General features: G+C 45.1%; 2 protein-coding genes across 5 annotated transcripts; both read right to left on the minus strand.

Moving 5' to 3' along the window:
• Positions 1-1493: 1493 nt before the first annotated feature.
• Positions 1494-59567, minus strand: MAGI3 (membrane associated guanylate kinase, WW and PDZ domain containing 3). Of its 3 annotated transcripts, none has more exons than XM_064732846.1 (22): positions 59173-59567; positions 32442-32558; positions 30915-31034; positions 29332-29541; positions 27886-28060; positions 27023-27102; positions 25528-25585; positions 24390-24484; positions 23616-23804; positions 21638-22237; positions 20588-20619; positions 18694-18844; positions 18092-18183; positions 16221-16413; positions 15330-15515; positions 13414-13599; positions 9904-9997; positions 9693-9813; positions 9061-9204; positions 6717-6855; positions 5382-5471; positions 4843-4978 (listed from the first exon to the last, which is right to left on the minus strand). In XM_064732846.1, exons 1-21 carry the CDS (start codon positions 59492-59494, stop codon positions 5422-5424), a joined length of 3354 nt encoding a protein of 1117 aa, XP_064588916.1. In that variant the 5' UTR covers positions 59495-59567; the 3' UTR covers positions 4843-4978; positions 5382-5421. The 3 variants fall into 3 exon arrangements, with proteins under 3 accessions (XP_064588917.1, XP_064588916.1, XP_064588915.1); XM_064732845.1 differs by having other exon boundaries at positions 18694-18847; XM_064732847.1 differs by lacking the exon at positions 5382-5471 and having other exon boundaries at positions 1494-4978; positions 18694-18847.
• Positions 59568-79172: 19605 nt separating this feature from the next.
• Positions 79173-102453, minus strand: LRIG2 (leucine rich repeats and immunoglobulin like domains 2). Of its 2 annotated transcripts, XR_010442811.1 has the most exons (19): positions 102217-102276; positions 97852-97923; positions 97297-97371; positions 96672-96806; positions 96005-96148; positions 95731-95874; positions 94831-94974; positions 94454-94597; positions 92221-92301; positions 91320-91391; positions 91112-91180; positions 89467-89630; positions 87907-88227; positions 86559-86840; positions 84883-85332; positions 84268-84417; positions 83112-83381; positions 81620-82218; positions 79173-79813 (listed from the first exon to the last, which is right to left on the minus strand). XR_010442811.1 is itself a non-coding variant. In XM_064732839.1 (18 exons), exons 3-18 carry the CDS (start codon positions 97365-97367, stop codon positions 81992-81994), a joined length of 2868 nt encoding a protein of 955 aa, XP_064588909.1. In that variant the 5' UTR covers positions 97368-97371; positions 97852-97923; positions 102217-102453; the 3' UTR covers positions 79173-81991. The 2 variants fall into 2 exon arrangements, 1 of the variants encoding a protein (XP_064588909.1); XM_064732839.1 differs by having other exon boundaries at positions 79173-82218; positions 102217-102453.
• Between the last annotated feature and the right edge of the window lie 18439 nt (positions 102454-120892).

The following is a 120892-nucleotide window of genomic DNA, read 5'->3' on the forward strand; positions in this document are numbered from 1 at the left end:
AGCAGGGCCTGCCGGGAGTTGTAGTCTCGTGCTGACAGCCACTGCTCTGTCCTCCGCCCCCGGGAGCTGCAGTCCCGCCAGGGCATCAAATGGGTCCTTTGCTCCTGGGTGGGGAAGGACCTGAGGCAGCACCGCTCCTCCCGAATGCCCTTTCCCTTTCCTTTTCCCTTTCCTTTCCTCCTTTCCTTCTTTATTTTTTTTTCCTTTTATTTCTTTCTTTCCCAGTTTTTCTAACTTGGTTTCCTTTCTAGCTTTAGAATAAAAAAGCAGCAGTAGAAACTTTCAGCCTATCTGGCAGTAAAAAAACCCCAAAACCAAAATGATTTAAAGAAAACTCTTTACTCCCTGGGAGCCTGAAATTTTCTACATCTGTACACGACATATAGCTAGATACTTTATATTTTATACTTTATTTATACACTGTCTCCTGCCATCTGCTCAGGCGCACTGCAAGTACAGTGCCATCTGCACCAACAAACTGCAGGCAGAGTGCCGCCTAATGATGTCACCGCGTCTACATGGCCCTAAACGCCTCATAAAGACCCCAAGGCATAGCCGTCTTGCCAGCTGCCTGATAAAAATGCCGACACCAACCCCGCCCCCTAGAAACAATTTCATGCGACGCCGCCCGCTATGGGCAAACCAGGATGCCATCACCGCCACCGGCAAGGCGCGGAAGGCACACAAAAAGCACCACAAACCGAAAAAACCCGGCTTGGAAAGCCGTCATCTTTGCTTGGCATCACGTGACTGGGATGGCAGTCCGCGACGGCCACGGCCCTGCCATGTTGTATGGCACCCCGTGATGGTCAGGGCGCCGCCATCTTGTACGGCACAACTTTATGACAGTCGCGCTTTATGGCACTTCCTTTTATGGAACTTTTACGGCACTTCACTGTACAGCACTTTACAGGTTTTTATTTTTTCATTTATTTTTAATTAATTTTATTTTTTAAATTTTAAGTTATTTTTAATTTCATTTTTATTTTCAATTTTTCTATTTTTACAGCTTTTTATTTTATTTTATTTGGTGCTGCCCAGACCAGCTCAAGCCGGTGATTGTGGCGGTGTTTGAGGGTCCCCAGGATGAGGGAAGAGATGAGAATCTTGACTCCACCTTTCAGAAGGCTGATTTATTATTTTCTGATCTCTATTATATTAAAAGAAAATGAGATCTTAGAACTATACTAAAAGCTTGGCGGTGGGGGGAGAGAGGGATGGGGCAGGGTGGGGTGGGGAGGGGTGAAGGGCAGAGAGATGGATGGGGCAGGAGCAGGCTGGAAGTTCGAGTAGGGGTGGGGGGCTGAGAAGCGGACATGACAGAAGACGGCTAAGGGGAGGAGGTAAGGGTTAGGGGGGGCAACTCCATATCTCCCAGACCAAAGCTACAGCAAAGGAAAACTCGGGTTGCCCAGGCAGCGCCAAACGCCTCCTGCAAACTGACAACAGGAACTGGCATTCAGTTTTTAAACAGATTCTCAGTGTACGTATCAGAAGTTTTCCTTCTGCTTTATTGTTGTACAATATCCGGAATGCGCTGGCCTCATCATGTCATCCCATGCCAAGCACAGAAAAACTGGATTAATGGGGCTGAATCCTGGCAGGTAGCACTGAAACCGGTAGGAATTGGTGTGGGACATCAAGCACTAAAGCCATACAAGAGCTGCAGCTGGTACTAAATTGTTTACAGCTATTTTCTATAGAAGGAAAAGTTGTGAGATATAAAAGGAGATGACAATTTTACATAGCAAAATGTACCAATAAACCTGCAGGACAAGTACTTTATCACGGTACTGTTTTGACAGGACTTAATGGTTTTTATACCATGTTTGCTGAACATTTGGTTTTTGAACGGGGGATCAAGGACTTCCAATGAGCAATTGCATTCATTTTCTAGAAGAGTAGCATGTTTGTGAGTAAAACCTGCGTGACACCCCTGAAAGCCAAGCAAGAACCTGGTTTAGACAGTGCAAAATCAACAGGCCATGAACTGGAATTTGTTTTTAATGTCTATATAAAAAATAATGAGCGATTTACAGGTCTCTCTCTAGTCAGAACCTCAGAAGTCTGTATAAAGGTGCTGTACAATATATAAACATTTACACCCAGTACATCCATACATTGCGTAGCATTCCAAGGCCACATGGCTAAGTCTGATACAGGAAGTACAGATACAAGGTCTATGGAAGGAGAAACCACACACAGGTAAGACATTATCAGGTCACATGAACATTTAGAAAAATAGAGGAGTTGATGGCAGGGAAATAATTTCAGTGGGACTAATTAATCTGGAATTAAAGGACTGGATTTTTCACTATACTCAGTGGTCAGGCCAAGTGCACACAGCTCAACATCAACCAACCTCTGGGGAAGAACACAGGGCAATATCTACACAGGCTACTTCAGAGTATTAAATATTTCACAGTCATATTCCACCCAGGGAGTATTTGTACGTGTCATGCTACATAGCAACCCTGGTGTTGAGCAGGTGAGCACAGTTCAGAGCTGCTTTAAAGCCTTTTGAATTCCCAAAGTCTTTGTTTAAAAGCTGTTTGAGCACTCAGCTGTACTCATGAAAAATTTCACTCAGAACTGCCTCACTGTGCTTTGTTAGCCTTCAAAAACATTTAATGTTTCAAAGCCAAAATGAGATATTCACTTGCAAAGAGCAAATCATGTTTGTATTTTAAGTAAAGCTCAATGATTTACTCTTCTTTCTCCAGCAAAGGGCCTTCTTTCACCAATTTTCTCCAGTCGTTAAAAATCTGAGATGACAGGAAATAATCACTAGAACTGCAAATAAAATAAACCCCTTCCATTTCTATTGTTCTTACAGCTAAAAGACTGATGTGTCGGTAGGTTCTGGCGGTAACATCCCTCTTTAAAACATCTCTGCCAACCCAAACCATAGGTGGTGTGTCTCCTGTATCCTGTTTGTCACCAACGCTCCTTGATCACACATTCATAGTAAATAGGGGAGAGTTCTAAAATATACAGGCAAGACCTTCACTGAAAAAGCTGCTCTGTCCTAAGGTCGGTTCTTACCTCTATAGAGGAGAAAAAAACCCAATTCCTAACTAGCATTAAATAATTAAAGATGGGACTTCAGTATGAACTCCACACTGAGGCTGAGGGTGTCATGGTGCCACAAGTGAAACCAAAGGAATTGTGTTATTTAACAGAACCCAGAATTTTCTTTCTTCTCACGGATGTTTGCAACCCAAATCCCTGTGAATCAAGGAACTAAAGTGATTCTGCTGTGTCAGAAAAAGCAAAATTACAAAATTGTGTCAAATACATATACCAGGGTTTTGTATTAGGTATAAAAATTGCAGGAAACATATGAACTGAGCAGCATCAGCAGCTCATTTGCTGTCCTGGAACTGATAGAACCAACTCACCTGTGTTCTCCCTGACCCAGCAAGAACACGTGGGTTTTCCTGATGTAAACATGCAACCCGCTCTAGAGAAAACACCGAAACCTGCCTTGTCGCTGACTGGAACCCATGTGGGAAGGGTTAGGTTGACTGGATTCAGTAGATAGCTTGGCACAACAACAGGAAGTGAGCCAGGATCACATTGGCAATAGAGGCATTAAATAACTTTGTTCAGAGTTCACAATACTCGGGTAAGCTGCAGCAGTGCAACACTGGGAGCAGCAGACATGACCTGCAAAGGGACATGGGGACAGCAGCTCAGGAAGAGTTTCCACTGAAGCAATCTGAAAGTCCTTCATGGAGCTTAGATAATTTACGAACAAATCAAATACTTCCCCCCAACAACCAGTTTCTGAGGAAGGAAAAAAAAAAAAAAGAGACAACTGTGTGAGAAAAACCAATGCTTTAAATTACCCTTACTGGAAAATTATCAAAACATGTTTGTTCTCAAAAAAAACACCAGTGTCTCTCAGTCAGTCACACCCGTTTTCCAGGCACCCCTGCTGCTGGGGTGCCCCTACTGCCACTGGGGACCCTCCACGGCCCGGGAGTTATCAGTATTTTCCTTACTGGAGAATTCTTCTTGGGTTGGGAAGTTCCATCTTTGGTTTCATTAGGCAGCTCCATGTGTCTCTCTCCATGGCGTCTGTTCAGCATAAGAGCTTCCTGTGTTTCCACCCTCCTTTGTTTCTCCATGGAAAGCAGTGGGATATTGGAAAGGCTGGAGGTTTTGAATCTGCTGGAACTTGTGTCTCCAGAGCTGGACTTGGTTAATAAATCATCCTCAGAGGCATTTCTCCTGGAGTCCCTAAAGGGAAGGTTATTCCCACCAAACAATGGATAGTGTTGGTCTGCAGAACACCCTTCTGTCTTTCCTGGGGTCTTCTGCTTCATTTCTTTCCTGGTGACTTCTGGTTTACCATTCCCACCTTTCAACTGCTCAACAGAACAGGATGTTTGGATCCTTCCCACTGTTTCTGTGCTTCCTGGCTTGCCATGATGCCTTTGGGGACTTGCTGACCTTCCTCGATTTCCATGGGAAGACTCCTTTTTGTCACTATTCTTCATCCCTTTTCCTGTGGTTTTACTCTCACTCCTGGAACTGTCAGATTTACATGAGACATTGTTTTTCTCAGGATCCCCTTTCCCAGGGCTGTGGAATCCCATGTGAGGGTATCCTTCAGCAGCCTCTGACTTTGCTGGACTGGCAGATCTGCCCCTTCTGGTCCCTGCTTCTGAACTACGTTGAGTGATTCCAAACCCAGGGCTCGAGGGACATTCCCATCTGTTCTTTGTTCTCTGGGGAGAAGACTGAGGCTTCCTCTCACACAGGTTTTCAGTTAAAGTGCTTATCTTGTCAGGCACAGTGAGTTCTGCTTGTTCCAGTTCCTCAGACAGCTGAACTCTGGTTGAAGCTTCTCCTGGTACTGCTAAATAACACATTTCAGATGGGAAAGCAGAATGGGAAGATGAAGATAATAATGGTGACTGTTCTTCATATATTACATTTGATGAAGCAGGATTGTAGCTATCCCAATCACCTGGAAGCAAATGGCAAGAGATTTGGTTAAACACACAAAAATTAACCATTGGCAAACTACTGAGTTTAATTCAAAAAACATGATGGAGCAGCATACTTTCAAAGCTTTATTTAGCCAGCCTTCTGTATTGTGCTGTTCTACAACAATCCTGAGGATGTGATTTTAGAAAAAAATATCTAGTACTCAGAATGCTAGATCCCTGCAGGACTGACACGGTCTTGAATCAAAACAATTTTCAAGCCTACAAAGCAAAATTTCAAATTAAAAAGTCCCTGACCTACACTATTTAATAAAAAACTAGAACTGTTATGCCTCAAGAAATCTGAAACAGTGAAAAGTTGGGGTTATTCATAGCTTTGCACTTTAAAAATAGGAAGAGATGAAACAAGACATGCAGATTTACCAAGTCTTTAAGGAAAAACCAAGAAAAGCACTGAAAGCCCTTAATGTTGCTCAGGTTTCACGTAGGGACACAGACTGGAAGGAGCCAAACCTGAAGGAGGAAGAGAAAAAGCCCAGAAGTACATACCAAAAAAAAATCACAGAGTACAGCAAGCAAGACTTCAATCAGAAATGTGGGATTAACAGCAAGGCAAGAGGCCATAAACCCTTCCCCACTCCACCATTTCCTTCACCTATCCCAGGCCCCACTCTAGACAGAGGGCTGGCCTGGACATGCTCCAGAGGTTCCCTTTTGTCTGATTCTGTTTCTACCTCAAGCTCAGGGAATTTCTGTGACTGGCCAGCAGTGATGTTCAGGACCCTTTTCTAGCTCTCGAGAGGAAAGCAATTGAGACGGTTCTGAGCAGATTTTACCCTTTGAGTGAATGCCAGTAAGTAATGCCAGTGACTGAACACACAAAGTATTTGGTAGCTCAAACTGTGTGTTTGGGATTTTGAAAGGATAAGCTTGGCATTGGTCACTGTGACTGAAAAACTCCTTACCAGAAAAAGTGACCCTACAATTTAGGAAGTTTAGCCATCAGCACCTTGGTGTCAGCATCGGGGCTTACAAAGAATAAGGAAGTTATATGTTCTTTGCTTTAAAATGCTGCTGCTGCCACTGCCACAAGTCTCTGACACAAGCCTTGGGACTGCGTCAGACACAAAGCCACCAGTTCTGAACTCTGTGGGTCCTGCAAACATTTGCTCTGCTGTCCTTCCTGGGTTTTTAGGGTTGGGTTTTTTTTTGGCCTACAAAGCTGTGGTTTCCTTTTGTAGACACAGAAATCACCTTGAATCAAACTTTGGAGAGTAAAGTTAGCCCTTTCCTACTTCCTGAAGTTTTGACTTTGAAAAACAAAGCATTTCATAACTTAGAAGGCTAAAACCAGAAGTAAATACGTACAGAAACAAACTTTTAACAATACTGTAGCATGGAGAATTTTCATTTAAATTAAAAGGCAATCAGGGTTAATCACCATATTTTTATAGAAAAATTTGATTAGTTTGGACAGAGCTGAGAAGCTAATTAGAAATATGAAATAATTTCAGATTGTGCAATACTCCTACGTACTGTCATGTGTTAATTTTACCCCAAATATACCTTGTATTTGAAAATAGATATTTTATTTTTCCATTTTTATATTTTAATTTTCAATTTAATTCAATAATAAATGCACAGCTATCACAAAGGCAACTGCCAACTACTGCAGTGAACAAGCAGCAGAATCTCCTCATCCCACTTTACTTCCCTGCCTTGCACCCTCAAAACCAAAAAGCCCTTGAGACAACATACTGTGATCTGGTATCAGTCCAGTCCCTGGTCTCAGCAGCAGCAAAACTTTATTTCCTCCAGCCTGAATCAGCTCAATGGCTCGTGTGTGAGTGATTCCTTGGGTAGGCTCTCCATTAATTTCCACAATTTGGTCACCAACCTGAGGAAACAAGGGCAGCAGATTAGTTTTTGGGAATCTCTGACACTGTGAACTGGTTTCTAATTTAGAAAGAAAAAGTAACAGAGGCAGACGCTTCTGTTTTCCTTCTCGTGCTAAAATCCAGTGGGCGTTAGTGACACCATTCCATGGATTACAAGCAGAATGTCATCCTAAGGTCTGGGAGTTCAGAGGTGCACAGAGGTTGTCTGTTCAGGAAAGATTCCAGAGATCTTAACTACATCTTCTATTTATTTACAAGTGATGAGGCAGATACAGGATGTGCTTGAATACATTTTCATTGATCCTGGATCATGCTGTGGAGGTAGCACATGGATCAACCACATCACATCTGCCTGAGGTCACCTTATGCAGGAGAGGACACAGCACCTTCTCTATACCCACTGCCAAGCTGAACACCACGCAAACGGATTTGACGTAGGGAAAGGAATTGTTATTTTCGGTTGATCACATCAGTGGTGAGGTCTCAGAGCCAGTAAACAATTCTCACAGGTACCAGGCAGGTAATTTCAGCCAGCGCTAATTTCCCTGGCTGCTGGAAAGGGGCTGGAAGCTGCTAGAAAGGGGCTGGAATAGCATACCCCAAAAATAGTTCTCTATTAGGCAAAACTAAGAAGGGAAATGGGGGGAAAAAAGGGAGCGAGAGCCTATCTGGCACTGCACACAGCAGCCAACAGATGTCAGTGGTGTGTAACATTAGCAGCTTAAAGAGGCTTCCTGGCCTTTTTTGAAGTCACTCTGCAAAAGGAGGTCACTGCCGGCTCTTCATGGACAGGCTGGGTCTGAGACACACCGGGACAGTTCAGCTGGATGAGAAGTTCCTCCTCACACTGTTGAAGTACAACCAGAAAGAGACACCACATCCAGATGACAAGAAATTAAAAATGTGAATAACCTCAGGCTGGGCGAGCTCAGCCCATTCGTGCTCTGGGCTGGGCTGGGAACTTGGCACATGCCAGCACTGGGAGGAGCTTAGCATCGAGGATGGGAAGATCAAAGATGTGGCTCGGCACAAGACACCCAGACAATCCCATCCTGTGCCTGAAAGCATTGCCCAAGCACTCTTTGAACTCTGGCAGCCTTGGGGTTGTGACCATTCCCTGGGTAGCCTGTTCCAACGCCAGACCACTCTCAGAGGGAAGAACCTTTTCCCAATATCTAACATAACCCTCCCCTGACACAGCTCCAGCCATTCCTCCAGGGCCTGACACTGGTCCTGCCTCTCAGGAGGAAGCTGCAGACCCCGGTGAGGTCTGACCTCTGGCTCTTCTTCTCTGGGCTGAACAATTTTTTTCATTGCTTTGCCCAAAAAGCAAAGCCCTGGAGCTCAATGTGGCATCACTTGAAGGAGGACAATGAGAAAAAATATGAGCACAGAATGCTAAACTTGTGCTGTGTCTCAAGCAAGTGGGGGAAAATACTAATTACTGTGAAGAACAGGATAAGAGAAGTTAGGAATACTAAGAATTCCACATCCGTTTAAGCCTCACAGCAAGTATCTGTGCCAGCCCCATTCTGCAAACAGAGGACAAAGAGAGGCAGAGCCTCGTGCCAGCAACAGGGAAGCACAAGGACTGCAAGGGATGGCATCTCATGGGCACCTGGCTCACCTTGATGCTTCACTCTCTGAAAATCCAACCCTGGGCAGCAGCCACAGAGTCTCGCTTACCATTGTTCCTTCTGTTGTATCCATGTACTTTGCTTTTACTACAATATTTGAGAGTGAATTCCTTACACAAAGGCAAGAATTAACATAATATTTGGGGAAAAAATCAGGACTGTGTCTCCAGAAATGGCATAGAACAGCCACAGCACAATGTACACACAAACATTCCTCAAAACTTAACTGACTTGGACAGTGATTCTCCTCCCAGCTCTCTGGTGCACTGTGCAATCTCTTCTTGGGGCTCCTAAAATACCCGTGAATACCTGCTACTCACACTCAGGGAGGCTACTGTAACCCCAGCAAAGCAGACAATTCCTTTGGGACGGCCAGAGCTGTTCATGGTCGTCTCATCTAAAAGCCCATGGCCAGCTTTGCCCTTTTTCCAGGGACAGCTGGAAGAAAGGCAAAGGCTCAGATGCTGTTCTGGGACCCTGTGCTTGTGAAAATCCAAGTTTGTTGCCACTCTGGATAAATTAATGTATCAACTGCATCAACAAATTGATTAGAGAAGTGAAACCTACGTGGACTCTCCCATCCTTGACTGCCGGCCCATCCTCAGCCAGACGGAGGATGAATAAGCCCATGTTGTATTCCTTTCCTCCTCGGAGGCTGAATCCAAACCCTCGAGGGCCCCTTTCCAACTCCACTGGGAAACAGCCAGCATTCTGTGCATGAAGTCACAGGGGAAAAAAAAAAAAAGAGAGAGATGAGGACCTGTAGGCAGATTTAACCTTCTGTTTTTCTAGAAAAATATCACAATATTTCTGTATTTTGAGCACTTAAACAGCATTCATCCCAGCTCGGGGATGACTCAGGGTAATGGTTTTAATCCAAGTCCAAACATTCAGAACATCTTTCCTTCTAAGTCTGAGATAGGCACAAAATTCTTGAAGAAACTTTGCCAAAGGGTCTACAGTCACTCCATTACAAGCATTTTGCGTTTCTTTCACAGCTATAATGAGTGTTCAACTACCCATAGGAGATAATCACATTTGAAACATGAGCAAAAACATTCTGTGAGACACTTCAGTATGTATCCGACAGGGAAATGTTTTAACATTCTGCTTTTGAGAACTCTGTGGTAAAGCCACTAGAGCGCCTTGATGGATGAGTATTCCCTGTGTCTCCACACCCTCTAGATGGATTCTTGTACCTGGGAATGACGGCTGCCAACACCTGAAGCAGCATCCAACTGTGCCATGTGCTTGTGCTCAGGCCAGGACAGCCGGTAACTATTAGAAACTTCTTTTCCAGCTTCACCTTCTGTAGCTCCCCTACGGAAAGGTGAAAGGACGTGAATGTTGCCTTCACATTAATCCCTCTGGCCAAGCTTTTCCCACCATTCCCAGCCACTTTTTCCCAACCTGTCAGGGTTGATCGGTGCCAATCCCAGTGGTCGGTGCTGTGGAGCTGGGCTCTGCCTGGCTGAGTTTGTTCCTGATGGAGGACCACGTTGCTCTAGAATCCAAACAAAATCAACAGTCACAACTTCACAAATCTGCAGCCAGGACAATGGTCACCACCAGTGCTGGGGGCTACTGCTCCCAAGGAACTGCAGCCACAACACCTTGAACCAAGCTCATGTGGGCACAATGGAGAGAGGATTTTCCAAGCCAGGGACACAAGTACAGCTCATCAGTTCCATGGAATATTCTTAGGAATTCTAATTCTTTATTCTTTTACTCTGCTTTTCCTCTGGAAATACCAACACAATTGTACGGATCCTGACACGAACAGAAGGGTTTTAGCCTGTTAGCAACTTAATAAATGCCAGAGGGGATCAGGGCTGATTAGATCCATTAAATTGGTTCAGATATTCATTATCATAAGATTTTTTAAGAGATGAAGAACAATGTCCATTTGAGAAATACCCCTCTTTAAGGTAAGGGAATGAGGATCTGCAGGAGAAATGGGGATTTAGAGGTGAAGACCCCATCAAATAAAGGGAAATTGCCAACTCATTTAAGGCACAACAGTTTTCCATTGCCCAGCTCCAGGTAAGGAACTGGTCTCTTGGAAGAAGGAGTTTACTGGCAGGCAGTCAAGAGGAATGTTAAAGTCTTTTGCCTTCTCCCAAAAGCTAAGTGAAAAAAAAGGTTTTGATAAAACAATTTAAAATAACTTCCTATTATTTTTCCCTCCAGGGAAAATACTGTTAGTGTGCACTTTACATCCAGTGCATTTCTGGAAAAAGCCCCATGTTTCAGGATACAAAACTGACACTCTCACTTAAGAATGAAGAACCACAGCCTATGCAAAAACCTGCCTCTTAGCTGGAACCTGAATGGCAAGCAGTGGCCCAAGATGGACTTCTGTGCTGAAATATAAACTATTAACTCCTTTTCCCTGAAAGGGTTAGAAAGCAATCAGTAATTCCCAGCACCAGAACTAGAGACGTTCCAGCCCCATTAGATGCAGCACATCACTGCATTTCTTAATTAAGAACAAACAAATTCCACTAAAATACAAAAAAGTGCTCAAGAATGTTAAGGGGAGAGAAATTTAAAGCATATTACACTGAATTCCTCAGGTATGAGAGACCTCCCGAGCCCTCCACACATCTGCTTGATGCTGTTCTCATGACATGCCTTAAAGAGGTTTTTCTCTAGAGACAAAATGTCAACTTTTACTCCTCAGATTTTTAATTTAGAAGCATGGGCAAGAAAAACGCCATCTGTTTGTACAAATCCTGCAGCCCTCTCTGCAGCCTCCTCTCGTGTGTTCCCAACTAATTCATGACAAAAGCTGACAGGCTCCTGCTTTTGTGAAAAATGTTAAAGAATTTCTTCTGGCGCATGAAGGGAATTCATTTAATCCCATGAAAAGCAAAGATCACAGGCCTGTGAAAGCCTAGGGCCAGGGAAGGGGACCAGGCAGAGGTTTTGTTGCCACTCTCAGAGGACAAAGCTAGGGAACAGCAAACTCTGTCAGGGTGTCTGCCTTGCGAGGCTCAACAGCTTCCAGCAAAAAGGGCATTTTGTGTTTTTGGAGCTGTATCCTGGATTTTCCTGGGTGTGAAGCAGCCTTGTGAGGCTCAGCTCTGTCCCTGAGTGTGTGAAGCCTCGACTCGCCCACATCCATGCTGGATTCCCCCACTACACAGGGCTCTACTGGGAGCTAAACTCTTATTTCTTCAGCTACATCAAGGGGAATTTTAAAGTGGAGATATATGCCCACTCCACTGAGACCAGTTCTGCTTCTTTCTCCTTCACTGTCACAAAATTCTTTACATCTCAAACACACCAACTCCAGCTCCTCTGAGCCACAGATTTTTTCTGACTGATCTTTTCTCTGGTTATACCACCTGCTACTGAGGGGTTCTTTCCTCTCTTTGTTGAGTCTCCCCACGTTGTGTTTTTCTCTCTGTATTTTGGCTCCAAATCTGTAACTGAGGCAGTGGGAAAGGTTTTTACACAAAGTCCATGCAAGGTCATACACAAATAATGGGTAGAAATATGATATTCAGAAAATTTATTTTGAAAACAAGTGGAAGGTGTTCCTGTCCATGGCAGCCCCATGGGCTTTCAGGTCCTTCCAACCCAAATCAGTCTGTATTTGATGACTAAAAGCTGCAGAGAAAACAGATCTAATTCAACCAACTCAAACTTCGGTTGCTTTATAAACATCACCCATGGCAACTGCTTTGAAGTGTGTCCCTTCAAACTGGAATGAACCAGATTTGATAAAAATAAAAATCTTAATAGAAAAATAACAACTTATAGAGGTCTCTCTACTTCAAGCATTAACAAAAAGGAATATTAGGTCTTTGAAATCCTGCGTTACAGGCTGAGATGGCATGTTAAATATTTGCAATGAACGTGAAATTAGAGAATCATCTGCTGGCTTTATTCACAGCCTGGCTCTACCTAAGTCTTATTTCAAAGGTGAAGAAAGCCAACTTCCTGACAAAATAATGATATGGACTTAATTAAGCAGCATTCAAGAAAAATGCAGGGCAGGAAAACAGCTTTTCTCTCCAAATTACTGGATTCTATATATTTACATTTTTGTTTGGAAACAATATCACAGTGCATGCAGTGTTACATGGGAGCCGTCATTAAGCCACAGTCTCCGAAGATGGGACTTTGCAGTATCTAGGAGTAACTTTGCTGCTTAGGTGACCCAGCAGGTTTTGCAGGTGCAAGATTGGCAGGAAAACCCTGCCAAGGCTTTTTTCCTGTGGGGTGGGATGTGACCCTTTTCCAAAGGGGAGCTTTGGCAGACAGAACTGCAGCATGTTTCTGCTGCAGGGATGCAGCATTAGGGAATTTGTGTGTTTTAACATGGGAGAAAGCAAAAACTCATGGTTTAAATGGAGATTTGGAAAGCAGGAGTCCCTGTGGCCTTAGAGCAGGGACAGAGCATCCTGGCAGCACTGGCCTCATTGGGAAGAGAGCTCTGGCAGGACCTGCACCAACAGGAGCCGGGCCCCTGAGCTGAGGAGAGATTTTCTCGCTAAGCATGATCCTGTGGCTGCTGCAGCCCCCTGAGGGGTCATTTCTCTTTGGCTGGAGAATACAAGGTCCGGACAGGATGTTTCTATGTTAGCGGCATTTTCTGTCTCTCACACATGAGAATTTCTCTCACTCTTCATTGCACTGTTATTAATTTTAGCCCCTTATTGGGTACAAGCACCTTATTGTGGCAGCTCCTCTCTCTATCCCACCTGCCTTTAGCTCTTCCAGAGCAAACACACAAGCTTCCAACTTATTCAACTTCCAGGACTTGATGATCCCCATGGGTCCCACTCAACTCAGGATATTCTAAGATTTACTCCCCTAAATTTCCAAACATCTTCAAATGCTCCATTTAAGCCAGTAAACTTCAGCAGTGATAAATACCCAACTTTGATAGCGTGGTGGCACCTTCCTTACCTTCCTCAGCCACCACTGTGAGGGTCACCACGTTGCCTGCATCTTTGATGAGTTGCACAATGCTGTCATGGGAGAGCTCCACAATGGACTGGCTGTTTACCGCTGAGATTCTATCACCCACCTTCAGCTTCCCACACTGGTCAGCCGGGCTTCCCTCGATAACCCGCCCGATCTTGTGAGGAATCACTAAGAAACAAGAACAGGCACAGCAACACTGTAAGTATTCACAAAATTATGGAATATCCTGAGCGGGAAGGGATCCACAAGGATGAAAATCCAAATCCCGGCCCTGCACAGGGCAGCCTCAAGAATTCTACCACGTGCACATCAGATAAGCATCACATAGACCCAGAACTGCCAGTCACAGAACCACAAAATATGCTGAGTTGGAGGGACGCGCAAGGATCATCAACTCCTGGCACTGCAGAGGACATCCCAAAATCCAAACAAATCCCATCTTGTGCCTGGAGAGTGTTGTCCAAACACTGCTTTAGCTCTGGCAGCCTTGGGCCTGTAACTGCTTCCTTGAGGAGCCTGTTCAGTGCCTCACCACCCTCTGGGCAAAGAAGCTTTTCCTAATATTCAACCTAACTCTCCTCTGGCACAGCTCCAGCTGTTCTCTTGGTCCTGTCACTGGTCACCACAGAGCAAAGATCAGTGTTTGTCCCTCCTCTCCTGCTCCAAAGGGTGAAACTGCTTGTACAGGACACACCTGTACAATGGAGATGCCAACCACACAGCATGGCCTTGTCATGTACAGGGTGCTGTGCCTGAAGGAAAACATGGGAAGGAAATGGATCATATTTGCAAAGGGATGAGTGAGAATGTATGTCCCTGGAGTGCACCAGAACAGTTGGTTTTACCATATATAGTGTAGTTTTCCATTTCATGCATCGACCCTGACAGACAGTGTGGGCTCAGAGAGACTTATGGCCATCCCCTGTAACACAGACATCCAGATGCATGGGCAAGCTCTTCCTACTTGCAAACAAAAATTAACCCTTAACACACTTTAAAAATATATCAAACTTCTCCTGCTGGGGACGGATTCTCCTGCCGGCGACTGATTCAGTCAGGTGAGGACCTGAGCAGAGAGCCTGTGCAAGGCCAGCAAGGTGCTACATCAGATTTGCATAGACCTGACCGCTTTTCCTAGTCTCTGAGATGAATATGCACTTGTAATAATTGTCTCAGATTTCCTCCAGCTCTCCTGCCTTGGTTCCCTCAGTTCACCCCAGAGCGACACCATGCCCTGCACAGACTCCTCCAGAAACCAAAGCTCTGGGGCCAGAACAGACAGACTGGAGAACAGAAGAAATGTTCTGAGAAGTAGAAGGCAAAAAGTTCGATTTCAGTCCTTTTCCCAGAGACGAACGCAGAGGCAGAACTAGAGCCAACTATGCCTGAGCCGCGTCAATATCTCAAAATTGCAATACCAGATCAGACTACTTGTTCATTTTGATGACCTTTCTAGACAAACACACTCAAAGACAGTAACAAGTTCATAGTTTTCCACCAAATACTGTACACTGTACTTCCTCAGATCTCCAGAATAAGAATTCTTACCTGATTATAGGTAATATAAAGCCACAGTTGAAACTATGCTTCCATTAAAATGCCAATGAATTAATGCAACATCACTAGAGCCTGACAAATATCTACATCCCAAATGCTGCCCTGGGACAAGTGCACACTCTTGTGTGAGCTATAAATTCCCTTTTCCGCATTTCTGTCACAGTTGGGTGAACAGAGCGTAAGTATGAAGAAAGACATACCAACACTCAATTGGCTGGGCTGTGCCAGTGTGAGTGAAAGCTGACTATGAGGGAAACACCAGCACTGCACAGGAAGAGATATCCGTGGAGATGCCCCAGCGAGGTTAAGCAGAGGCAGAGCCACCAGGACATGGCACTTACCCCCAGGAGGAGGTTTGGTCTTGGAGGTGAGGATAACAAAGCCAAATCCTTCGTTCTCCTTTCGCTGCAGACGGACGTCGTAGACCTCCGGGCATGGCTGGTTGGCAAAGTCGACACGGTTCAGCCGAGGAGAGCCGTTCTGTGTCAGGACAGGCTGCGGCTCCTCCTCCTCTGCCTGCTTTTCCCCTTGCAGGGAACAGACAAACAACAAATAAGGTACAAATCACACAAAGCAACTTCAGCACAACCCTGAAGCTCAGTTGTCAGTAACAGCATGAGGTGGCAACAGCAGTTACTAATCAGAGCAGGGGGCCCTTGTCAGCTGTAAATCCCACCCCAGCTTTGTCATTCATGGAGTCACAGACTAATCTTCTCTAAAGTGTTGATCTGGACACTGATCTAAAACTGTGGCATCTCAAGATCTTGCTCTGAAACAGCTCTAGTTTGAATACAGTTAATCTTCCTACACCCTAATGCTAAAAGACTTGAGAATACAGCATATAGAAGGTGCCCCTGCCCACGGCAGGGTGTGGGAAGAAATGTGTTTTAAGGTCCCTTCCAACCCAAACCATTCTGGGATGTTGAGAAAACAGACTGCATTACCATGCAATTTTCATAGCACTAATGGCTGTTCTAACTACTACTTGCAAAAAGGTTTGAAGAAACCACCCCTGCATCATAACTTTCAGAGCCTTACCTGTGTGAGCAGTGCAAGCTAGCAAGCAACAGAGTCCAAGCCTCTTAAATTCTGCTTTTCTCCTTTTAAGAGTTATAGCTCACCTTCCTCAATCTCAGGCTGCTCAGCCCCAGTACAGTAATTAAGTTCCAGAGCAACTTCAGTGGATTTGATTACAAGCCCTAAGTGCACTTTCTAGGCAAGCAGACACCTACCACTGAAGAAGATCTTCCTCCGGACAGTGAGCAGCACCTGCCCGTTTCGTGCAGCACTGGTCATTAAATCCAGAACTTGCTTGTGTGACTTCCCTTTCACAGGGACTCCATCAATGCACATCAGCTCATCCGCTGCACGCAGCCTCCCGTCCTTTTCCGCTGCTCCCAATGGGATTATGGCTCCAATATAAATCTGTGAGCAGAGTCCAGGGGTTTGAAAAAGAACATGAGTTCATCAGAACACAGTGTTTGGAATCCACGTGAATCTGTGCAGAAGAGGTCTTTTGGGGAACATTTTTTTAAAGATTACCTCACTGTCCAGCTCTAGCAGAAATGCAGCCAGCAAGTGTACTCTGCACAAGCTGATCTAGTGGAGACAATCTGGAGTCTCAAAGCATTCACTAAATACTTCAAAAATCTTTAATCTATATTTTTGTCAGTTCTTCTCTCTTGAGCATGTTTGCCAGTTTATTAGAAAGAAAAATTTTTGAAATGAGCACACACCATGTACTTATATATATGATTTCCTAGATATTTATGACACAAAACCCTCTGACATTCAATCTACTCTATTTTTATTTTTTTTTTTACCAAGACTGAGGAAGAATGACTGGGGAAGAAATAAAAGCTTTTGAACAAACTCAAGTTTGTTTCTGAAAAGTTGTTTATAGACAGTTCCACATTTCAAGTTGCTTCAGTTCTCAGCTTTTGGTAATTAGATAATGAATTCAAACACCAACAGTTCTGCCTACCCCCCACCTCAAAAAGTGCTACTAAATATAATACAGAGAAGAACACCACACTCAATTTCACATGCTACAATCATTTTCAATTAAATGGAAGATTAAGGGTAACCACAGCTAGTATTGCTGGAGGTTAAGAATGGCAGGCAGCTCATCAGTACACAGCACTCAAGACATCAGCTCCACACTTCCTAACAGCTATGGGTGTTATGGAAACCAAACACCACAAATGCTATAAAGTGCAACAGAAGTAACATCCTCTGTGTTTGCTTTTTACTTTAAATGCATATTAGTGAGGGAGAAAGAAAAAAAAAGGCTAGCATTGAATCACAGCTGGGAATGGAAAAACCGAATTCCTTCACTGTAATTGGAAAACAATCTACGCAGATCTATTCCAAAAGCTTTTTCTCTCCACTTAAACAGCTTAAAGAAAGGTCCCTGATATATAGTACAAGTCTTAGAGCTTCTTCCCAAAGAGAAATGTATGCATGTTTGAAAATACAGGGGAGTCTCCTAAAACCTGCCCTTGGAGAGCAGACCATCCAGGGGTGTCTGGTCTGGCATTTGCCCAGCTGCCTCCGACACAATGCACGCCTAAAAATTCAGTGGGAGAAGCAGGGAATAAAAGGGGTGTGTCACCATCTCAAACCTCATTTCACTGGGCAGCAAGAAAAGGAACAGCCTAATGAAATTTTGACAGAAGGAGCAACCACTTCCTTCCACTCAGCTGCTTCCCAGGATGTGCTGCTGTGCACAGCTCACCAATGACTGATCACTACCGGGATCAGATGACAATGGGCAAAGGCTGGGGACCAGCATGGCCCTTCCGTGGGCTCCGAGACACAGCAACAGCTGTAGAAACACCACCAGTGTCCTCGGCCCGACAGAAAATTGCGGCCAAGGATGGGCTCGGTAGCGGGAAAGGCGCAGAACCTTGGAGAATGGAGTCCACGAAGAGGGGAAAAAATAAAGGTAATGAGGACTAATTCCTGATCTCTGAAAGGCAGGTATGAATCAATCAATTTTGCCATCACTGAGCTGCCTGGATGGGATGATGGGAAATGGGGATGACAGAGTAGAATTATTCCAACAGCAATACTGTGAATAACTGTGATCAGTTTCACTTACAGGCTGATCTGGTCCGTCCCCACCAAGCACCCGGAAACCAAAGCCTGACTCTTGTTTTCTCAGGAAAACATCTAAATCTCTTGTGTTTGGAGCTAAGAAAAAGAAAAACAGTATTTCAAAACATGTAAGGAGCTATCCTGGATATTGAGGAGTTCTTGAAGGATTATGCTTTGGTGGTACACTCTGAGTCTTCTAGTGACAAAACACAGCAACCAGAAGTACAGTGATATTCTCTTTCCAAAATAGTAACATTAATTTTCAAAGCAGAAATCTCTACTACATCTGTGCAGCAGACCAGGATAAAAGCCACTCTGTAACACAACTCAGAACTACTTTTATAAGCAGGTCTGCTGCAGTTTACTTCAGAACCACCCTTGACATTATTTCTGCAATTAATTGTTTTACTGAAAATACGGCTGAAACATAACTTTATCCTTTTTGTTTTTCTGATTGCTGTTTGAATGATGCATTACTTGAAACGTTTTATCCACAGCAGGTTAACAAACTTAGCAACAAAGTCTCAGTAGTTTTACTGCACATGCAACAAGAGAAAAAAATTCCCTCATAACACAGTATTTTCAAGATTAGGATGATGTACTTACGTTTGTCCTCGTAAATTGTCTTAGACTTCAGGTAGACTTCAGACGGGTCCAGTTTAGGAGAGCCTGGTCGCACAGCAGAGGGCGGGAAGGGCATCGGCTGCGGAATGGTATCGCTGACAGCTTCCAAACTCCCGGAACTGTCCTGCCTGTCCTTCTGAAACAGCCCACAGATGCAAAATCCACATTAAATAAAGGCATGACTACACTTGTGTGTGAAAAGACAATGAACATCATGCAGAAGAAATAGACAGGAAGAAAGGAACAAAATTACAGCTTTTCCAGTGGATATGTCTGACCAGAGTATTAAGTCTTCCTCACTTGTACATGAGTTTCTACTGGAGACTAGCATTGGAAAGAGTTTGAAGTGACTGAGTTTTAAGGTCACTCAGAGAGGAGTGAAGATGGGCAGATGCTGGTAGTTACCAACACATAGGATGAAGTGGGTCAAAAGGACTGATCATGTTTGAAGAAGACACCGAATCCTTGTCAGGTGCCTGCCTGGCTGTGGGCCACAATCCAGCACCAAAGGCACACGTACTCCTCACCAGCACTGCCTCCTGTCCTTTGCCAAGCTCCTCCCCACAAGCACCAGGGGTGCTCCTAGCATGAGCTGTTTGCTGGAGCAATATACAACGGGGCAGGAGGACACACCTGGGCAGCGTGAGGTATTAACAACTTGCCTTTTTCGTCTTTTCATGATCTGACAGCTGCAACTCTCCTGTTCATGAGGCAAGGACCCACATGTGGTCCCTCATCTAAATCCCCAATCAATTATGCAACAAAATAACTCTAAATATTTCTTCTGCGCTGAAATCCAGCCTGGAAAGCTGGCACGTGGCAGTGCATGCCAAACCACAGCAGGAGCAGAACAGATGTAGATCTGCCCTTTCACCAAGAGCAGAAGAAACTGCCCAGAGCCATTCAGCAGTTTGACACTTCTTGTATGTTTATAAACACAAGAACTTGCCCTTTTTAAGTGAATTATTTTGCCACACTGCTTAATGCCACTGAGCATCAAGCACTCTGTGGGTTGTTGCTGCTGTATGTGTGCTGGAATAGAATGCCAGTACCCAAGTCCAAACTATTTTTAGCACATTGCCATGGGATCCATGCTGACAGGACCAGGGCCCTCCAACTGCAGGGATTTCTGCTCCGATTTATTCAGTGCGGGCAGGTGGATGCTTGCAAGGAACTGAATCTGAAGATCTTATTGAGCACAGTCATCTTTGAGCATGCTGAACATGTGTGCTTGCATCATTCCACTGCTGGGACGCAACTAAGGTTGCACTCAAACAGCAGGATAAAGATAGAAAGAGAAGTTACAGCTATGTTCTGGTAATGGGGTTTTCATAAATTGCCCTGATTTGCTCTGTACAAGAAGCATTTATAAAGAAGTATCTGTGTTCGACCAGTCCAATTTACAACAGAAACCTTCATAATAAACAGAAGCATTAATATCAGCATTATTAAATCAGAGACTGTTCTATTAAGACCAAGGATTCTTTACTGAGCTAATACATATTAACAATGTCCTGACAGATCAAAATTCCAAGAGCAATGAGTATTGAGCTAGGAATGTACAGCTCCATAGACTTGCTGAAAATATGGATCCAAAGATCAGCATTTCCAAAAGAGAGCACTAACCAGTCCATTAATTCTATGCGAGGACTGAGAAGAATCAAAGGATCATAAACTTCCTTTAGGAATGAAAAAAACAGATACTGTATTTTGTTTCCCTTTTAATGGGTACTCTAACTTAGACGAAGAATTTTTGCCTACCAAGCAGATGTGGTTTTGCTAAACCATCTTGCAGGTTATCACAGGTACTAAAATCCAGAGTAAATGAGATTACAAAGCAGGTCAGAAACAAGTTAAATACATCACCAATACTCACTCCTTTGGCAGCTTTAGTAGGGGAGGGTGGACCTGAAGAAAACAGAAAGTAACTTTAATAGCAGATTACAAAAAGTTTCAACAACATTTCAGCAATATAATCAGCTGCCCCTGGGGTAAAAATAATAGCAGCTGATACACTGTGCTTTTAAATGGCAAAGTTACCAAAACCACCACTTTAGAGAAGTCTCAATTAGAACGGAAAGCTTTACAACAATGAAGAATATCCATTTCTCCTTCTGCTGGAAGCTGGTCAGCCAAGTCACCCCTCAGTTCATGGGATAAGGAGACTTATGAATTTGTCTGAAGGAATTTCACTTGCCACACAGAAATCTAATTATTTCCTTAGCTGATTAAGGAACAGTAGTATTTATACAGAAAAAGATCCAGAGATTTTTGCAAATAGCAGTGGCCGAAGTCAGGGTTACAATAAAGCCTGAAGGGACACTGAACGGCCATGAGCTGCCCCATAATTCATTCAGATTCAGCTTCCTTTGAAAGACGGACACTGTCTACTACAGTTTCTGGGGAGAAGATGCATTCTGGTCTGTGACTGACAATCAAGGAAGGGGTATGAATATGCAAAGGAAAACAGAATTTTTTCTGCTATTCCCAGTGATCAGCACCACCTCTTCACTAATGCTTCTTCCCATCTCGTGCAATCCCCTGTTCTTTACAAACACAACTACTAGAATATATTTGAAGAACCGCACAAATCTCAGTCCATCATATGCTTTGCATTACACTGGAGACCACATGTTTGCTTTAGCACTCCCCAGAGACTTGGAAGAGACAGTGCATAAACATATCACCATATAATTGTTGAGGGAAAAAGACCCAAAGAAAAACCTAACTAAAACTTCAAACAAAACCCCAGCAACATGCTCTCACCCTAAATAGTGAGGGGTATAAATCAAACTTAGAACATAATAGCTCAGAGATAGAATGAACTGCTGCTTAGCTGTCAAGACTGGACACAATTTAGATATCACACTAAAATAGGACTGTTAAAAACGTATAACCAATATGACAACTGCAATTTTGTCTGTACCTCCTCTTAAGATAAGCAGAGGCACCTCTGCTCCGACTGGAAACTGCTTGAGCACCTCCACCACCTGCAAGTGGGTCAAGCTCTGCACATTCTGATGGCAAATCTCCTTGATGACATCCCCTTTCTGTAGGCCTTGGCACCACTGGCTGTCCAAAATCATCTTCACCTTCTGGCCTGTGGGACTGTCTGCAATGGCAAACCCAAAGCCTTTAGGCCCTTTGATCAGAGGGATGGTGACCAGCTCTGGCTGAGAGCCTCCTGAGGAGGCAAAGGAGACCCTTTGCTCTGCTGAATCCACAGAAGGGCCGTTCAGGCGACCGTTGACCAACACTTTCCCATTCTGGTCCAACATGACTGTTGCCGCTACTAAATCTTGGCTGGACACGGAAGCATCTCCCTTGGCCACCGGCGGACCATTAATGACAGGCGTGGCTGTCACTATATCCACCACGGGGTCTTCATTGTCATCAGGAAGAGGGTACCCACGACACAAAGTCATGTTCACATACTGATTGATGGGAATGAGCTGAAACATCTGGACAACATCTGCATGGGTATGGCCAAGGACACAGCTTCCATTTATGTCCACGATGACGTCACCTGTTACAAAAGAAATTTTGACGGTGTCAAAAACAGAAGCGAAACCTTCCACAAAAGCCTACCTTGCAGAAATCACAGTGCTGTCTTCAAATTAATAACTTAATAACAACTTAATAACTAGTGTCTGGGATATTACCTCATGGCTAATATTGTCAAAAAGCATTTCCTCCTTGCATTTATTCTATTTCATCTCAGGACACAGTGTGCTAAATATATAAAGTTTAATCTGCAGCAGATTTAAAAAATGATACTGTACAGCCACGGGAGATGAAGCAGAGCACGCACACTACAGCAAGCAGATGTCTTCCACTTTAATTCATATTGCAGAGCATCCTAAACCCAATGCAGAATAAATCGGATTTTTTCGGCCTCGTGTTTATTTTAGGTCTGGCTGAACTTAAGCTAGGATTGTGCACACACACATACTCTTACACTGCTGCCACACGTGGCTAAGAATACATTTTCAAAATGAACTTATGTGGGCCTCAGATCCCAAAACCTTGTTTCATGTCTTCATAATTTTGATGTGAAACTCTGCATGTGAGGTACAATATGTCCTGCAAACTGTCCTATCCCTTTAATGCCCAGGCATCAGTAAAACAGGATCTCCCTTATTCCATGAATTACAATCAGAATAGCTGCATGTCTTTTCCATTCCAACAGTTCTGCAGGACTGTTTACATTTTTGCAAAGGTGGAAAATGAACCACATACAAACAAGTTCAAACAATACATCAGCAACAAAACAGGAAATTGTTCCATTTTGTAAGTTAATAGTATTTATCATTCAAAGTATGAGTTCTTTTACTCATTTGCTCAAGAGTAAGTGTTTATGTTATAGGCAAAGAAGCATTTCACCTTTTCTAATATGCAAACCAGAGGTTATGGTAAGGTTACAGGTAACTTAATTACACATGTAATAACCATGAAAAAATGCATAAGTCCTCATGGGTTGCTCATCCCTCTTCTCTCCTCCCTTGTCCAGCTCACACAACTTTGCTTCCTTACTCCTGCTGTGGGCCTTTTGCAGCTTTAATAATCGGTGTCATGGTTTCTGGCAGCAACAAGGCAAAACAGACTAGGATTCAAACACATTATTTTTACTTCGCTTACAGAGAAACCATTCTATGAATAAACATGAAGATAAGTGTCTTTGGTAAAGCAGAAGTACTGAAATCTTCAGAAGGGCCCTTAAAGTCAATTTTTATCTAGAATGCTGCTTCTTTTCCTTTTCAGCCACTGCTCTGCACAGATCTTTCACAAATATGAAAATATTTTATTTAGTGAGGATGTGTATGGAGTCCTCCAACCTCCTGTGCCTCAAGCTGTGTTCTCCAAAGCACCCCAGGAAGTAGAAGTTTACAGAAATAACACTTGACCTGGAGCAATTCTTCCATCTTGCGCAGCGGGTCCATCTTGTAACACGTTCTTCACCTGAAGAAACTCATCAGGCCTGTCCCCTCCGATGATTGTGAAGCCAAATCCCATAGTACTTTTTTTCAGGGATGTCCTTATGAGTGCTCCAGTAAGCTGGGATGGATCTCGAGTGAAGAGAGACCTTCCCGGTCCTTTAGAATTATGGAATACAGAGACAGGAGGGCAGTAAGCCAGGGTTAATTCTGGTTTTCAAGGTGTCACAAAGGTTAATGACTTGTTTATAGTTTATCAGCTTCTGAAGCAGTTCTAAAGGATAAACGGACAGGGAAGTGCTACACTCATTTTCCAGCTGAATTCAGTGCATGGAAAAGAGTTTTTCTGAACAAATTGCAACAGAGCTGTATGCAAACCTCCCACCTCAAATTCCCAATTTTTGTCCTTGACTACCAAGCTTAAAGTAGATCAAAAGCATAAAAACTCCAGGTGTGGCTTTACCTGCACTTCCAGATGGCTCTTCTAACCCTCCAGATATTCCAAAGCTGTTTATGAGAACCGGCTTCAGAACAACGAAAATTATTTAGAAGCAGTCTTAATGTGTCGGTTCAATTTTAACATGAAAAAATCCTTCAAAAAACCCAAAATATCTTGGAGGGTAACATTGCAATAGCTAGCAAAAAGACAAGGCTGACGCCTTCATGAATTCCAGAATGGGATTTTTATAAAGCATACTTGCAGATAAAAATATATGTGACAAAGAACACAATATTCAGTGATACCTGATTTGGAAGGGCCAGCATCAGTCTGTCCTAGCTGTTTTTTCCTTTTGGCTTCCAATACTGGGTTTTCAAACTGAGTTTTCTGGTTAATATGACTGCAGACATACAAAAGGTAGGTCAGGATTTCAACAGAAAACATCCCGACTCCTTCCCAAAAAAGACAACCCCAAAAAAACACATCTACAAACACTGTTTTTTATTATGTCAGATGAATGCTCTGGAGAAATGAACAAAAAACCTCTCATAACTAATACTGAAAATATGCTCACTATTCCAGCGGTTTACTTAGTTTGAGGCAAATAAAATTTTACCTCCTTTAATTGCCAGGCAGAGTTGTGATAGTTTAGATCTGAGCAAATCTGCTTTTTCTCTTGACCCATTGACCTATACTATCTACAAACTCAGGCATCACCTTTTCCCTAGCAGATGATAGAGAAGTACAGCATAGGAGGGGAAAACCAACGAATTTGAGCATAATTCAAATTTTGCTAAGTGAAAAATGTTTGCTCGTTCTCTGAAGCTACATTTTCAACTCTACCATTTTTCTTCTCCATGGTTAAGGAGAGATTTAATTTCCTCTGGCCTGAAGGAGATTCAAAAGAGTTGTCCTGCAGCAGTTTGGTGGTTATTGACTTGGCTTTTTGAAAACAGCAATGATCTACAAGTTATTTTTACTCTTTAAAGTTATCAGGTGCCACTCTTAAGTCAAGTGACTCTGTTTTTGTTAAGCTAGGAAAAATGATATGAGATCATTTCCATCTATAAATTATTTTGGTTGCAAATTGCTTTCTTTCCCCAAATGAAAAACAATCCCTAAGTCTTTAAGGTCACACTGTGGATTTTCCCTCATGCCCATGCTACCAGAAGTTTGTGCCATGAGTTTGCAACCCAAGAACTGTTTTTCCTGGATATATTTAATAGTTTCACAGAATCACAGAATGTCTTGGACTGGAAGGAACCTTAAAGCCCATCCAGCAGTTCCACCCCCTGCCACGAGTATGGATACTAGACCAGATTGCTCCTAGCCCTGTCCAACCCGGCCTTTCACTTCATTACAATCTCTACTTACTGGGGATCAAGGACTTCAGAGTTTCATGCTCAATTTTTTATGTATGCCAATTCAATAATTAGCACTTACTCAACGTAATATGTCCCATATTGAGGGTCTTCTATTTTCTCCCATCCATAAGGAAGTTCTGCAATCAGAAAGACCGAATTTTCCATTACAGGGGAAAACTATCCACAAATATCAGAGTTTTCATTAAAGAACACCTAGGCTCATGAAAAATATGAGGAAAATTCAGGTCTCGTTTTCTTCCCTGATGAAAGGTAAAAGTCTGTTCCAGGGAATCTGAAGCCCTGCAACTCTTACTCCTTCTTGTCGGGGCACCAGGGTAGTTATTGCACTAAATGATGAGCCTTGTATTCAATGAAATCACACAACTTAAAACATATAATAAACTTAAAGACCCGTCTGTACTGAAAATTACATGCAAAAGGCTCCTTTTTATGGCAAATTCAGCATCTGGTAAGAGGGTGCCAGCAGCGCATGACTGACTGAAGGTAATAAGCAGTTACCACAGAGGTCAGCTTATCAAGTTTATTGTTCTAGTTATCTTGACCATAGAAATTTAAATATTAGAATAATGAATATAGTCAGCCAGACATTTTAAGGATAAATTTGCCCTGCAATCTTGTTTGAGGCTGTCCTAAGTTTGACAATAACAGGAATTTCCCTAGCACATGACAGCATGTTACCAATTACTAATATGAGTGTTGCTCCACAGGGTCTGACTAAAGACCCAATGGGTCCATTAATTTAAATATTACTCATTTGGATATCCTGCATCTCTGTTTAAAGAGCTGCATGTACGTTTAATAAGCAGCAGTATGGAGCCATTGCTCCAGCTGGCTTCATTATGGATACATGGCTGTTAGGCTGGGCAGTTTTGGAGGATGACACACCATTCTGAGCCTGCTTCAGCTTTTGGAACATGTCAGGCATTTGCTGAAGACAGAGCTACCTGATACTCTTTCCTAGCAGACTAAATTGCCCACCTGTGTAGGAAATGGTTGCAGAAATTGCCTGGAGGCTACTCACCTGGAAGTCTTGAAGGAATTTAAATCAATCAGTCAGATTGCTCCCTTAGCCTCTGCATTCAAATACTATGTCATATGCAATAGTTATCATCAGCAATATGTATTTTGCCACACCTTCTTTGTTATTCCTATATTCTGTTACTTATGGACCTTCTTCTGCCATATTCCTCCTATACAACTGTTTCCAGTGAGATCATCACTCACGTGCAGCTTTCTCCTTAAGAATGACACTGGAACAAAACATCTCATATTCTGCTCAGGAATGCAGATACACCTTTTGTTTGGCCAGATTCTACTATTTCAGGGAAAATACATCAGCAAGTGTTAGAGGCACACATCCTCCCCCCAGCCCCCCCAGTCCTATGTAAATTCCTACTGCCACCAAACAGGTGACACTCAGCACTATGCTGCCAGCTCCAGAGTCACATCTACCCAGGAGAAGCTTCTTCCACAGAAGTAATGGAACGTATCCAGTTGGAATAAACTCATACATTTATCAGTGACAGGTGGCAAATGCATTCTGAACATCTCACCTCCATCTTCACAATCTTCAGGAGCTTTGGCCTTCTTACAGAGTCGGGGATCAAGCCATGTCGTTGTCTTGGTGTTGTGACTGTAGAGCAGAACACATGTCAGTAAGAGAACTCCCTCACACTGAAGAAACTTTCCTTCAAGTATTTACTATTGTAGGAAAATGTAGACTTTAGATAATACAACCATTATTTGTGCCTCAATCACATCACAAAATGCTAAAAAGAAAAGGCACCAGCACACTGGGGACTCTCCAGGGCACACAGGAAGTGTTAGAGGCAGAGATCCTCCCCCCAGCCCCCCAAAAGCTCATATGGGAACAGCAGCTGTTTCTACCTGATAGGAAAAAAAAAATGTCTAGCCTCCTCATATGCTAAACTCTCTGGAAGGAGAGGTTTCTGTTTCATTTTTTCCTTAGAACTCATAAATGAGGCAGTTTTACATGTGCACACAAAAGCTACTTTCCTACCCTGGGCTTTCATCTGGGCTATTTGTATTTTGAAATATCCATTCCCAGCCAAGGAACACAAGCAGAGAAGAGAAGCTAAACAAGGTCTCAAATTTCAAGGAAATTTGACATAGAGAAGGTTTCCGTGTCACGTGTCACTTAGCAATACTCAGTCAGCTTTGTATTTGTGAGATACAAAACTTAGAAAAAACAAACTGACTTTGCAGGTGGAACCATAAGGTCTTCCTGCACAATGGGAATTGTACCGAGCATTCAATGAGTAAGGAGTGTAACAGTAGGAAAATAGTAAATTTCATAAAGAAACAGAAGCAGCACGAGAAGAAGAGAGGTGAAAGAGCAAGCTTTCCAGACTGCAGCCACCAGCATTTGTCTCCTCCAAGGAGTTGAGTTACTCACTCAATGAAGTAGATCATGCCAGTATCTGTGTAGGCCATTTCCCAGTTCTTGGGTAGTGGTTCCAGGGTCTCATCCCTTGACAAATAATTTCTGAAGTCCATGTTGCTGCTTGTCTGGTTGTAGCTGGGAACAGGTTTCATCCAGTCAGGAGAATCTGAATGTTTTTCTTTGTTTTCTGCAGTTGTTCAGGGAAAGTTTTTGTCAGATGCTTATGTTGTTTCTCACAAAGAACCACCCTCTTAATCTGGCTACGAGTGGATGTCAAACATGTCTCTCTATGTGATGTGCATTTTTTCAGCTGTGAACTTGGAAAAGCTGACATGAAAACACTGAACTCTGCTCTTCCCCTGCCAAACAGAATTAACCTTGTATTATGTGCCTGAGCCTACTCTGAAAAATCAACACTGGCAGAAATCCAAGTTGACTATGTTCTGTTGCCATTTCTACAGAGATAACAGTGTTTGTAATGCCATAAAACAATCAAAAAATCCTACTAATATTCCTCAAAGAATCAGAAGGAAATGTAGAGAAGACCCAAACTGCCAGTAAAATAAACAACACCTTGCTACAAGCCACAACCAGAAAAAAGATCCCAAAAATTCCGGCAGGAAACTTTAAATAGAAGTCTCTATCCTTCAGAACTGAGGTTATGCTTGATACCCTCTGTGACATGACAATGTCCACGACCTTCACCCAACCACCAGCCTGACCATTGGCCCCTCTGTGGTGTTGCCAGCCCTGAAGATGACAAGACTAGGTCAGGTCTGGTCAGTGTAACACAGTCCTAAACAGTCACACAGAGGATCAACTGCAAATGCAATGTGACAGTTCCTCTCCACCATCAATTCACCCCCCTCCAGATGAGTAATCATGGCAGCAAAAGGAAAAGGGCATCTTGCCAATCCCAGAAAGGTCCTGCTGGACACCACTCCAGTCTCAACATGCTTGGCTTTGTTTCTCACTACAAGCTCCCCCTTGGGTGATTTCAGGTTGTATGACAGTTCCCCTAGGCAAAATCTGAAAATTTTACAGTATGAGCCAATGTTGCCCCTTCAACCAATCACTGCCTTAAAATCTCCTGTGTACAAATTCAGTGATTGCCTCAAAATTCAACAGTAACATTTTCAGGGTATGAATTCTACGCTGTGAAGGACTCTGTTATTTCAAGAGTGGACAAATTTTTCCTTCCTGCTCGTGTAACTGGCTCTGGTCCATATCCAGCACCACATGTTCTTGACCAGCAGTGCATTTTATGATGCAACTGCACATCTGGCTGGGAGAACAGCTGGTTCTTTTTAAAAGGTCATCTCAAAATCAAATAGAAGCACCAGTCTGAACAGAAACTGCCTTCATACTTCACCTAAACTAAGGAAGCACAAATGTTTTTTGTATAGTCCTTATCCATTCATACAATACTCCAGGGAATTTCTCCCCTTGTCAACCAACCTATCCCTCCACTGCCATTAACTGCTTCCTTTTCTTCCTCTTCCTCCTCCTCAGGGAGAGAACTTTCCATCCTTTGCATTTTGCTGACGGATGTGGTTCTTTTCCTCTGCGATTCAGTATCAAAATCATTGTCAAAAAGAACTTGATCCACTGGATCAGGCTGAAAGGGGCTGGGCTCTGCTGGAGGCTTTGGAGTACCATAAAAATTACCTGAAAATGAGACAGAAATCAGGAGCACTGAAGCACAGATACTGCTGAAGGCACTAGCAGTGGCTGTTACCAGTTTAGTGCCCACGCAAATGTATTTTGGTGACATTTTAAAGCCTCAAAGAAGACATCAGCACTACCAAAACCCAATCAACAGTCAAAGCCTATTTTTTCATACACTGACTTCTTGCTAATGCAGCACTAATTGTCAGAAAACAAGAGGTTATCTGAAAACTTTTATCCTGCTACAAATTTTCTAAAGAAATAGATGGATTCGGAGCAACAGAAATATTGAAGTCAAAAAGCAAATTACTTTTACGCAGATACAAGGCATTTGTTTCCATAAAACCAGTTAACAAGTAATTGATTTTTAACACTTGCCATTTTCTACTGACAATACACTTGCAAAACAAAGATGTTGATATGGCTTCATATCAACATTTTCATATCAATAGGCTGATATTTTTACTTCAGAAAAAAGAACAGATTTTTCCTTCAATATTTTAATCTGAAGTACAAAGGAATCATCTGCTGTTTCCTGGAAAAGAATTTCAGCAATTGACCTCTCTCCTGACTGCTCATATGATTTTTATTACGGAATTGAGCACAAAGCAAGGAAGCTTCCCAGAATTCCTGCTGGAGTAACTTTTAGTGCCTGGATATGGTTTTGACCATGGAAATACATATAGAAAGAAAACCCTTCTGCAAACATCAAGCAATGGCAAGGCTCAGAGAGGGGACAGTCAGATAAAGTGTGGCTCAGGGATGAAGAAAAAAACCTACTACTTTAGCCTAAATTTGCTTACTAGATTTCCACAGACTGGACAATATTAACAGATAGTGTGGGATAAGGAAAACAAGAGGCACAGAGCCTTTCAGGAGATTGATCACCATCTCCATTACAATGTTTTTCCTCAGCACATTTAACAAACCCAACTTTCCTACAATCTGGTCTAGTGCTGTTCAACTTTTCATTGAAAAATGCTTTAGTTTCTCTGCTGGGTCGGAATTTCTCTTTGATGCACACCTGAGAGGAGAGAACATGGCTCCGTTCTCTGAGGTGTACAAAAAATTGACTAAATTCTCTTAAATTTGTACCAGGCACAAACAAACCCTTTCAGAATGCTTCCCAAAAATGCAACAGTGAAAATAATCTGGCGGGATTAAGAGCAGTTGAAAGACAATCTGCAGATTATTAGAAAGCTCTAAACCAAGATTGCTCCTCCTCTTCACAGTAACCCAAAAACAGACTAACTATTGTCTCTCTACTACTGTCAGGACCATCAAGTGAGCAGGAAAGCTGGTACCACAAGGAGCTACACCTGGACACAAGTATTGGGTCCTTATTCCCATTCCATTAAACATCACTGACATACCATCATATGTTCCACTTTCTAGTAAGGCTCCACTTTCTTCCAACGCTTTAAACTGCTCAACAGGAATGAAATTATAGTCTACCCCAGGGACCTCCCCATCTCTGGGAGCCCTTGTAGTGCCTGCAAAGACAGAGAAAACACTCTTGTAAGACACATAAATGCTGCTTGTTACCAAATGCTGCCTGCTGTACAGGTCAGTAAAAACAATGTATTTTCAAATCTTTATACAAATATTATGTCACTTCAGTAAGAGTTAAAACAACTCTTGGTAAACAAGTGAACAATAACTGTGAGACAGTAAACTATATAGGAACAACACTTCTGGTATTGGGGGAGGAGGAGAGAAGTAGCTCAGTGAGGTGGCAATTAATAGAGAATTCTTTCTCATGGTCAGTGAAGCAAAACCAACTTTTGTGGCAGCTGACGACACGCAATCCCAGTCTGGGTTATTTTATTTTAACCCAGCTGTAAGGGTGCTGCATCTTTCCCTATTTCCACCAGCACCAACTCTCTAATTTGCAATGAGGTCATCATGACTAAGTACATTTGATTTTTGGGCCACAAAATCCATAACTCAGCACAGAATTTATTTTTTAACCTACGATTCAGGGTATAATTCAGCCACACTCCAACCACTGGCTGAAGGTAAACTTTATCAGTAAACTGCTGTGTTAATGCAGAGGTTCTCAAAGTGTTTTGTCTATAAAAACAAGCCTCCCATAGTTATAACAGCTTAATTAAAGCTCTCCTGAAAGAACTTCACTGATTCATTACAATTCATTACTGCCTACAACCTAATAGCATTTTAAAAGCATGTATCATTTTTTTCAGGCAGCAGCATGAACAAGGGCTAGTAAATAAAAGCTAGTAATAATGAAATGCAGTTTAAGAAAGCCACTAACTCTCAGGTGTGCTCAGAGAGAAGAGAGTAGAATTCCTGTAGATACAAAAACTTTACTTGACAAAGCTTTTAGTGTAATGAATATTTAAACAGTCAATGATGAGCCTTTTTAATCAGTCTTCTTAGGATGAGCAAACAATCTGCCTGTACGTTCTGCCACTGTCACCCCTTCTGCATCCAATCCCTCCTCCCACCCTCCTTCCAGCTGCCCTGCTCTGCCAAATGCACTTGACACTCAAGGCCTCAGTTTGCTCTTTGTGAAGAAAAAAACCATAACACATTGACAAAATTCAGGATGTTTTGGCACTGCTTGATCATGCTGCGAAAGATTTATTTCTTGTGGTGGCTGGGCCATTCTAACAACTACTGACAAATTTGTGAAGAGCCACACACAGATAGTACTGAAACAATCTGAACTTTGAATTCTCAAGTTTTTGCTGGTTTTCAGTCCATACTGGCCGCACCAATTCATGGCAACTTCAGATGTGAAGCTACTGTAGCAAAGCCAGAAGTCTCCACTACAAGGTAAAATCTAAAACAGATTAAGAGAGAAGGTATTTCAAACTCATAAATTATGTGGGAGTTAGCAGGAACAGATGAAATGAGGCTGATCTTTACATACTTACAAGGGATGGTTCTCAAATAGAGATTGTCTCTGATCACTTGCTGAAGTTTGTGGTCTATCGAGCCCTTCTGGAACTGAAGGCTTAGGTAGTGGCGCAAGTCCTTGTTGATGACTTTTCCTTAGAAAGAAAAAAGAATAAATTAGAATAATCTGTAAAGCAGGATCTCACAATAAGAACTGTGTTTTAGTGCTATAGTAGTTTCAGAAAAAGCACGCAGCTAGAAGAGTTGCTTTGTTTTAAATACAACAACCTTGATGGAAAATATCATTTTGTGCTATCAAATCACAGAATCCCACAATAGTTTGTGTCAAAAAGGAACCTTAAAGCTCATCTTGTTTCACCCCTTGCCATGGGCAGGGACACCTTCCACTATCCCAGATTGCTCCAAGCCCCATCCAACCTGGCCTTGAATGCTGCCAGAGATGGGGCAGCCACAGCTTGTCCGGGCACCCTGTGCCAGGACCTCACCACCGTCACAGGGAAGAATTTCTTCTGGCACTGTGGTTTTAAGCAGAGCTGACTAACAACCAGTCCCCCTCATCTCCCGAACAAGGCAGTGACAATAGTCTGGAATTGTTTGAAAATCAATATAAAGTATTAAAATACAAAACCTATTACCAAAATTCAAAGTCTCTACAGACAAGAAACTATTTAACTGCATTTTGAAGTAGTTTCCATTCAATTTACACCTACTCACCAGTCACCTGAGTTCAATATTTTGTCACATGGGAACTTGCATTCTTCAAATTATAAAAAGAAAATATTTCCTTCTTAAAAACATTGCATAATAGAAGGGAGTTGGGTTTTTTTACAGTTAGTCCTTTACAATACTTCTGTCAGGTATCATTAGTGAATCTGTCACATCACTGGAGAACCATGGCCCCTTCAGCACACAAATAACTGAGCTCTTGTATTACTGCCTCATCCTTCAGACAGGAGGGTACAAACCAATCTTTTGTACCCTGTCAGCCTCCCAGAAAACACAGTAAATAGGGTTCAGTGACCTTGGTAAATTTAAGTTACGCACTACAGCAGAACGCTCAGGGCTTCAGGGAAAAAGCTCAACCTTTGTCTCCAAACCTAGAGAAGGAGATGGGCAGCAGCAGATGGATGCTGGTGTAGCACAACAGCAGGGAAAAAGGCTGGAACAGACAACTGCTCCTGTAAAATTACATCACTAACAGGTTATGAAACGCCTAAACCTGCCCCAGAAGCATTTCTGACGGGAGCCTTTGAAGCCTATGAGCTCAAGGTTGTCGAGGAGACCACCTCAAACAGATCACAGACCCCACAGCAGTCCTCATACAAGGCCCATTCACCTACGTCTTCAACCAATTACCGTACCTACATACATGTAAAATTTGGAAAAAATCCAAACCATCAAAATCCTCCCACCACTAACCAAGTTTTCCCAACCATGTGTCACTTCTGCAAAGCTGGTTGCGTGTTTTGGTTGTGGCAAGTTTATACTTTCCCTTCCCTTTTAGCCAAAGTGAAGGCATTCCACATCTTGTTCTCAACTCTCAAACATACCCTCAGCAACCACCACTCACCAACATCAAGCTGAATTTCAACCTGCACCCTCTTCCCTACAAACAAAATCATGTCACGATGAGTATTTCAAAATAGAACTAAGATTATCTATCAGCCCTTCAGAGAGGTCAGTGATGTCCACAGATTACAAAATCACCTTAAACCCTCATGCAAGGAGAGAATAAGCCCAGCGTACCCTCTGAACAAGCAGCACATCCTGTGCTGAACACAAGTCCTGAGCTCCAAATGAAATCAACTTCTCATCCCCTTGAACACCATCATTTATTTAAAAATTACTTCCAAACACATAAAAGGCATTTTGCAGTATTAGGACAACACCTCAGCATTGTCCTTGTGGCTGTCCAGCAATTACACAAGGAACAGCAATTCCCACTAATGCAGTTCTCCAACCAACCCCTTCCCAGGAACGCACTACAACTCCACAGTCCCCACCTCAATTCCCTATTTCACCAGCATGAACTGTTCCTCATAAAATTTTGGATTTGCTTCCTGCAGCATAAGGAGCACAACACATCGTGGAATATGGAAACAAATGGGGTAATCTCCAGCAAGAAAAGTATTTTCCTGTTGTTACTACAAATTACTTTATTCTTTGCAGATAAGATAGTTCCTCAACATTAAAAAAAATGTTTTGCTGCTAAAATGGTCCATCCATCTCCTTGTCAAAGCCAGATATGCACTTCAGCAATCCCAGCATATTTCTCTTAGGCAGATCAATACACTTATATTTCACTGAGGCAGATGGATCTGTTCATCGGCTACTTTCAGAGTACTGCACATTGGAAAAACCAGTCAATATGTGAGAATCTGTTCTGGATGTAGAACTACAGACTTTATTTACTCACTGATCTTTCCCTCTTTATGTCTAAAATTTTAAAAGCTTATAAACCCTTTTCAATAAATATCAAATCAGTTTAAAGACAAAGTAAAGGCAAGGCTGCTACAAAGGATACACCAATGTTGAGGGATTAATCTTTATATTAAAAGTTTAGAGACTACACTATATTGTGAGACCAAGATGACTGAATTGAAGACTGACAGGATTGCCTGGCAAAAACAGAAAAAAGTCAAACAAAATAGCGGGCAGAGGAAAAGTTACAGAAATTTACAGAGAGAATGGTGTGCATTAGAAAGCAGAAAAATAAAGCAATTGTAAGGATGCTTTAGGCAACCTCTGGCAAAAGTCAGATTATTTTCCCACCAGGAGCTGAGCATGCTTCTTTTACATTTTTTCACACAGGCTTTTAGGAAAACCTCATGTATCAGCCTCTCCAAAATGACCTGATAAATGTTGGGTTGGTGTTTGCTGTGCTGCTGAGCTGCTTCTAAAGGATGATGCCAGCAACACAGGGACCAGTCAAGAGGAATAATATACTTTATACCACTCAGGTTCTGCCAGATGAACAGGCACAGGCCTCTTGTTTTCAGTTTTAATTTAAATTAACCAAAAAGGACTGATCAGATGAGGATATGCCCACTGGAGTTGGGGGAGGAGAATTAAGTGACTGCAGAAAAAAAAAAAAAAAGGCCCAAGTGCCAGTGCAGCAAAACACAGCATTGTGAATTAGGGAGACAAATTAAGGGGACAAAAGGGGGCTGGGGCTAGGGTTGGTTTCTGGGTCCCAGTGCATGTAGCCAGGGCACACCCAGCCTCTCATCCACCAAAACACAGCCCCCACAGTTCAAGGACCGGGCAGGAGGGAGCTCTCCTGGCCCAGCCCGCAGTGATCTGCCGCCACCTCCTGCTGATCCCCTTAATTCCACCCCCCAAGTCTCCTCACTCCCCTCCCCAGGGGAGTTTGAACAGCACAGAGTGAAAATTGGAGATATTACATACTGAGATGCAATTTTGTTTTCTCACTCAGAACATAGCAGAGAAGAAATGTAACCAGAGTATCATCTGGTACATTTGGAATTCCACACTGTGAACAGAATCCCAGAGTATCCAAGGGCTCCGCTCAGCTGTATGATGTGTTACATAAGCTGAGGCTGCCATAGGCCATTGACTATGAAAATTCCAGTGAAACATACGTTGAGAGCTATAAAGCAGCTCCATGATTTCACTCACAGTCTAACTAAAATAGGAATTCTCAGGGCTCATCAAGTGGAAAACAGCTACTGTTTAATTAAACTGGGCTGTCAATACACCCACTAAGATTAAGTGATTTTTGATGTGATCAAGCAAAAACCATTTAAAGAAACGTTCAGCTCCACAAATCAGGGATGCAGTGCTAGGAAACACAAGCTAGAATCACTGTGTAACACATTAGCTTTATAATATTCCCCAACAACTACTAACATACGATGATTTCACATAAGTTCCAGATCCGAACACGTTCATTCACTGAGGACAATGAATGACTTCCAAGCATGCAAGAGAATCACTGCATTTATGAAATGCAGAGAGGTTGGAAAGATCCAGTGGTGACGCAGCCATAAGTACCTGCCATCCTTCACCTGAAAGTATTTCACTGTGACCTGGCAAATACACACCTATGTTCTCAACACAAGGAGAAGGTGCAAGGTTCAAATTATTACAACTAATACAGAAAAGAGACTAGATCATTTTGAGAATGTCCAACCCAGTCAGCAGGTGCTTCCCCATTTTGTGGGTTAGAAGCATAGATGGACTCCTGGGCAGAAGCCTGCTTTTTCCTCAGGGAAGGGGGCCCACAGTCCTGGGATTTTTGAGGAGAAAGGCTGAGACTAGCAGCAATGCCGGGCAGCTTGTGTCCCAGGCCACCAAGGGCTCCATGGCATGCTCACACTCAACACCTCCCTGTCTCCCTTCCAGGTAATGAAGGTAGGAACCCGAGTTGGGACTCAGCCAGTGGAAGAGACAAGTTCCCTCCCAAAAGAAAATCCAGGCCACTTTGGGAGGTGAGGTGACAACCATGCCTGAACCAGTGACCTATGTGGGAAAAGAGATCTTGGCCCCATTATGGACTCAGAATAACTTCTGCTCATTCCCTGAAAAACTGCAGCTTCTTCAAAATGTAGGCAAGTTCCTTGTCAGGTGAAGCATTACATTTCAAGGCTCTTCACAGCCACAATAATCCATTAAAACAAACTCATTTACTACCCAAAAGCTGAGAAATATAAGACAGGATTATACCAAAAGGCTTGTTTAGTCATAGTTTGCTATATACCATCCAATAAATTCCTGGTAATATTGCCTAACTTACAGAAATTATGGTAGAGATAAGCATTACAGTATTAATAAATCATTTACCAGACTGCTCAAAATACTGACAGGGCGTTTACAGTACTAGTGAAAGAAATGAAAACCTGTTTATCCAGATTAAGGAAATAAAGTAACCACAAACTCCATTACAGAATGTACATCCCAGTTGACTTTGGGGATTTTCTTACTTTTGCCAGCAAGAAAATCGACTCCACAACCACAAATAACTATGAATTTTGACTTTTTAAGCCTCCAGATTTAGATTACTCATTACTAAAAACTAAGAGGTGTTCAACACCAGCCTTCACAGGATGCCTTCAGATCCTCAGTTGAGGTGGTGACCATTTCAGAGAGACAAAGCTTCTCATTCCACATTCTTGAATATCTCAGGATTCTGTGCTGTTTCCTGGAAATCCTACAGGGTTGGAAAGATTCTCCCAATAAACCTGGCCACTGTAAGTAAACCAGTGGAAAACTAATATAATTGTGTTTGCTCACGAAATTTCATCATTAAAGCATTTCAAGTTCTAAAGATAACTGAAATATCCTTTCAAAGGCATGTCACCAAAACGTATTTGAGAAACACAAGAAGGAGTGGCAAATCACACGTTGTTCATTCCAAAATATACTTGGAGCTGAGAGGGACAACATATCAAATGTAAACAGTGGGAGCTTGGACACAATCCTCCTGGATTTTAGTTCTGTCTGTATAGAAAAAGTCACCTGTAACAGAAGGCTCTAGAGTGTGAGTATCTATGGGTGGGTTCCTATCTGCCATGAAAAAAAAAAATCTAGCTAGAGCTGCCAGTGCCATTCGGGCAGTGTAGGAAAATAACACTTGGTACCCAGTTAACACTTGGTATTGTTCACAGATGTACCAGAACCACAGAAGCTTGGAAATGAAGAATAAGCCTGAACTGCAGGACAAGGGCCAATGGCTTCCCACAGCCAGAGGGAAGGAATTCCTCCCCATGACGTTGCTGAGGCCTTAGCACGGGTTCTTCAGAGAAGCTGTGGCTGTAAGTGTTCAAGGCTGGGTTAGACTGGGCACGGAGAAACCTGGTCTAGTGGAAGGTTTCCCTGCCTATGTAATGAGACAATCCTTAAGGTCTCTTTCAAACTGAACCATTCTGGGATTTTGTGATCCAGCACTGTGAAATCAAGAGGTTGTTAACCTTTTGCCACCTACCCTGAGCTCATTTCCCTGCCTGCTCCAGCGTATGCATGGGCAGGGTGGGGGGACACTCTCCTGCACCCACAGAGGGCAGCTCTGGTCTAAGAACAACCAGCAACAAACAGCTTTTTTTTTAAACCACCTAAATGCACAAGCACTCAGCTCACATGCCAAAACACATTCTGAGCAGGGAGAGCATCAGCAGAGCTCTGGGCAGATGCCAGCCCCTTCCCTTCCATCTGCTCCTGGGACATGGCCATGCCTCCGCAGGGCATCCCCAGCCAGCACATGGCAGGGCGGGGTCACGCACCACTTTGGAACTAAGGAAAAAGTAGGAAATTGAGATCAGCTGCATTCGGAAACCCGTATGTAGGGTAGCAATACTACTCAATTACACGGCTCCAGCACAGGTCTCTACTTTCCTTCTCTGTATCTTGTTGCATCTGTAGACATTCTCAGCCAATGCATGACTTCCACAGAAAGGCAGCATTTAAAGTTGGTTTTATGCCCTGCACAGGCAGTAAAAAAAACCTGCATAGCCTAATGAATTGCCTACAACCTTAAAGATTTTTAAATGAAAATTCTTTTGAGTTAAGTAGTTAAAACTTTCAGACTCCAGCTTCACACACACCAGTTTCAGATATGATTACAGTAATACATCGCATGCACACAAAAATCCATTAACTATGGGAATACAGTTAGGAGAATTACCAGTGACCAGGGTTTACTCTGATAATGCCAAGTATTTTAATGTTCTATTATTAAATGGGAGAACAGCAAGGCTGAAAAGTCTGTGCAGCTGTTTTTGATTGAAGATCAGACGCTGAAGGAGATATACACAGAACTCAAGTAATTTAAAATAATGAATGGGCTTCAAATAAAATGCACACATAACCATTTCCTTCAACTTATAGTGGGGAAAAAGAAAAATTCAAAATAACTTTACACAAGGGAAGCTTGACCTTTTTTATTATATATGGAGACTTCCCCTTAATTTGATATTTTCTCAAGAAGTGAAAAAACACTGAACAGATTAACAACATTTTGCCTATTTATAAAGATTTGCTGTATTTTCAAAAATGGGGTAAACTGGCCCATGATTTCCATTTCAAGTCAGATGCATTGACAGGGATGGTAAAGTACAAGGATCCAGATAAACTGCACCCTGTGAGCCTCTGCCACTGTCAGGTTTGAGACAGAGAAAAGGATTTACAGGGATGCATGGAAAAATCCCTGAGCCCAGCCTGGGAGGTTGAAACATCTCACAAAAACCAAATGTGATTCACAAGATCTAATTATGACTCTCAAAGTGACAAAGGGACGTAAAGCACAAAAGGAAACAGGCTTTTGACACCACAACAGCAGATGAATCAAACACACTGAACAGAACAGAACGTGGAATTGTTAAGGTTGGAAAAGAACTCTAAGGTCATCAAGTCCAACCATCAACCAGCACCCACTGTGTTCACCACTAAACCATGTCCTGAAGTACCACATCCATATGTTTCTTGGAATGCTTTCAGGGATAGTGACTCCACCACTTCCCTGGGCAGCCTGTTCCAAAGCTTTACAACCCTTCCCATGGAAAAAAATGTCCCAACATCTAGTATAAACCCTGGCCTCAGTGTAACTTGAGGCCATTTCCTGATCATGATCTACTCAGACCACCATGCAAGTGATAGAGCTGGTACAGCAACACACCAATGGGTTCAAACATGTTAAAAGGATGTTACAACACTCTAAAAGGTCAAAGCAACAATCAGAACTTGTAATACAAAGACAAGTTAAAAAAATTAAAATATAAAATTGTTTTAACAATAGCACTTTATTAAAACTCCTTAACTATGCACTCAAGGCCTCGCTGAGTTTTAATCATTGTGCAGCTCAATACACTACAAAGGCTACTCTGGGTAAGTAGTATCTGTTGCTGCAACACTTGCACTGTGAAGCTACAGCCATGAAATAGTAGTCCTCTGTAGCTGCCACAGGTTACAGTAATACATAAATCATTTAGTCTGCTCTTAATTGAAAAGTGGAGCACCAAAACGAAGACAAGTAATCTGGACAATGGAGATGATTTTCCTAGGGCTAACTATGGCTTGTTTTTCCCAATTTATAAATAATCTTCCACTCATTCCCTTAAATTTACAATGTGAGGTTTTAATTTATTCACACTACAGAAAATGCTTTACTGAGACAGCAAACAAACCCATTTGGTCTGGAAAGCACAATTAACATATCCAACTGAACAAAATGTTACTTGAGTCCCCTGACTGTTCTAATATTAATGCTTCCCTTTGGAAATCTCCAGCTTATGTGCAAATTCAAACTTACTGACGTTTAATATTACTCCATGTCACAGTGCAACAAGGGACCGCACACAGCACACCTGTGCAGGTTAACCTGTCATAGTGCTTGGCAGAAACTGCCAATCCTTCTGTCTGTCCAGAGAGTGCAGCATGTTTCAGATGTGACGTGTGTCTAACATACCGTATCGCATTGCTTAAGCAGCGTGCAGCTATACAGAACGACACACTTCAATAACACCCCCAGAGAAAAATGTCCTTGCAGCTGCTCTGTTACACAAGCCATTTAATCTACTTGGGACTTGGCACTGCTTTCCCAGCAGAAGGGTACATGTTCACATGTCAAGACCTTTTTTGAGTATTCAGATTAGAATAGAATTTACGCAAATCACAGACAGGTTTATTTTTAGCCTACTTTCCATAGGAATCAAGATATGCAATTACACTCTGCATAATGTCTAGGCCCACTAACCTATTTCAGTATGGAGTTTGGCAGGGCAGGAGTCTGATGAAAACACTATTGACAAAGATGCTGCATGCCTGTTCTCCTTTGAGCAGACAAACCTGTGGGGTGACCATCCACCATGGAAAACAGAAAATGTTCCCAGCAGAGGTGTCCTCTAGCTGTGTCACGGAGCAGCAGTGGGTGGACTGTCATAGCTGGACCTATAACTAACTTACACAACAGCAAATTGGGCTTTTAAATACCAGCCTCATTCTGAAGATAGCTGCTTTGCACTGCCTGCAAGTATAACACCTCTTTACTATATTATATTATTATATTATAATATTATTATATATAATTATATATAATATAATTACAATAATAATTATATTATATTATATTATATTATATTATATTATATTATATTATATTATATTATATTATATTATATTATATTATATTATATTATATTATATTATATATAATAATATATATAATTATATATAATAATTATATTATATTATATTATATCATTTCCATACAGGAATGTCACCCAAGGGCATTTTAGTGGCTTCTCAATGCCACTTTCCCATGAGATCTCCCCTCCCCAAGGTCCCACCACCACAGAGCCCCCCTGAGCACAAGGGTAAAGGAGCAATTCCTGCTCTGACAAACGAGTCATTATGCAACCTTTATGAAGGAATTAGAGCTTCCTGCAAACGGCTTTTCAAGGAGCCTGGGAAATCCCAGCACTGCTGCAGGATGGGCTGCAGCATTCCCAAGGGACAGCTGATGCTTAAGGCTGCAGATTGCACTGCTGTGACTCACCACACTCTGCAGGACTCTCAGGAACCTGGAATCACCAAGATCTACATGCCAGGGCAGCACTCCTCTGATCAAACCCATAGAAGTGCTGTGTCACAGCAGTATTAGAGACATCTCACACTTTAATTGGAAAACAATCCCCCACAGTGCTCACTGCACAACACAGGCAGTCAGTGAAATCACTGGAAGTCCAGATGTGTACCAACCATGACTAATGTCAGTGCCTGACTCACACAGTTCACACGGCAATTCTACACCGAGGGATGCTTTACTCAGTGTGCTGCAACACCCAAGGGCCAGGGGCACACCAGTGTGCAGCACAGCATCCCACAAAGAGCAGAGACACTGATCCATGCTGATCTATCACATCCATGAATCCCTCTGGTGTCACTGCATGAACTCCAATTCTATTATAACCCAATTTTCCAGGGAAGCCTCTGTTTACAATCTTTATCACAGGCGGTTGTTTAAGTAATCAAGTAAAAGAAGAACCATTTCCCTACATATTCAGTTAATCATCACATAATATTAAAAAGTAAAGGAATTTCTCTTTCTGCTTGCACAAGATAGCCTATTATTTCATCACTATTCATTTAATAAGACTTTTTAGTTATGGAACCCAGGATTTTCAATTAACTATGAAAAGAGTGCTTTCTCCAAGGAGTATACAAGTGAGGAGCTGGATGCCAGCAATAGAGGAATTGCTCAGTTGCTGAGATACAGCTGCTTTCTAGTGAAGTACAAGCATGCTGGACTTGCCCAGGCAGTGCTGGCACATCCTATCACAGCCCTTTCCTGCAGGAACACAGGTCACAGCAGCCAACCTGGCACAAATACACCAGAGGTGCTGACTGATGAGCTCCAAAGCATGTCTGGGAGTGGTGCAGGATTCTACTGACAGCCATGGCTTGTTCAAAGAGCTGCCAGAGGTGCTCAACCTCACTATTTGGCACAGTCATTGGAATTTCTAACAAACCCAGACAGCTGACGGTGACAGACTTCTTCTCATTACTGATGCAGCATTTAACCTGAAAAACCCATGGACTTCCCCATCACCAGTTTGCAGGAAAATATGACTAAAACCAGTTCTAAAATCAGCTTGGCTGACCTTGGTATGACTTACCAAAATACAGTCAGCTCTTCAGGAAGACAGGTGGTTGAACTGATGCTGCCAATGTTTAATGTTCAGAAATTTCCTTTTTTTTTTTTTTCCTAAATTAATATTATTATTTCCGCATGCTGTGCTTACTGTTTTACATATGCCTCTGCCTGCCAAAGAATTGTTAACTAATCACCATGACATTCATTTTGTTAGCACACAGCTGGGTACTTGGTCTTGCAACATCTGTTTCTCAGCATTTCTTTTCCTTATCTATCTGTAGTTAGCAACAGAAGTGTCTCAACGGAAGATGTCAGTATGTGGAAAAAGAAGCTGGTAACCAACAGCTATTAAAACATACACCTTCATATTAATAACCAAATCACAGAATCATAGAATATCCTGAGCTGGAAGCAACCAACAAGATTGTGAAGTCCAACTCCTGGCCATGCACACAACCACTCCAATATAACAGCAATATGATGATCTCTTTCCAAGAAATACTTCTGCAATAAAGTGTTCGGACCACCTGCATTTAAGAGATTGACACATTAAAAATGGGCAAATAACCTATTCATTAAAAGGATAAATTTGATTTTCATAATCGGAATTTACTGAACATTAAAAGAAGACTTGCTCTTCAGTGGTCAGTTGTACAATGGATTCAGTTCTAGCTGGCATGTGTCAGTACTTCCTCACCTATGGAGAGGTCATTCTACATGGGGAACACCACAGCTGTATTTCCAATTATCTGTAACTACAGAGCAAACTTCTTCCACTACTCTATACAATAAACTAGAACTACTCAAGGCAGAGAAAAAGAACACAGGCAACAAATCCACAGTAACTTCATTTTTATGCTATGATTTCCAGCACAAGCCATGTACAAACACACTTCAAAAACCGAAACCATCTGATTTTAGAAAATCCTATAGGGCCACGGCTGTAGTCAGGGCACAGTCACTTTGGCCAGCTTCAAAGCTACCTACTAGCCATTCTCCAAGTACAATAAATGACAAAAAAAAAAAAACATTTCAGCAGTGAACAAGAATCAAAGTCTAGAGAACAGGGCAGCAAACAACTGCTCCCCAGCAGACATCTGCAACAACTGATATGCCATTAAATTCAGTGATTAACTTGCACCAGTTGCGTTATTTCAATTAAGAATGCCCAGGGAACTGCTGGAATCACCATCCCTGGAGGTTTTTAAAAAACATATTGATTGAGGACATGGTTTTGTCCTGGTTGATGGCTGGACTTGGTGACCTTAATGGTCTTTTCCAACCTTAACAATTCTGCAATTCTATAACTTAATGTTTGCACAGCCATGTTTGGCACAAGGTGAATGTTGTAAGCAAAATAATAATGCTGTCTAGGTCATGAGACAGAAAGAGTCCTCAGTTACAATAACAGAAGTTTCAATGCATTCAGAGTGCAGTGCATTCCACTAGGGAAACTCGCCAATCAGCATCTGTATGGAGCTGTTTCCAAAGGCTGGAGTCATTTATATTTGCTTAGAGAGCTCACTAAATTAAAGACTGACACAGAAATGGAATCCTTGAAAGAAAGCACTTCAAATAAAGAGACAGCTTTGAAGGCAAAGCTAATTCCAATTTCTGTTCGCAATTCACAATTAACCAGACGGCAGCTATGGCTGTGCAACCCAACAGGAATTAACAGCACAGAACTTGTTCCTGTATTTATTGCATCATTCCTTTACTATCATCCTTGTCTGACCATACAGGATCTGCAGTATTCAATCTGAAATGCTCCATGATCACTAGAGCACAGAGTTTGTTACCCTCAGTAGATGGCTCTTTTTAAAACAGTCCCTTTTCTCCTCACTTCCAGGACACACATGAACCTGAAGGTAAGAGTTTTAAAAGGTTATATTTTTATCTGAATACCAGTATATGTTACATATCAATTGACCAATGTAATAAAACATTCAGCTAGGTGATGAAAACCCATGCTGCACCTACAAGCGTAAGAATTACATTGGACAAATCTGACAGCAGGCACCTGTCCTAACCACATTAATCATTTCACAAAACTGTGACTGGAATGTAGTCAAGACCCTTCCTAATTTTACTCTTCATATTGAGTCAGAATTAGTCAGCAATTACATAGCAAGCACTTGATTGTTACTAAATAAATCCATTAAAATTCCCAAATTCATTGTTCAGTCCCCATTGGCAGATCTACGGCAACAGCAAAGAAAAGGAAACAGACATCTTGCTGTTCAAATAAATCATGGGATGAAATAGAGATTAGCTTGTCTTTACCTGCCAGTTTAAATTCTTATTAAGAGACTTAACGAGGCTTTCCCAGAGGCACTGTCAGAGCAATCAGGTGAAGCCAAGGCCGTGCTGTGTGTGCAGCACATCCTCATCCACCCAGTACAGGGCACCTGGAAGATTTATGGTACCAGAAGCGTCTGACTGGAGAGGGCCAACTGCATCATTTGTTACTCTAAAAAATAACAGTGCAAGTCCAGCATGCAGGTTAAGAATAGTCTTTGCACAGCAAAATTCCAAATATGCTCTGCTTCTTAACATAATTTGCCACAGCACTGAGGTCCAGCTAAGTTGCAGGCAAATTTTCTGCGTTTGAACCAGATGCACATTGTTACCTCAAAAAGCAGTTTTTATTTATATCTATGCTTATTCATTAAATAAGAAAAGCCTAGCACTTTGCATTTAGAATTTGAGAAAAGCCTTGCATTCAGCATTTAAAACTTAGACTGCCAAGAAACAACGAATGCTGAATCTTTTCAGATCACTGCAGTCTGAAGTGAGCACCCAATTCTGGTGTCCCAATTTCAAAATCTTTAGATAACACCAGGTTCTGTCAAAGAACTGGATGTTTTTTTGAAAACACTGTTTCTGTCTTTGCTGTTTCCTTAATATCCAACATCTTTGCCGCCCCACACCAGGAAGAGCAGCAGACCTCTTAAGAACATAGTTCAAATAGAAAAAAAAAAAAATCTATTTGCCAAAAGGCAATAAATAAGGATTTCAAACAAATTTCCTGCCACCCAAAGGTAATTCAATAAAGCATAAAGTGACTCCAGTCCTTTTTCTTTTTGCTGCATTTCACCCACTGTAAGAAACAGCTCACAGAAAGAACTTCCTCATGTAAAAGCTTTTTTACTATTCCTACAGCAGGGCACTTCACATAAGAGATTGGGTTTTGATGCCTGAATGGAAGAATACCCTATTTTTAGTAGGCTTTTCACTGAGAGAACAATTGGTAGTTCTGAATACTTTCCAACTTCCCTGTGGACACACTACCCGCACTTGTGTACAAATACAGACTGATGAAAAGGTTAATGAATACCCCGGAGATCCCATCCTCCACTGCCCCCCGACCAGCTGCCAATGTCTGATAAAAATAACTCCATTTTAAGCAGTATCCAACACCACATTTCAAACAGGGGCTCATCTACACAATAGTTTTCATGCTCCCTCATTTCAGGTTCCCTCCCTCTGAAAAGGCCAGAGAAAGTAAATAACCTCCTGCTTCGTACCAGACACATGTCTTGCCTGTATTTTGTTACGGAATTTGTGGTAAGATCTGACTGTGTCAAAATCTATTAAAACCATGCGAATCACAGCACAGTAACAGAGTTTTCCAGTCTCCATAGAGTTCCAATTCTCAGTATTTCAGATAGGAATTGCTGGAGTAACACAAATGCTTCCAATGCTTCTTTATGAGGCAAGTGCCAGCTCCAGTGTCAGACAGCTAACAGCTGGAAATGAAGAGCTGTGCAAATAACTTAAGTTTAAAAAAATGTGCTAAGAACATTGTTTCAACAATAAAAATACCTCTGATTTAGAAAAAGTTGTAGCTTCAGGTTCAAACCACAACTTGAGTTTAAATGAACTCAGGGCAGACTCTGAACCCACCAGATCTGACCAGCACCCACCAAGAGGGAGACACCAAAAGCCAACCAGAGCTGCGGCCACAGGGCATCTCACCTGCTGTCTGGGCTGCTCTGGGAGGAAAGTTCAAGGTTATTTCCAACCCAAGACACCCAAACCTGCATGTCAGCTTACAGGTGATGTTATTTCTTCACTCCTGTTGGCACTACGCAGGGGCCCTGGGGCACAAAACAAGTTGTCACCATGTTCTCAAGCACCTCCTGCGAGCTATTTACTATGGTAGAAAGATAACATGAAAAATTCAAATTAATAAGGCCATTCAGCCACCCAAACTAAGTCATAGTGAAGCGTGCCCAGTGTGGTACCTTACGGCTGAGCCAACATATGTAACTTTTCTCCTAAGTTCCTCAATTCCATATTGATAAAGTGACAGGAGATTTAAGAGATTTATGCTATAAACCTAAACTTCATTTTGAATCTGGACACTAAAGAGGCTAAAAAACATCCTTGGCTGTGGAGGACCCACATATTCTGAAACATTTTGCAGAACAGAAAAATATACCACATAGTACAGTGTAAATAACACTTCAATGCATTTATTTGCTGTTCTGATGAACATTAAGAGGCCTCCTCTAATGAATTCCTTTAGGTGCTAGCAGCTTCTCCTAATGAGCATTAATTAAAGTTTTCCAGCATCTCTACCTTCACTACAGAAAAGTAATTACTCACTGCTGCTGTACAGAGAGGGAAATAAAATCCAAAGGATTAGTTTTTTTTAGAGTGAGTAACTAGGGCAGAGAGGAAAGCCTGCAAGTTGTGTAGTCTGTAATTCCACAACATGACCAATACTTCAGGCCCTGTATTGAGTAAAACTGTTTTGTTGCTGCCTGTAAATAAACCACTAAATAGACTTTAATAATAGTACCCAGGTGTGTCAAGGACATAACTACTTGCCTTTTTCAAAATGTGTAAGAGGACACAGCTCAAGCTATTACCTCAGCTGTTCTGCATGGTTTAACCCCCAGCTACACACACCCATCCACAGTTCATACCTTATCTAGCAGGGAATACATTTTAAAAATACCTTAGTTGTACATATGGCATATTATTGCCATGTGAAACAAAAAGTACATGCATAAGTGGCATCTGAATATGTCAGATCTTAAGTCATAGAATCATCATAGCATAGTCTGGGTTAGAACAATTTTTTTTTTTAAATATTGTCTTTTTTTTTAAACAGGGACCAACACTCGCTATGAAAGAAAACCACAGCAATTTTGTTGTCAAACTTATGTCATGAGTATTTTTTTAATATGACAAATACAATTCATTGAAGTTCACATTCCAAACGTCATATTCCAAGGAAGCACTGACAACTAGAAGGAAAGCCAAGGCAGTACATCTTTCAATACATTCCTTAGCGCTGGAACACCACATTTGTTTACTTACTGGTATTTTCCCTCGATGGCACCCACAGCACCAAGCAATTTTCACAAACAAGTCCTCCCTGCACCAAAGCATTTCCAATCTAATCTCACTGAAAAGAAGATTAGTGAAATTACTGAGAGATAATAGTTGCAGCAACAGAGGTAAAAATACTTCCCTGGTACTTTTGGTCAGCTGATTTTTGAGGAATTCTTTAGAGCAATAAAGGATGAAACAAGCCATTAAACATAATTCCCAGGGCTCTGACTCTCTTTTACATAACAGGATTCTGAAATTCCTCCACTGCCCCCCTGCCAAGTACACGCATTAGGAGGAAATCATTTCTACAAACCTAAAACTTTAAGGCTTAGTTATTTCCTGATAGTTCTGTGGTTTTAGAGGAAATAAACTGAATGTTAATCCTCTTGCATTTAATGAATAGTACCAGCACACTTTGCTGCTTTTTGCTGCAACAAGGTCATGACAAACCTGGTGTACAACCAAAACAAAGTTGCATCTCCAAGCAATGAAATCTCAAAGAGGGAGATGGTTTAAGTGGTTTGGGTGTTATTGTTGTCTATTTGGGAAAAAAACTGTGTCAAAATAATTTTTAAATGCATAGAATTAAAATCACAGAAACATTTCATAGGTTTTTCATAGAAATAACTTGGAGGGAAGTACTTAATCAGCACATCAACTTACACAAAATTCAAATTATTTATCAATGGGTTTATGCTTTGTTTTTTAATAATGTCAGCAAAAGAAGTAAGTTACATACATGCACCTCTATACTCAGCTGCAGGACAAAGCTAGTGGGCAAAACCAGCTGCACAAACACCAGAAACGTGCCAGACACAGCACATGGCCCTCACTTCTGCTTCAGTTACACTTTTGCTGTGATCTTCCAAAACCTCCTGTAGGGAAAAGGAAATCTTATATGAAAACAGGCACTTCTGCTTTGTGTTTCAATTAGTTTTTAAGAGAGTGATTTTACTGCCCAGACTCACTAAGTTTTAAGCTGAATATCCCTCCTCTGATACATGTTGTGCGTCCAGAACCCATAGCGCACACCCAAAACACCATGCATGCTTTTTCCTAAAGTTTGACTAAACTATAGCAACTACTGAAGGAACACAATACTTTTACAGGGATTAATAAACTGGACAGCAAACCACCCAGTCATCTAAAGATCACATAAGAGAATCCTGGAAATGTTTGGGTCAGAAGGGACCTTAAAGCTCATCTAGCTCCACCCCCTGCCATGGGCAGGGATACCTTCCACTAGACCACATTCTAATACATTCTTCCTTTTCTTATCTTCAAGCTAACTCTGTGAAAAACACCACACAAAGAAAAGCACATAGTTGCCTATCTGCTGCTTTGTCTAATTCGTTATAACTTTTACTAACAGTCTTAACCACCACAGGAATTTCATTCTCAATGACTTACAAGACTATGTTCTTTATAGATAAAACCAAATCAGGTAATTTTTTCTTAGAATACCAAGAATTAAAACTAATTATTTGGATTCACCCAGTTGCCTGATTTCATGGGCTAAGACAGACATATTTACAAATAATCTAACACCTACTCAAATACCTTAAACCCCATATTTTAAATTTCTTTCTGGGAATATTTTTGGTCGTTTGCCAGAAGCCGCAGCACTGTCAGACACCCTGCAGCAGTGGGTTCCAGCTTGAAGCCACTGAAGACCGAGATGCCCCAAGTGATTCTCACGGTGTTAACTGAATTATTTAGGAGGAGCAGACAGATTTCAAGCAGGCTTAAGTTTGCCACACAAAACCTGGTGACACTGGAAAATTCAGATAAAGAAGCTGAAAGTTACTGCTCCAGGGAAAAAACCACTTTCTAGCCTAACAGTACCTCCACGAACAACTTAATTTAATAAACTACATCACTGTATCCAACAGTAATTAGGAAGATGCCTCAGAGAGAATTTTTTTTTTCATCTCTTCTTTCAGCAACATGAAAGAGATATTTTTAATATGTTTCTTCTACCTAAACACAACACTGGTGTTTATGCCACTGCGCCCTGCTCCTACCTTGGCTGGAAGACTGCTGAGAGGGCAGTGATGGTTCCAGTGCCAGAGACAGTCCTGAATAGTCCCAGCCTTACCAAACCAACCCAGTTTTGTACTACTACAACTGTGGTTGTAGTCAGATTTTGTTAGGCTCTCATCAGGGCAAACTAGTCTGGATTTCATCTTCACTAGCTCCAAATGCACTCAATGAAAGAAGCGAAATACTAACAGACAATCACACGACCACATTAACCTTGTTAATTGCCTCTACCACCTTTTCTAAAGAATACTTCATTACCATTTTGATGGAAAATGCATTTCCAGATTCCAAAACCCAGAATACTGCTGATATTCATATAGCACCCTCAATCCATATTCATCAGCCACCAGCTGCCAGGCTGATTGTATTTATTACCAAAGGTAATAATGAAACAGCACTGAAGTAGAACGCAGTAAGAACCACCATTCAAGTGCACCATGATCTGACAGAACTACAATTCAAGCTTTACTTTTTGCTTTTACAAGTACCTGAAGCGACATGACAATTCAGAACTTAAATTATTTCACTTTTTAACTGTATCTCAGGAAAATAATTTACAATGGATCAAGTTATACGAACTACACTATTCAGGAAGTGAAGAGCGATACAGGATGGATAGTAAACACACTAGAGATTTCCAATTTGAAGAAGTTGCATTCAACTGAGAACAATCACCAATTCATAAAAAATTACAGGCTTGAGACTCATACATATTGAAAAGTAGCTTTAAGCAAGCTTTTTTAAATGTAGCCATGAGAACACACTTAAAAAGCTTCCTGTCAGAGTTACAACTAACAACCTGGCTGTGCTTTGCAAACAGAATCGCATTTCCACACAAAATCATTATTTTAACAGGTTGCATTAGCACAGTGATATAAGTCTGAACAAAAGGCTTGTGTTTCATATTGAAAGCTGCACCTGGGCTAATGGCAGAACACTGCCGTGTGTAACTACTTGCATCTGCACCTTAAACAACTGGGGACAGCTTTACAAAGGTTTTACAACCCCCTTGTCACCATTAACGCCTTTAGTGTCTCCTTGACAAACACCCTTCCTAAGATACCACCCTTACCACGTAAGGTACTTGCTCCGGCTTTTAATGCTGATCAGATTGGAAGCCACGTTATCCAGCTTCTGCTGAAATAGCACCTGGGAGAAGATCCCATTTCCATCATGACCCACAGAGGGCCCAAAAAAAGACCAATTTAACACAAATTCAAACACCAATTAACAACAGAGATGACAAATTACTAGTAATTCTGATTTTTGTGATGACGTAGCAGATCAACACAAGTCTGGAATCTTCCTATTGCATTTTTCCTCTCACCTTCTGTTCAGCAGAACTACATAAGTAATTTACTCACAAATACAAAGAGATCCTATTTTTCTGAATTCAAATCTAGTATTCTCAAGAATACAGTTGCTTCAAAGAAGAAAATTGTTCCCATTCAGGAAACAGGAAGCAATTTAACTAACAGCCAATGAACACAACAAGATATTTCTTAAAAGGATGCATTGTGAATTAAAAACAAGAACCAGAAGAATGAATTTAAAGATCTTCAAACAGAGCAATAATGAAAACTAGAATAATTTTTTCACCTGTAAATTTGAATGTACAATCCTTGTCACATTTTAAGATTCTTTTATGTTTTGCAGCTGAAAAATAACTTGAAGCAGATGCTTCAATAATAAAAGAGCACAATGAATAACAAGTTATATGAGCATCACTTGCTTACTTTAGGAAGTTTTCAAAAAGACTGTTTAGTTTCAAAGTGTCTTTGCTTTATCAAAGCAAAATGAAACTTCCTTTAAAAAATTAAGGATATTGTATCTTCTGAGATAAAAATGGCCATTTCCTACAACTGACTAGCATTTCATTAAATCTAGACAAGAACTGAAGAGTCATACCTAGACAAAAGTCATTGAGATTAAATCTGCTGTTGAAATCATGACTTCTAATAAAGGTTCATCTTTAGTTCATTCTTGACTTCATTCACAGATAAAAGAAATTCTCCTGCCATTGCAGAGTAGGAGCAAAATTACTCTTTAGTGATTTTAAGCAAGATCTCTGCTGGTATGGACATCTAAGGTTGGTAGGGGCTCAGTAAAAAGCCAACATAAACATATATGAAAGAATTTCAATTGAAACTGTCTACCCGCACAAGAAAAGTTTTTTCCAGGAATATCTGGAATACAAGTACTCGATTGTTCAGTCCTGGTGAAAATCTGATTCCCCTAAAACAGGGGATCCAAAGAGATGGGTTTAGAGAACACAGACAGCACCACCTGCCCCACCACCAGTTCCAGATAAATGCACTATCCTACAGGGTCTCTCCTGAGAGACATCAAGGATGGAAACAGAGAAGAAAACCGTTCTCCTGATAGGAAGAACAAAGTACAAATTAGTTGCAAAAGCCACATGAGGCCACCTTATCATCTGAAATGACCACACCAAGAAAGAGCAGAATCATTAGAGGGCATCGCTGGTGCGATCATTACCACAGCACTCAGTGGAGTAAAGTTTAAACAAGGAAGTATGTGAAACAGAAAGGGACTAAGGTCTTGGTCAAGAGTACATTTATATAAAGAGGAATATTAGAAGCATGATTATAAAGTACATGAACATCCTAACACCCAGTGGTAATAGTGCTTAATAGTCCTCTGCATTCATACATTTAAGGTCCAAGCTTTTTGTGCAAGGCAACTCCCAAACTGATATAGGACAGTTTTAGAGAGACAACATCCTCCAGCAGAAAGCATTTCCCCTTCCGTTTTCTTTTTCAAGACAGCATCATCTGATGAAACTGGGATATCTCCATTCATTACAGCAAACTTGTACGCTCTGGGCTTTTTGTAGCATGATTAAATGACTCAAGCTTTCCTCTGCAGTCCAGAACAGGTCAACTCCCCACTAACTCTCAAGCAGGCAGGGCAGTTTCCCACAGCAGCACTCTGTAGCCTCTACCCAACACTCACCAAGGGCTGTGAGACCTAAGCTGGATGCACAGCTCCTTGGGCTTCCTGAGTAACACATTCCTCTCTTCCATCATAGAGCTCCACCACTGCCAGCTTCCACAGAAACACAGAATTAGGGTAATGCCTGTCCTCTGAGAGACAAAATTATCCTAGTGTATGTACTCTGGTCTCTGTTTCAACATAGCACCTTTAGAATTCATCCAATTTTGTGAAAATTGCCAGGGAGTGTGGCTCGCCTTCCTCTGTGCCTTAATTGCTACACAAGCAAATGTTTACCCCCACATGGAGGCTTTGTGCCTACCTCAAGCACAAGAGGAAATGTAAATGAACCTCAGATACCTGGCTTCAAATATTGTGTCTCAAGTGCTGAATCCTGCTCCAAGTCACTGGATTTGTCACCATTTTCATTCATTCTGCAACAGAGAAAGAACCCCCCACCATGCACAAACCAAGTCATAACATTCCCATTAACTCCTGATGGTAACAGAGGCATTAGGGATTCATCACAGTCATGTGAAAAAATGGATCCAGCAATAAGTAGTCTTCTTGTAAGCTTCCATTACATTTTGATCAGGAAAGCTCTTTGGGAAGGTAAGGCCACAGACTTAAAAAAATCAGTTTGGTATGAGTACATCCACCTGTCAATCCTCTCATCCTCTGCTCTAATGTTCAGTAATTCTAATAAAGCAATAGATCTGAAGCACTTAGAGGTGTCACATCACAAAACTGCAGACAATGGTTGAGTGCACATGGAGTAGCAACACATCTGCTTTGGACTGGGGTGTACTGAACCTATTGAAAACTGCATGAAGGACTAGAAAAAGATCACATCAGTTCTGTCAGTATGAGCTGGGATGTCCTCCACGTGTTCCACTGGAAAAAAATAAAAATCAAAGCACAAACTGACACTCACCAGAGGCCAGGTAATCCTGACTGGAGACACAAAATAAATGCACCAGCTGGAGGAAGAGCTCCAGCCACAACTGAAGAGAAAACTGTAGGAAACAAAACTATAGGAAATCATCGTTTAACAGCTTCAGGAGCACTGAAAAAAAGTTAACCCGAAGAAGACTTTTCATCCTTTTACATCTTGCTGCATTTTTCATTAAAGATCAGTTTTGACACAATGGAGCCAAGGTGCATTCGCTCCAAAACCAAGGAACCAAACTATGTGCTCTGGAAACATTTCTCAAGCGGAAGAGCCCTAAGACTGCCCATTTCCTCCCACATCCTCCTCATAGTGGCCATGAAAGGATAGTAATTGACACAGAGTAGCTGTATTCATCAAAGCTCCTTAATCTGGAAGGAGAACACATTCCTTCCTACATAGTATCTGGCAACTCAGCCTGCAGAATGGGGAACTTGTAGATACCAGTAGTTTTTCTTACTTTAAGTCTCCAATCTAGTTTTGGTGTATTTTAGTTACCATGCTGCTGTGAAGAAAGTAGGCACCCAGGGTTGTCCTGATGATTATTTTAGCAATCCCATTTGCACATACAAACATCCTTCTGCCTAATTCTGAATCACCACAGAATCACAATCCTTAAATGGTTTTAGGTTTTAAGGGACCTTAAAGACCATCCAGGTCCAATCCTCCCACCACAGGCAGCGATACCACGCCTAGATCAGGTTGCTCAGGGCCCTTGAATATGCATGTAACCATAAATTTTATGCAATCACAGAATCACAGACTGGTTTGGGTTGGAAGGGACCTTTAAGACCATCAAAGTTTTACGCCAGAACCACATTTCTCCAATCTCTGTCCAACCTGACCTTGAACACTTCCAGGGATGGGACAGCCTGGACAACTTGTTTCAACGCCTCATCAGCTTCACAATAAAGAATTTTTTCCTGATGACTAATCCAAACCTACTCTCTTCCAATTTGAATCCATTCCCTTTTGTCTTATCACAACTTGTGCTTCCAAAAATATCCATCTTTCTTGTAGGTTCCTTTCAGGTACTGGAAGGAAAGTAGGTACCTATAGAGGATGAACTTAGCACTCAATTACCATGGATATGACTACAACATTCTATTTCACTAATGGAAATACAAGACTCTGCAGCAGCACTGGCCAGTTACAAGGCTAATACCCTAATCCAAGTAATGCCAGACAGGGAAGGTCCTTAAGCACACATCAGCCATTGTTTGAATGCATGTAAGCAGGCAATTAGCTGAAAACCAGCACTATCCAAGCATGGCTAAAATATAAATGGACTCATTAGGATGAGGCTGGCCCCTGGCAGCTTGCGTGCACATCCATACTGATACCCCACTGTACAAGGTGCCCTAGCTCTCTGTATGTCTGCTTTGCTCATCTAATCAAGATGATAATGATAAACTACACATAAACAGAGGTATGGTTATCATCTCAAAGTTCCTCTAGAATTTAAGTTTTATTTAGACAGCTTAGATCCCAGCATCAGTCCCAAGCGCCACTGGCAGAGTACTCAACACTGGCCTTCCACAGACTATGCTGTGTCAATCCCTATCCATAATGGACCTGTGGGTTTTCTGGCTAGTCTGCACACCCCTGAGACCATCCTCACATGGGACATGATACTCAGCCCTGGCACGCTGGCCTTGTTCTCCCTCCTCAGCTAATCAAGTTGGACATTAAGAAGAACTTCTTCACAGAACAGGTGATTGGGCATTGGATTGACTGCCCAAGGAGGTGGTGAAGGTGGTGTTTAAGAAAAGACTGAAGTGGCACTTAGTGCCATGGCATTGGTTGACAAGATGCTGTTAGGTCACAGGTTGGACCTGATGATCTCAATGGTCTTTTCCAATCTAGTTGATTGTGTAATTCTGTAATAAAGACAGAACAAAAACGGGAAGGACAAATTTCTTAACCAACAAAATGGTCCATCATTTGTGATGTGCAGTTAACAGATGGCATTCAAATTAACATTCATATCCTTCAAGTGTCTTATCAAACAAGCCTAAACAGCATTTTGAAATTTCCATTTAAAATTTTCTATGAGTCTGCAAGAAGTATCACAGATTTTACTGCCGTCAACTAAAGCTGTTACCACCTTTAATGAGGGAGTGACTATATCATGACTTGAACTAAAGCAGTCCAGATCCTGCTGCCGAAGGTCACCAGGTCACCTGCACAGACTTCACCAGGAAGATGGAGCACCAAACTCATGCTTTAAATTGCACAGGCAGACTGTGAGCATCAAGACCTTAAAAACACCTTACAATTCAGATTCAAAGAGACAAATCCCTCACTGTCAACCCCTGACACTGGATCCCCTCAGACTTCTGTCCCAATAGCACCCAAGCCTGAAGAGCCATGGGGCACACAAAAGTACCTCGAAATGCAGTAACGCAGTTACATGTCCTTGAGAATTCAGACATTATGTGCCTACCAGGGACCACCAGCTCCTGGCCCTCACTCCCTTCACCTCAACCACCCACATGGTCCTACGCGCCTTCCCAGATGCCTTCCAAAACTTGGCAGGTTTGGATGGCTGGATCAAAAGGGAAGCCAAATTCAAAGTCATTGGTCTTCGTAGAGAATGCCTTGTCAACAACTTTCCTAATTACATATACTCTGACTGGAAAACTGCCACTGAACAGCTGTGGCAGCCTTGCAAAAAACAACCAAAAACCAATATGTTTTAAAATACCGTATTCAAGGACACTAATCTAACAGAGAAAAGGACTACAAATATCATCTGATGTGGTACATATGTTCCAGTATAGGAAAAATTGCTGGATCTGAAGATTCAGTTTTATCTGTTCCAAAAGTTACATAAAATCAGCACAAAAATGCTACTTCTCTCTTTGTGCAACTCACCAGCATTAGGTTTACAAGCTCTAGATGACTATGCTAAACAGCACAGGTCCTTACAAGACTCCAGCAGCAGTTTTCTTCTGTTGAAAAAACCATTCCTCTGTTTTAACCAGTTACTAAGCCACAGGAGAATTCTGCTCTTGTATTTTGGCAGCTACAGTGCCACACCATGCTCACTCAGCAAGATCTTCATCCACGTCAGTGATGCCTTACTGAAAGCCTACTTGAAAATCCACCTCACCAAAATACTCAGATTTGATTAAACCAGCCAGTGAAAGCAGCCCACTCTCCTCATTAAGTGTTATTGGTTCACATCCCCAGTATTCTCTTTCTCTTCTAAAACTCAAATTTTAATCAACTTGCTGGAATCACCAACCAGCCTCTGTTGATCTGGATCCTTTTCTCATCAGTACTCTATATTCCCCACTCCTATTCCTTCCGCACCATCCAGAATTTAAGGAACAGGTAACACACTACTATTAATACTTGATACCTGGAAGTCCTCATGAACATCATCTGGCTCTCACCATTTTCTACTGTTAATTTCAGCAATTTCTTCTAAATCTTTTTTTGGCAGTTTTGACAGTTTGACATAGCTGCTATAGAAATTCCCAGCACAAGAAAATTCCTATTTCCCTCCATAGGAAATACAAGAAATCCCTTTGATCTATAGTTTCATCTTCCAGAAGCTTTCTCTTTTAAGAAGAGATTATTTTCTATCTTGAACAATTTGTCCCTCTTTTTAAAATCCTCTTAGTTCACATCTAACTTGCAGCTGTTTGTTCTTTTCCATTTTCTCCCTTCAGAAAGGATTTCCAATTTTGTAAATTAAGACCTTTTGCAAAACCTACCAGGCTTCTGTAGGTGTTTTTAAGATGTGTGTCTCTTTCATTTTTTTTGATTGTTGTTTTAATTTAGCAAGTCATATGAATCAGGACCAAGAGCACAGTCTCTACATAGAAGACAACTTTCCATTAGTGGTCAAACAGGGAAAACCTGACTTAAAATATGTACTACATGAAGTGAAATAGCACCCAGCAATTACCAAAGAAGAACAAGACAAGTGTTCAGCAAAGAAGCTCTATGAGAAATATTACAGACCCCAATCGTAGGGGGTCTATAATAGAAATACTGATATCCACTGGGATTCAAAGAAAAATATTTTTTCCCAAGACACCTTCATATAAGGCAGCAGGCTCACATCTAGGTTGTCTGACCAAGAAAGCAGTAGGTACCTCTGGAGCCCATGAATTAAGTCATGCAGCTGCAGGTGCCACTATTCAGCATTAATCTGACATTTAACAGGCGCGTTGATAAATATGATTTTACCACAAGCATTAGTTAATTGAAGTGTACTCAAACATAATACAAATCTGTGGAAAAAATAACAGCCGGAACTTGTTCTCAGGGCTTTATCTCTGCCAAATGGGAAACCAACAGGATGAAGCGATGGCAGTCCGGTGCTCCATCCCGGCCATTCCCCAGCCACCCTCGACCTCTGCAAGCAGCGGATTATATAAACAGCACGGAAAGCACTTCCTGCACCTCCGAGAGGAGGACGCAGGCACCGGACCCTCCGGGGGCCATTGAGTCACCCGGAGGCCCGAGAGGGTCACACCCGCACAAACACCGCAGCGCGGCGGCGCCAAGCCGGGCATTCCGGGCAGGGAGAAGAGCCTCGGGAGAAGCCACGGGGACGGGACGGAGGAGCGAGCACCGTCCTGGGGTCGCCCCGGGACTCCGGGACAGCTTCTCGCCTTTCATCACCCCCCTCGGCAGTGCCGCCTTCCTGAACCCGCGGAAACTTTCCCAGCGGGGCACCCGCGCCCCGGATTCCGCCCGGCTGCCTCCGGGCGCCGCTTCCCGCCGCGGCCCTCCCGCCACCCCGCAGGGCGCCGGCGCGGCCAGGCCTACGCGCGGCCGGCTGGGCGGCGGCAGGAGGGCCTCAGTCCAGCTCGGCGGCGGGGGCGCTCACCTGGGCGCACGGTCTTGAGGCGCACGGGCTCCCTGAAGTGCCGCACCACGGCCAGCGTGTCGCGATGCGTGAGGCCGCTCACCGGAGTACCGTTCACCTCCAGCAGCACGTCCCCCGGCGCCGGCGCCTTGCCCGAGAGCAGCGCGGGGCCCGGCGCGCCCTCGCCGCCCGCGGGCAGCCGGCCCGCCAGGTACGGGAACTCGCCGCGCTCGGCGCCGCCGCGCAGCAGATCGGGGTCGGGGCCCGCTGGGCCGCCCCAGGACACCACGCACTCCTGCACCTTGCTCAGCCAGTGCCGCTTCTTCCGCAGGGTCTTGGACATGCCGCAACACGGGGCGACGCAACCCACCCGGCGCTGCCGCCGCTCCCGCCCCGGCCGCGGCTGCCGTCCGACTGCGCCCCGCCGCGCCGCCCCAGCTCCGCCTCGGGGCCCCACCCCTCCAGTCTCCGCCCTTCCCGTCTCCACCGCGCCCTGCCGGCCTCACTGGCCGCGCCCTTCCCGGCCTGCCGCGCCCGGCACGCGCTCCTGGCGCGGGGCTGCCTGTCACAGACTGTGCGGTACTGGGCCGGGCCCGGCCGGCCCGGGGCGGGGCATGTAGGGGGCTCAGACTCGGCCCCGCCGGGACCCTCTAGGACCTGCGGCACGTTCCGGATGTGGCCCCCTGCTCCGGAAAGAGCCCCTCAGGCAATCCCCCCGCTAGGCCGGGATATCCCCTCAGGCAGGAGTTCTCCAGCCAGCGCCCGTTGCAGCAGGGTCCCCTCTCAGCGAGGGCTTGCGTTGTGTAGTATCTCTCGTCAGCCAGGAGCTCCTCAGTCAGTGCCAATCCCAGGCAGGGTTTCCTGTCAGCAAGCATCTCTGTCAGGATCTCTCCTCAGTCAGGAGCCCCCCTCAGCCAGGGCCTTTCTCAGCTAAGAGCCCCCAAGTCAGCTCCCACCTAAGGAAGAGTTTACCTTCAGCCAGGCTCATCCCTTAGCCAGGAGACCCCCTTGGCAGCTGGGTTCGAGATAGGTGTGAGAGCTGAGGTGGGGTGTGCATGATCCGCTCTCATGTTTGCTCTTAGTGCCTGAACAACCACACAGGGAGAGACACCACTCCTGTGTATTCCCAGCATTCCCATAACTACTGCCAGTGGAACCAGTTGGTTCAAAGTTGCTTGAGCACCTCACTCAGGCCAAAGCAGAGCTCAGAACAGTGGGTACAGTTTAAATATAAACAAATGCAGATACTTTTTCAACTGGAAAACACAAACCCAGTGGGTTTTCTCTTCACATGAGCCTGTTTATTTAGCTGTGATTCACAAATATATTTAGCTTTATATGTGTCACTCACATATAAAGAAGTTCTTCTTCATATTCAGGTGGAACTTCCTGTACATCAGTTTCTGTTCATTGCCTCTTGTCCTACTATTGGGCACCACCAAACAGAACCTGGTCCATCTTCTTGGCAGCCCTCCTTTAAACACTTATAGACATGGATGATCTCCCCTCTTTGTCACCCCTTCTTGAGGATGAACAGGCCCAGCTCCCTCAGCCTTTCCTCATAAGACATGCTCCAGTCTCTTGATCAACTTTGTAGCTCTAAATTTAATGACTGGGAATGGTCTGTGCTGGGATAAAACCCTGGCTAATGGGTGTCACAGGCCAACTCTCCTCTGCATGTGGAACTGACTGGCAAAGAACGCTATTCATCCATTTATTAGGAATGGCCGAAGCTATTGGTTTGGTGATGTTTTATAATTTTTACTATCCATTCAGCCATTTCTCTCCCCTTGGGTGTGTTTCTGATCATCACCCACTAAAATCTTTTGTTTGACCTTCCCCTTGCTGTCAGCCTCCTTCACCAGAAGTGAGTTAGCATCTGTAAGCAGTTCATCTCTGTCAGTGGTTTTACATCTTTAATAGGATATGAAATATCTGCAGCAGCCTTGTCAAGTTTTATAACCCTGTTCACAGGTATTTGGGATAGCTGGCATGGTCCAAAAGCCTGTCCCATTCTGTCTCATAAAAGTAATCCCCAGCACCTCTCTGGTTCCAGCTTCTTCTCAGCAGTCACTTTCTCTCTCTTCACTGAATATCAGCTGCTTGAGCAGCCTGTGGAAACAAGGAGGACCAGTCAAAGCTCACAGAGCAGCACTCCCAGCCCTCTGTGTCTGTGCACAAACTTCTCTGGAGAGTGCCAAAGGAAACTCAATTTTCTTGAGAGTTGATGCCCACTCCTGCCAGTCATCACCTCCCAGCCTGAGTCCTGCACATGAGGTCTGAGCCTGTCTTTCACAGACACCTTGAAATATCTAAGTGGGCTGGAACCAGTGACAGAGGATTGAGGGCATTATCCTGCCCTCTCCAGTTCCACTAGCCCTACTAACAGAGGGCAGGGGGTCTGAACTGCAACAACACACTAACAATTCTCTTGACTTCTAGAAAAGAGGGTAAAGGAAGAGCAGTGGAGTGTTAGGAAGTGAAAAACAAGTCTCCTTCCCCACCCCTACAGTTGCAGGGAGCACTAAGGTTACCTGTGTGTTCATCAGTCCTCTCCTGGGATCATTCCCTAGTGTTTGAGGTGGGATTTCAGACTGACACAGCCAACCTTTCTTTGACTACTATTGACGTCACCGAATTCATCACTTTTTTAGTCTTCCAACTGCTTGTACCTTCCAGAAAGCCTCATTTGAGCAGATCAGCCTTGCCCAGCATAAGGATGATTGCCTTCGTTATTCTGAGCAACAGCTCATGCAGATCTGGTTACGTTACTTGAATAAATCTATATGATTAATACATTTCTTGTCTTTCAATGATTAGTATTTAAGCAGCAGCATGCAAGGGTTTACACGGAGTTATTTAGAAAAGAATGTCCCCATTCTTCTTTTTGCCTGTTAATAATGTAGCTAAAGTCTCAGTAGATATGTCATAAAAAATATTATCAAAGGAACCAAGATAAGTGTGGAATTATTTGCTGTTTAGAAAATCCAGACACGTCACAGAAAGCAATAATAACACAAAATAACTTTGATAAAAGTTTTACAGAGAGAATTTTTTACAGCCCCAGCTGAAATTACAGCTCATATTGAGTAAGCTGCTTACAAAGGCTTTAAGTTAATTTACATTTTAGTACAGGAAGTAGAATAACGCACTCTGACAGAAAAAAAGTTCACCTCAAGGCAGAGGTCACCCAGCTCTGGCTACAATAAAGACAGAACTTTGGAAAAAATATACACCTGGGGTCCAGATCCCTTGGGTTGGGGCTGTACATGGCAACTCACCCAGAGCTCCCCATGCTTGAGATGTAAAAGTCTCCTTATTTTCTGTGACTTCCACAACACTCTTGCTGAGAGGTGCCATGGCTGAGCATCCACTGAGAAATAAATTGTCTTCCCATTGCACTGTGTCCAGTTCTGGATCAGGTTCCTCCCTTTCAGCATGGCTTTCAGCACATTGCAGAGGCAGTCTCAGAACCAGAGCTTATGTACAATGTCACCATTCCTCTGAGAACACTGGTGACACACCTTTCTCTATGTTATTTCTTTGTTACTTTTTCATCCTGCATCAGCCAGACAAAAATCCTCCCACTGCATTATGACATCCATAATTCTGGAGCTCCTGTCCTATTATAATTTAGTTATTAAATTATTGCTCTAAATACAGGGAGAGTTTTTCTAGGTTCTTTTTTCTTCTGGCAGTGTTTGTACAGCAACACATGTCATTGTAGCTAAAACTAGATTAATATTGCTGGGTTTTGTTAATAAGTTATTTGCAAAGTACTGTTTGGAAGTAAATGGGATCTAATAGAAGCCTCACAGGTTTCCCATTATACTCCACTGTTATCATTTAGAGGCAGCTTCTTTTGTAGTCCTTAATGAATAATGACAATATGATAATCTTCAAAGCCCACCATTCCAGCACCAACCTTTCCTCTGACTTATAACAAAGATGTTAATTTCCCTCTCACAGAGCAGGGACTTTTCTTTCTTTGCTGATGCATCTGTTTTACTGATATCACTTCTCAAGTCCCACTGCTGGGCTCAATCTCACTGAAGGATGAGGGGAGGGAGTACACAGTATTTCATCTTTCAATGTCAGCCCTCAAAACCAGTTTTACAAAAAAAAAAAAAGAGAAAAAGAGCATGTCCTGTTGTTAGATGTCTCCTGCTTGTGAGTTCTGGATGCTATTTGTTATTGACATAAGGGTCAGGAATCATAAAATCATGAAATCATTTAGGTCAGAAAAAACTTTTATGACCATCGAATCCAACCATTACCCCAGGACTGCCAAGGCCACCACTAATCCTTGTCCTCAGGTGCCACATCTACATATCTTTTCAATCTCTCCAAGGATGGTTATTCCACCACTGCCCTGAGCAACCTATTCCAATGATGGACAACCCTTTTGATGAAGAAATTTTCCCTAGTATCTCGTGTAAATCTCCCCTGGTGCAACTTGAAGCCATTTCCTCTCATCTTGCTGCTTTACTTGGAAGAGGAGAGAATCATTTACGTTGGAAAAGACTTTTGAGATCCTTGAGTCCAATGTCAGGATCTTTCACTGATCTTCAGACTATGGTGTGATGCTTTTCATTTTTAGGTGAATGAAATAAGATCCCTTAGGCAAAGCTGTGCTCCCTGCATGTTAGACATGCTGAAATGCTTCCATAAATCAGCCTTTTGATATGTCTGACACCCAGACTCACACTGGGCCTGCCTAAGTGTCATCCTCAAGAATGGCCTTGTCCCTTTAAACATTCATGTGCTCTTGCTTCTGCTCATGTATTTTTATTACTAACAGGTTTCCCAGCTGATAACACAGCAGTGAATACATTATTCAGCCTGGATTGCTGACTTTACTGCTGGCTGTCTCCATTACAGCAACATCCTCCAACACTTATGGGTAGGGATCTCAAGATTCATCTGAGTGTCCTGGCAGAACGTGGCTGATGCTGCAGGGCTTAATGGGGAAAAGCAATGGGATGGGACCAGAGCCAGGGATCTCTGTCCAGACTCCACTCACAACACCAGAGCACACAAGCCCAGCTCCTCCAGTCTCCTGTGAGCCCCAGGAGGTGCAGGGGAGGCAGGAGACATTTCTTGGGGCTGAAGTGCCACTTATGCTTTTTCTATTACATTACAGAGCTGCTACAACTGTGCCACATTCCTTCCCCTCTTCTCCCACATGAACCATGAACTGAACAATTGCCTCTGAATTGCACAGGGGGGCTGTGAACTTTAATTAATTTGTGGGTTTCAGTTCTTCCTGCTCTCAAAATTCAGTGTGTTTAATTCCTTCATTACTTCCCAGTTAATAGCATTATTTATTTGAGTTAGGGTAGTTCCCACCAAGACTGTGCGATGGTAGGTTCCCTATTCCACATGATATGCTGGGCAGGCACAGACTCCCTGTCCTCCATAACACTAACTAAAACAGGAAACAATTAGGTTGATTATTAGGAAGTAGTTCTTCCCTGGGAGGGTGCTGAGACCCTGATAAAAAGTGTGGCTGGTAAAAGGTGGCCCTGGTAAAAGGTGGCTCAGAAAAGCTGTGGCTCCCCCATCCCTGGAAGTGTCCAAGGCCAGGTCATACATGGCTTGGAGCTACCTGGGATAGTGGTAGAGTTTCCTACCCATGGCAGAGGGTTTGGAATGATCTTTTAGGTCCCTTCCAACTCAAACCATGATAACCCACCAGTGGGCCTGGGGAGGCCCTCCCCAAGTGGATTTGTGTCCATGCATAGCTGTAGGTTGGGGAAAAGATGCAGGAATGTGGCCATACCTGAATGCACTGTCGTCCATGAGGAAGAGGAATCCATGTTCAATGAGTGGGGTGATACAAGAGGAAGCTGAATTGCAAGCAGCCTTCATGTCCAGCTGCTTACAGAGACCAAGCAAGACAAAAATTAAACAGGCCATTAAGCAGCACTCCAGTGGATTAACATTTGTCTGTCTCGCTTACGCTGCAGGATTTCAAAATTCCTTTGAAGTTTGCATATTAGAAAATCACTTTCCAAGCCACATAACTTTGAGGAACAGCTGACTAATCCTTTAGGATTTAATGAGGTTAACTAACATGCACAGTTTTGTAGGGAGCTGTTGTTTGTATTTTGGTAGCAAACATGAAAAACATTGACAATAAGTAATGTTCTGTAAAGAGCCATAATGGAAGCATGGCATCATTTTGGTAACTTTGTAGAAGCTTCAATTTTCTTCATAGAGCACAGGCTGGGCTTCTGATCTGTTCAATTATAATCATTAACAGTTAACAAAACTGTTTGCTTTTAACTCTCACTGAAATCAACAGGATTACAGTTTTCTGTTCTCCAAGTTAATTTATGGTTCTGTAGTTTCTTCTCTGACTCTTCAGGAACCCTATCCATGGACTGGCAAAACATCAGCAGTGTTTTCCAACAGCTGGGCTGGTGGCAGGGGCTGCCCAGCACTGGTCTGGCACTGGAGCCACATCCCACTGTTTGACCAGCAGAGCCCAACTCTGTTCCTGGCAAGGTCTGGCACTGAGCCCTTCCCCATCTAAGCTCTTGGAATAATTATAGAATAGAATCATAGAATCATTACATTTGGAAAAGACCTCCAAGATAATCAAGTCTAGCCTTCTCCATTTGGGAGGTTGTTGTAGACTACTTGTGCCTCAGGTGCCTCAAGACTGAACAATCAACTTAATTTGGTATTTACAGAACACCAAAGTTGCGTGTAACAAGCTGACACATAAATTCATTAGGATGCAATTACAGCAATCAGAATGTAGGCTACTCAACTATTTTAGCAAGAACGCATAATTAACTGCAGGTTCATGTTGAATGCTGCCTGGTGCCATGAAGCCGGTTCCAAGGATTGTCTTGCATGTGTAAACACAGCAGCGGGGCTTTTCCCAGAGCACAGCCTCTGGCTGAGATGCAGACTGATGGAAAACAGCAGTGGCTGGATTGGTGGGAGACAAGCCCGAGCAAGACAAGAGAAGCAGAGCGTCTTGTCCATCACCTAGCAGCCCAGCTGACAGAGCTGGAGCCTCTAGGGATGTGAGCTCAAGGCATCAAAACTCATTGGGTATTATCACTGCAGCGCCACTGCTGCCTCATGATTAAACAACATGAATATTAATGAGCTCTTATAGCTTCTTTGGAAAAATCTGCCTGCTATGGCTTATAGATCATAAGCAGTGGTGCTGGGAGAAAATAAAACTATGTCAAACTGTTTGCCTGTTGCTTATTTGAAGCTCTCTCCTTCAGCTCATGGGAGCTGGGACACTCTTCTGGAGAAGTTGTTTCCTCAGCATCTCTTCCACTTCTGAATTATTTCATGGGAAGCTTTGTCCTAGTAATGAGTGGAAAATTCAGTGTGCAATTAATATTTGTCACCCTCAGGCCTTCACAATCCTTGTCAAAATATACATTACACCCGTAAAAATTCCATTCAGAGCAGCAGGCAGAGAGGTGGCTATCCAGGGGCTGTGCATGGAGAGAAGGAAGAGAAAAAAGACAAGAAATCTCTCAGGATTTACAGCATACATAAAGCAGGAGAGCATCATGTACGTGACTGGCACAGCAGGACCTGGGAGCTGTGGCACAGAATCCTGTGTGGTGAGGAGCAACCTGGCCTGGGAAAGGAGTCCCTGTCCATGGCAGAGGTGAGGGAATGAGCTTTCACGGTCCTTCCGATCCAAACCATTTCATGATTCTATGAAGTTAATTTTGATAATTGCTGTCCCTCATTCCCAGGGCAGTGCCATGGGGTGCATGAGTTCCATGTCCCTGGTCCCATTCCATTGTTTTAGGAGAAAGCTTCTGCAAAAAAACCTGATCTTCCCACCACTCATTTCTAACTGGAATTTAACAGACCCCCGTCTGCCAAATAATAAATAAGAACCTTTACATGCAACACTGTTAGTTAAGCAGAGCTATAAACAAAGCCTTAACAGCTGATTTAGGGAATAAGGTCGGGAAGGCAATGCTGCCATAGCTGCAGCACATGGGTGGGATGAGCCACCCAGTCCCGTATAGTCAGGTCCCCAAAAACCAAATCTACTGCCAGACTTAAAGCCACCATCAAGATCTTTACCCTGTGGCAGTGAAGGGAAGTCTCTGAAAGTTTAAAGAAAATGCCTAATTACAGCAAAATAGTGTGGATTTGGTTTTCACTATCGCCACTCTGTGGGGAAAGCCCGATGTGGTGAAGCTGGTGGCATGGCAAGGGCAGGACCAGCACTGGCAGCTGCATCATTCCCAGGGAGAGCAAAGCCAGCCATGCTCACAGACTTTCCAGGCCAGCCTGGGAACCAGCATGCACCAAAGTGGGACAGGAGCCTGTGCACCAACTTGCCAACAGCCAGAATGGGGTTGGTAGAGACAGGGCAACCGCAGGGCTCATGGCACCTCCATACAATGGATCCATGGGCTGCTCTGAGCTCTTTACACACTACTAACTCATGTATTTCTCTGCTGCATAATTCATACATTTTAGCAGAAGATAAAAACTTCATAACTGTTAATGTGCAACTGTTTATTAATGTGAGTCTTCCAGACAGCCCTTGGATTTGGAAGGAGCTCTTGAGAAAGAGCCAAAGTCTGTCCTCTGTAGCAGATTTTTTTTGAAAGCTCAGAGGCTGGTGGATACCAGTCTCCAAACCATTCTCCAGTGGCTGCTGAGCTGCTGCTTCATCCTGGCTCTCCTGAAGAACTTGGAGCATCACAGAAGCAGAAATAAATGAATAGATAATTTCCTTTACACAAGGCAATGTGCTGAATGTGCTGTATCGTTCATGTCTCTCTCCTGCACAGAGCAGTCAACCAAGCACAGAAAGGAGATAAGAGCATTTGTTCCCACAAGAAGCAGGGAGAGGATGAAAAACAAGATTTCCATTGTGTTATGTGCAAGGTTGCTTATAACTCCTCTGACTATTTTTAAGCCTGAGAAATGAAGGGCTGCCAGCTACAGCCTGCTCTTGAGGGAAGGTGCATTGTGTTCTGGAGTACTGTCAGGTGAACCAGAGCAGACACATGTTACCCAGCAGCCAGCCGGTGACACCATCCTCCCCATCCCTGTCCTTGGTAGGAACCTGGCTGCCCTTGGAGCATCTCAGTGGCCTCCTCTGGCCTTGCTCCAGCAGCTCCACATCTTCCTGATGTTGGTTCCCACAGCTGGAAGCAGCTCTGCAGGTGAGATGTCACCCGAGCAGGGCAGAATCCCCCCTCCCCTGCTGCCCACACTGTGCGATCAGCCCAGGGCTCAGGGTTGTTTCTGGGTCCCAGCACATGTGGCTAGTGTGTGTCCAGCACCCCCAGGTCCTTTTTTCCATGGCTACTCCATGATATTTCGCAGTGACACTCATTGGGATGGTATGTCAATGGAGTGTCCTGCTGATCCTCAGCACACTGTGTGCTCAGCTGTCCCACTGCCTTTAGAAACACCCCTGGAGAGGATCTCTGCTATGCTCCCAGCCTTGCAATCCATTTTGGAGAAAAGCAGTGAGCTGAAGGGTAGACTGGCAGGCAGGTTCATGTTGTTTCTCTTTTCTAGCTGGACGTATGGATACAGGAAATCTTTAGAGACCTTGAAAAGGAAAAGTACCTCCCTTTGCATTGCTAAACCGATGGCGTGGCTAAGAATAGCCTCTGAAGGGAGAGGGAAGATGAATGACATGAGGCATTCAGCACCTTTTCTTACTGTGCAATAGTTTTGAAATTTAAAAAGTGAAATATCGAGGTGTGTGCAGGCGAAGGGGTATGGCCAGTCATGCTGAGGACATTTGGAGGAGTGTGTTATTATGTAAAGCAAACTGGGGAAAGGTTAGCAAATACCACTGCTTCCCTGGGGAGCCCTTCTCTTGCCAGAGTCACTAGTGCACTGGCAGGATAACAGATCCTCTCTGCTAATTCTCTAGGTCATAAGCAAATTAAGACAGAAAAGTTGATCTGCTATCAATCTACATTAGGCACAGGAGTCCAGCTCACCTGTCCAGCAGCTGCTGGTTACAGAAAGTTTAAGGCTATAATATGAAAGTCTTGTCATTAAACAGAGCCCATTTTCCTCTCAGCTCAGGTAGGCTGAGCACGGAGCTCTGGGACAGGGCTGCATGGTTCCGGCACCCCTTGGGTGAGAGCAATCTCACAGAGGGTGCCCCAGGACCTCTATCGGTGCTGCTCCATCCCTTCAGGGGAATCCATGGCCAAGGTGTTACAGCTATGGTGCATGCAAGGGGCTCTGGGGTTGCAGCCCCACAGGGAGGGCTTGGATTCAGCCAGCTCGTGCTCATGTCAGAGTCTTGATGCCAGCTTGCAGTAGTGCAGCTTGCGATTTGGAAAGAGACAGACCAGGGAAATGTTGCTCATGGGATGTGGGAAACTCCTTCCCTAGGCAGGAGGAGGCAGAATTTTTGCTAGAAGTAGCCCAAGTATCTCCCAGCCAAAAGAGCTTTTGATACCCTCAATTTAAACTGCTTGGTGTGATTAAAACAACCCACTCCCAGGGAGGATTCAGCCCAGGTCTGGAGCTGCTCCCTCCATGGACACACCACTCTGTGGATGAGTACCCTGGGCATGGCAGGTGCTGGGAGAGTGGTCTTCTCTGCCAGGGCCATTCCACGGGTGCTGAGAGGTTTTGGCTGGATATTAGGTAAAGATTTTTCCCTAGAGGGTGGTTGAGCACTGGAACAGGCTCCCTTGTGAATGGTCAAAAGATTGCCAGAATGCAAGAAGCATTTGGACAACACTCTCAAGGACAGGATGGATTTTGGGGTTCTCCTGTGCAGGGTTAGGAGGTGATCTATGCAGGTCCCTTCCAGCTCAGGATATTCTATGCTTCCACAATTTCAAACAGAAATGGTGTCAGCAAAACCTCCAGAGTCACATTTGCAGTGAAAAAAACACCCATCTTCACGCAACACAGCATTTCAAATCCTGCCTTTAATCTCGGGTTCCAGTAACAACCTTCTCACCAATTACTTGTCTTACAATTGACATAGAAATATCAAATTCCTTAGAATTAAAGCACTTTGAAAGTGTAACCTACTTTTAAAGAAGACAAGATTTATAGTGGAAGCATTTACTTTCTAATCCTTGACATTATCAAAGTCACTGATGCCTCATCAGCAGCTCCATAAATGAGGCCTCCAAACACAATGTCTGGTTGCCTTTTGCTGGGCACTGTTTGCTGGCTGAGCCTCTCTGACTCTGTGGCAGGTGACAGCCCTGTCACTGTCCCCTATGACCCTGAAACCAACGTTTGCCCATGGTGTGCCCTCAGCATCCTTTTACTGTCACACACTGCCTGGCGCAATCAGGCCTGTCCTGCACCACTCTGACCATTGCTGAGTAGCAGAGGCAGCTGCTGGCACTGTGGGCTCACTGCTGCCAGCCACAGCATCCAGAAAACAGCTCAAACAGAATCTGGGGAATCTGCACTGGAGCAAGCACCAGTCTTCTGGCAGCAGAAGTGGCAACGGTGCCCTGGTCCCCACCTCTGCTTGGCCCCAGCTCTCATAACAAATTGTGGCACTAACCTACATGGAGAGGCATTAACTTTCACTCCTGAATCTAGGTGCAATGGTTTCAGTTGGGCATATAAGGACACCAAGTGATGCTAATTGCCCTCTAAAATATGAATAGAATTAAGCCAGAGAAGCAGAAAATTAGCTTTGTGGGAGATCTGCTGCAGAGTTTAACTGAACAAGGATGGTGGTTGGATTGGCAATGAAGAATTTGTCTTTTAACACCAGTTCACAAGCACCTTGGCTATCACCCTGGAAATCATCCAGAGTTTTAATTAGCCATTAACTCTTCCCTGCACATTCAGCAGTGTTCAAGGAGACCATTGTACTGGTTTCACACCCTTGCTGCAGCCTCAGGCTATCTCAAGGCATTTTGTTGATCATAATTGCTTCCAATAGCACATAATCACTGACCAACTCTGCTCCTTGCAGCCTGCCCAAAGATCATAGAATCGCAGGACAGTTTGTGTTGGAAGCACCTTCAAGCTCATCCCATTTCATCCCCACCTCCCCCCCACGCCGTGATGAGCAGGGACACCTTCCACTAAACCAGGTTGCTCCAAGCCCTGTCCAGCTTGGCCTTGAGCACTCCCAGGGATGAGGCAGCCACAGCTGCTCTGAGCAGCCTGTTCCAGAGATGGGCAGCAGCCTTCCAGGGAAGTCATGGTTCCTGGAGCTTTGCCACCAAACCAAGCTCCAGCCCCACTCCTGGGGTGTTTGCATTGATGCTGCTCTATGCCAGTGCTCCTGGTTTGCAGAAGGTCCCAGGTCACCACCAGATGTGATGGGGACAGGACTTACAAAACAAACTGGGATCTGCCCCAGGTTTATTCCCCTGCAGCCCTGAGGAAACCTGTTCATCAGGATGCAGTCCAGCCGCTATGCAGTCCAAGTGCTTTCTGACTCCAAATCCTTCCCTTGCACAGATCTCTTCTCTGGCTGATGCACCTAAAGAACCTGAAGCATCTGTGGAGGAGCTGGAACCCAATCAGGACAACTTTAGGACTCTGTATGGCTAGCACATGCACGGGGATGTGCCACGAGCAGCCAGTGACAGCCCTCAGCAAAAGTGGTTTTCAAGACTGATCAGCCATGGTGATTTGACGTTCTCACCCTTCAGATCATAGCACTGAGCTCAGAGCTGCACCCAGGACAAAGCCCCCCGCCCCCAGCACAGCCCACTCAGGGCTGGAATTCCCCACAAAAAGCTGGAGGTAACAGGGAGTTTTATCCAGTGCAAAGCCACATGTATCCAAGACCTCAGGAAGTTTCTGCCCCATCTGTTCCAGGCAGGTAGGAAGCACACAGTACTGTGCAGCTCCTGGGAATTTTAATAGTAATTAACAATCTGTTCTACTCAAGTATTGATGGTAAGAGTCTAGGAAAAGCTGTTTGTCAGGATCTGGAGCAAGAAGACCACCAGAATGGCTCTGATGTGGCTGCAAATGCTCCTGAAATGAAAAAGATCCATCTCTCCCAAGGACTGTTGCCTCAAGAGCCTCCTGCTTTCCCTATTGCTCTCTGAAGTTCATATATATAAAACCTTTTGGTTCCCATCACTGCTACTCCTGGATTTATGCTTATGTGAAAAGCTTGTGGAATGTGCTGTGGGAACTGACAATTTTAAAAGCAATTTGAGAAGCAGTGCAGGGAATGTGCTCCCAAGAACGGCTGCCACTGCTCTCCCTGCTATGCAGGACTTGCCGTACCTGCAGCACTGGCTGCTTGTTTCAGCCTGGTTCCAGCTCTCTTCATTTACAAGATGCATTATTTACCAGCCTGACATGCAGCTCATTTAAAAATCAGATTTATCAGCAAAATAGTAGCACTTGCTATGGTGGCTTGCAACAAGAGTATCTTGCTGGGCTTGTGTTGACTTGGCAGTTTTCTGCTCAATTCATCACCAAAAGGCACTAGCACAGAGCCCTCGGCCCCTTCCCAGCCGTGGTTTGCTCTACTTACAGCACCACTGGGATATGGACCGCCTTGGACTTTGGACTTCCACCAGCAAACCAAGCAGGAGAAGGCCCACACCAAGGGAATGACCTTCATGGAAGCACAATGAACTCAGTGCTGCAAAGAGCCTGGACCCTGTTTGGGCAGCTGGATGCTGTGCTCATCAGTCTGTCCTGCTCCACAGCACTCACAAAGCAGGGTTAACACAGTTTGTGACATGTACCAGTGGTGGCAGCAGGTCCTGTGGAGGGTCCCAGGATGCAGCACTGGCACCAGGGGTGTCATCCCTGTGTCCACTGTTGGCAGATCCCTGTGTGGCTGTCTGGGAGAAAGGCCAAAGGAACAGCTGAGCATTGGCCACGCTCCTATGTGGCACAGGAGGGTATAAATATGTATGGGAAGATCCAGGCAGTTCTTGTAAAGCTGCGTCCCAGAATGTACCACCTGCCCTGTGCCTCATGGATCACCGAGCTGCCACTTCCCACACCTAGGAGTAGGGTCTGCCTCCTCTTGTTCTGCAGCAGTCCAGGTCTGTTGTATACAGTTTTGGGGGTAGCAGCAGCTCACACCAGCTGAACCATGCTGAAGAAACTGTGCTGGTGCCAAGGACCTTTTAGCACATCATGACAAGTGTCAGTAACTTTGCAAAGGTAGGACTGTTCATGAGTGAAGTGTAACTAGAGTTCCCCAGCAGCTCAAGATCCACCCTAAAAAGGGGATACTAGTGCTCAGAGGAGCAATGTCCTTCCCCTGTGTGCTCCCTTCCCAGCCAGCATCCTCTATCCTTTTCCTCCAGCTCCTGTGACAGGTACCCCACTGGGCCATTAGCCAGTGCCATTCTCAGGTGGAAACAAACTGAGGCCCTCCAAGAGCAGCAGCAGAGCCATGGGCACAGCAGCCAGACCCAGTCATGTCTGTATTCACCCATGGCTGAAGGGCCCATGGCCACCTTGTGACACCTACGTCTTCACTCCACAACACGTGTGTGGACACTCGCTGCTCCGAGCAGCCCCTCCTGTGCAGCCAGGAGCAGGAACACACTGTAAACATACATAAATATTTATTCTTCAGAGAGAGTTTTTACCATTACCCAGATTTCTTTCCCCCTGATGCCCCACCAGGACCCAAGGGGATTGAACAAAATGGGAGCTTGGATGTGGACGTGCACAGCTCACCTCTGTGCACAGCAGCCCCCAGCCCAAATCAGCCAGGACGTCACATTTTCCCTGCCCACTGTCCCATCCTCACAGGGCTTGTCTTTGAGCCATGCCTCTAGGTGCCACACTGCTCACCTGCAATGGGGACAAGCACAAAGTGGGAAAGTGGTTACCTTGCTCCCTGTGAGGTGCAGGAGGAGAAGCTGGGATGCTCCAAGTAGCATCAGCCCCTTTCCTGCAGCAGGCTTCCCCTCCAGGAGAAGTGCCCGACAGGAGTTTCCCAGCCTCAGATCCACCTTGATGCAGCATTGCTTGGTTCTTTTCACCACCTGCTCAGGTCAGGGGCAGGTTGACGTCCCTGGGTGCACCCACAGGCACTGGCAGGGCTGAGCATTGCTCCACAGCTCCTGCTCCAGCTCACAGTGGAGGTGTGTCCTTCAAAGGCAGTGCTGCCTTATCAATAATAAAAGGCAATTTCCCCTGTCAGAGCCAGGAGATTACTCAGCCCTTCATGTGCTTCATCTGCAGCTGACAAGATGGGAAGGAGTTTGGGAAGATGCAATTTGACAGTAACACAAAACAACACCAACATTAAGGGAAGAATAATGGCAAAGGCATCTGTCACAAACTTTGTGTTCCTTAACGAGGAGCAAGAAATCAGAACAGCCAGATCCAAGCAGAAGCTGAAAGGGAGGGCAGGAGTGCAGCAAGGAGCCAGGTACCACTGCCCATGGGGCATCCCGGCACTGTAGGATCTCAGGTTCAGGATGTGGCCACAGGGAGGATGAGAGGACCCTGGTGTCACCTCAGCCAGCTCAGAAACTTGCCAGCTCCATGACCACAAGTGTGGTTGAGAGGACTTGCCTGGGAGAGAGGCAGTGCTGCAGGAATGTTTCAATGAGCTATTGGGCTCTGCTGAGTGAGGTCTTCCCACTAACCAGAAATGCTTCCATCCCATCCCCTCACACAGACCTTCTCCTCCAGAGACGGTGTCCCTGACTCTCACTAAGGACCTTGGGGATCCCCCATTTTGGAATGAGGGTCTGACTGACAGTGTGGTGGGTGCTACAGGCAGACGATTACTGTGAGGGACTGGGGGGACCCCACATGAAGACTGTAATTCCCATCATGAAGCCACACAGGAACAACATATCCTGCTGTCTGTCTGAAGTTGCCCCTTCCACATGTAGCCAACAATTGTGCAAGCCCCTGTCCCCTCTGGAGGCAGGCCCCTGCCAAGCCTGACACTCATTTCTCCCAGGCTGGATGCTCCTGCTTCCTCCAGGCACTCAGTTTAGCATAAGTCACTGTGGGGTCATGACACCCATTATACAATCCACTCATGAACATTGCAGCTGCTTTGGGCAGCCTGACTGGCCTGGGCAGGTGCTGCATTGGGAAGCAGCCACTGGCACGGCCCCAGCACCACCAAGGAGCTGCAGACCTCTGCAGCTGAGGACAGTGCCAACACAGGGCAGAAAAACACCAGATGCAAAAATGACGTCCCCCTTGGAAGGACACCGAGAGCCCCTCACCGTCAGAAGCACTGTCCTGAGATTTTACAGCCTGGACACCGACACCAGAGCTCTGGAAGCAGAGCTCAGCCAAAATATCTGGCCATGTCGGAGCATCTGAGGAAGAGACACCTCCTGTGTGTTATCCAGGCTCCTAGAGCTGCTGCTGCTGATAATGTGTATGCCTGGACAGACAGAGTAACAGGACTTAACGAATCTTTATTTTAAAAATATGATTTTTAACTTAAACGTGAATTCGGTGCTGTATTAGCTGTAGGTCACTTGCACAGACACACTGCTTAATTAGCAGGGATGAGGCTCAGGAAGCAACAGCACAAATGGTTGGCCCTTTCCTGGGCATTTATTTTAATTAAAATTTTTCAGGACAGGATCAGTCCTGTTCTACAGAACAGCTCCTCACCGAGTTCAGCCAGACCCTTCCCAAGCCCCACATGCTCCCAGGGATACTCTCAGCAGGCTGTTAGCTATTAATGGAGCAGGGTACATTTATTTCTGCATCACAAAATCCCCTTTGGCAAATCACAAATCACAACACTCTGTTCAATAGATTCTCCTGCAGCATCCAGCATCAGGCAAATGGTGTCAGTGATAAATCTGTGCAAGAACAGAAGAAATGTTTCCAACGGCTGGGGCAAATTACATGGGTAAGTCTTTAGAAGATACATTAAACCTAATGTGAAATCAAACCCTCCAAGTGGTGACCAGAGCAGTTATCCTGTGTTACATGCAAGTTATGTGCAAAAGGGTCTTGTTCATACAAGATCTGTCTCTGCCAAGAGAGATGAGCTGGAATGAGAGCCCTGATCCAAGAGAGAGGATGCACTGATCTCTGGTCAGGGCTCCTAGCATGGAGCTTTAACCATTCCCTCAGCCCAGCTCTCTCTCGTGTGAGAGAAATCTTGACATGAAACATCACTAGGAGATGGGGAGGACAGAGCAGAAGTGACCCTGTGGCTGTACCCGTCAGTAACCACTCAGAGTTCAATCAGTGCCATGTCCCTCAGAGAGCAGATAAATGGCAACTCACTGGGAGAAAATGAGATAAACAGTGGCCTTAATAGCACTCCATTGCCCTGCAAATAGCAAGCCAAACCAGGACTGCCTCTGGGCACAGCAGGAAAAGCCCCTTGGATTAAAGGACATGCTCTGAGGTTGTCCCTTCTCTGCTGTGCTGTGTTTCAGCCCATTTCCATCCTGGTCAGCTCAGAGCAGACCCAGAACCAGTTGAGTCATACACACAAAGAAGCACTGGGTGAAAGCCCAGGGCTTGGTACATGCTAGTTCTCCAGGGGGCTGTTCCTTTCCTCCCTCAGTGTCTGCAGTCTGGAGGGGACAAGCTCACCCATCCTCCTAAAGGGTGTTGGAAATCTCATCTCCACTGCACAAAGGGAGCTAACCACCCCTCTTCTCACCTGGGGGAGCCCCCCATCACTGCCTGCAACGGCAGACACCCCTGTGTGCTCTCTGCCATCATCTGCTCATGTTGCTGGGACTTAGTGCTCCCATGCCATCAAAGTCTGATGCTCTCTGGGGTGCAGCTCTCTCTGCTGCTGGTGTTCCCAGTGAGTCACTTCAGGGCCAAAGCCATAAAAATTTGGAATTGGAGTTTATTTGCTCCCTGTACTCCTGCTTGCCTATGAATATGTGGGTTCATTCTGAAAAAGGACCCGGTCTGTATCTTCCAGCTTCCTATGTGCAGGGAAGAGCAATCTGGAGTTCATGGGGCTCCTAATGCAGGTAACAGCCCTGGCTGCTTTGGGATTGAAGTCCAAAGTCCCCAAGGCTGAGGGTCCCATGGACCCAAGGACTGTCTTCTCCCTCCAACTCAGCTATTTGCTTATTCCCTTGCTAAGACCAGACCTGAGGGTCAATTTAGCAGAAGGTGACAACATCAATCCACAAATGAAGGGGTAACTTTTCCAAGTGGGTGTCTGGAAGTACCCCAGGGACACGTGGGGCTGCTCCCAGAGGGGGCTTCACCCAGCCCCCTGCCCCTGCTCACATCCCCATGTCACACAACCCTGCCCACCAGACTGTGCTCATCAGCTCCTTCACTCCACGGTGCCCAGGCTCATGCTCATCGCACCAGCCATCACACTGGAGCCTGGAGACACGTCCAAAGGGGCCAGAAACTCCTGCAGGAGGAAAGGAGAACCTGGCAGGCAAAAGGGAAGGTTTAATGAAGCATCCAGTATTAAAGCACTGAAGGCTTAAAGAGAGGAAGGACTAGGATCCTCCACAAAAACCCAGTGATTGGTGAAGCCCAAGGGTAAATGCAATTGTTTTCTGGTTTTTTCCTGTCTTTGATGACCCAGTTTTTTACTCTCATCAGCACCAGGCTTGTGTTAATTTTTAAATATGCTTGGGTAACTGAGAACATTAACTATTCATGATCTTATCTGCAATAGCTGTTGGCTCTGGCACAGTGCTAGGGAGAGCTGAACTTGCCTGGGAAGGCAGTAGCTGGTTTTTCCTGAGCATCTTGTTGAAATGATCACAGGGGTGGGGTTCCATAACACTCCTGGATAAATCATGGCTTATGGGGTTGGTTAGGATCATTGAGGCCATTCTCCTGCAATTGAGGTGGCTTGAAAATACTTAGGAGGACACAAAAAGCTGTGATCTGGGGAATGCTGTGGACACTCTGAATGCTTCAGCTCTAGGGAAACCCCAATATGGTTTATAAATATAAGGGAGTCCCTCCTGAGGTGGCAGGGGACTCCACTGTCCCCTGCCCAGCCAGGTAGTGTCCTAGTCCAGGCAGAGGCTGAAGGAATCCCTGATTATCAGGAATGTGAGCTGATAAATCACAGAATCAAGGAATGTTTTAGGTTGGAAGGGACCTAAAAGCTCATCTCGTTCCACCCCCTGCCCATGAGCAGGGACACCTTCCAGTAGACCAGGCTGCTCCAAGCCCTGCCCAACCTGGCCTTGGACACTTCAAGGGATGGGGCAGCCACAGCTGCTCTGGAAAATCTATGCCAAGGCCTCAGCACCCTTACAGGGGTAGGGAAGAATTTCTTCTTAATATCTACTCTAAACCTTCCCTCATCAGCTTAAGGCCTTTCCCCCTTGTCCTGACACTGCATGCCCTTGTGCAAAGTCCTAGTCCAGAATAAGCATGGAGGTCAGCGTGTCTAGGGTGGGGAGAACAAGGCACATGCAGGTCTTGGGAGCCCTTTCCCTGGGTGTAAATATCTGTCAGCAGGAGTCAGGGATGAAGCAGCTGCAGGAGCTCAAGTTAACCTGGGAAAAGGTAGTTGGTGCTAAGATCTGGGAATAGGTAAAAGAGTGAAGAACACAGGACAGAGCACAGGAAAACAAAGGTGATTATCAGAACATGAACCAGCAGAAGAACGCAGGGAGAGAGAGAGGGAGTTATTCAAAGGAATAAAAAGCTCATGCTAGTTTTCAGGAGGAATTGGGCTAGCAGCACCTCCTGCAGCTGGCATGTGGGAGATGCTCCCACAAACTTGTGCTGACAGTTCATTGCTAGAAAGAAAATCATCTTTGCAGAGGATCCAAAGTGCAGGAGGGCAGCATTGGAAAAGCAGGAGAAAAGTAGGGGAGCACAGTGATCTGCAAGGCTCCTGGCACAGAGTTAACACTACCGCAGAAGAACCACCCCTCCTCCATTTTCCAAAAGGGTACAGGTACTTCCTGCAGGAAAACTGAAATGACAATCACTGAATCAGAGAATGGTTGAGATGCAAACACCCTCCAGCGGTCACCTTGTCCAAATCTCAGAGTCCCAGAACCACGTCCAGTTGGCAAAGTTAACTCTATTTTTACTCCCTATGAAAATTAAATACCATAGGACAAAATATAATTATTCAATTTGCAAACTAACAGAGTTACACTGAATGCTCAATGTATACAGCATTTTATTGTTTGGACATATATTACAATGGACAAACATATATTACATATGCTATACAAAATATACATTCTGCTGTGAAAAAAATATAAATAGACAATAGGAAATAGCAAGAGGGAACAGAAGCAGCTTTGCTCTTGCTGCTTCTGATCCCCCTCAGTTCCTGTACCGGTAGTGCTTTGGCATTGATTGAGGCAATTGCTTGTTTTTACTGAAAAAAGAAAGGCCACTCTGTCCCTCTGCAAAGGGGAAACAAGACACACATGACTTTCTCCTCCAAGTCTACCAAAGAAGTTTTTCCACAGTGCAGCAAAGTGTCACCTACTTACAAGCATCAGCTATTTACAACCAGCTTACGGACTTTAAATGCTCATGCAAGGATGTAAATGCCTTAATTCAGGATTCAGCTTTTATAGGCCAATCTCTCACAGAAATCAGAGCAGCTTTAGCTGCACTCTCTGACAGCCAGCATAGTCCTGGTATAGACAGTAGCGATTTTAAAGCCCTGACCCAGGACAAGCAGGTCTCACCTACCTAAAGTGAATTCTCTTGCTCCAGGAAGTTGTACCCCAAGTACTCTCAGGGTCTGGATGATGCCAGCTGCACTGTGACAGATGTGTGAGCTCAGCTCCTACAAAGCGAGAGAGGAATGAAAGAAACAGGAATAAGCATTTGCCAAACGGCGATGAGAGAGCAGCAGCAGGGACGTGGTTTTCCCACTGCTGGGAATCACAAATGCCAGCAGCACCTTGTCCCAGTGGCCTGAGTGACTATGGGCTGAGAGAGCAGCCCAAAATGATAAGGCTTTGCTGCTGCTATAGTTTCATGGCACGACCTTTTTCATCTGGATTTAAACTAACAGTGCTGGGTCCCTGCAGCAGGGAGCACTTTGGATTCAGAATAAGCACCATGCCTTAAATGCTGTCTGGGAAGGAAAAGTCTGGAGGAAATAAAACCAGAAAGAAACAAACTGATCATTTATTTTTTTTAAAAGACTTCACCTGTCAGAATCCCAAAATTTACACACCTGTGTTTCTCTCTATTTTACCCAAAGGTCAAGGACAATTGCATCCCCTCCCCACTAAAGCTGCTGTCTACCCAAAGCAGCCATGCTGGCTTTGAGAGCATGGGAAGAGGCCTTAAAAATATTTACTCATTTGCAAGGTTTTGACTATTATTCCTGTCCAAAGAGCCATAGGAAAAGCATCATTAATCCCAGTGTTTCTCCACTCATTTACTCAAATACTTCAGTCTCTAAATTCTGCTGTGATTCTGCACGACTAGACCTAACAATTGAGTTGCAAACCTTTCAGTCCAGGAATGGATCAATGGGAATTCTCACATACCTACAACTGAACTGGGCCAAAAAGGGGTTTCTTTATAAAAACATCACACAGATGGCTTTATTTGGGTCCAAATCCTATAGCTCCAAAGCAGACAGTAGTGGCCAGGAAGTAAGCACCTCACTCTAAAGGCATGACCACAGAGCACAATGTACCTGCTGAAAACCCATCCCTAAGGAGTCTTAACACCTTCTACAAAAAGGGGCATTTTCCCCCAAAAATAACAACTTTCCAGGAAGCCTTTATAATGTCATTTGTCATCCTCATTTTCTCAGGCACATCTCACTGAAACTATGGAGTATGAGCTTCCTCTGTGTCAGCAAGATCTTTCAGTAGTGAGGGGTTCCCTGCATTGTATCATTTCTCACCTGTCAAATATTTAAATATTTTGACCACACCAAGATTTAAGGGAACTATTAGTTCAACAATGTAGCCTGATATTTTACAACAGAAAAGGATCAGTGTTTTAAATTCCATATGCCTTTGGCTATGCAGAAGAAATAAGTATTCATCAAGTGCTCTCTCAATTTACCTCATGCTTTTCATCACCACATTCTTTTTAAGTTCACTTAACTGTCAGCTAGGAAAAAAGTTCACTGAACTGTCAGCTGGAGACCCTCTCAGCAGATACAATACAAAGGGTTTTTTTTATAGATAAAAGCTTAGATACACCTTGAAATTCTGCTACTATCATGAAATGAATCAGCTTGCAGCCAGGCACACAGTTGTAGGCAACAAAGAAATTCATCAATATCACAGTTCTACCACATATCTATAAGTAAATGCACTTTTCAAAATAAAGACAGCTCTATTCCCTCACAAACAAGCTTTCAGTGTCCCCAAGCTCCCCATATGGCTTGATATGTAGCTGTCAAGACTAACAGTATGATACATACTTTGGCATAATAAAAAATAATTTACATTACAGTCAACACATTTATATGCTTAGCGTATACAAAATATTTATAAATGCGAGTTTATTTACAACTAGAGTCCATTATTCATAGAAGAAAAGAAGTCCCAAATTCAGACTGGCAACAGACACCTGCCAACAGTCTAAGGAAGGAAAAGCTGGCCAAGAGTTTCACACTTACAGTTCCGGGGGAATTCCATGAGGAGGCCCCGATGGTTTGTTTCCAAGCAGACAAAACACTGAAATAGCTACACACGTTCTTCAGAGCTTTCCAAAACATGCACCACCACAAAGACTGCTTCCAGCATCACACAATCCATGTTTTAATGTTGTTTTTGTAGATAGAACTAATTTTCCATTGTTCTCTGGTGCACATTCCCATTTCCAATGGAAAAATTGTAGAAAAAGGGCCATGTGCCATCTCCGTCAAGAGAGTCTGACTCTTTAGTACTTGCAGACACATACACAAGCATCTTTGGCCTTGGGGTTAGTACTGAGGTAGTAAATACAGTCAGTCAAAATGTGAATTTGCTTTCAAGGTTTTGCAAGTGTTTTATGTGGTTTCACTGTGGACATGAATGTTCCGTGTCCTGTTAAAATCAAAACTCTCCTCCCGCAGCCTGTGGCAGGGCCTGGGTGATGCCTGGTCCCGGCCACTGTTGGCAATACTGTCGCTCCGGAGCGCCTGTGGGGCCTCATGGGCCAACGGATGGTGCAGGAACTGCGGGTGAGAGCAAGCCAGGTCTTTGCTGCCTCCCCAGAGAGGAACCTGGAAAGGCTCTGAGGGAGAAAAATTAGAAGATGAATAGAAGCAAGTTCATAGAATCAAGGAATATCCTAAGTTGGAAGGGATCCGCAAGGATCATGGAGTCCAACTCCTGGCCCTGAACAGACACCCCAACAAATTCCACCCTGTGCCTGAAGAGCGTTGTCCAAACATTCTTTGGGCTCTGGGCAGCTTTGGGGCCATGACCATTCCCTGGGGAGCCTGGGCAGTGCCCAACCACCCACTGGAGGAAGGACCTTTTCCTGATACCCAATCCAAACCCTTCCTGACAGCTCCAGCTGTTCCTCAGGTGCTGTCACTGCTCATAAAGAGCAGAGATCAATCACACTGAGATTTTAAAAAGATTTGAGCTCTGTGACTCGGCAATTACAATCCTTCTGAGATTATTTCCTCTGGTTTTGAAAGTATATTTTACTAGATTCTCTCCTTTTCCAGCAATCTCTGACAGTAACCAGGAACACACAGAGCTTCAGTGCGAATTTTTAAAAAGGTGATCTAGAAGACAGTCAACAGAAAAATAACCAATTTAGGGAGTTCTCTGAACTTCAGGCCAGCTCAAACAGAAAGGCTATTTAAATTTCTTATGTGAAGCTCCAGCTCTTGGTTAATACATGTCCTTGAAGTATAAGCAAAGGCTCACATTCACAAACTTAAACGTGCAAATTAAATTCTATCTTTTTAACATCACCCTCTTCAATCTCAGGTACTGGATGCAAGCTGTTGCTCGCTGATGAAACATGGGCATTTGGAGAACAAGTGGTTTAACATGTGAGTTATTCCACAAACTACTGGCCTTTGAAGCTGTTTGTCAATAGTGAAGGGCAGCATAACGAAAGCCAAAGTTATTAGGGAATACAAAGCAACAAAAGAAAAAGTGGACACTCACCAATAATCTGCTGGGAAGAGATTTTCTTATCACTTTTTTTGTCATGGTTGACAAGGAAGACAGGCACATCTCTGTCTGCTAAGAGATTGGTTTCATTCTGGGTGTGTGCTGTGTATGTTTCCTTGGGCATCTGCACCATGAGATTCGGAAGGGTTTGATCCAGGGGGTCCTCCTCGGCGATGAAGGCATAGGGACAGTACTCTCGCGTCCGGGAGTAGATGTTGGCATTGTCATAACAATCTGAGCAGATCACTAATGGTGCTGCACCACCTGATGAGCACAATGGAAAAATAAAATACTCTCAAAAGGATGAGGATGCCAGATTTCCACAGGCTTTATGTCCTGGTATGAGCATTTATTATAGCAGCACAGATTGAAGGGTCTTTTTACAGTTAAGGGAGTAACAGAGTACTTGGCTTGAGAGGTCACATGAGAAATCACTCAGGTTCCCCCATCCAAATTCTCCACAGCAGTCCCCTTATAAAGCTGACCAGGGGAACCATAGACATGTTCCCCTATTTCATGGGCAAAAAAGTTCAATGCAGGTGCAGCCAGCTTGGGCACCAGGGTGAAACACCCTAGGGATTAAACGGGGATACCTGCCCACATCCAGCTTGGACCTGACTTGCCCCTGCATGCCCACACACATCAAAGCTGATGATACACCGGTCACTTAGATGAGCTGCTTCTCAACTCCTTCCTCATACAGACTCTAGTGCAGTGGGACTGGGCTGGAGGGACCATGGATGGGTGTGAAAAATTTACACTGAGGATCAATTTTCAAGCCAGCCTATATAACGAGTGATGAGTCCTCAGCATTTTGATGACAAAGAAGGCATCTCTGTAAGCTCAATGACATGAACATCCAGAAAATTGTCCAAACAAGGTAGGGAAATAGTGCAGACCCTTTAGTTATAACTGTAACTAGACAGCCAACCTTAAAACAAACCAACCAGCCAACCTTATACCAAGGATAGGAGTCACAGCTAGTCATCTTCCAAGCAAAATCTATTTTCCACCTCTTCTGCCTGGGCTCTTGAGATGCCAAAGGAAAGAAACAGGATAAAGATCTATCTTGACACTTAAGCTGTGAGGATGAGACTGTGCACTGGCATCCTGATGAGGCACTGGCAACACACCTGAAGCCTCTGCTTACCATCTGTCCCTTTGTGCATGTAGCTGCCAGCTGGAGGCATCAGCTGCTGATGGCTCCCTGCCTCCAAGCTACTGTAGCCTTCCTGAGGCTCAGACAGTGTTCCTTGGGAGGACAGGTAGCTAGGAATGTCAGCAGGTAGGTTCATCTCCTCTGCAAGGCAGAATTAACATTGGCAACATTAAACAGTGTAAAGATTTCAAGGTATTACCACCACTATTCCCCACATTAACAAGAATATCCAGAATTTCAACTTGCATGTAGGTATCATTTTTCTACCTCAATAATTACACAGCCAGTTCAAAGCTGACAGGGCCAGAAAGATACTTTACACCTATTATTCCAGGCCCTGAAAACATTTCTAAATTTCTTCAAATATCTACTTCCAAACATTACTGTTTTCCCTCAATGTAGGGCAACCTAGTGTATAAGGAATAGAATTAGCACACTTCTGGTATTTAAAAGAACTTCTAAAATTGAGGAATTTGAGCAAAACCCTGAAGGGATTTTAGAAGGAAATCTTCAGTTCTTTAATCTCATCCATTTGTAAATAACCCAGAAATAATCAAGTGTTTTGGACTAAAAACAGGACCAGAGACTATTGATTTGACACTTAACCTGTGTTAGTGATGCTGTAGTCCTCATTCTTTCTCCTCATGTGGTAGATGACGATAACCCACACCAAGGATGTTCCCACCACACAACACACAACAACGATAATCACAATCCCTACTGTTGTCCAGCCATCCTCTTCATGGGCAATGGCACCCTGGGAAGAATCACAGTTGGGGGAAGCCAGGACATTTAGGTAAATATGGCCACGCTCAGTGCCTAGTGTGTTGGACATGATGCATGTGTACTTCCCAGCATCCTCCAGTCCTGCATCCACAATGATGAGGAGCTGATTTGCTGCAGCGAAGAAATGCCGCTCGGTGACTGTCAAGGGACCATCGTCCTTGGTCCAGTTGAGGCGAGGAGCAGGACTGCCACCAGCTATGCACTGCAGGACGGCAGTTTCACCTCGGGTCACTGTCCTGTCCTCCAGGGGCCTCATGAAGGAAGGAGTTTCTGGGACAAAAAGTGAAATTGTAAGATAACTTTAAAGAATCATGGAAAACTATTATGGTTTGGGTTGGAAGGAAACTCAAAAATCATCCTGTCCCATCCCCTGCCATAGACAGGGACACCTTCCACTAGACCAAGTTGCTCCAAGCCCCACCCAAGCATCTTGAGCACTTCCTGGGATGGGGCAGCTGCAGTTGCTTTGGGAAACCTGTGCCACTCCAATTCTAAATTTGGCCATAATGTTAAGAGTCTGGAAGGAACTGACCTTCCATTATTACTCAGCATAGTTCACAGGATGGGTCAGCTTGGAAGGGACCATAGTGGGTCATCTGGTTCTACCTCCCTGCTCAAGCAGGGTTCTCCCAGAGTACACGGGACAGGATTGCATCCAGGAACATCTCCAGCGAGGGAGACTCCACTCTGGGCAGCCTGTTCCTGCACAGTAAAGAAGTTCTTCCTCACATTCATGCAGAACTTGCTGTGCATCAGTTTCTGCCCATGGCCTCTTGTCCCATTGCTGAGCAGCACCAAGCAGAGCCAGGTCCATCCTCTGACCCCTCCCTGCAGACACGGACACACATTGATGAGGGCTCCTCTCAGCCATCTTTTCTCAAGGTTGAACAAGCCCAGTTCCATAAGCCTTTCACAGAAACATGAAATCATTTAGGTTTGAAAAGGCCTCTAAGATTATCAAGTCCAACCATTCACCATTTCCTTCTAAGAGTGATGCTCCAGTCCCTTCATCATCTCTGCAGCCTCTGCTGGACTTGCTCCAGGGACTCTGAATCCCTCTTGTCCTGAGGAGCTCAGAACTGGACACAGCACTCCAGTTGTGCCTCACTAGGGCTGAGCAGAGGGGCAGGATCACCTCGCTGACCTACTGGCAATGCTCTTTCTCATGCATCCCAAGATCCCATTGGTCTTCTTTGTGGCAAGTTTGTTACCTGTGACAAAATTTGCTATAAGGCAACACAAATTACTTGCCTGATCTACACTGCTGGACTAAGATATGCCCCTCAGCTCCCTGCAAAGATCACACTAACTCCAACTCCACCAGGCAGCTCTGCAACTCAGGTTCTAAAGCTTCACTGTGTAAACATCACACCAAGTGCTGCTCCATGTATTTTAACTTCATTCTCCACCATTTCAACTTGCTACTTATAGCTGAGCTACACTTCCACCGCAGATGTGCAGGGATCCATCTGCCAGTACAGGCCAGTCACACCTACCCAGCACAGTCAGGGTAGCATTGGCTGACAGTCCCCCTGCGACGTTCTGGGCCATGCAGCTGTAGATCCCCATGTCTTCCATCTTCACATTTGCAATGAAGAACACGTCATCCTCAGGCATGACATGCATCCTCCTCTCTCTTGCAGCAGGGAAGTCTGTGCCACCATCTTTCTGCCAGGAGATCTGTGGGGGCGGGTGGCCCTCAGCAGCACACTCCAGGCGGGCCATGGCCCCGGTGCGGATAGTGAGATCCATGGGAGTTTTCAGGAAAGAAGGGAGCTCTGGAACAAAGGGGACATCAATTCAGCATTTTCATTGTCACGTAAAATGCAGCAAAAGCTCCAAAGTAGAGAGGAAATTTGAAAACATATCTGAAACACTCCATAAGAGAGAGCAACAGATTCTTCTGAAGAACTGCACAAATTTTGAGTGGTTATTTTTAAGAGTCTTTCTCCCAAAATTTAAATGCAGTACCTACAGTGTTCATAGAACCACAGAATGCTTTGATTTGGAAGAGATCCTTCAGACAATATATGCCCAAGGGCAAGGACACCTTCCACTCTCCCAGCCTGCTCCAAGACCTGTCCAGCCTGGCGTTGAACACTTATAGGGATGGGGCACCCACAGCTGCTCTGGGCAGCCTGTGCCAACCTCACAGGGAGAAATTTCTTCCTAATATCCAATGCAAACATACTCTATTTCAGTTTAAAGCCATTAAGTTCCTCTAAGACGATGAAGGGAAGAAGATGATTTCTCATGGAAAGAATCAAGGGAAAAATCTTTATCACATTTTTCTTCTCTGCTAACAGGGAAGGCAAGCTTCCATCTCATCGCCTCTGCTCTGAGGTACTGTGGGGACCAGTGGTCTGCTGACTGATATGAACATTGTTTATTTTGAGGGAAGGGAGGTAAGAAGACAATCATGATGGCTAAAAATAAAAAAAAAAAACTTCACTTTTGACTTTTCAGAGTTTTTACCACTTATTTTCTGATGAGTCTTTCCCCAGTTTTACAAACATGTGGGAAAGGTGCTGAGTTCTGAGACAACAGTAGAGGGAGCTTTTAGTTTAAAGAATTCCACCTCCAATTAACAAAATGAACAACTAATTGTGTCCTAATAACATATGGGAGATAAATGCCACTGTCAAAAAAGTGAAGAGGCTTTTCATCCACAAAAAAAAAAAAAATCACTTCTTTCCAGCTTTATAAAATTATGTGCGATACATCTAAATCCCATTGATATTTGCAAGAGTATTTTGGGCCAGCTTTAGTGAAAAATAGACTTGTAGCTACTTAAATGGAGTTTTGGGTTCAGAGTGTTTCTCCTTTTTTACCATTATCACTTACCATTGACAGTCAGCTTGGCTTTATTGGAATAATTGGAGCCAAAGTGATTGGTGACAATGCACTGGTATTTCCCTTCATCAGTGAAATTCACATTGAAGAGGTGCAGGACAGTGGTGTATTCCAGCACCTCCCCACTTTGCTGCTGGTACCTGGCAAAGTTCTCAACATCAGCTTCATAGAGGACCTCGCTGTCTTTGCGCCAGGCCGTGGCCATGGGCGAGTCACTGCTGCTCACAGCAGTGCACATCAGGGTCACATTTGCGCCTCGCAGGGCCACCGTGGTCTCTGGGTGCACTCTGATCTGCGGTTTAGGGAAATTATCTGAAAAGAAAAGCACGAAGATCAGCTACTTTCCTCTTAAACTTGAATTAATATTGCAAAAAAACTCACTCAAAAGAATGCAAACAAAACCAAAACTTTGGGAACAGATGTCCTGCTTGAGGGGCACAAATTCAGCTATTTTGACCTGGGAATCAAGCTGTGAAGGAGGCAGAAGAATCAGCATTGAAAACAATCAGTGTAGAAATGTGGTGCTGAGCAGCCCTGCCTTTTGTCCAACTTCTGAAACTTGCTATGTTTAGATCACACTCAAAAATCCTGCTCAGCTGAAGAGCCAGACCATTTTATGAAGGACTGAGACTTACTTTCAGATAGTTTAAGTACCCTGAAGAGCCTTGAAGTTCTACAAGCACAAAGCATAACAAGCTGGAACTCCACTAACTCATCCCACTTGATGAAAATTATTTCCATATCCATAAATTCAGCCAAGACACTCCCACAGGCACATGCAGAGCTCTGTCAGATGCCACTGTGGTGGTACTGGAGTAGAGAAGTGGGTGCATGACCTACATGATTACTACTGTAGCCTTTGCCACCAAAGCAATGAAAGAATTGCACATACACAAATAACTGTTATAAATTTGCTCACCAGGAAAAGGAAACATCAGGCCTGCCACAGGCTTCACGCAGACTCTGGGCAAAGAGTTTCAGACCACCATAAACATCACAGTTATGGAACACCAGAAAATGTGCCAGAGCCTGAGCTACTCTAATTTTTGCCCAGAGCTCTGGCTGTCCCATTCCTGGAAGAGCGCATGCCAGGTTGAGCAGGGCTTGGTGCAACCTGTTCTCATGGAAGGTGTCCCTGTCTATGGCAGGGGTTGGAACTGGAAGATTTTAAGGTCCCTTCCAACTCAAACTATTTTATGATTCTGCAATATTCTGCTGGTACGGGCAAGAAGCAGGAAGAAAGTGTCAAACAGACCTTACAAAGCTAAAGGCAGTCATAAGCAGGGAGAATGAAAGCATAATCCTTTCTTAACAGTAAGCTAAATAAAAAACAATGCCCAACAGCACTACTCCTTTGGGTTGACTTCAGTGCTCAAACACCACAAAACAGAGGAAAGAGATACAGAATTAAACCCCAAACTTACAGCAGACTCAGGGATGTACATGGGCACCATGGCCAGGACCAAGTACCTCCCCAGAACTACAGCCTGATTTCAGCTACGTGACTTGTGTTACTGTGCTTTTGTATCAAAAGTCACTAAAAATACAAACCACAAACAAAGTCATCAGGATCCACACTGAGAAGGCTTTGTCCTACCAACCACTCAGGGTGAGCACAGCTGACACTGACAGCCTGCAGCAAATGGTTCTCACTGAGCCACTGGGGCAGCCATTTCAACTGGCAATCACAAAGCAAACTGCTTGTGTTCAACACTCTGCAGAAACAGGGCAAAACAAAAGGGTGAGTGAAGTTTATTTTACATGCATACATGTGATTTCACACAGCAAAGCAACTTAAAGCATACACATACAGACATATCATATTTACAGTATTATTTTATACTTGCAGGTATTTATTATAAAATCTTGGGTATTTATGCTAGAATCAGTCTCTCTATATCATCATTAAAACCTAACATTTCATTTTAATCCTGGAGAATATAAACTCAGAGTTTCAACTTCTAAAAAAACAATCCCAAAACCACTAAGCCTGTCTTTACAATTATCTCATTCCTCTTTAAAGCAATTTAAAGAACACAACATTGCAGCTCAGCTTCATGTTTCAAACTAAACACAACTGCCATTATGAAATGAGCAAAAGCCTCAATTCTCATTTTAATGCCAGCTGATAAATATTTAAGGCCAAAAGTGATTAGTTTCATACAGATATCAACTGCAGCTCATTTTCTCTGCTCCACAGAAAACCTACCAACAGAAAGCAATTGATGGGTGTCTTCTTTCCTACCATCTGCTTTCAAAGTTTCCCAAGTATTATTACTCATTCGCTGGAGAGCCAGACGCCACCTCTGAACTGACTTCAAGACATGGGGGCTGAATTTTATTTGCCATACTCCAAATATGAGTTTGACTGACTTGCGACAGTCTAGCATTTAATAAGAAGTGATCTATCCTAAGATGCAGCCAGTCATGGGAGAAAAGAGGCACCAAACAAGCCAGGATTCTATCCTGCTCTTTGCCTGCACATATCAATGACTCATCATTTTTAAAATACATCAGAGGAGGCAACTTTAATACCTGAAATAGTCTCCTCACAGCAGCAGATCTTGCAGACTAAGTCCATCTGGCCAAGGTTAACTAATGGAGTAGTAAACAGTTTTAGACCAGATTACAACAGTCAGAGACTTTATCTCACAGAAAGGACTGCATTACAGTAGTATTAGTCTTGGGTGTGAAGGTCATTTCACATTATACTACTTCAGATGTCTGAAGACCACAAGAGACCCTATCAGCTTAAACATCTGCTGAGTACATAGAAAATCTTGTTTAGCTGTGAATTTTAAAGCCTTTCCCTATCCCCCAAAAATAGGAAGAAAAACACAGGGTTTGCTAATCCCCCTGAGAGATTCCTGATGAATTATTTGTTTTGTTCACTGTCTACATGCAGTACTGAGCCTGCTGCAAAATCAGGACAGGAAAAGCTTAATGGTTCAGTACTGCAAGAAAAAGTTAACTCCTCCTAATTGCAAATAAGGAAATGCAGTTGAAGATTTCATCAAACCTTAAATCTAAATATTCTGCTACCAACTTTGAATTGGTATTTTACCAGCATTGCAGCAAATATTTCACAATGAAAGCAGGCACACTTCAGACAACTTCAAACAACCCTACAATGGCTGAAGAATTCTTTCCAATGCAGGGCTTGTAAACAATCTCTAAATAATTGCTGTGAACTTACAACTCCTTCAGCTGAGCCTGGGCAAAGGCATTTTCTTGGATGGACATTATTGCATTGTTGCTTAAATCTCTGTAAGTTAAGCAAAGAGTACAATGAGGAGTCAGTGTGATTTCATATGCTGCCTTCAGTTAAATACTTGAAAATCTCACAAAGAACACATGACTAAAGTTGACAAATAATTAGGAGTTCTACAAATTAAAATACTTACAGATGTTTAAGTCCTTCGAGACCAGAGAATGCTTTTTTGGTAATTGACTTAATTTGGTTTCCCTGCAAGATTCTGAAAATAAAGGCCCAGAAACCAGTCTGAATGTTAATATGAGTTCAGAAACAAGACCCAAAAGAAATACCCTATGATGCTTAACTACATTTTTTTTAATTGTAGCTGAGATAAAGGACTAAATACTATTCTTTTTAGTTTAAAGGCTCCACTATTTTTCCTGAGAACAGGGCTTCTTTTCTATTTTCAACTTAGAGATTTGGATCAGAAATGTGTCAGAAAATACTTTAAGTCAGGAGGATGAAAGAGCAATAAGTAGAACTTGGGAATGGAGCAATAACTTCCTAATACCAACCTGCTACCACCACACAACTTCCTGACCGCACCCTCACACCAGGTTATTTGTTATAAACAAAGTTTGTAACTACACAGGATGGAGCTTCCCAGAAAACACCGTGGCACTGGATGAAAAGTGCACAGTCTAAGTATCAAGCAGTTTGTTAATGCAATAGTGTTTCAAATTTGCTCAAAAATACTTTGTATTTTGGGGGTTGTTTTTTTGATAAGTAGTAACTTCTACCCAAACCAAAGAAACACAAAAAATGACAATCATCACACAGAGGGAGTGAGGTATTCAATAATAAATGCAATCAAATACCTATGCTTCATCTCATCAAATTGGTGCTGTAAGGAAATGCAGTGCTACATAGATCTAATGCCCCTGTACAAGGAACCCAGGACTACATTGAGTGGTTGTTACACACAAGTGGAAACACTGTGAGAAAGGCTTTCTACCTCATGTCATTGACTGACAATTACTTAATATTTTGCACTCTCCCTCTCTGCATGCCTGGGAAATGCTGTTGCTCCCCTAATTTGTAATACATACAGTTTATCCAGCCTGCTGAGTCCCACAAAAGCTTCGCTCGCATCTTCTATGGCCCAGGAGATCTCATTGTTTCGCAAGTCCCTGCAGGAGAAGATATTTCTCAGAAAGAAGACTTGGAACATCATTCTAACCAGGGCTAGTGGTGAGCTAGGGAAGACAGGCCAGGTATGGGGCTCTGGCACACCTGCAAGGTCTCAAATCTTTTACAAAACTAAACTTGTCAGGAAATGAATTTCTCACTTCAGAGGGGCAAAAGGGAAAACTTCATGATAAGTGCTGCAGTAAGCACCACAAACAAATTCCACAGCAGAACTTCTTGATGTGGCATTTAAGCAAAGCCCGAGTCGGACCAGTACTTTTCACATGATGGACTATATGCCAGGAGCTGGGAGAGGTTCTTGAAGCAAGTTGGTTCATGTAAGGGAATTAACCAATACACCAGCAGCATTAACCTTCCCAAGTAACAGGCTTATACCAGCATTAGCACATTAAGGAATTACACCCAGGCTACAGTGTAGGCCTCCCAGGCACACCTTGGTGGCTTTTTCAAGATGAAGTTGATATTCTGCTCATAAATCTTGTTATCAGCTAAGGGTATTTCTGATTGACCTCAGCATAGCACCTCAGCTCCTCATGGAGAAGAAAGGTCTGAACAGCAAAAGCAATAGAGCAATACAGTTTGGAGAGGATTAAATGCTCTTCAGAAAGAAGATTGAATAAATTCACTTGCATTTTTAGCCTGAATGGCATGGACTGAGCCAAAAGCAGCTGTTTTGATACCACCATGCATAGAGAGGAGTGTGTTTAAAGGAAATCACGCTAATAAAAAATAGTCTGCCCTGTGTTTTACCTGATATTCTGCAAACAGCTAGATGAAGCTTCTAAGCAAGTCAACAGACACAAATCTAGCTACATACACAGGCAACTGTATATACCACTGATATAAGCACCTCTTTCCCTGTGCTAATGAGGGGAAAATGAAGTATCTACTTTCCCATTATGTGAGACTGTAAACTGTGTAGAACACCATTGTGGAAGAGACTGGGATCAACCTCCAGGATATCATCAGTGGTAACAACAATTTTCTTAACTTTTCTTTCTCTGAAATATAGAAGTCCCACTAAAACCACACAGAGAAATACATACACCAGCTGTAGCACCAAACAACCAGCACACAACAAACAACGGAACTAAAACCACACAGTATCTCTCATTTTTTGAAGTATTTTTACACTCCACTACTCAGACCACTCAGCAAAATGATTGAGCAGCCCAAAAGAAAACCCCTCATTGTGTGAGAGAGGAGTTGGCTCCTCATGCCTGGCTGGGCACTAATGCTTGCAGCCTTGTTAATCACCCCTGCTCTCCATCACGCACATTCCAGTCCCAAAGCAAAGGGCCAGGCCCTCACTGAGAGCAAAGGGCCACACCCCTGAGAGCCCAGGACAACTTACTAATTAATCTGCTCTTGTTCTTTTTCATGCTACTCTAAATCTAAGAAATTAGGTTTAATTATTTCATTAAAAGGTTGTATTAAGGTTATCAGAGTACGACTGCTTACATGAATCTCTCTGGTGAATTTGCTTATTTAAGCATTTATTTAATGAAGTGACAGAGGGGTTATAAATTTTCACTCCTTTCTCAAGTAATGTTGCTTAAGATAATTACAACTGTTCAGATCTACTTGGGACAGGACTGAATCTCTTCAGAAATATCCAAGATCTGCCAGAAAAAGTCCTGGCAAGTGCAAAGCTGTGCCTTAAACAGCAAGAAGCAACTTTACACCCCCTGCTTCGTTTGTGAGGTCAGAAACAAGATGGGCTAAACCACACCTTCTACAACACAGAAAGGTTCAGTCCTTGGTTTCTGAGGTTCCAAACCTAAGGAAACCCTCTAGAATAAAGAGCTCCAGGCTATTTGCTCCACAACTGGAAACACAAGGCACCCACACCTCTCAGAAGCCACAGGACACACATCTGAGCACCCAAGGTCACCAAGTCATTGTTTCTTACTACCTCTGCAATTGAGCAGTTGGCTTGTTTTAGCTGGGCTGGAATTCTGTCATGTTGGCAAGCCAAAAGATTATCAGCCCTTTCACACCTGCAGGCAGGACAGCACCAACAACGATCTCAGGCTCCTACAGTGCAATATCCATTGTCTCTACTTCCAAAAGCTCCACCTAAACTAAAATTGCATTAAACTGAAACTTCTGTTTGAAGTTTTCTGTACTTACAAGGTTTGAAGATTTGTCAGACCTCTAAAGACACCATCAGCAATGTGACTAATGCGATTGTCACCCAGGTTTAGCTTCTCCAATAAACCAAGTCCCACAAAGGCAGATTCCTTGAGGCGAGTGAGCTGATTGTATGACAAGTCTCTGAAAACATTCAATACACACTTTAAAGGCATGCAGGGGGATTAATTATTAAGATACAATCTGACTTGATTAACTATTGTCTTCTAATTTCTCCAACAGAATACTTATAATTAAAATACATCACCACCATGGGCCTAGCAAGGAAATTGAGTACTTCCTTCAGTAATTAATTCCTGCCAATCAATAACTGCAACATTTAAAAAATCCCCAATGAATAGTAGCCCAGGACTTACAGCTCAGCAAGTCTTTGGCAGAATTCCCATGCATCTGGGCTGATCCTGGTGATGGCATTCTGGCTAACATAGAGTTGTTGCAATGTCCGCAGCCCATACAGCCAGCCCTTGTTTACTTCTGTTAAGTTATTATGTTCCAGTTCTCTAATGAATTAGATGGAAAAAACATTTGCCAAAGAGATAACCAATGAAACATCTACTTACAAAATTTCACCTTATGGATGTCAAAATTATTTATTAACTTTAAGCCTCAGACAACACAAAATGCATGATTCTTTCAATCCTGTTGAATTTTTAAAAAGTAACTAAAGTATATGAAGAACTGAGTAATTAAACACCAGGGATGGGTGGCAGAAACAAAACTATAATCTCTATTCTCAAAAATAACTTCCTAAAAAAGAAGTCTTCTGCTAACATCATATATCCTTGTGTTCACACTGTCAAAGTCACAGTGGAAAGAACAACCCCATGTTATGGAGACTGCAAATAAAAACCAGCAAAAAGCAACTACAGAGGCAAAGATTCTTGATCAGCATGTAGGAAGAAGCTGGAAAGAGGACCAAAATAAAGGAATCACAAGACTAGTTTGTGTTGGAAGGGACCTCAAAGATCTTCTAATTCCAGGTCCCTGCCATGGGCAGGGACACCTTCCACTAGACCAGGTTGCTCTATTCAACCTATTCAGCCCTATTCTGCCTGGCCTCAAACACTTCCAGGAATGGGGAAATGTATCTTACCACTTCTGAAGTAACCAGACATGACAAAAATAATGGGAGAACTATTTTCCTATGATTTTGTCAATATCTCAGCACAGCCTTGATATAAGGGGAATCATACAGGACACAACCCCCAAGAGCCATTTTCTTTATGCTATAAAACTCCACAACCAGGCATACTCACAATTCCTCTATATTACCCAGGCCAAAGAATGCTCCATCCATTAATCTGCTAATCCCATTGCGCTGCATTTTCAAGGATTTTAAGGACTCCAATCCTTGGAATGTAAGACTTTCCACTATTTTAATCCGGTTCCTTTTCAGTTCCCTTTCATAAAGATGACAGTCAAATATTAAGACACCTTGCAACAAGCATCACTGTGTGAAAGTCAAGAACATGCTGAGATTAACAGCTCAGCTGTAAATGTTGTTTGGATGTTTTCAAGACTGTTACTTACAGAAACTGCACATGAGGCAATCTGAAGATCTTTGGTGGAATCATACTAATCCTATTTCTGTTCAGTTTTATCACCATTAGTGAGCTAGATAAGTTATCAAGGCAACCTGCTTCTAGAGTAGTTATTCTGTTGTTACTCAGGTTCCTAAGGAATAAAGGAAGAAGGAAGGAGGCCTTTCAGAACACAGAAAATCTGATGAACACAATGGCACAAGCACCTCAGAGCAACCACTGATTAAGATAACCCAAGACCCTTGCTAAGTCACATGAGAAATCTAAATCACCAAGCTAAAGCCTTTTTCCCAAAGAAATAGGTGTGAGGAGCTGATTTTTACAGCACGTCCATGTTTCAGTTAGAAGTGGTTAACACAATGTCCACAGTGATCTACTCAAACAGGGCAAAAATTATTCCCTGTCCCTGATGGCTTATGTACCTGCATTCTGACAACAGCAATTGCTGTTTTCTGTGTTACTTGGGAAAATACAATACAGTTTGGTATGAAAACTACTTTATTTCAAGGACATCTGTAGCTCCATTAAGCACTGCTATCAGTTCAAAGCTGTATAAGGATGTTGACTTTAAGACACTAATTTAAGAGTAAATGAGGTCTCCAACACTATCATCCTAGAGCCAGGAATCCCAGAGACAAAAGATCACTCATACTTACAGGTACTTCAGTTGCATTCGTGGAAAGGAAGAGGCTTTGATTTCTGAGATAAGATTAGAACTAAGATCTAGATTTTCCAATGAAAGGTAGACCTGGAGTTGCTCAGCATTTATTTCTGGAATGGTATTGTGCACCCTGAAAAAGATCAGCAATAAATATGATTATCACAATATCTCATCCTTCTGGATGCACAGCTGAAACAGCAAGAGGGTTCTGTATATCAAATGTACTAGTGAGCTTCATGAATGGGACATGCACAACATGCTTACAAAAGTGTTAATTCCTAAAGAAATACTGCAAATCCAAGAGCTATTTGCCACCATGACATATGAACAGATTCAAATTCTGAGGCCGATAGATGAGCTGGTCCTGTGGGAAGCTCCTGGACTGAATCCCACCCGTTTAAAGCTGCCTGCCTTGGTTGACTGAATTTTATTGGTAATTTAGGGTGACTTGATTGTCCAACTGATTTGTATTTCTTTAAAGAGTGCTTACATATTCCCTGATGCTCTTCATGTGAGCAGTATTTCAAGAAAAAAGATGTTTTCCTACAATTTGATAGCAGAACTCTAACATGGTTCTCCCATTTGTTAAACAACAAAAAGGCAGATGAGCTATTACTTACAATGAAAGAAGAGTTATATTGGAAGTTGTTTCTCCAAAATATGGAATTTCACTTAGCTCATTGTAATTCATTTTCCTTAAATAGAGGGCAAAAAAAATTACACCAAAGACACTTCAAAGAGGAGAAAAATCCTTCTGTATACAGAAATAATTCATATCAATGCATTTAAAAATTTTACTGTATTAACAATACTTAGTAGTTGACAAAAAAGATTCCTCAAGAGCTTAAATACTAACAATTTGAACAGTGAAACATGCTAGCTTTTCTCATTTTCATGGATACTATTACTTCTCTTTCATTTAAAATCAGCTATAGCCAAAACAAATACTCCTTATTGCTCTTTAAAAACACTGGTCTTCTGCTCTTTCATGAGAAAGATTTCTGCTCACAACACAATAGTTTTATACATAAAATGTGCTGCCAATATGGAGCATCAATTTTTAATTACCTTGCACTGAATACTTCTGCAAGACAGACCAGGTATCTTGACATGCAATAAAACATTCTAATTAGAAAGGATATCTTTAGACCTTATCCTCATAAAAAACAACTTACACTTCTTGGAGAGTAGGGACAGACAAATCAATGCTCCAGTTGGATGATAATAAATGATTATGACTTAGATCCCTAGAGAACAGAGAAAAAAAATTATTTAGTTCCTGGAATAATATGAAAAAGCTCAACAAACCCAAAACATGTATACATTATGCAATCTCAAGTTTGAAACTGCATTTATGTATTTTATACAGTTGCTCCTTCACTTAAGAAAAGAGCTTGTTTTAGTGGTCACTCACGATTAAAAGTCTAAACAGTTCTGTTTCTCTATTTGAATAAAAAAACTTTAGTTAAAGCTTCTTGATAGGAACATTGTACTTGACCAGAGAATTTTGGCTTTAATCCAGAACTTTATTAACAACACTTGTCCACTACAAGAAAGAAAAACTTTGCAGGAACATGACAGTAATTTCTTACAAAACACCCATTATTGAACCGCTTCCATTTTCTCAGCTTTCCAAAGATGCTGACTAGCCAAGGCAGGCTTATTTTAAAGGAATAATATACACAGAATTCTCAAACAAGCTGAAGTAAAGAGAACCCTGAGGCTGGGAAGCTTACAAACAGATGCTTTAGCACCAGCTGGTTTTACTCATAAGAATCAAATGCAGGAGCTGGACTCTTTCAATGGGCAAGAGTCATTAAATCCAGCTTTAATGCTCACACTGGGTGTTGGTGCTATTCCCATTGCTGTAACTTTACAAAGTATCTTACTTTTGCCTTGGACTTGGCGCATAAATGCGACAGATGCATCCATTTCTGAGCACAGACTGCCTCTAGTCATGCTGGACCAAAAAAATCAGATTTGTGATGGAAACCCGGTCCCAGCCACACCAGAAAACACAGGCAGATGTCAGTCCAAAAGGCGAAACCAACTCATCTATGTGACATTTTGCTGATACAAGTCCAGCACAGAGGTGAATCTCCGAAAGCTCATGCCAAGAGCCTGAAACATTGTGTATCAGGCAGGCAGCAGCTATGCTGACACAAGAGACAAAAATCACACTTTGCAACCAAAACTCTATCTGTTAAAATGAATATTAAAATGCAAATCAGTATAATTCTAACTATTTCCATTGACAACCATGTTTCGACAAGCCACAGCATCCACACACTCCTCTGTTCATGCAATAGCTTTGGGCCTGTGCTTTACTCCAAATACACCAAGGGCCAAACTTGATCCTGCAAAAATCATTAAGTCCAATTCCTGGTCCAGAACAGGTTAACCTCAAAATTCCACTGCATGCCTAAGAGCATTGTCCAAACACTCCCTGAGCTCTGGCAGATTATTTTTGATCTGTAAGACCACAACCTACTAAAAGACAACATGGACTGAAAATTGACAGACTACAGTATAGTTACAGTTGTTAACTTTCACTCAGGTTCAGTGTAAAGATTCTGCTGAATTATTAAAATCCTGGGTGTCATGGCAAGTCAGGCAGTTCTTGATGTATTCTTTTAATTACACCAAGACACAAGTTATACAGATAGAGCAGCGTGGGTTTGGAAACAATTGCAAAAAAAAGACTCAAGAGAACCTGGAGAGAAGAACTGCAGCCAGTCGCAGAACTATTCTGCAGCTCTGCTTCCTCAGTACATGTGGTAATTAAGCCAGCCCTAAACACTAGGAAAAACACAAAAACAACCAAGCTGCTCCTGAGCAGGCTTCCCACCTCAGGGGGCTGAATGCTCAAGACACTCTCTCCAGCTGCCCACATTCCCCTGAACCCTGCTCAGCCCCAGCCTCTGGGCATCCACAGGAGCCTGGCACAGACAGGTGGAGGGAAATATGATCCCAAATCCCAGCAGAAGAATTTCCTGAATTTTTCAAACATGCAGGCACCCAGCCAGTGCTGGCAGTCTAATCTTGGAACAGAGTGTTTAACCAGAGCAGGAAGTACTAAGCCATGCTGTTTCCAAAGAACCAGTGCACAACAGATGGAGGAAGGAGACAATGGACATGGAAGATAACGCTGCACCCTCAAGGTGTGCAGATACCCCACTAATGAGCAAAACCAGGCCACGGGGTTCTGAGCCAGACCAACCTGTATGTCAGGCACAGTTAGCGGGCACTGACATACATCTTGGAAGCAAGATTAATACACATAGAAAACTGAAACTTTATTTTTTTCTAAAGCTTTCAGGAAGACTATAATAGAATATGTTAGCTGGGTAGGGAACCTACAACAACCCTCTAAGTCCACCTGCCTGACTACTTCAGGACTGACCAAAAATTAAAATTATTCAGGACACTGAATTCCTCCAAATCCCTCCTAAATACTTGGCCACGGGGCCAAGGTGATGAGGATGTGCTAACATCCAGTTATCACCACCAGAAACCTACTGTCGAAATACCGAGTTAGAAATTAAGATTTTAATTCAGAAAGCATGGGAAGTATTTTTCTATTATTACTCAGATTTGGACTACAACGAAGTTTTCATTACAATAAGTCCTCTTTCAAGAAGTAGGGTAGAGTTGATATTTAAAGTGATTCTGACATTATTTATATCTACATTCTGTTACTAATGCTTTTCTTTTTCAAACAGACCAACTGATAACAAAAAACAGAATTAAATACACTGGATGATTTTCTGTGTTTAGAGATAATTCAATCACACAGCTAAGATTCCTGCTATTCTGGAGAACCAGATGCCATTCCCTTGTTCTGGAAAAGCCAAAACCAAAGAACCCATCCTTTAAGCAGCCTTTGTAACTGGGAGGCCCACGCTGTGCAGAATACAGAGCAAACATACAAAATGTGTATTTTAGAGACTCATCTGGTATTGTATATAACATCATCTAAACATTCATTTTGAGCTTAAGTGATACTCATCCCTTAAGTAAATAAAACAGAACACACATACCAAAGTGATTATGGATGATGAAGAATGATCCTAATTCAGCCAAGCTAAGCATACTGTGGCACTGCAGAGGTGTTGATGCAGAATGCAGGCAGCCAGTTGAGCTCACCTAAAACATCTACTGGGAACAGAACTTGCTGAACTAATCAACTGATACCTGAACTACTTCTATTCATCATCTGTCTGGTTACCAGGATATATAAACACACCTGCCACTATGGGACTAGAGGCAGTGACCACCAGCATTGTGCTTCTCTCTGCTCCTACACACAGGGCTGGCATTCCTTACTCCAAAGAAACTAAGAGGCAGACCTACCAAAAAAATTCATAACTCCCTAACTTCACAACACTTTTCATCACCTACCAGGTTAGCCATAAAACATATATAACTTCAGAGGCAAAATGAAGTTAGTTTCCTGAGTACTTCCATTATGAAAATCAAGTTCTGTTCTGCTGGCTTCAATAAAAACAAAAGGTGAAAAATAAAACCAACCTGCACACACACACACACACACACTGGAAGCACCACCTGCAAGTAATTTGAGAATTAAGAAAATGGAGAATTTTTAGTCCTCAATACCAGTTGAAATGGTATCACAGAACTAATAGAGAAAAGCACATCAGGGACTTGATCATGTGAGGAAAATTAGGCTTTTATTAATTTTAAACAGCTGGTATACATTATGGCTCATTTAGATTCAGAATTTCTAGAGTAGTACTAGTGAAGAATAAACATCACCCATGCTTCATTTGCCAAAATCCTGAAAGCCACAACAGAGGATAGACACAGAATGGATAAAGAGCAGCTCTGAGGAGGACTTGGTGATGTTGGTGGATGAGAAGCTCAACAGACACGTGCATCTGCAGCCCAGAACACCTTCCCCCCCACGAGCCCTGGGCTGATGCCCAAGCATGAGCAGCAAAGGAGAGGGCGATTCTGCCCCGCTCAGGTGAGACCCCACCTGCAGAGCTGCCTGCCACCCTGGGGCACCACTGCCGGGTGCTCCACCCGCAGCCCTCCGGGCTCCGTGAGAACATCCCGCGGACAGAACCACAGAATCTATTAGGTTGGAAAACATGTCCAAGATCACTGAGTGAACCTATGTCCAAACAGCACCCTGTCAATCACACCACGGCGCTGAGTGCCACGTCCAGTCGTTCCTTGAACACCGCCACCTCCCTAGGCAGCCCCTTCCAATGCCTAATCATCCTTTCTGTGAAGAAATTCCTCCAGATGTCGAACCCGAACCTCTCCAGGCACAGCTGAAGACTATGTCCTCTTGTCTTAACGCTTGTTACCTAGCAAGAGAGCCCGACCCCCAGCTGGCTGCACCCTCATGACAGGAGTTACAGAGCGAGATAAGGACACCGAGACCAAAGCCCTGCCGGCCCTTCAGCCCGGGCCTCGCACCGCCCCCGCCGCCGGGCCCGCACCCCCGCCAAGCCGAGACCTGCGCACAGCCCACCGCCCGTCCAGCCCCGCAGTCCCCCGCGCTCACTCACAGCCCCGTGGTGCCGGCGGGCAGCGGCGGAATCCTCCGTGGGCCCGGCCCGCTGGGCAGGCGCTGCCGGCTGCAGTCCAGCAGGCCGCGGCGGCACGAGCAAGGCGCGGCGCAGGGCTCAGCGACGGCTGCCCGCGCACACAGCGCTGCCGCCGCTAGCAGAAGCAGCGGCAGCAGCGGCGGCCGGCCCCGCGGCGGCGGCCCGCGGGCGGCCCGCACGGCCGGCCCCGCTCCTCGCATCCCCCGGCCCGGCCGCGCCGCCCCGCCCGGAGCTACCGCAACGCGCAAGCGCCGAAAGGCAGAGCCAGCACAAGCCCCGCCCTTCGCAGCCTCCCGGCTGATTTGCCGGACTGGGCGGGGCCAGGGAAGAGAGGAGCCACCTCAAGCCCCGCCCAGCGCCCCCGACTTATCTCTCGGGGCGTGGCACGCATGCGCGGCGACACGGCCGGCAGCCCGGGTGGCCCCGCCGCCTGCAGGCACAGAGGGGGCGGTGCCACCGCAAGCCCCTCCCACCAAGACTTCCGCTTGGCGGCGTAGGGGTGGGGCCTGGTGCCGCCTGAGGCGGCCTGAGGCGGGGCAGGTGAGTCCTCTCGGTGGCTCCGTTTCGTCCATTTGCACCGCCAGCTTGTCCTTCGGTGGGTGTCGGGGTCTGCACGAAGGGCTCAGATGACCCACTGCTGTTCCTTCCAAGCGGACCCGTTCTGGGTCCCCACGAGGGTGCCACACTCTCCCCGGGCTGTGGCTGCAGCGCACCTGTGCCCAGTTGTCCCCAAAGCTATGCGGCTCCACTGGCACCATGGCCTGAGCCTGCGCTCCCACAGCCACCACGAGGGCAGACAGACCTGCAGGGCCTCACCTGGATCACACCAGCATGGCCAGCAATGGCCATCGCCAGTGCCCAGCCTGGCTACAGCACCTGGGCACAGACCAAACCACCGGCTGTGTGCCCAGTACTGTGTGCCCTCTGCAGCCCCTCCATGCCATTTACGTCCTAATGGGGGTCTCAGGCTGCTCCCATATCCCACTGCCATGGCCGTGGCCTCCAGGTTGGCCAAGGTCACAGAATCCTTTCGGTTGGAAAAGAACCTCCAAGATCGAGTCCAATTTGTGACTGAATACCACCTTGTCAACAAGATCATGGCACTAAGTGACACATCCAGGGTTCCTGAAACACCTCCATGGATGGTGACTCTTTGAGTTGCCTGTTACATGTCTAATCACCTTTTCTTTGAAGAAATTCTTCCTCATGTCCCATCTAAACCTCCCCTGGCACCTCTTGAGGCCATTTCTTCTTGTCCTGTCATTCATTCCCTGGAAGCAGAGCCTGACTCCTGGCTACACCCTCCTCTTAGGGAGTTATACAGAGTGAGAGGGTCATTGAGGAATTGCTGAGATCGCTTGGTTTGTTCAGCCCACAGAAGGGACGTCTGAGGTCAGACCTCATCAGCATCTGCTGCAGCTTCCTCCCGAGGCCAGCAGAGGTGCAGCTCCAATCTCTGCTCTCTGTGACCAATGACAGGACCCAAGGGAATGTCTGGAGCTTTGTCAGGGGACAGTCAAAATGGATATTAGGGTGGTCGGGCACTGAACAGGCTCTCCAGGGAATGGGCGTGGTCCCAAGGCTGCCAAAGCCAAGGAATGTTTGTACAATGCTCTCAGGCAGAGGGTAGAATTTTGGGGTGTCCTGTTCAGGACTTGGAGTTGGACTCGATGATCCTTGTGAGTCCCTTCCAACTCAGGATATTCTTTATGATCTGTGCAAAAAGGGCTGAGCAAGGACAGGGAAGATGTCAGGTGGGAATCCGCTGCCTGCATCAGGGTGGCCACTGGCAGTGCTGCCCCCAGCTGCCACAGGCTCAGGGGAGCTCAGTTAGGAGAATCTGCTTAGACAAAGTCCAGGGCCCAGCACAGGTCTCTCCAACAATTGTTCCCGGTGCAATTTGCATTTATAAGACTATTGCCATGGCAGCAGAAATTTGCATATTAATAGAAGCCAGTCTTAATTGCTGAGCTGCTCCTAACAGCTTGGAGCAGAAAGGAACCTGCTGTGATTCACCAAGCTACAACTGCCACTGCTGGGGGCCCTGCCTTCTCAGGCAATTCCCTTTAAATTGCAGGGCAGGGATCTCTCTCTCCTGCTCCCTCTGCCAGTCCCAGTCCAGCACAGCTCCAAGACCTGTGCAGCTGCCCACAGTATCCATTTAGACATGACATCCCTCTGAGGGTCCTCTGGGACGATGCCTCTGGAATCCATTTGCCCACGCAGGGCTGGTGCTATAGACAGAACACCTCCTGTGTGCCCAGCATTGCCCACAGGTGTTCCAAAGCCCAGTCCTGCTGACCGTGCTAAAGTGGGCACCAGCCTTTGCAGGGCAGGTACTGAGGGTACAGCTGAAACAACCCTGCTGGAGGTAATTACAGCCCAGCCATCATCAGTGTCAGTATGGTTTAAAATGGAAGAGGTACTCGATCCCTTCCCCGTTGGGGACAAGACAGATGGAGTGGTCAGGGACTTGCCATGGAAGGACTTTAACATCTCCCTGAGATAAGGAGTCTCCCCACTCCGCAGCACAGATCCTGGATCCCTAGGGAAGGTGCAGGAGGCTTGGCTGCAGTCCAGCCCTGCTTATCCCCCTCGGGCCACTCTCCCCTCCCAACATCTGGATTGCTTCCTGGGCATTTCGAGGGGAAGCCGGGGATCCTGCTACAGCAGGAGGCTCCCTGCCTCTGCCAGGAGCATCGTTGGCCTGGGCATGCTTCTCCGGCCGGGTGGCAATGGAGACTCAGCGCATCCCACTGCTGTCTGCAGCTTCCACACTGGGTCCTCCACTGCGAGATGCTTTCCAGGCTCTAGCTCAGCACGATTCTCTCCTTCGCGGCGCTGGGCGGCAGCGTGGGAAGGCTCAGCCTGTGCTGGAGCTGAGCCTTCGCCACTGGATGGCACACGAGACCCAGCAGAGGGGCCTGCATGGCCTTGGGGTGCTGAGCCAAGTGCTGCCGGCTGCGGGCTGGGGGTGCCGGAGGCTGACGGAGGTGCTGGCAGGTGCTGGGCTCCCGGCCCCTCGCGTCTCTCCCTGCACGCCGCCCTCGGGACTGTCGGAGCTGGGTCGGAGCGGGACTCTGACCTTGGCTGAGCAGTATCTGCCGCACCTCCGGCTGGGCGTCCAGCCTCTCCTCAGGAGCACACAGTTTTCTTCCAGCACTCCCCCCAGATAAGGCTGAACTTACCTCCCTGCTCCTCGCAGGCTGGAAATTCAGGGAGGTTTTGAAACCTGCTGGCCTTCACAAGCACGGCCTGAAACGAGCTCTTTATTTAATATGTTTGTGCCAATGACACTGCTGGAGGGCAGAGGATTGGCCAGCCTGGCCAATAACTCGCAATAAAAAATCTTCTCTCCCCCAAATCCACTTTTCTATCTGTCCCTGTTGCCCTCTCAACCCTGTTCTCATCTGCATCCCTTTCCTCACTGGGACATCTCCACCAGCATCCAGGCAGTGCAGGGTGGCCCTGTGCTGTGGGATGCCCAGTGCTGGTATGGGGGCGTGCCAGACTGCTCAGGCTGAGGCCCACCTGTGGGGTCACCCTGCCCCAACTTCTCCCTGGTGCTGCCACCTCAACAGCTGTGCTGCAGGTCCCCGTGGCCCAGCTGAGCCCAGGAAAATGAGCGGACAGCCAGAGGAACAGACAGGTTGTCTCTCTGCTGCCCTTGGCCCCATTGTTCTCCCATGGCCACTGTGTCAACAGGAGCTGGAAGAGGAAACAGGGGCTAAGGAGATGCCAAGACCCCTGCTGCTCAGGGAAAGATAAGGAGGGAGGGGGCATTTATGGAGTGTCCAGGGGTGGCGGATGCAGGAGGTTCCCCTGTGGTGCAGGAGAGGGACAGCATTGTGTCCCCAGACAGCTTTCTATGTACCATACTGAGTGTGGGCAGGGACTGGGGATGTATGGCATGCTTGGGTGGTGGTTTAAGCCAGACGTTTAAAAAGATTAAAGTTATTTGCCTGTGAAACTTTGGAGAGAACTCCATCACCCACAGACCCTCCTCATGGCACAGAAATGGCTGAGCTCTGGCTGGGGTTCTTGGAATGTTCTTGTCTCCTCCAGTCCATTCCCAGGGTGTCTGCACCATACCAGAGCCCTGAGGGATGGGATGCAAATTGGTGATCCTGGTTGTGTCTGCCCATGGCCCCCAGTGTGCAGGCCAGTGCACTTCTTGGGAGGAAGGGATGAGTGCCAGGGGGCTGGTATCACTGCTGCCTCCCCCGGACAACCCTGGGATGCAGCAGTCTGCTGGCATCTGCTCCAGGAGCAGGACACTAACCTTCTCACATCCACTCTGTCAACAAACCAGTAGGGAACTTTGAACTTTGCCCTTGAAAGGGGTGACAAAGCCCAAAGAGCAGTAGCCATGGGCCTGGTCAGGGCTCACAGGTCTTGCTTGGAACCACACGGGAGACACCTCCATTGCCACAATCTCCTTCCTGGTTTCCCAGTCTATGGGTTTGGTGCCCAATGGACCACCAATCTGCAGCTGCTGATGGGCAGCAGCCCAGAAGCTGCTGTGCCTGTGTCCTGGACCTCTCCAAGTGCAGCATGTGCATTTCTTTGCAGACACCCACTGTCTGTCTGGGGACCAGAGCCAAGCCTTGGCACGTCCAACCATGTGTACTGGAACTGGGCACTGATGCCTTGTCCAGTCCTGCAGGTTTGCAGTCACGTCTGCTCAGGATCACATTCATAACATTGTCAAAAGCCCCCAGTACCCCTACAGCCTTCTGAGTGCCCCAAATCCACACCCTCCCAGTCATCAAGTGCTTCCCAGGAACAGTAAGGAGATCTCCAGGCCTGTTTTTCCAGAGAAATCACTGCAACACAATAGCATCTTCAGCTGGAGTCTGGCTTGGCTCCGCTGACATGTGGCCAACACCTACAGCCCTTCCTCTCCCTCCCAGAAGTTTGTTTTGTTTCCTTTAACATTTATAGGTCAGCTGGAGTCAAGAGAGCTAATGAGCAGGAGCATGGCCTCAGGAGCTTCCCAGGCTCTTATGGACTAGGAACAGGGTGGGATGGAGATGGGGCATGCTTCAACAGCATACAGCTGATATGGGAATCCCTGCATTTCAAGGATGGTGCAGGTCCAGTTCAAAGATGATAGAATTGACTTGTGGTGAAAGTGAAAGGTGAAGGTCTTCGTAGAGAAGGTCTATGAAAAGAGAATTAGGAACAGTTTAATATTTATGACATCAGGGAGACTAAACAACATTTTATATTAAACAATAAAACAGAACGGTTATTTTGTAACCTTTAAGCTATACTCAAATTTATGTTCTCACCCTCAGACCAGATCAAAGGATTTCCTGGGGAATTTATTTAAAGAAGAGTTTTGGGACATACACTTCTGATGCTGCTCTACTGGGGCACTCAGACTATGACACCAATCACAACTCTTCCTGCTGTCACTCAGCATTATTTCCAATGTGGGAACCAACCTGCACATCCCCTTCTCTGGTGTGGAAAAGCACTGGATCAAGGCAGGAGACTGTGACCTCCAGCATCTCTGGCAGACCACTGGGTGTGCCCACTTCAGGGAGAGGTGAAAGCCATCTCCTGGTCCCTTGCTGCTGGTAGGTCCCACTCAGAGGACACAGGGTCAGGCTCAGGAGCCACAGCCACACCGGTGCAGAAAGTGAGCACCAGTGAGAGCATGAGGCCTTCGCCTGCCACTCGTCTGCCCCGCAGCTGCAGCACCTCCCAGCACTGCTGTGGCAGGAGCTCCTGGAGCCAGCATGGGATCCAAAGAGCACACCGACGTCAGAGCCAGGACAAAGTCTGGCAGGACACAGAAAGGTGTGAAAGGCAAAGGGCCGTCACATGTGCCTGATCCACGTGACTGCCAGCGCAGAACGTCACCCACACCGTCTGCCCAGTGCTCCACACTGGCAGCACACATCGGGCCAAGATGGGGATGTCTTCCACCATGCATGTCTCCTGAAGCAAGCACAGGAGCAGGGAGAATCATCCATTTCTGTGACTATTGAGTACCTGGGACATGCTGTGTGCTGTGTACCAAGACAATCCTGGTCCCCTGACATGACTGCGCCAGTCTCTGGTGGGGTGCGGGATTGAGTGGGTGCATGTGAGGTGCCCATGCACCCCAGCCAGGGCATTGCCTTTCAGGGGGCTTTGTCCACACCATCACTAATCATATCAAGGTGTTCTGCCAAGTTCCTTCCAGCGAGCTCATTCAAAGTGACAGGGGACCTGATTTATTATACTAACGAGCCAGCGATAAATAAACATGACCTGAGAGAATCCCAATCCCACAATTCCATTCTTGTTCGGCTCCTTGGGGGAGATGAAAGGTTTCCTACAATTTCCCAGTGCTACCCAGAATCTCCCCTACTTGATCTGCCAAAGCTTTCTCCTGCTGTTGAGCCTGGCATTTGATTGAATTGACAGCAGCGGCTTATTAATTGTACTAATGAGGGGCTCAGCAATATGGAGCGGTGGAGAGAGTCCAGTGTGGCTAATAAAATGCTCAAAGCTGAGCAGAGCATAAGGTCACCGTGTTGCCAGGCTACTGGCTAAGCTGCCTGGAAAACGAATACGTGAACCAGTAGGTGACTCTGGGAAAAATATTGCTCCAGAACTCACATAATTAATAGGACAGTGATGCTTTATTTTCTTAGGAAGAATATAGAGCAGGGAGGCTGTGAGTGCACAGGCATTGCAGCTGAGCAGCTGGGGTGGCTGGGGGCTGCGGGAGCTATGCTGGGAGTGGGATAACAGGGTCTCCTCCTCTCCTGGCCTTTTCCCAGCACCATTTACTCCTCCTCACAGACATGCAGGAGCCCAGAGCCAGGCTCCAGGAGAGGCCTGAGGAACGTGTCCACATTGTGACACTTTGGTGCGGCCTGAAGGGAGATTTTGGATATCTGGTAACAATAAGGGAACTGCCCCATGTTTGACCTGAGCTAGTTCCCCAAATACCCCTGCAGGGAGAGATAAACAAGGCTAATTAAAACTAACAATAACTGTAAATTTGGCAAGGGGATGTTCTCGGGATCTCTGATCTCTTGAGACAGTAATTCCCACTGGGAGTTTACCACACAACCCCCAAGGGTTTTTTAGCAATAAACAGGAATATTTTTGCTCACTAGGAAGGAAAAAGGAAAAGAAAAGGACAAATACTGATCTTAATCTCTTTATTTGCAACTCGTTTTGTAGCCCCTATTCAAGTTCTCCAAATTGCACCTCACCAGGGGAGCTTATTCTCATACCAGACTGTTATCTGAGCAAAGCCCTGGAGCACGAGCGTCTGCCTAAAGCAAACACTGGGAAAAGGTCATTAATCTTTTAGGCTCGTGTGGGACTTGCAGCTGTGGCGCTGGGGTCTCCCACGTGCCCCCTGTGCTGTCTGTGAGGCTTCACAGGCTGCCAGCTCTGTGCTGGGAAATGTCAGCAGGGTCCCTGCACACAGAGGGATCTCCAGGGGTCTGGAGTATCCCCCCAGCACAGAGCTGCAGGCCACTGTGCCATGTACTGGGTGGGCACTGACATGTTCCCACTCTGTTGGCAGGAACAGCCTTTCAATCTGCCATCAGGTGGGCTGGGATTGCCTTTGGAAGAGACAGGTTGATGTGGCTGCAATGGCAAGTGAGTGGCCACTGCACAGCCACAGAAAAGACATTCAACAAATTGGCAGAAAGTTCTCTTACAAAATCCATCATGGTAATGTCAGGAGAATGAGGCAACATGACAGAAATGGCTTTGCCCGGAGATGGGACCATGGAATATTTATCCATCTAAACAGAGAGGGCCACAGAGCCCCTCTAAATGCTGTGGGTGTCTTTGTCTGTGTGGAGCTGGATCCTGGCCCTGCTCCTGGCTGTGGATGGGCTCCTGGGGAGGTGCTGGTTGCTGCCACACCGTCCTGGGATAAGCCAGCTGCTGTTCCCCACAGTGGTGGGGTGTTGGGGCAGGCAGAGCACAGGGTGCCCTAGACCCACATTCCTGAGGAGGTGGTGGCATGTGGCCTGGTGGTAGGGCTCAGATACCACCTGCAAGGTGGTGGGGTGGGAGCAGAGGTGGAGGGGCAGGAAAGTAGAAAATACAGCCTCTCTCCGTGCCGTGCCTCAGCCCCGGAGCTGCCAAACAATGGCTGGAAAGGTGATGGGAAGATGGGAAGTGTATGGGGAATGGCAGGACATGCTCCAATTGCGTGTGCGCTGTCCCTGCCAGATCCCGGCAGGCTCCCTCCTGCTGGCACTTCCCTAGGGCCACAGCCTCATCCCTGTCCCCATGGTTCTGTGCTCTCAAGGACCTACCAGCCCTTCCCTTCCAAGTCTTTGTTTCCCAATCTCTGGAAGCCAGAGGCTCAGGTTTCCAGGGTAGAAAAGCAATTTCTTCCCCTGAAAATTGCCCCTGTTTTGTTTTGTGTCTCCTCACACAGCTGTGGAAGCCAGGGCTGCTGCCACTGGGGCAGCTCACAGGTGCTGTGGTGGGTCTCCCTGGAACCCAGGGCCACCCCAGTAAGTATGATCTCCCTGTGAACTCTGCCCAAACTTTCACATGAGTGGGTGTGGGAGCCAGGTGCCTTTCCCAGCAAGCTGCCTGCATCCTGGGCTCAGCAAGTGCAAGCTGGCCAAGCACAAAGCTGCAGCTCAGTGCAGCCCCCCATGCCAGAGAGTAAGTAGACAGCATAGCGGTAGAGAGCAGGGCCAGAGTTAGAGTTCCTGGGCTCTGGTATCCAGATGGGACACAGCCCCAGCCTCAGTATGGCCTCAGCTCTGGCGGGATTCTGATTTTCTTCAGATAGAAATGCGTGATTAATCCCCTGCTCACCCCAGGGATCCACACCTGGGGTCACAGCTTCTGAAACCTCACCGAGACCCGTGCAGCATTAAGGATGTACAGAGGTGCACACCTTGTACCAAGCAGGCTGATCCATGGATTCTGCCCCGTGAGCGTGAGTTTCGTCTGAGTTCCCCCACGAGGGAAGTGAAACTAAAGATTTCCTGGTGTGAAGGCTCTGCCAGCACTGATGCAGCCTGCTGGGGTCTCTTGGAGACCACTCCACAATATCCTGCCTGCACTCCCACTCCCCTGGCACTGAGGATATTGAAGGCCCCTCTGCCAAATTCCTCAGCCTGGCTCCTCTGACCAGCTTGAAATTCACTTGGGAAAAAAATACTTAGACTAACAAATAACAACCCTGGCGGCTGGCCAGTGATTCAAAGGCTCCAAAAACTAAGCTGAAATTTGCAGCTGGCCACACTCCCTGCCTGACTTGGCAACAGCGCTGGTGTCTGAACACCTGCCAGGGCCAGGAGCGACCGTGGCGCCCGCAGTGGAGTGCGCCGTGCCGGCCGCGGGGCACCGTGCGTGCCCTGGCACTGCTACTGGGCCGCCCAGTGCGGCTGTACCTGTGCCCCGGGCTTTATCCTCACAGAAAGGGATCTTCTGGCTCCTGGGAGCAGCTCTGCCAGGACAAGGAAAATGACCTGGAAAAACAATGTTTGCAAACAACGCTGCTGCTGTGGGAGGCAGGGTGCACACCAGAGCTCTCTGGGTTCAACACTGCAGTGTGCTCAGCACTCCTGCACACTGTGGGCCATGACCAGCCAGACTGGCCCTTCGCCCCACCCCGGGCAGGCTGGAATCACTGCCTGAGCCAGCTGAGCAGCAGCTCAGCTGGGACGGGTGCTGCTGGGGTGGTAAGGGAGCCAGGGCTGAGTGGGCGGGGGTCGGCGCGGTGCTGGAGAGCGAACAGGTGGATGTGAAAACACAGCAGAGCCTGGCAGAGGGTTGGAGCTCCTGCAGAGAGACACAATCTTTGGTAATCCTAAATGACAAGGAGATCGAGAGGTGCAGGGGAGTGGAGGAGCTGAGCAGGAGGCTGTTGGAAGGGCAGGGCACTAGGCTGCAGCCCCTTGGCCTCCCCATGCTCAGGAAGGGGTGTCATGTGGAAAGGTAATTGGATCCTGGGATTTACTGAATGATACTGTGGATTATTTCACGACCATCACGTCGCAGTGTAATCTTGTTATGGCATTACACAGCCATGTGCACATGTAGCCCTATTGGGCCCATGACACATGAGGACCTGCCTGGCCTATACATTTGCTGAGGCTTGATCTGAGACCAGACAGCAGAGGAGGGGTCATTCAGTCATTCAGGGGTCATTCAGGGGTCATTCAGGGGTCAGTCAGGGGTCATTCAGGCTGGTGACAGCTGGGACCTGGGATTTTCCATGACACACAAGAGGCTGGGACAGGGTGCCGTGGCTTTGTGGCAGAGAGCTGAGCCCCCAGGTGCAGGGGGAACGCTGGCAGGTGGCAGTGTGGCCATTCCTGCCCTGGGGCTGAGGTTCTTTCCCCCAGCATGGGCTGAGGGGCAGAGCAAGAGGCGGCCATGCAGCTTGCAATGCCGCAGAGGTGCTGGGCTGGTTCTGGCAGAGCTCAGACACTTAGAGGGAAACTCTCCGTCCTGGGAGACCTGAGCCCTGGGCATCCGAGGGGAGCATGGTCAGGGCATCCCACAAGGCAAAGGGGGCTGGGATGCTGCAGGAGACCTGGAAGCAAGGTCTGCAGCTGCTGCTAGCCCTACGACAAATATCTGCTGTGAGCCCAGACCACGTGCCTCCCCTCCCGCTCTCTGCACCATAGTTGGCTGCTTTTCCAAAGCATAACAGGCAAATCCCATCTCTGAGACAGTGAAAACACAGCTCACCCCCGCAAGGTAAGAATAGCAGATGAGCTTGGGCAGGCAAACAGCCTTGACCACAGCTTCCTGCCACAGACCCAACGAGATGGAGCTGAAGGAGTCCCTTAATCCCTGTACTGGGGCATTTGGAGCCAAATGGGGACTCCGGGGACTCACGGTGCTGCTCAGAGAGGAGGGCTGCCGGTGCAGGGGTCTGAGACTTAAGTCTACCCAGGCCAGTGCCTGAATCCACAAAGACAGAGGGTGTAAGGAAACTCTGTCATCCTGCTCCTCTTCCCTCGTCCCTCCAGCTCAGGACAGGGAAGTGAAAATCACAGGGCAGCATCTAGAGCTGCCGCCACGCAAGCCATGGCACTGGGCACTGTGTGATTAATCACATTTGGTGCTTGTGCCCTAATGAACTTCCACCTAGAAAGTAAGTATTTGTACCCGGCAGCAACAGGCTTAATAAAAAACAAGCTTTTTGAGTTTTTTTTGTTTGTGTCCAACTGAAACATGGAAATCTGAAACTGCAGATCAGCCAACTCTCCCGCAGCAGCTTTCCAGCAGGTTAACTTTGAACTGGGGTGATAACAAATTATCTGCTAAACACACATGTGGAGGGAGCTCAGTGCCAGTCTGTCTGACTTGTCCTTAGCTGTTCCTGCTCGAAAATCTAATTTTCTTTGACATTTTGTATCACTGAATTTTGTTCCTTTAAGCCTGTAAACCAGCGAAAGGGTAGCAGTGCCTTTATCCTAAGAGGAAGCATGACCTCCTGCTTTAAAACAAGAGCTGGCTTTATTTGTCCTATCCCCAAGCTGGGCTTGGGGAATAACAGAAATGTTTGTTGTCCCACAAAAGACTGGTTTATCAGCTATTATTAGAGCAGTAATGGCAATTTAGAATGAGCTTATTAGGCACATTTAACCCTATTCTCTGATTATGGAAGATCAGGGATTTGTAACAGGGGCTATTGCAACTATTTTCTGCTGTGAGTTTTTGAAACCAGCATGGTGCACCCACCCTGTGCCTATGTAACTGTTGAGCCAGGGGTGGTTGTGCCGCCACAATGGGTCAAAAGTGAGTTCATGGGGTACCTGCCAAGTTGAAGAAGAAGATCTGGCTTGCACAAAAGATTGCTTTTGTGTAACTAAATTGCTTTATGTAACTCCTCCTGCCTATGGAGCTCAGTCACCAGAGTGTGTGCAAACCCACCTTAAAACAGCACATGGAGAAGGCGGAACTTGCTGGTGAGAGCTAGTTTTGATGGACACTTCACACTGTCCAAACCTCATATCCAGTAGTGTTGACTTGGAAGGTAGGACTTGGGCTATGTGAATATATTTTCTTCCCCAAAACAACCTTCTTTCTGGTCACCACTATGGACAACACTATTTCAGAGAGAGGAGTGGGACCTGATCTAGTGTGTAGCATCTCTGCTGTTGTGGTGAGGTGGAATGAAACTATTTGTAAGGTCCCTCCCAACCTGAATGTTTCTATGATTCTATGATTCTGTGATGACCTGCAGAATGGGCAGAGCAAGTAGGGTGGGTGGGCAGAGTGGGGAGACCATCCTAGTGGGATGGGAGGGTGCATGTGGCAGTGAAGCAGCAGCTTCTCAAGGACAAGCCAGCTGCATTCTGACCTGAGCTTTGCTGCTGGCAGCACATGAAATCCCATCTCTGTGGCAGCAAAAGGCAAAGTCCCCAAAACCTGTTCTGGGCCAAGGGCTGCCTCGAACTGTTAGTGTACTTTGGTGGTGTTGGACTTAGGCCTGTGTTTGTGCAGGGAGGGCACCTGACCCACTTCAGAAAAACCATCTCCAAACGAGCCAGCCATGGGCACTCTTCCTTGCTCCCATTTGCCCAGGGTCAGAAATGATGCTGGGTTGGCCCTGTGAGGGAACAGAGCCTGCAGGGCGTCCTCCCTGCTCAGACCTGGGGCCCACTCCCTGTCAGGAGCAAACCTGTGTCAGGGCACGCAGCAGCAGTGAGCTCCTCTCCGGGGATCTTTCCTCCAAACAAGCACGGTCAAACAAAGCCAGGGGGACAGAGGCTTTCCTGACATTGTCAGTCCAGGCTCTTTGGGAACAGAACAAGAGGGGTTTTGGAAACAAGCAGCACAAATACGTATTTACACATGCACACAATAGGTTGTGTGCTCACAGTGTGGGATGTGAGCACACTGTGGCTGTCCTGCCACTGGGCCCTGCCAGCAAGGGGAAGATGGAAACAGTGACACACTCAGCCACCAAGAAACTGCCAGTGTTGGCTCTCCTGTCTCCCCTGCTCACCTCCATGCAGCCTGATGGGCTGGGGGCTGGGCATTTAAAGAGACAGGCAGCTGTACCGGCCAGGGCATTGCTAGCAGTGTGGTGCAGGTACCCCTTTCTCTCTCTTTTCATTACGGATGGCCTCTGGGGGGCTATTTTGGGGGAACATTCAGGTATTGAGCAGCCCAGAGAGGGAGAATGGGGCTGAAGTGTCCTCATGCTGCTGCTATCAAGGCACCTAGGTAGGGATGCCAGGGGAGAGTCACACAGACTATTGTCCCCCGTGCCTCCCCTTGGCACTGCAAGTGGGGTCATGGTTACTGCACAGGCATAGGTGTGACTCCAGAGGTGGTTCTCCTCAGAAACTCAATCTGAACCACCAGGAGCTCACCTGAGGGCTCTGCACTCCCCTTGCTGGTGCAGGAGAATGGGAGCATGTCCCTGCCTTCCTCACTGCAGTTTCTGCCTTCCCTGACAGTCTCCCAGATACAGAGCAGCATGGGGATCTGCCCTGGTGCTGGCTTGGCAGAGAGAGAGGGCTCAGTGCCTACCCCAAGGATGGAGAGGTGCTCAGCCCCGAGGGGCTGTACACATGGCCCAGGGGTGACCTCATCGCCCACGCCACAAGTGCCTTCCTTCCTAAGTGCTTGTCATCTTGGCCATCCCAGTGCACTGATGCACTGACAGTCAGGGCTCCCCAGTGGAGCAGCAGAGGCAGGTTCCATGCTGTCCATCAGCTGGGTGCTCAAGCCAGGAAATCCTAGCCATCTGGTACTTGCCAGGCTCCAGTCTAAAAACACCTAAGGAAAATAATCCTCCAGGCTCATCAAGGCCAAAGGAATTCTGAGCAGATTTCTGGACAAATACTGGGGTTTGTGTTTTTGTCTGTTCTCAACATGCACTTGTCTCAGCACTCACTGCCTCCCCAGGGACTTGTGGGGTCGAGACATCCCAATGGCCATCCCAGCCATGTTGTGACTTGGGAGGGGAGTGTCGGGCCAGACAACCACAGCTTGCTGTGGGGCAGGAGTGGCCTGAGAGCAACTGGGGAGTGGGACCAGCATGGCCAGGGACTGAGAGATATCTTCACAGGTGTCAGGGTCAGCTGATCAAACCTCTTGGCTCTCAGGCTGCCTGCAGTCCTTTCCCTTCCTCTTCACACCTACAGGAGTGCCCCAAGCTCTCCTGAGATGATGCAGGACCAAAAATGTCAAGTACTCCAAGAGAGAAGCCTGGCTTTGTGCAATATTCCAAGAAAACAGCTGCTATAGATGCTGCAAAAGAGAAACAGAACTGGAGCACAGCCCCAAGCTCCAGCTCATCCCCATGGTGAAACTACCCCGAGCTCACAGAAGGTAGCATCCTCCTAGAAGCAGCCCAGTCAACAAACCCCTCTGCAGTGGAAACTGATCCTAAAGATGCATTGTGTGGAGAAACAGAGATGCTGAATCCTGTTTGAAGATGAAGAGACATGGCTAGGAATGCCATCAACTTCTTGACAGCCAGGGACCATGCAGGGCAGGCTGGAACCAGGAGGAAACAGCCTCCCTGGGCAGGGATACAACAGAGAATGAAATGCAGGTGAGCTAGTGTTATTGACATGTGAAGTTATTTGATGCAGGATATGGTTAAATTATTTGCCGAGCCCCCACCTTTTCCTCCCCACCCCAAGAACAGGAATAGAGTCATTAAAACAGCATGTTCTGGGACAGTGGAGATCCCATGGGACAGCTGGACACGGCAAGAAGTACACCCACTGCCATGGCCTGACCAAGTACACTTACCTCTTGCCTCAGGGGTCCCCAGCTCTGCCAGAAGGCTTTTGGATAAAGATGATCCCAGCATCTGGTGTATGTAGCAGAACAGGATCTTGTGCTGGTCAGACTGGTTTGGGTGACCCCAGCTTGAAGACAACAACACAACAACAGTGTGGCTGGGATGCAGTTGAGTGTTCATCCAAGCAGCCTCACCTTTGTGTCTCCTCTGTGGTGATGCTCCATTCCAGCGGGTTTTCACTCCCTGGGGTGACATTCACACACCAAGCCCCTCATGCCAGAGGAAACACCAGCCCCTTCCCCTGCCTGCCTGGAGGCACTGGCAGCAGTGGCTACAGACCCCAAAGGATGGACCTGGTTGAGTGAGGACTGGTGTTGCCAGATGTGCTAGTCAGGCAGCCAGCACTTGGAAAAGAAGGAAGGAGAATGTGGAAAGAACAAGTCACTGCACAGGGAGCATATGGGATAGCAATCAGGGAAGGACAGCAGTCCACACACTCCTTGAAGAGGGAGCAGAGGCCCTCATGAGTGAGTCCTCACAGAGCATTCAATTAGTATTGCAAAAAGAACATTGAACAGCCTCACTTTCCTCTGCTCCAGGAACGGAGGGGCAGGAAGAACAGAGATACTATTTCTTGTGGCAGATAAGTTCCTGGGCAAAGGGTGATGTGCTTGTGCAGGCTGCAGCATGAGGAGCCCATTGAACAGAGCCAGGGAGCTCTCACCCCAGAGCATGAGGAAGAGGCACAGTACAAGGGACAAGGGAAGAGTACCCCAATGGTGACATCTCAGTTTTGCCATGTGGTCTCCCTGTGGTCAAGATTCACTTATTTCTAGGCAAGCTCTTCAAGGAAAGCATGCTTCTCCTGGCAGCAAAGAGCAGGAGTGGCAGTTGCCAGGATGCAGCTGGAGCCAGCACAGCCTTCTCTTTCTTAGGCAGGATGCAGGAAAGCCAGGTCAAAGCAAATGTCGCAGGCAAAGCTCTCTACAGGGCACAGTTACCCTCTTCCCATCTGGACCAGCTGACTTGCTGCCACTTGCCTCTGACTGCCACCATACCACACCATCCTCCTCACTCCCCTTCCCCTGGAGCTCACAGTGAGGTGGTAGTCCCTTTTGGTCAGGGCTTCTGAGAAGACTCCAGGAGATTATCCTCTTTCTGCTAGCTTTACATCATCTCATGAGCCAAATCACTGTCTGTCTCACCGCTCACTGGTCACATGGTGGCCCAATGCCAATTTTGATAAGGAATTATCTCCACTGCCACTAGGTAACAAGTATGGTGTTCTTCATGCTGGCAAATGCAGGTCTCTCTGACATGGCCACAAGTGTCAGGATCCAAGGGAGATCTTTGGGGACACAAAACCTTGTTAAATGCTGGTCTGCATTGCTGAGGGACATATGTGTGAACCTGACACAGGCAGCAACAGAGCAGCAATGGGAGTCCAGGCAGGTAAAAAGTGTTGATCTAAATGAGCATAAAAATGAACACAGCCACAGAGGTCTTCCTCAAAATGGTGAGAGTGGTCATTTTGAACATCTTAGCAGGCCCTTTCTTTCTAAGGCAGATTATTTTCTAAACAATTGCAGAGGCTGCTACATCAATACACTCCTGAACAATGTCGTACCTATATCATCCATGGAGGAGAACTTGCACATTCCATAAGGACAGTGATTTGATGCCTTCTCTTCTGCTTCCGTTGCCATGGGGTAAACTCAGAGCCTGGAAAGTCAGTTGAAGTGAAATGTCAATCCAAAAGCTCAGAAAACCATTTTCCAAAGCCTAGTCAGGAAACTAGGATGGATATCTCAATAGAACAGACTTTCCGAAGAGATTTCCAAGAATTCCTGGATTTGGACTCACGTTGTTACCTCTCTTATCAAGCAGGACACACGTATTCATGACAGATGAGGACTAGACTTCTGCATCTGCTACAGACATTAATTCCAAGAGAAATCAGAAGTAATGATTATATTTTGAGATTACTGGAGGTCCATAATGTTTACAGTGGAACACAGAAAACCCGGATTTGTACTGCTCTGCTGAGGCCTCTCTCACATTCTGGAAATGAAATGGTTTGGCTGTCCCGGATGTTGAACTTGATTAGTGTCCACCAGAAATGCAGTCAGAAAGAGGACTGCGAGGCTGCTTAGTGTTGCTTTTCAAGGACAGCTTTGTTGCCCAATATCCTGAAACAATATCCTGTTTTCCTCACAAGAAAAAAATTCCTAACAGGATTATTGTTAAATCTGTCTTTTAAAGGAGACAAAAATGCAGCAACACAGAGCAGGAAGGACTCCTTGCCATTTTCAGTAAGATGGAGAAGCAGCAGGAGCAAGAGCAGGAACAGCAGAGATGTCCTGCAGCTTCTCACCTGCCCTTCCAGTCCATCACTGTTCTAGCAGCTCCCTGCTCACTTGAGCTCTGCCATCCCTGGCCTCTTGTTTTGCACATTGCTCTAAAACCCACACACTGGGGCATTGCACATCAGTGCCAGACAAAGGACATGCTCTCTGGCTGCATTCATCCCAGCAGCACTGGGTCTTCTCAAAGGAAATTGGAAGGCCATGTCCCACCTGGGATCCACCACAGCACTTCCCACTGCTCGTCCCCAGCGGAACAGAGCACTTGAGCCTAGGTAGGATCTTAACAGCAGAGCCAAGTGGCACTTTGAGTTTGATCCAAAATTGCCCCTTTGAATTGTTATTTATCTGTTGTTTAAGCAAAACACAGAGAGCACAGGCCTCTCCCTGCTCAGTCACATAGGAACAGATGGATCAAGAGATCCTCCCACCCACTCTTTGGGTTATGGTGTCTCACCTCAGAAGTGGGTGAAAGAGTTGGTTGTAGTCCCTGGCCTTTTATTGAGTGCACCTGGTCCATTCAGTGCCTCAACATGCTCAGAGTACACCCGTGACCATGCTTGGTGTGATGGAGGAGCAGTGGTTCCTTTGATATTGAAGAGCTGGTTCCTCCCCACAGCTGCTCTGTCTCCATCTATGGAGCATCACTCTTTTTTCCCTTCCTTGACTCACAGTTGAACTACACCACTCTTTTGGCTATGAAACGAATTAGAGCATTATATAGGCAACCAAGAAGTCAAGCAGCACCATTAGGCTTTGGGAGACAGCAGCCGGAGAAAAGTATGCCCAGGTAACAGTCTCTTTGTGTAGGACTTGGGACATGCAGGGAGTGAAGAACATGGGATGGACGGCTGCCACACACTGGTTTGCATCCAGAGATGAGGAGCTCTGCTTGGGATGGGAACATGCTGCCAGCAAGGGCCTCTCCCACACACCGTTTAGCACGCAGAGCCTGAGACTGTTTCATCCTGCAGAACCAAACTGTGAGTGAAATGGCAAGGGCATCCAGCTCCTTCACATCTCTGGGTACAAAGGCCCAGCTGAAATAACTGTGATCACCACAAATGACCCCCCCAGCAGTGTGTCCTTACCTTCATGGGAGCACAGCTGCCAGCAAGGGCTGGCAACGCTAAGAAATGTGGTGAACACAAAAGCACAATCATCAGGCAATGTATTTTAATTTTCATAGATTTTTAGGTGCTGCTGTGTTTTAATACAGACACTGTGCAGCATTCTGCACCTGAAGGGGTCCGGGACCACCGGGGGCAGGGCCAGGTATGCTAGGAATGGGGCCAGGACTCCCGGGAGTGGGGTCAGGGCCCCCCAGGAGCCGGGCCAGGATCCCCAGTGGCGGGACTAGGAATCCCACAAGTGGGGTCAGGACTCTCGGGAGCGTGTCCAGGACCCCCAGGAGGGATGAGGGCAAGGGGACCCCCTGTTCCTGCCCAGCGAGTGGAACTCCTGCGCCGAGTCACTCCGTGGGACGAGTTCAGGGAAGTCCCGCGCTGCCGCTGCGCCGGGCAGTGTCATCCGGGCTGGCCTCCCAGTACACTCGGCC

This window comes from Zonotrichia leucophrys, chromosome 26 (genome assembly GCF_028769735.1).
Source record: "Zonotrichia leucophrys gambelii isolate GWCS_2022_RI chromosome 26, RI_Zleu_2.0, whole genome shotgun sequence".
NCBI classification, from domain to species: Eukaryota; Metazoa; Chordata; class Aves; order Passeriformes; family Passerellidae; genus Zonotrichia; species Zonotrichia leucophrys.

Excerpts from the sequence above, each read along its gene's own strand:
- MAGI3 (XM_064732847.1), bottom strand. The coding sequence starts at position 59,494 with ATGTCCAAGACCCTGCGGAAGAAGCGGCACTGGCTGAGCAAGGTGCAG. Across the intron at positions 23,805-24,389 it reads TGCTGGCCCTTCCAAATCAG|GACCGGGAAGGTCTCTCTTC; the intron begins GTATCACTGAAT and ends ATAATTCTAAAG. Across the intron at positions 22,238-23,615 it reads AGATGGAAGAATTGCTCCAG|GTGACGTCATCGTGGACATA; the intron begins GTCAAGTGTTAT and ends CTTTTGTAACAG.
- LRIG2 (XM_064732839.1), bottom strand. The coding sequence starts at position 97,367 with ATGAATTACAATGAGCTAAGTGAAATTCCATATTTTGGAGAAACAACT. Across the intron at positions 91,392-92,220 it reads CTCAGCAGGCTGGATAAACT|AATCTTGCAGGGAAACCAAA; the intron begins GTATGTATTACA and ends CTTTATTTTCAG. Across the intron at positions 83,382-84,267 it reads CATGCACAAAGGGACAGATG|GTGGTGCAGCACCATTAGTG; the intron begins GTAAGCAGAGGC and ends TGTGCTCATCAG.